Source organism: Cheilinus undulatus, linkage group 16 (genome assembly GCF_018320785.1).
Source record: "Cheilinus undulatus linkage group 16, ASM1832078v1, whole genome shotgun sequence".
Lineage (NCBI taxonomy): Eukaryota > Metazoa > Chordata > Actinopteri > Labriformes > Labridae > Cheilinus > Cheilinus undulatus.
This window is the reverse complement of record NC_054880.1, coordinates 24599936-24723390: the sequence shown is the minus strand read 5'-3', so window position 1 is coordinate 24723390 and position 123455 is coordinate 24599936. Positions and strand designations below refer to the sequence as shown.

General features: G+C 38.8%; 5 protein-coding genes across 10 annotated transcripts; all 5 read left to right on the top strand.

Annotated features, from left to right (window-relative positions):
• The first annotated feature begins 2090 nt into the window (after positions 1-2090).
• LOC121523250 (syntaxin-12-like) lies at positions 2091-20578 on the top strand. The gene is made up of 10 exons (XM_041808051.1): positions 2091-2171; positions 5123-5253; positions 9792-9861; positions 11042-11141; positions 11769-11906; positions 12654-12697; positions 14897-15002; positions 18746-18818; positions 19735-19817; positions 19902-20578. The coding sequence occupies exons 2-10, from the start codon at positions 5154-5156 to the stop codon at positions 19992-19994; spliced, it is 807 nt and encodes a 268-aa protein (XP_041663985.1). The 5' UTR covers positions 2091-2171; positions 5123-5153; the 3' UTR covers positions 19995-20578.
• Positions 20579-24167: 3589 nt separating this feature from the next.
• On the top strand, positions 24168-59084 carry arhgef1a (Rho guanine nucleotide exchange factor (GEF) 1a). The gene is made up of 24 exons (XM_041808050.1): positions 24168-24233; positions 24345-24425; positions 37865-38027; positions 39454-39521; positions 41083-41146; positions 41257-41389; positions 42611-42720; positions 42941-43084; positions 43178-43428; positions 45457-45582; positions 47861-47978; positions 48291-48367; positions 49037-49208; positions 49572-49648; positions 51269-51441; positions 52705-52772; positions 53144-53332; positions 53417-53503; positions 54134-54183; positions 56103-56138; positions 56250-56300; positions 56550-56882; positions 57315-57462; positions 58318-59084. The coding sequence occupies exons 2-24, from the start codon at positions 24363-24365 to the stop codon at positions 58344-58346; spliced, it is 2730 nt and encodes a 909-aa protein (XP_041663984.1). The 5' UTR covers positions 24168-24233; positions 24345-24362; the 3' UTR covers positions 58347-59084.
• Positions 59085-70187: 11103 nt separating this feature from the next.
• LOC121524156 (tropomyosin alpha-3 chain) lies at positions 70188-83343 on the top strand. Its single transcript, XM_041809407.1, has 10 exons — positions 70188-70399; positions 73420-73545; positions 75811-75944; positions 78414-78531; positions 78640-78710; positions 78858-78933; positions 81283-81345; positions 81496-81565; positions 81894-81972; positions 83108-83343. Exons 1-10 carry the CDS (start codon positions 70286-70288, stop codon positions 83109-83111), a joined length of 855 nt encoding a protein of 284 aa, XP_041665341.1. The 5' UTR covers positions 70188-70285; the 3' UTR covers positions 83112-83343.
• A 1440-nt stretch (positions 83344-84783) lies between these two features.
• On the top strand, positions 84784-89553 carry thap7 (THAP domain containing 7). 6 transcript variants are annotated; one of them, XM_041809403.1, is made up of 6 exons: positions 84815-84853; positions 85333-85484; positions 86030-86109; positions 87364-87501; positions 87636-87746; positions 87980-89553. In XM_041809403.1, the coding sequence occupies exons 3-6, from the start codon at positions 86030-86032 to the stop codon at positions 89103-89105; spliced, it is 1455 nt and encodes a 484-aa protein (XP_041665337.1). In that variant the 5' UTR covers positions 84815-84853; positions 85333-85484; the 3' UTR covers positions 89106-89553. The 6 variants fall into 6 exon arrangements, with proteins under 6 accessions (XP_041665335.1, XP_041665340.1, XP_041665338.1 ...); XM_041809401.1 differs by lacking the exon at positions 85333-85484 and having other exon boundaries at positions 84784-84853; XM_041809406.1 differs by lacking the exon at positions 85333-85484 and having other exon boundaries at positions 84792-84832.
• A 6920-nt stretch (positions 89554-96473) lies between these two features.
• Positions 96474-112837, top strand: s100v2 (S100 calcium binding protein V2). The gene is made up of 3 exons (XM_041807967.1): positions 96474-96621; positions 105606-105737; positions 111308-112837. Exons 1-3 carry the CDS (start codon positions 96613-96615, stop codon positions 111470-111472), a joined length of 306 nt encoding a protein of 101 aa, XP_041663901.1. The 5' UTR covers positions 96474-96612; the 3' UTR covers positions 111473-112837.
• Positions 112838-123455: the final 10618 nt, after the last annotated feature.

Below are 123455 nucleotides of genomic sequence, written 5' to 3'. Positions count from 1 at the left end.
TCCGTCATTTATAATCCTTGTATTATGTGGATACCAGCCATGCACACATAACAGATAAAGACATGAGTTTGTTCTCACAGCCACCTAATAGACTGAATTTGAAATTGCTCTCCATCTCTTTAGCTTGGCTCAGCTGTGGCGTACAACCTGGTGCTGTATGAAGATCTCTGTCAGGGTGAATGGATCAAGTGTGGTTTTTAAGGAGTGTCAGAACCACAGGCTCATCCTCTGCTAATTTTTCATTGACGTAAGGGGACGAAGCAATACAAATAAAATGCAACAAACTCAGTGCAAGGTTCAAGTGCGTGACGTTTTTTCAGATTATGGATCTGAAAAAAATGCATCTCAGCGTGAACTCAGCGTGCAAAGACCTTACAGCTCCACCCATCTCTACAGTTTTGAATCAAGGACTGCTCAATAAAAACAGCATCTTAAAGGTGTAGTTACTAAACAGAAAATCAGTGTTTTGTTTTCATTGATAGATTTATCATAATGAGGGAGAAATACATTTAACAGTGCACTTCTGCATTGACGCAACCGACCATGGGATCGATTCCTACCTTTGTTAGGTTTTTTTCTCTTCTTGGTCATTTTTGTCTAGATAGAGAAACCATCTTTATAAAAAAGGTCAGAGCAGACTCTATCTGCTCAGGAGGCTGAGGTCTTTTGGGGTGCAGGGGGCACTCCTGAAGACCTTCTGTGACTCTGTTGTGGCCTCTGCCATTTTCTACAGTGTGGTCTGCTGGGGGAACAGCATCACAGCAGCTGACAGGAAGAGACTGGACAAACTTATAAAGAAGGCCAGCTCTGTCCTGGGATGCCCTCTGGAACCTGTGGTGGAGAGAAGGATGACAGCCAAGCTGTCCTCCAAGATGGACAAAGACTCCTACCCCCTCCAACACACACTCACTGCACTAAGGAGCTCCATTAGTGACAGGATGCTTCACCCGATGTGTGTAAAGGAGAGGTGTCGCAGGTCTTTCCTACCTGCAGCTGTTAGGCTCCACAACAGAAACTGCTCAAAAATAATCTGTGCAATAACTAATATTGATATGTTTAATCTTTACACGTTTGTATATATATATATATATATATATATGTATGTATATATGTGTATATAGGTGTACATATAAATATCTCCACCACACCTAATCTGGAACATATCCAACTTGTTCATAACAGTTTGTAAATACTATTTAAATTTTGTATGTTGACATTTTATACTCCATGTATCTGTATTTATTCATGATCTTGAGCGCACTACTTTTATTTGTCCTCTATTTCTATTGTGTTATTGTCACCAATGGCCTGCTTTGTCTGTAATACTTTTTGCTGCTATAAATTGGAATTTCCCCTTGTGGGACTAATAAAGTAATATCTTATTTTATGTCAATTGCAAAGCAAAAACAGCAACTGAAAGTCGAAACGGGGAGGTTTAAGCTTTCTGTTAATGACATGAAACTGACCAGTAGTTTAGCTTTAACTACACAGTAGCACATTGAGAGAAGTATGACTCCACATCCGATCCAAAAACATCTGTTTCATTTAATTTCATTATATAGGTGTGACTTGAGCTGAGCAACCTTGTTGGAGATCTGTTTTCTCATTCTGTTAATGCCAATAACGAAAGATCATATTTTACTGTACAAATCCCAAGTAGTGACTCAGTAATTCATCCATCCATCCACTTTCTATACCGCTTATCTGTTTGGGGAATTCGGGTCAGTACTTAATTAAACTTTAAATTATTTGTTTACTTGAGCACATTTACTTATTGAGTAGTCTTGGAATTTTTCCACCTTCGATGCTGACAGCCCTGATAATAGTTACTATTTATATTACAACTTCTGCTTCTCACAACCTCAAAACCCCAATTACTCTATAAACATACTACTTTAATCTTGTTTTTTGGTATTTTCATGTAGGTTTACTCTCATTATGTTGAGCCGTTGATCCCTAAATTCCTGTTTTTCTTTTGTGGCCCTGTTACCTCTTCACATATTTTTTCTGTCATTTCATTCTTTATGAGTAAAGTTCCTTTTTAAAAAAAAACGCAGCATCACCGCGTGACCGCATACCATACGCCATTACGTCATTGCGGATCAGGAAGAGCACCAGTTTCTTGACGGAAGAACGTTACACCTCTGTGTATCTTTTAAACTGCTAAACAGGCGAGTATGACAGTTTTTAACTTCTGAATCTTGATTTGTGGTGACAGTATGCTGGTTTCTATGCATCTCTATTACTGATAAACACTATTAACGGTTTCAGGATGGGCAGTTTGAAATAAACAACAGAGAGCTGACAGGTTAGCATCAGTTAGCGTGGAGGCTAACAGCTGTGACAGCTGCCGCAACTTTAAACAGATGATCACAGAAAGCTACAGGAACTGTCTGGTCTAATATTAGGGGTTCAATATGTACTAAGACAATGTTAAACGTATCTTATCAGTATAACCTACAGACATAATTCGAGCTTATGTCATTGAACTTCATCTGTTTATATGATTCCTCGTTAGCAGGCTAACCTGTTAGCAGGCTAACTGTTGTTAACCTAGATTGGCTTAAAGCTCTGCTGTCAATAAAACAATAAAAACCTTACTGAACAATACTGGAAGCAAAATGTCAGACTCACAGCATGACTGTGTGACTTTATCTATCCTAATTTGAAAACGGGATGAAAAATATTATATAGATAAACGTTCTCATGTGACAGTGCGTTAACGTTTAATGTAAATAGACGATCTTTGTACAGGTGTCATTACTGTCTGATAGGGTTGGGAACATGAATCAGGAATAAGATCTCAATATTTGTAAGATTAGTGGCAATACACGATAATCATATGGATGATATTCTGTAGAGAAATAAGAAATAGACAAGAATTGTCAACTTTAGTATGATTTTAGTACAATCATAATTCCAAAAATGTAACTAAAAACAATGCAATGATTTTCAGATTTCAAAAACTAATATTTTATTTACAATAGAAAATATACAACATATCAGATGTTGAAACTGATCAATTTGAACATTTCATGAAAAATATTCGCTCACTTTGAATTTGATAACAGCAGCACATCTCAAAAAAGGAGTGACAGGGCAACAAAAGGCTGGAAAAGTAAATGGTACCAATGGTAAACAGCTGGAACACCATTTACTACTAGTTTAATTTGCAACAGCTCAGTAACATGACTAGGTATAAAAGGAGCATTTTAAAGAGGCAGAGTATCTCAGAAGTAAAGATGAGAAGAGGTTCACCAATCTGAGGAAAAACGTCTCAGAAACATGTTTCTCCATGTAAAATTGTGAAGACTTTAATTATGCCTTTATCTAGAGTAGGGGTGGGAATCACTAGTGGTCCCACGATACAATATTATCACTAATACTTGGGTCACAATTCAATATTATTGCGATTTTAAACATTTTGCAATACACTGAGTATTGCGATACCATGTATTACAATATACTGTGATCTGTACCATTTTTTTCAACTGTTAAGCTGATTTAGCGTTAGTCTTTCCTTCATGTTTGTCATATTTCTGCAGTATTTTATTTTCATGTAGCACTTCCTGCAGACCCCATGTGTCATGTTCTTTTGTGCCCTGCTTGTGTTCCTAATGTCCTTCCCCTGGTGCTGCCATGTTTGTTGTACTAACTTTCTCCTGCTCTATGACTGTCATCTCTGCTGACCTCACTGGACAAACAATTTTCCAAACAACTGATTTTATTTTTTCATTATCATGACTTCAGTTCAATTTAATAGCAATTTATTTAAAAAGAAAAAAAAATAACTTAGTGGACGAGACAATACGATATATCACCAGACAAAATATGGCAATACTATGATGTATCAATTTTTTCTCCCACCCCTAATCTGTAGTACATATTATCAAAGATTCAGAGAATCAGTTCAAAGGTCTGCATCTCTGATGGTATGAGGTCACTTGAGCACCTATGACTTGCACAGCTTACACACCTGTAAGGCACCATTAATGCTGAAAAGTGCGTGGGGGTTTTAGAACAACATATGCTCCATCCAGACAACGTGTCTTTCAGGGAAGGCCTTGATTATTTCAACAAGACAATGCTGAATTACATACTGCATGCATCACAACAGCATGACTTTGCAGTAGAAGAGTCTGGGAGCTGTATTGGCCTGAATACAGTCCAGACCTTTCACCAACAAAAATACATTTGGAGCATCATAAAAGGAAAAGTCCAGAAAAGAAGACTCAGGACTGCTTAACAGCTAGAATCCTACATCAGACAACATTCCTCTCCCAAAACTCCAGCAACTGGTCTCCTCACTTCCCAGACATTTACAAACTGTTGTTAAGAGAAAAGGGAATGCCACACAATGATAAACATGGCCCTGTCCCTTCCTATCTGAGATTCAAAATGAGCTAATGTTTTTGATGAAATAGTAGAATGTATCAGTTTCAGTATCTGATATATTGTTTACGTTCTATTGTGATGCAGTATGGGTTTATGGGATTTAAAAAATCACTGCATTCTGTTGTTGTTTACATTTTACACATAACCCCAACTTTTTGGAATTGGGTTGCTGAAGGTCAAACCGTATTGAGACCTGTTTGCAACAAAAATAGAAGCCCAAGACACCCAACTAACAATACATAAATAGATTCAAGCAATATTTTCTTATCTTATCCATTTGAAAATGAGTTTATTTCTATTAAAACTTCAGATTTAGACACTATTATTGACCCCAAAAGCATCTTAGCCATGTTCATAATAATTAAAATTTGACCATAACATGTCAACACTGACCAATCAACAAGTCAGTAAAGGACCACGGGGTACAAGATAGCAGAAAATTTAGAGTGTTAGTATTTCTCAGAGGTATCTGATACTGGCAACCTGAAGGCATTACCACAAACCCGTCCAAAGGAAGGTAGTAGCACTGAAGTATAAGCACCACTCTCTGAGCACAAGCCAATGGTAGTTTCTTTGTGTAGTAGAACAAGTCACATACTGTTCATATGTCTTTAAGGTCTTAATTAAATTGCAGTATTACCCAGCCCTACTTTTTTGTCATTTCATATCTTAAAACAAACATGGTGATGGTTCATACATCCCTCTCTGTCTCTGTTTACACCCACAGTTCATCCTAGCAGCACACTCCTCCAGCAGACATGTCGTATGGTAAAGCAGAGACGTACCGTCCCGTCCCCCGGGACTTCAACAGCCTCATACAGACCTGCAGCTCCAACATCCAGAAGATCACACAGAACAGTAAGTGCTCCCTGATTCACTGTGAGACAGGACTGTCATATTCTGAGAAAACAGGATACTGAATATTTTCTGACCAAGGTAATGATAGTTTTGTATTTTTCATTAGTTTTTATTTTTATTTCAATTTCACTTCCTGTGTTCCACTTCAGTTTAGTTTTTCTTAGGCTAGTTTTTACTACTGGTTTGTTAGTTTAGTTTAGTTTTTGTTTTGCAAAAATGCTTCGGTTAAGTTTAGTTTTTATTAGTTTTAGTGTTAGTTTTAGTTTTTTTCGGATACGTTAGGGCTGAGTGAACATCATACATTTTTAAAAACATATTCAAACAGGCTACTCTTCACTTATGACTTTATTTATTTAAAGGTGGTGTTTGAATACAACTCCAGACATAAAACTACCATTGTGCAAAGTCTTAACCAGTCAATTCAGGCCATTTTACACTCGCCAGACTTGGGTCTAAGTGCCACTCAGTATGGTTGTGTCAAAGACTAAAACTAAGGATATTTTGTCTCTATTTTTATTTTATTTTAGTTAGTTTTATAAGCACACTATACAGTTTTAGTTAGTTTTTCGTTTTTTTTTTTTGGAGAGCTTAATTTTAATTTAGTTTTAGTTAACTAAAATGATTTTGAAATTTTAGTTTTAGTTATTCAGTTAGTTTTAGTTAAGTATAATAACCTTGTTTCTGACAATGCTGGAATATTATAAACTCACTTTGTAAGATCAGTTGTGGCCTACTTTGAACACAAGTAACATGATGCTTTGACATTTAAGGTGTTTCACCAGCTGATAGAGACCCAACCTAGGCAGAAGTTACAACTTAAATATTTATGGTCAGGATCACTTCATAGACAAAAGTATTCAACCGGAAAAAAAAAACTATACCAATGAAGAATTTAATGACACTGTATTCAAATATATGTTTCGGGTCAGTGCTCTGTGTGGGCCAGTCAGGCACTTCCACACCAAACTCATCAAACCTTGTCTTCAAAGTCCTTGCTATGTGCACTGGGGCACAGTCATGTTGTAATAGAAAAGGGTCTTCCCCAAACTGTTGCCACAAAGTTGGAAGCATAGCATTGTCTAAAAATATCTTGGTAAGCTGAAGCATTAAGATTGTCCTTCACTGGAGATAAGGGGCCTAGCGCAAACCCTGAAAAACAGCCTCAAATCTTTATCCTTCCTCCAGTAAACTTCACAGTGGGCACAATACAGTCAGGCAATTAGCGTTCTCCAAGTAGCTGCCAAACTCAATCTCTGAACTCCACACTCCAAACTCCATCTGACTGCTGAACAGAGAAACATGATTTGTCACTCCATAGTCCAGTGTTGGCGTGCTTTACACCACTCCAACGCGTGGCACTGTACTTGGTGATGTTACGCTTGCATGCAGCCACTCAGCCGTAGAACCCCTTTCCATGAAGTTACCACTAGGGATGCACCAAAAATTCGGCCACCGAAAATTTTCGGCTGAAAATGCCCCAAAAGTGCATTTTCGGTTTTCGGCCAAAAGGCTTTTATCACCGAAACAAGGCCAAAACACGACATTGTGATGACGCAAGCAAAAACCGCCGCTAGCATGCGCTTGGATCAGTGGTAGGGGTACGCGTACGTGAAGGCAGATCTTAAAATACATGCCGGCTATTTAAGAAAAATAGCGCCTTTGTTTGCACGTCAGGAGCTACACGATTTTACAAGTATATGACGTACATTCTAAAATCACATTCGTGCTGCGAATGTCTGCGGTGTGTTTTCTCTGTCCTCTGATAAACAGTGATATTTTTTGAAGCGGAAGATAAAAAGGAGGTTTGTCCCTCTCTGTCCTTCACTCCGTGCATAACACGACACTTTTACGCACAGCCAGGCTGTCAGTGCCGTTTTTTTTTCACAGTTTCATTCACTGTTCCAGCGTAGTTTGCAGGAGGAGGGACTGACTTTTCATTCATTCTATGTCAAATATGATCAATAAGAGTAATAGGGAGCAGCTGAGGCTCGCGGTGAGAGGAGTTAACTCTCTCCAGAGCGCACAGACTGGCTCACCTGTTTGTGTTCAAGACTGTCCAGAGGAGTCATTTAGCTGGTTGATCCGGAGCTTTTATAAGTCGTATGTCTAAGGTCAGAGGAGACTGTGTTGGTAAATATTTCACTAAAGTCCCGTTAGCTTAAAAACAGCTCCAGCTGTGTGAGTTTCGCTCCAACGAGCGCACATGGTGGTGGTGGTGCCGATTTTTAAGGCAGACAGAGGAACAAAAACGTCCTCCTCTCCAACACCACCTGATGTTTGATATCTCCTCATATTTGTCTGTAGTCAGTGCTTGTGTTTTTACCTCTTTTTTTTTTTAGCCTGGTAGAGAGGGAGACAGGCAAAAGGCAGCCCGACATGTCCACATGAGCGCAAATGTGCTACTTAAATATCCGCAGCAATGTCGCGCTGCGAAATGATGTTGCAGGTGTGGAAGCTTGCTTTGACTCGCTACAGGTTCTAAATGTAAATATTTTGTGTAAATAATTTGCATGAAAAAATTGCGTATAGAGTGTAAGGACCTTAAGTTTATAAACTGGAGTTAATATTTTGTATGCTCTTAAATTTAATCACCCTTAAACCCCCTGAGTCTCCCCCATGGCAGGATGGTTTGACCCACACTGGCACATGCCTGTCAATCACTGTATTCACAACCTCTCCATTCATGAAAAGGTTTATGATTTATTTTTTGTGAAGAAATGCTGATCTATAACTAAGTTCATGATTTCAGTTTGAGAAAAGAGAAGTCTTTTTTATAACTTTTTTATTATTTACAGGTTTTTAGTTCTTTCTAGTTCTATGTTTTTATTTCAAAATTGTTCCAGAGAGACCACTGCAGCCGAGCAGAGTTTTGCACACTTCTGGGTTTAAAGCCTTTCCAGTCACTGTTTTCAACAGCTACATTAATTTGAATTGTAAATCAGTAAATTTGAAAATTCGTGGATAACAATAATAATTATATTTTAGTGTTAAAAATATCAGAGCTTCTACATATTGGTGTATTAACCATTGCAGAAACATGAAAAATGATTTTGGTAATTATCAATGCTGTTCATTTAGGGCAGCTGTGGCATAAACCTTACTTTGGGTGGTGGTCTAATAAATTTGTTAAGCACTGTATATGGTGTGCTGCTTTGTGGCGGAGTTGCTGTTGTTTCTAAACTCTTCCACTCTCTAATAATATCACTTATAGTTAACTGTGGAATATCCCGCAGGGCTGAAATTTCACAATGTCATCAGTTTCACAACCATCTTGTTGGTTAAGTGGCATCCATCACAGTACCAAACTTGAGCGTACTGAGCTCTTCAGAACGACCCATTTTGTATCACAAATGTTTGAAAATGGAGACTGCATGGCTAGGTGCTTGATTTTATACACCTGTGGCAACGGGTCTGATTGAAACACCTGAATTCAATTATTAACAAGTGGGGCCAAATACTTTTTCCATATCATGTATCTGTCAGTATCAATGACTTTTCAAGCCAGTATCTGCAGATACTGTAATCATGCTGATAACATCATGCATCCAGAGTCTTGACTCTACTAAGATTTTCCACTCTGGATATCTCTGAATCAAACAACTCTCGTGGTTGTCTTTGTCCTGCTACAAGACTTCCCAAACTCTCCTGTTCTTTAATTAGTATTTTGTCTCACTGCTACTAACCATCTCTGGAACCACATCCGTCTCCTTGCTATGATAAAAAACAGCCATAGACAGAGAACCAAGTTCGCTATTGTGTCCATGTTCTCCATTGCTACTGTTTTGGATGCTATGGCAGGTTCCTGCAGCTGTGCAGTGACCACCCTGCCTACTTTTAAGAGGAACTATTAAGTACTGTAATGGAAAATGAAGATCCTGGTACCAAAACCAGTAGAATCAGTGCCAGTAGTGATAATGTTTGAGGAGTGGGCTAACTAGATTACATCCCCCAAAAATACAAGTTCATCTTCGTAAAAGTCCCCAATTATCATATTGTTGATGCTTTTTATTTTGAAACATTTATACCAGGAAATGAAGTGATTTTAGGAGTCAGAAATGAACACAACTCAGGTGACTGAAAATCCAAACAAAAAACTTGGAATGTATCTTTATACCGGACAGATTGAGTTAGAAGCTCCTAAAAAATACTTCAAAAACTAGCCACTGCACCAATTGTTAAACTAACAACAGAAGGATGGACTTCCTGTGACACATGAAACCATATGACTGTACAGAAATCCTAAATATGATTCATTATTTTTAAAAGTGAGTGGTATGAACTGAATCATGACCTCTGTGAAGTGTCACACCCCTACAGGAGAGGGCTAGGGTCTTTATCCAGGCTATCAACCAGTACCAGAATAAAAAGCACTTATTGGCCCTTTAATGATGTTTGAAAAGAGAGCTATTTGCTACAACAGATTGTTATTATGTGTCCAGTAATCAGAACACTTCCCTGCTGGTTTTCTTTTCTGTTATATTTTAATGCAGATGTATTTCTCTATTATAATATTAAGGCTAACGTGTGATTGTTGACAGCTGCCCAGATAAAGAGCATGGTGAACCAGCTCGGGACCAGACAGGACACCAGTGAGCTCCAGGACCGTCTGTAAGTACCATCAACACAAACACACAGGATGTGAACTAGGGATAGTCAGTTTATTTGTCTAATTTATTATTATTTTACAGGGACAGTACATATTAGTCACTGTTTCTGTAAATATGCTAGAATTAGCCTAAAAGACTAGTTTCCATCTTCAGTCCCTGGCCAGATGTTAAAATAGGCTCCCTAGAAGAACAAAATAAAACAAGAAAGGGCAAGGAAAGAAAATAGATACAGTAATTAGGTTGCAAACAACACCTTGTGATTAAAAATAGCTAAAAACTGAAAATAGATATGACATGACAGTGTTGGAGTGGGCGGGTAGGTAACCATAAGCATAAAATACATAAAACATGCAGTACAAACATGAGGCAGCGTTTGGCTAACATTAAAAGAAAACAAGAAACAACATTAGGCAAATATTATTATAGGCATCCAGGCAGGACCTTCCAGAGCATATGCGACCAGGCCTGAAATTCTTTTTGTAACTGGGGGGAAACTCCAGGGGTTGTTGGAAACTTAAACACACTCTGATGTGTTGTTATCCACTTACTTTGCATTAAATGTTTGTATTTAATTGGCATCACTTTGTAGAAATCTGTATTCACTCTGACATTACAGACTTGTATTTATTTATTAGTCATTTTTTGGTTAAAAAAAAGAACTATATGTTGACCATGATTGATTTATAAAATCAGAAAAAAAGTGAAACTTCCAATACTTTTTAGGCATTGTACATAACAAAGTTCAGTTTAATAGAGCGTTTCTGAAATGAAGAGATCAGAGCATCTCTACACTATAGCTGTATCATATGACACAAATGCTTTCTTCTTCTTTGGTTATATAATGACAGTTAGAAAACAGTATATAGATGTGCCACTGCCTATTCAGGCAGCAGTACTGAACAACAACCAGGCTATGTAGAAAATAATGCAAAAGTTGTTTTGATATGTGATAAAAATCCTATGAAGTCTATGAATTTTTATCCATTAATGACTTTTCAAGTATTTCTAGATCTTGCCCAGTGTGCAGTGTTTCATTACATTTTATAAACTCTCCCAAATAAACAAGTCTCATGCATTATTTACAAACAGTGTCGACTGGACCAGATGGAAAACGGTGCATTTAAAAGAACTCAGCTGTGGAAGACATCAGTCTTAAAGGTTTTCTCTATCTTTTTGTGCAGGCAGCAGATGCAACACTACACCAACCAGCTGGCCAAAGAGACCAACAAACACCTGAAGGAGCTGGGCTCCATCTCTCTGCCAGCATCACCCTCTGAGCAGGTAGAGGCCAAACCATCACTCATATGTACCTCCTTTATTCACCATTGCTGTACCTTACACTTTTATCTGTACAGCAGAAGTGAATGTAGAGGGAAAAAGACCTTGCCCTAATTGTACAAAAGTAGGGATACATGAAACTATTGGTCAAATATGAGTTACAGCAAATTATACCTTGAAAAATTAGTCATCTATGGTTGTGAATATTTCTGCCAATATATAGTGGTGGGTGGCTGGGGTTTATGCCTCTATTAAAGATTTGTGTACCAGCCCTGGTGTTACGTTAAACTTTGAGTTCCTCACAAAATATCAGTTTGCATCAAACAAGTTCTGTGTAATCTTCTGATTGGTTCTGCTCGCTGTAAACAGAATGTTTATCTTAGTTATTAATAAGAGGATCATGTAATTTTTCTCTCAGATTTACATACTGTGTTCTCTATTTGATTAACAAGACGTAGAAAAATATTTTTTTATATTTTAAGAAAATATGTCCATGTTTGAAATGCTTTCCACACAAGTTTTTCAACTGTTTACTTTGCTTGTTTGGCACATTTTAATTCTGTGATGATGCCCATGTTGTGTCTTTCCCCACTCTCATCCTGTCGTCTTTCTTTCTGTGGGCTCATCCAGAGGCAGCAGAAGATCCAAAGAGATCGTTTGATGAATGATTTCTCAGCAGCTCTCAACAACTTCCAGGCCGTTCAGCGTCGGGCGGCAGAGAAAGAGAAAGAGTCCGTGGCCAGAGCACGAGCTGGATCACGTCTGTCGGTAAGAAGGAATCTGAGGAAGACTCACCTGATGATGTTAACATGGATTAAAGTTCCCCGTCGCCACGATGGATTTCCGTCTCAGCTTTCTGTCCTTGAAAAATTTTGGCCCCCAGGAAAAACTAATTGGGGAACCTTGCTATAGCTCATTCGGAAAGACAGAAAGAAACAGCTGTCACTTGAGGCATTTGGTTTCACAGCATTTGATATGGCTGTTCAAAGTAAAATAAATAACTTGCACTGAAAAGTTATGGAGATGGTTGAATATTTGTATGACTACATTATATCTGAGTTAAGCCTTGCAAAACTGTTTTATTGAATAGATTGAAAACAGTGAAATGACATTAAGGCAAACTAACAGAAAAGCTGTTCAAAATTGCCCTCTTCCTTTAAAATGCTATTGGTCTTGAGAATCTTAATAGTGTAGGTGAAAGTCTTTTTACAACTCAAATGCTTTATTAGAGAACATACTGTTCTGTGTGAATGCCCTTGGGCTAAGAGCATGTACACAGTATACTCCTTTTTACATGAAAACCTTTGGGAAGTGACTGATAGGCAGAAAAAAAGGCTCTTACATGTGTGGCATGGTGAGTTGATGGTCGGGTAATATGATTTGGTGTCAAAAAAAAAATTTCAGTCAAAAGATTTTTTTTTTTTTTGCTTTAACCCCTGTGTTAACGGGAGAAAAGAGATATAACTTGAGAATCATAACAGCTTTTCATAATGATATTGTTTTTTTCTCCTTCAGGCTGAAGACAGTTCTCGAGATGAAAAACTTGTTTCCTTCGATAAGTAAGTCATGTTTTTAACTCTGAGATTTATCTTCAAGTAATCTGTGAAATATCATAATGAAATCATCATAATGATCCAAAGAGTTTAAAATCTTTAAAGTCAGTATATTATTTCATGAAATAATGATAAATGCCAATAAGATGCATTAAATCCTCCTGTTCTTATAGTAGTGTCCTATGTGTAGTACACATGTAGATTAACCTTGCATAGCAGATGGATACGCCCATTTCAGTGTTTCTCACTGGTGAATTCATCTTGGTAAGCTCCCGTCTGAACAGTTTGTGCCCGGTTAGAAAGTGACACGACCAATCAGTGACGAGGGGCAGTACTTTCTGGCATGGCAGAGTCGTGACGTATGCAAGCAGCAACAAGAGGCCAGTGCAATTATGGCAGAAGACATAAGCGTGGATGCTAAAGCACCAGTTTTATCAGAACTTGACAACATTTCTTTTTTAAGAGAAGAACAAAGAACAGCAGTGAGTTGTTTTCTTTTCAAAAACGCCAAAGTCGTTGTCATGTAGACATGTCTACAGTTGCGTTATGCAGTACCCTATGGAGTTTAGTCCTCGGTAGGGGTACAGCTCCATAGTAGCTACGTCACGTGTTTATTTGCCCTGAATGGCCTGTAAAGATGTGTCAGACAGAACGCTCATCCAATCACCCTTCGAGTTTTTTTCAAAGGCTCTGCCCTTTCCCAAACGCTGTGTATGAGAGGTTTACCAGATGGATGTGTGAGGGCCAGGTTACATGTAGATGGGTACTTTCAAAAACTTTTTTTTTTTTTTCCTGTGGGTTTTAGCCGAGATAATGTGGTTGGATATCATTTTTCTCTTTAATGTATCAGTTGGACCCAGGCAGCAGTCTAAGCATGCTCCACAGTCGCCATGCTGGGCTTTGACCCAGAAGCTGAACAGCACAAATGTTTAGTGTAGCAGGAGCTGTGTTGTTGTCTGCCTTGGCTTTCACCTTAAGTAAGAGGTGGCGCTCATCTTATCTGAGCCAAAATTAAAGAGTAGCATATGTATGCAATGTGCGTTGCTGTGAAATTTGTCCATGTTTTTACTGTTATACAAGCAACATGTTAGCCACTTGCTGATTTTTTTGGAATATCGACAAAAGAGTCTATAATAGCTTGCCTAAAGAAGGCATATTATATATTGCCAAAGTACAGTGTACATTTTAGGACATCCTTAGGTCTCAGAGTCAGGTGTAAAATGTCAAAGGAAAAAGCAGCAGGTCTCAGGAAAACTTCTGTCATGTGTCAGACTTCAGATGAAAAGGTTTCAGGAAAAACCAATCAGGTCTCAGGAATAAAGACCCCGACAAAAGGAAAAAAGTTGAGCAAGCAAACGTCCTTTAAAGGTCACTGTAAATGCCCCTACTGTTAAACTTCTTCCAGAATGAAGATTTCTAGAAAACTCAGCTTACAACATTCATGTATAGATGAGAAAAGTGATTTCGGCTTCTCGCGTCACACTGTGCTGCAGTTTGTCCTCTGTTTTATGTCACTTGTGTGCAACGTTCACTTCTGTTTCCACAGCAACAGCAGACGTAGCTAAACATGATGACCAAAGTGTAGTCCTTACATAAAAAACATATATATACATATAGTATGGTCTGAATAAAGTTTTTCAGCCAATGATCTGTGTCTCCAAAGTCTAAATATGGAGCCAACAACTTAAAAAAGGCTATGGTTTGATAATTAAAAGCTTTTTGTCTGAATAAATTGGAAAATTCCCTGGAATCTGTTTATTAAACAGTAAAAACAAAGCTGTGCTTTACATCTGCAAAATCTCTGCTGCCCTCTGCTGGACATATTTGATAATGCAGCACATCTCTGCCTCTTGTTTCTGTTGTTTTAAATGTAACATGTTATCCACAAATAACGTCTTAAACATTTGATCATTCAATTATTTATGACACAATATTATAATAATAGTAACAATAAAAATCTGAAATAATGCCTGTTTATTTACTTTGTTTATTGGTCCTTCTTTATTTAGGCATTAAACTCTTCAGTATAGAGCCATTACTCTGATGTCTAAGGACTGTTGGTGTGTTGTGATAATTATGAGACATAAGCAGAACATTCAAACAGCACTGAGAAGGCAAAAAAGAAGATATCAGCCTAAAGTCACAGAAGTATGGAGGAGGATCAGCTGAAGTTTGTTGACATCATCTGTTGTGTTTTATTTGAAGCCAAGACGACTGGGGCCAGATGACAACTCAAACAGAGGAGGTAGCGATCACTGAGGAGGACCTGGAGCTCATCAAGGAGAGAGAGACCAACATCAGACAGCTGGAGGTCGGCCATCTTTATTCTTTATTACATTCATTCATAAACGTTCACTTACGACTTGATTCATTCACTATGACACACTATGTGGAATAAAATGGTCAGTTTTTGGGGTGGTTGGGTCCCTTTAACCCCCTGACTGCCAGATTGTGCTATAATTAGGCTTGTATCTTGTGGTCTGACCTCAAAGGTAAAGTCTTTGGACTTCCAGTTATTGTATTACTAGGTGAAACCCTGCAAGGGCAAGGTCTTCTTCTGTTGATATCTTTAAGAGAGGTTTGAAGGTTTATGTTCACATCTAGGCTAGAGACTGTTAAAATCTGACATTGTTCTCCATTTTCCAAGTTTCAAATGTTTTCATATTAGGTACAGTTGTTTTGTACCATGCCCAAGCATGATCACTCCCCCTCCCCTCTCCCCTGGTAGTCAGCTTTCACATCAGTAACATCGCTCTATACCTGAGCTCACTTGTGTATGAACACAGTCCTTTACAGTAGGTGGAGGTATGAACGTAGTTTGGTTTGCAAATCAACCAAGAAGAAGAAGGAAGAAGACACAACCTTGGCAACAACTACGGTCAACATTTGTCTATCCTCCGTGTGGACAGTGAAGTCCATCCTGCTACTATGGATGTGTTTTATGATTTTTAGAGATGGCAACAACAACCTTGTTCCTACTTCCTCTTCACCTACCGTGCAGCTCATAGGATGAATTGGGCCCATGCTGCATGGATATGATGGTTTTTGTAGAGAGAGGAGACGCTTAGAGTTTACTTTACAGCTCCATTTACTGATGATATTTGGGCACGGTTGCTTTCACATCACCTGTGGACTGTGCCTAGATACACATAAATCATGCCTTAGACCACCTCTTCAAGCCAACTTGGGCACAGAAACAGATTTTAGGGTGAAATGTACTTGGATCTGGACCCTGGGACCTAATGTGAAATCACATTAAGTCCCTGAATGAAAACCACTATGTAAAAACAGAAATAGGTGGGCCTAAAAATAGATTTATCCTTGTTATTTGGGAAAATGGCCCTTATTAATTTGAGAATGAATTGTTCATCGATCAAACAAGCCAATGTTGTTATGCTCATGTGTTTTAAATCCCTTAACATGACTAAAATCTTTCTTTATGTTGTCCTGCAGACCACATCAAGGCTAACATAGAGAACCAGGACAGACACTCATAGTGCTGGGTTTCACTTTCACTTTTGATTCCAGCTTCCAATGATCATGAAAAGAAGATAACTGAAATGAAACAGTGACTTTATTGTATACTGTGTTGCAATCATTGTGTCCATAGTCCACCTTTGTCTAAAGCACAGCATGTGCTCTGCCTACCACCAAAACAGCTCTGGCTTTAATTTAAGTGAGGAGCAGAGAGAGTCTAACCTTACACGCCAGATAAGAGTGTTTCTTATATCCATTGTATGGATATATTTCACATTCATCTGAGAAAGATCCCATAGAAAGCATCTGGGAAGGGCAAGACTTTTCAAAAAAAAAACTCTGAAGGTGATTGGAGGAACATTCTGTCTGTCGCATTCATGACAGGCCAATCGGAGTGACAAGACAAAAATGAGGTGTGCTACTGCTGCTGTTGACTGTTAATGGTGCAGCGTCTCTTGGAATAAAATTGATGCCAAGGCTGATCAAGAGAAGTGCAATTATGTTTTCTCTGCCAAGAGAAGCTCTCAGTGTGGCTCTTTACTCTTGTTTTAAACATGGGCCAGTTCCTATTAAACTTCCACTTTCCTATAACTACATCTGAACTAATAGCTACTGCAGTAGCAGCCATTGGATACACCGGCAAACCCCAGCAGTAATGATTGCCATGCCCATGCTGAAGCAGACCAGGAGAAGAACAAATCCATCTTTTCTGTCATTAAAGGTTTCAGTGTTGCTCTCTGCCTTCGTTTTAAAGAACAAATGTTGTCCAGTTCTGACAAAACTACCACTGTGGCTATGTCCGAGCTAATCACTCCACGAGCAGCCATTGTACACAACCACTCACCATACAACTAACCACTACCTCATAGGAATTGGCGATAATAGGTAATACCGTATACCAGGGTATTAAAAAAAAAAGCCATGGTATTGCTTCAATTACCGTCATCAAGACAGGGCCATGTAATGAGTGTATGTTTTAAAACAAATATTTTATTTTTATTTAAATTTGTCTTTGTACAATAGGGTAAAGATGTCATATAGCCAAGTTATTACGCACAGAGACACAGAGAGAGAGAAGAGGTAGAAAGGAGACAAGGGAGGATTTGATTCTGTAACTCTGCTTACCTGTAAGGTGTGAAAACAAAGGCTTCAACTTTAAGTCACTTCTAGCTAGGAATGAGTGGTAATACCATATGCTGAGGTATCAATAAATATTCATGTTATTGCTTTAATCACTGTCATGAAGACAGTACTGCGTAAAAAGCGCATGTTTAAAAATACCTTGAGAGCCTTGGTCCATTCCCACCAGCAGCACCACTGTGTGTGTGAAGATGCTTTAAAGTAGATGAAAAACGTCTGTTAATAATGTAGGGGCAATTTGGTAATCAACGAACGTGCGCATATATATCGGCGCATTGAAACTCATGCGCCATGGCCTGGCACAGTGCTGCATGCCATCACGGTATGGTCTTCTGTAAAGGCAACCCAGGAAACATTCGCTGCTGGCTGTACTATAATCCATGACGATGTGAGAACGTAAAAGTATTTTAATCCATCTTTCTGACTGTAGATCGATGATTATAAATTATGAAGTTTATTAATAACCACATGCAACCACATCCTGCAGTAGCAGGACCACTGGGCACAAAAAAAACATTGAATAGTTTAAAAGTGTTCAAAATTAGTTTTACTGCTTTTTCATGTTTCATAGATGAAGGTAATCAGTGCTCATGGGTTATTTTAGACATAGAAGTAGTCCCTAACGTTTTATAAGCTTCATATAAAGTGAACTCACAGCTGGACGGAGCTTGGCATTGTTGCACTATGAGGAAATAATATTAAAGGCCAATCTTTCATCTGTTTAAAAGCACACTGAACATTAACATTCATTAACATTACCTTACAGGTGGTAATACCATATACCCCGGTGAAATCTGGGGAGGATTGATGGTATTGAAAAATGGATACCGCCCAATCCTACTACCTCGTAACTCTCACACACTCATGCCAAAGCAGGTTAGCAAAAGAGCAAAATATCTTTCACATCTTGAAAAGCTTCTGTCTTGTTTTTATTCTTTATTTCATACAGAAATGTGTCCCAGTTCTAGTAAAACTGATGCTATGCTAAAGCAGCATCCAAGTTAATCACTGCACTGGAGGCAGCCATTGCAAACGGCTTCAAGTCCAACTAAACCCTGCCCATAGTTACTGCTTCATTGTCCTCAAATACTGCTGATTGGTCTGAGCAGTGTTCGGTTCGGCACAAACATTGTGGATTGGAGCTTTTCAAGATGGATTTGCTTGATGACAGAGATGGAGTCTGGCAAACCCATCTGCTTTGCAAAGTTAGAGGGGGCCATGGCACACTTCCCACTAGTTTGAAAAGTAAAGAGAGCTAAAGAAGAGGAAAAAAAGACAGCCATTGAAGGACACACAAGAAACTTATTTAACCATTTGAAATTTAATGCTCAGATGCATATGTTCTAAAATCAGTGAATTATTGTGTTTGATAATATCTTTATCATATTACGCCTTCCTCCAGGTCCTCTGATTGATTTTGACATTTTGATTTTTCAGTCTGACATCCTGGATGTGAATCAGATCTTTAAGGACCTCGCTGTGATGATCCACGACCAGGGAGAGATGATCGGTGAGTGATTCAAGGTTTGATCTTTCAAGGCTTGGAGAATCATTGTTTATTATAGCAGCTGTTTGAATGACATCTTAGTCTTTAAATGGCAATGGGTATCAGATTTAGTCTCATTTAGGTAATTCAGAAGGTTTTAGTCTAAATTTACACTGTAAAATTTAAAAATGTTTTTTGTAAAGTTTAAGCTGAATTATATAGTCCTTAAATTTTAGAACATCCTCTCCCAAGCTGCAGTACTATGCAGTCAAATATGAAACCTGAAAGTTTTCTGTTGCTGTCAAAATCCTCCAACAAACACATGTGAGTAATAGTATTTACCTCCATATTTTGATTTTGTAAACAGTGAATTCAATGTGAAATGCTTACTTTTCAGAGACATTCATGTTATTAGGAAAGCATTTGTGGAGTCATAAGACACAACCAGCCACCACTGTTTATTTTGTTTTGATCAGGTTTCTACAAAGTCACCAATATAGTCCTCTCTGATATTAATCTCTCTAAATTCTCTCTCTGAATTATTATTATTAACCTATGGGCTTACTACAAAGTTTGCAGGGTCTTTTCAGGGCTGATTTGAGTGGATTAGGATGAGAACTGACCCGCAGCAGCAGTAGATGAAGTTTTTTTTATATCTAAAACAGTGAAAGTTGCCACATTTTGATGAAAATCCGACCCCTGTTCATGCTCGTTGTCACTTGCACACACGTAAGCCCCTCCCACTCTCTCGACTCTGCTTATATTTTGATAGGCAGATCGTATGCATAGGGAAGAAATATCCCATATTTTGAATTTCTGTGAGCCAACCACAGACATTTTAGTCTTGTTTCATTAACAATATGGTTGACAGGGAAGGAAAAGGTCCAAACATGAACATTTTCCTCTTTAAATGGGACTCTTCTTTGTTTTCTGTCTGCAGACAGCATTGAGGCGAACGTAGAGAACGCCGAAGTTCATGTAGAGCGGGGAACGGAGCAGCTGCAGAGGGCCGCCTACTACCAGGTGAGTATGTGGCTCCATTCTCATACTTTTACCTGCTGTGATGTCACAGTGATGTAATTTCCTCTCTCTGTCTCTTTTTCTCAGCAAAAGTCCAGGAAGAAGATGTGCATCCTGGCCATGGTGTGCTCCATTGTGCTCGTCGTACTCGGCATCATCATCTGGCAGGCTACTAAATGAACTGACTCCACCCTACTCAAGTCACAGCTATATTTTCCTCCGCCCCCTCCCACCTGCAATACCTGCTCGGAATCACCAGAAGAAGAAGAGGAGGCCAATGAGCATGGATGAAACACTGATGTGATGGAGCCTGATTGTGTAAATTTAGATTCCTTATGATGAAGGACGGCGGCCTGAGGTGGAGGTGGGGAGCGAGCTGAGATATGACCTTCTTTAAATTGCTTTGTTCATTCTTCTTTACTGCACTAACACTAGCTGTCACTGTATTTCAGATGTTTATTTCAGTACGGGCTTCATGACAAAACACTACTTGTTGAAGTAGAAGAATCCGTGGTTTTTAGGGGCTGTAAATTATTTTTCTGTGGGGTCGTGGCTGCTGCTCGGACAGGAAGCAGAAGGTGTATTATACATGTTGTACAATGAAAGCATTATATCCATGTGTAAATATTCCACAGTGCTGCGATGTATTCTGCTGAGAACATTCTGGATGATAAATAATGACAGTATCTCTGAATGAAACATCAAACATTTTTATTGATTTCTATGACTCCTGATGAGAAGCGTAATAAATGTCTTAAACACCACTTGATCGTCAAAATGCCTCATCACTCTTCCAACAACAACGCAGCTGTTCAGACATATTCACTCCACCTGAAGCCCATAGAGAGTCTCTGAGGAAAGATCAAGAGGAAGTTGAGAGACTCCAGACTCGACAATACAGACAAGCTAAAGGCTGCTATCAGAGCAACCTGGGCTCCATAACACCCCAGCAGTGCCACAGACTGACTGACTCCATGCTATGTTGCAGATGCAGTTATTATTTTTCATTATAATTTTTTGAGATGCACTTGTGAATCCATGTTAATATCTTGTTCAAATGGGATTTTAAAAAAAGCATGGACCTTTAGAGATGGGGCCCAATTTTCGAATATCCAGACAGTCATTAATTTATGAAAACTTGAAGATTTCCCAAGACTTTTATCACATCTCAACCATATGTTCTTTACATTACTTTCTACATGTCCTGGTAGTCAGTTGGGTTCATTAAAAACAACCTCAGCTGACCAGAGAGCTGTATAGACTTAAACACAATTAAAAAAAAATAAAACCACAAAAAAAATAACAACACTAATGAAATACGATAATAAACTGTAGATATTATGTTAGAGCCAGTGCAAATAACCAGGTCTTAAGCAAGGATATCAAACTTTTCATGGATTGAACAGATTCAACATACCCAGGTTGCATTTGTTGCATTGATAAGATGGATGAGTATACACAGGATATATAAAAAAAAATTAGACACAGTTATCACAGCTTTATAATGGACTACACTTTTGCAGACCTTCATGGGCCTCTAGGTGGCTTGGCTCCAGATAGTTCTCCCTTCTTCCCCCCTTATGGACAGCTTTGACCATGTCATTGATCTGCAGATTAAAGTGGTCGTAGCGCCTCTCTGTGTTTATTCTGGTTCTTTCTACAGATCCAGAGACACCAGCACTACTAAACTCTCCTCCTCATGCTCTAAACCTGCGTTGCCATTGGTTACCACTTGGCTACAGAGATTGCACATCCTTAACTTTGTATGTGTGGTGTTTGCGGGCTCTTGTTTGTGTGGATTTCTCTGAAGGAGAGAGGAAGACTGAACCAGAATAGCAGGAAATGCTTCAACATCCTGCTATGCAATCGCAGCGTTCACACTCTCAGAGCGAGTATTAAATCGTCAGAACAAACAAAGTCATGAACAACAGAGTTGTCAGACTTCCTAAATGAATCTTTTAACATCTGTTAAGCTGTGCATGTTATTGACATGATATTTTAAGTTACTTTTATTTCTCGCCTCTTTAATGCTTGTGTTTTGCCATTCCTCACACTGAACGCAGCCATGTTTCAAAACATTTCACTACTTGGTCTAACAGGGGGGAAGTGATGTCAATGCATAACCCTTGATATAAGAACTGGACTAAACAACAGTGATGTCATCTTATATTTTTCAGATGGATGTTTTTCTTTCTTTGTTGTCTTTCGCAACCTCAAAAAGCCAATTTATCCACTTTACTCAACAACTCAACAAACTTGGCACACATATCAAAGTGAGCATTTTTCAAGGCCAGAGAAATCCTTTGTGTTAAAGTCAGAGCTAGGGATGCACTGATGCATCAGTTTAACATCGATGTGGCATAAACAAACACCTTTTTTCAGTATTTATATGTTGTTTCCCTTCAGCTGTATGTTGATATATGGCCCTCCAGCTACTTTTGTCCTTTTGTGGATAATGGCTCTGACTGTGGTTCACTGGAGTCCCAAAGCCTTGGAAATGGCTTTGTAATCTTTTCCAGACTGATAGATTTCAATCACTTTGTTTCTCATTTGTTCTTGAATTTCTTTGGATTGTGGCAAGACATGTTTCTTTTTGAGAACTTGTAGCCTACTTCACTTTGTCTGAACAGTCTCTATTTAAGTGATTTCTTGTTTCAACAAATCTGACAGTAATCAGGCCTGGGTGTGGCCAGTGAAATTGAACTCAGCTTTCCAAGAACTGTGATTAATCACAGTTAACTCATGATTTAACAAGGGGGCAATTACCTTTTCACAGAGGGCCAGACAGGTTTGGATTGTTTCCCCCCTTTAAAAATTTAGTTATCATTCAGACACTGCATTTTTTATTTACTTGGGTTGTCTTTGTGAAATATAAAATTGGTTTGATGATCCGAAACATTTAAGTGCAATAAACATGCAAAAAAACTCAGGAATCAGAAAGGGGAAAATACTTTTTCACAACATCGTATGTTTTCATCTCAGTTTAGATTGAATAAAGGTATGTCAGTGAATTCCTCTTTTCAAAATGTTTACAGAATTAACACATCAGCAACACCTAGTGTCCTTACTAAGAAGTACATTAAAGTCAAGAACAAGCTTCATGTTCGAATGCATGTGTAATTTAATTTTATTTGCATAATTTATCAAGGAGCCGGTTAAAATTGGATTATGGCCCACATTTGGCCCTTTAGCCATAGTTTGGGCATCCCTAGCATACTAGGACTACCTACACCAAGACAAAAGTGATGAATAAAAAATTGCTATTGGCAGTAATGCTATGTTATACATCAGTCTTGGTATCAATCCTAATTTTCACAGCTGCTGTATTACTGATTATAACAAACCTGACACACAAGATGGATTTGTTTCACACATCCATCTGGGAAAGCTTCAATAGGAAACGTCTGAGAAAAGGCAGAGGCTTTGAAAAAAACTCGGAGTGTGACTGAATGAATGTTCTGTCTTTCACATCTCTACGGGCCAATAAGAGCAACAAAACATGTGACGTAGCCGCTATTGAGCTGCGCATGCGCAGCTACTAAGGAATAACGCGAAACATGGCGACTATAGACATGTAAGTACTTGACTTTTGTCAATTTTGAAAAGAAAACAACTCACTGCTGTTCTTTGTTCTTCTTTTAACAAAGAAATGTTGTCAAGTTCTGATAAAACTGGCGCTTTAGCAGCATCCACGCTAATCTCTTCCTCCATAACTGCGCCAGCTCTTGCTGCTTCTTGTTTAAGTCACGACACTTCTGCACCTGAAAGTACTGCCCCTCGTCGCTTATTGGTCCTGTCACTTTCTAACAGGGCCCAAATGGTTCAGATGGGAGCTGAACCATTTGGTTCACCATCATTATGTTAAATTCATCCATGAAACCAAAATAGTGGTTTACTGTTTACTTAAAGTACCTTAAGTGGACGTTTTTATTGAGCAGAGCTCTAAATTCAAAATTAGAAATAAGCAGTGGATGTAAGCTGAGCAGTGTATCTCTACTTGTCATTTTCTGTTATTGTTTTGATTAAGAGCCCCCTGGTGGCTGGTTTACCTACTGTGAGTTCAAGGGTTCCCAATAAATTGAGTGACAAGCATTTCATCTCTAAATTATTTCAGGGGTGGCCCCCTGCTGGACATCAGATAGAATGCTGGTTTAAGACGCCTCTCCTGTCTTCATTAATGAACTTTACATGGATTCATAGACAGCAGCGTTTAAGCCTTTAACCCCTCAAATGCTGCTGCTTTATTTTAATAATCTAAAAGAAGTGTTCAGCTGGAGATGGAGCAGAAAGCAGCAACCGTCCACAGCAGACTACTGAGCAGTGTTAGTGCCTGTGTGAGGGGGCGGTGATGATTCAGAAGTCAGATTTCTCACAGGAACAGCCACTTCACTGGAAGCAGAAGCACGTTGCAGTTGGCCGGTGAGGACGGCTTTTTTACTTTCTCTGTCTCTTTGTGTGATTTCAGACCGATCCACGCAGAAGAATTCATTCTTTTACTGTGGATTTCTGACATTTGTGACTCTCTGATAGCCTTCAGAGTCTGCCACCATGTCCAGAGTCACCAACCTGTCCAAGCTGAGGCAGGAGAGGATGAGGGAGATCAACCTGAGGGTGAGTCGGCCTCCTCTTCAGCATTTTTATAGATATCACCATGTCTTCCTGAACCGTTGACCCAGTCCTGTTTAAAGTAGGGCTGATTAAAGTTTCCTGTGTCGTCTCCCTGAGTTACCGTGTGTCAGCGTGTTTCCTCTCTAGGAGCCCGGCCCCTGGCTCTGCGGCCCCTTGTCTCTTCATATGGAGATATCTGCTGTTTGTGGATGTAGGGGGCGAGCTGTTTCTATGTTTGTTGTACACAGTGTACTGGCTCACTGGATATTAACTATAGCAACTGTTGCCATAGAAAAGGCAGTGGGTGTGAGTGTGATATTACTGCTGAGGCCTCAAAATCACTCCATAAATGCTCTGTTCAAAAAAGTCAGGATTTTATCCCAGTAAACATAGACACGGATAGAGATTTTAACTCGTAAAAGAGGAGAAAATGTTAAATCATTATGCAGTTTGCTGGTTTCACAAGCATTCTGCAATTTGAAGCTCTAATGAACCAACAGCAGCAGCATCTCTGACCTTTCCACCATGCATAGAGTTATTTTTAGGTAAAGTCTGACAGAAAATGAGGCTTTATTACACAAAAACGAACCAAAAAAAACACTTAAAGTAGAAACTAAAACACGCGTTAGCCCAGTCAGAGCTAGAAGGGTCAAATAATTATCAATAAGCCCAAACCAGCTGGGTCCAGAGCCATGATCCCCACTGTTAGACAGTTAAATGCGCCATTTTCGGCAGTCCTATGAGAAAAAAAACTCTTTTCTTCTTATTTAGTCACATAGCTTTCAGGTGACGTCGCACATTAATGGAACCGCCCCCTAGCGAAACCGTCATCCTACTGCAGTATGGAGAGGGTGATGGTATCGGCTGCCACCTCTGTTGAAATCATCATTATGCAATTTGCTGGTTTCACCATCCATCTGCAGTGCTGAGACAAAGTATTTGCCCCTTCATGATTTCTTTTTGTTTTTTTGCTTTTTTTCCCCACACTTAAATGTTGCATATCATCAAACCCATTTTAATATCAGACAAAGTGAATACAAAATGCAGTTTTTAATGATTATTTCATTAATTAAGGCACAAAAGACATCCAAACTTGTCTGGCCCTGTGTGAAAAAGTCATTGCCACCTAAACCTAATAACTCCTTGTGCCACCCTTGGCGGCAGCAACTGCAAGCAAGTGTTTGAAATAATTGGCAATGAGTCTTTCACATCACTGTGGAGGAATTTCTCTTCTCTTTGCTGAATTGTTTTAATTCAGCCATATTGGAGGGTTTTCCAGCATGAACAGCCTTTTTAAGGCTAAAAGTGCCTAATAGCAGAATTGTTTTGATGATCTAAAACATTTAAGTGTGGCAAATAGCCAAATAAATAATAAATCAGGAAGAAAGAAATACTTGGTCACAGCATCGTCTTATCTAAGCCTTTCCTGTTAGGGGTTGCGGGGTCTGGAGCTAACCTTGAGAGGGGCAGAACCTTTCAAAATAAAACTTGGAAGTTGACTGGACAAAAGCTATGTCTGTCACATTCATTATGGGCCACTCAATGACAAGACACAGTGACGTAATGGGCATGTGCAGCTCAGATAAGTAACATGAGCTTGACATAAGCTGTCGTTCACTAACAGTGGAGCCAGTTGGAGACTAAAATCTTTCTAGAAGAGCTTCTGAGAAGAGCAAAAACATCTTTTCCACTCTTTAAAGCTTTCAGTGTGGTTCTCTGTCTACTTTTAAAAAAGAAATGTCTAGTTCTGATCAAACTGATGCTTCCTCTGGGGTAAACACTTTATTTGCAGCAGCCATTGTTTACAGGCTTGCAGTTCAACTAAGCTGCCCATAGCCACTACCTTGTTCTTCTACAACAAGCCTGAAAAGATGTTAACCCAATGTAATCCAGCCAACTAAGACCAGTTCTCCATCAGAATTGAGATGTTTGTTGATGAGTCTTAGATAGCTGTGTTTGAAGTCCTTGCTGCTGGCCCGGTGTGACGGTGCAAAAAGTGACTGTGTTAAATGGTGACTTTCAGCTGTTTGTCTCTGTGGTTGTAGTTACAACAGATGTTGAAGTTTGAAAGTGTGTTGATGAATGTCTCTTTGCTCTGATTTTCATTAAAAACATATCTGATGAGGGGTTTTTTATTTTTAAGAGAAAAATACACTTTATGTTTTAAACACCTGCTGTAATGAAGCACAGACATAATCTGCTCTCAGTTAATATGAGTAAAGTTACAATGTATATAAGGAAAATGTTGGTATTCAACATCCTGGACATGAGCATGGAGAAATTAACTGGATGTGTACTTAATACTGAATTTGTATGCCTTGAGTTTTTATAGTAGCGGCCAGGATTCTCTGTGAGGAATACCAAGATGACTGTCCATTGTAATTTTCTCTGTTTAGTTTAAGGTCCAAGGGTGGTTTTTATATCCCTTTGAAGGGCTATTTGATCATTTTGCTCTCTCCTACCATGTTTCAGAGATGTATCCACACTGGGAGTCATGTTGAAGAATAATCGTATGAGTGAGCTGTACAATCCTCCTACAACTTTATAAATAAACCATTTTTACATGAATCATTGAAAACTCTGAGTGAAGAGAAACATGTCAAACACATCATGGACATATCTGTAGTTTCTATCTGAACTGTTCACCCTTCACATAATATAAATACACTTATAATCTTTATGACAAAATCCAGCATTCCTCTTTCAGAACATCCATTTTTATTGGACGCTTCTCTTTCATTTCCCTCATGTGTGACTGTTTGCATTTGTTCTTGTCTTTAATTTCCTCTTTTGTCAGTATCATACTATCACACTAGTTTACTGTCATCACTAAATGTCGGCCAGGGAGGCTAAACTTAAATTACCCAGGGTGCTCTGCCATCCGGTAGGAATAAATCTGGGTTACTGAACCACTTCTGTCCCTTTGGACAGTCCTCAAAGTGGATCAGCTCTTATAACAGAGGACTAGAATGGAAATGCACTGTATGGACAAAAGTATTTGGCCATTCCTGTTAGTTATTGAATTCAAGTGTTTCAATCAGACCTGTTGCCTCAGGTGTGTAAAATCAGGTATCTAGTCTCCATTTGCAAACATTTGTGAAACAAAATGGGTCGTTCTGAAGAGTTCAGTGACTTCACATTTGCTATAATAATACAACAGTTCATAAAATATCATCCCTGCTGGATATTCCACGGTCAACTGTAAGGGATCTAATTTCAAAGTGGAAGCATTTAGGAACAACAGCAACCCAGTCGCAAAGCAGCAGACCATGTATAATCACAGAGCGGGGTCAACACTTGATAAGGTGCATGGTGTGTAAAAATCACCATCACTGTTGATTCCTTAGCTGAAGAGTTTTAAACTTCCACTGGCATTAACATAAGCACTAAAACTGTGCAGCTTCATGAATGTGTTTCCATGACCGAGCAGCTGCATGCAAGCCTCACATCACCATGTCCAATGCCAAGTACTGGATGGACCTGTGTGAAGCACACCAACAAGGGGCTGTGGAGTGACCAATCATGCTGCGGTCAGATGGGTGAGTCTGGGTTCAGTGGATGGCAGGAGAACGTTTCCTACTAACTGTGGTAGATAATGGTATAGGACAGTTTTTCAGAGTTTGGTAAATGGACGTGTGCTTGAATAGCGCTTTTCTAGTCATCTGACTACACAAAGTGCTTTTACACCACAGGTTGCGCCTACCTACCTTTTACTCCATTCACTCCACAATCATACTCTGTCAGCTGAGGTTGATATGGAGAATTGGCCATCAGTATAAGCGAATCCCATTCAGACGCATCCGTACCCCTTTAAACACCACTGACGAAGCAGTGGGAGCAAACTGGGGTTAAGTGTCTTGCCCATGACAAATTGTCATGTGACTGTAGGATCAGGGAATCAAATCCGCAACCCTCCGATTGCCTGACATCTGACTCTGCCTACTGAGCCACAGGCAGGACTAGGCCCTTATCTCCAGTGAGGGGCAATCTTAATGCTTCAGCATACCAAGACATTTTGGACAATGCTATGCTTCCAACTTTGAGGCAGCAGTATGGGGAAAGCCCCTTTCTATTCCATCATGGCTGTACCCACAGATGTGTAGACCAGGATAAACCTCTGAGAGTTCAGGCAGAGATTCTTTAAGAACAGAGGTGGAGTTAATGAAAGTTCCAGAGTATTCACATTTGGTCTTCTAGCCCCATAGATGCAGTCCCACTGCTGCAAGGCTGAAATGAGGTTTACTGGAACTAACAACTTGTTCAAATAATCCTCAAGTTTATGTCAATTCTGCTTCAATTTAAGAGCCTCCCTGGGCTGTTTTTTTTTCTTTGCAGTCAGTCTGAACAGTTGTTATTTTTCCAGCTAAGGCCGAAGACAGACTAGATGATCTAAGACCTAATTTGCAGATCTAAACTTTAACCAATGTCATCAATATGAGTAATAACACAAGACAACCAAAACATAAAGATGCAGAGTATTGCCTGTGATACATTCATTTGGACTTTCATCATTTCATTAAAGTCAGTGCATCTCTGAGTCTGGTTCAGATGTGTCAATGTTGCAATCAGTCTTTTCCCCTACTTCTGCTTTCATGACATGTGATCGTCATGGGAGCTTCTTCTTTCTGGTAAAAAAAAAAAAATGGCACAAAAACAGGACACAAATAAACACACAGGGAGTTACAGCATTTATATGCCCCTGATTTCATCACTGGGAGACCCAAGAGATCAAAACAAAAAGCTGAAACACTGAAAACATTTATGAAAGCTACTCGCCTCTTTCTGCAAAATCCTAGCTCTCATTAAAATGCACTTATTTCTACAAAATACTGTGGCCTCCATTACTCTGGTCAAATCCAGAATTTATTCATTTTCAAAAATCTGCTTGTGGAGCTTTAGTTACAGGATATTATCATGCAATTCATGGACATAAAAGAAATAAATCTTCCCCTCCATTAACCAGAGTCTACACGGATTATTATTGATGAAACACCAGACATAGAGATTAGTTTTTAATATGAGCTGTGACCACAGCTCTCCTTGAGAAATTCTCACTTTGTTTGAAATATTGCACAATAGATGAATGATGCACCTTCAAGGCTGTTAAATACTGAGCAGATAGAGCTGACTGTCCGAGTACTAAGCACAAAGTCAGACATATTTCTGGTGCATGTTGGCCTCCTAAGCTGTTCAGTGTCACTGATTCCTCTCAGCTGGCCACACACTAGACGATTTTCAAATCTGAAACCATTTTGAAATGTAGGAGACCAGATATGTTAGGACAGATTCACATGATGTTTCATCTTATAATCCTCTGAGCGCGCACACTTGATGATTCAGCCAGACCATGAGACAACACCTGCATTACAGTACATTAGTGAATACTGTTGAACAGTATTATAGATCTGTTAGATCAACCAGTCTGTTGGTTTGACAGTTATTTATCAAACAAAAGACAGTATTCTGATAAGAATGCAGCTGCCTGGCTCTGTGGCAGAGCAGAGAGAAGCTGGGGATTAAATTGACTGTTTTCCGGTTTTGTAATGATGCTTTATTGCCCTATAGATTTGGGAAATTTAAACTAACAATGCTCAAAAACACAACATGTAGCTGGCTGTTAACTTTAAATGAAGGCAGTGGCACAACAACAAACCACACTGAGATGAACTGCTCGGTGGTTTTATAACGTTGTAGCATTAGGGGGCGGGGAAATTCCCATCAAGACCAGTGATGTCATGGGTTCAGATATTTTTCCTGCTAAAATGAAACCAAGCCAGGAAGTAGGTGAATTTTCTAATGGTCTGAATAAAAAATTCAGGTACACATAGAGGACAGTGTTTTCACATGTTTACAGCAACCTTACTCCAACACTTCCAGTGTGTTAAGACACACAAAATACAAGGTATCTTGAAGTTAAAAGCGGTGTGCCTCTGGGCTCAGTCTCAGGACCGCTGTTATTTCCACTTTAAATCAACAGTTTTGCTCAAAATGTGCCCAACACAAATGTTCATTTATATGCGGATGCTTCTATCATTTATTGCTGAGCTTATTCACAGCATCAGGCTGTCTGTTGCTTACATGAAGAGCTCCCTTCAATAAACTACCACAAGAAAAGATCGTGACACATTGCTGTCAAAACCAACATTAATTCCAATTGTTTCATTGATAAACTACAAAAAGAAAAGGCCTTTGCATGTTTTTTTTCTTGCCAAAAGACTTTTGTTTAAACTACTTTATGACTGTTATGGTTTTAGTCAATATATGCTAATCTTATTTTGGCAGACTCAGAGCAGACAAAGCCCCGTGGGGGCTTGTGTGATTTACTCACATGTGAACTGCTCTCTCTGTCACTCAGTCACAAGACTTACTTCTTCTCTGTTCCCAAAGTCAATCTGAAAATGAGTAAAAGAGTTTCAGTTATGCTGCTCCTGCAGGAGATATCTGCTGCAGGAGACTTTGTGTCCTGAAGAGATGGTCTCTTTAAATCTTTGTCAAAGTAGATTGAGGGCACTGGAGGAAGATGCATCAGGTTGTAGATGTTTTTGACTGATGACTGTGACTCAGGATTGGTTAATGTGTGTTTGTATCTTCTATGTGTGTCATGTCTGCTGTTGATTGTGCTGCTGTATATTTCAAAATGAGATTCTTAATCTCAGTGAGGTTTTCCTGGCTCAATACATTCAAAGAAATTAATAATTTACACTTTATATTTTAAATTTAATGTTTATCTCATTATTGACTTTTAATCACAGAATTTCTCATTTTTACCTCCGACAAGGAGGCTATGTGATCAGGTGGGTTTGTTTGTTAGTTTGTTAGTTTGTTTGCTACATAACTCAAAAAGCCATGGACAGATTTTCATGAAATTTTCAGGAAATGTCAAAAATGGCATAAGGAAAAACTGATTAGATTTTGGGACTGATCCAGATCACCATCTGGATCCAGGAATTTTTCAAAGGATTCTGCACTACTGGGAGATAGGGCTGCCTTGATACCACTTTACACCAGGAGATGATGGACATGAGTAACTTATCCAAAGATTTGGAGTTTATAGAGTTTGAAAGACGCACCCCCAGGGGAGGAGACGGGTCGGAGTGTAACAGATAGAAAGACAGTGATTGTAGCGATAATACTCACAATGCTGGGAGGAATAGAGGAATATTCACCCGCTGCTATGACTTTCACATGTAGCGAAGCCAATGCTTTGCCTCACTGTGTCTCCACCCCACCGGGGAGGGAGTAATCAGCGAATTACATTTTGGAAGTGATCTGGATCACTGTCTGGATCCAGGAATGTTTTTAAAGGATTCTTCACTATTGGGAGATAGGGCTGATGGCGGTCTGCGCTCTCTGAGTGCTTTTCTTGTTATCTACTAATTTTGACTTTTTGTGTCATACTAATTTCTGGCTTTGTCTTTTTATGTCATAACTATGACATTTTGTTTTAAAGCTTTGAGTTTTTTGTCACAATTATAAATTCTTCTGGCATAGCCTTGACTTTTTATGTCATTATTATGATTCTTTATGTCAAAATTATGAACTTTTATCTCATAGCTTTGACTTTTTCTCGTAACAATGACTTTTTATCTAATAGCTTTGACTTTTTGACGTAATGATGATTTTTTTTGTGTCATAGCTTTAAATTTTTGGTAAAACAATGTGACTTTTTATCTCATAGCTTTGACCTTTTATGTTGTAATTATGACTTTTTATCTTATTGTTATGAGTTTTTGTGTCATAGTTATGATTCTTTATGTCATAATTCTGACTTTTTTTATCTCATAGTTATGACTTTTTGTGTCATAGTTATGATCCTTTTAAATTAAGTTAATTAGAGTCAATTTTAAAATCCTTTTATGACAGAGGAGGAAACTGAGCACATTTTCAGCTCTAATTCCAAATCCTAACAGGACGGTTAGATCTTTATTCCTCTTGTTAAAAAAAATTGATGAGTGAGAGTAAATAGGGGAAGCACAGAGAGTAACAGGTGATGAAACTGTTTGATGTGTAACATTGTTTATATACAGTGCTTAACAAATTTAGTAGATCACCACCCAGAGTAAGATTTATGCCACAGCTGCCCTAAATTAACAGCATTGGTAATTACCAAAATCATTTTTTTTGTGTGTCTGCAATGGTTAATACACCAATATGTAGAAGCTCTTTAACCCAAATGATATTTTTAATGCTAAAATATAATTATTATTGTTATCCATGAATTTTCAAATTTACTGATTTACAAAAAAAACCCTGAAAAAATAGTAAAGCACATTATTATATCTTTATTCATATATCAAATTATAGTTATTTACTTGCATTCTTGAAGAGAAAAATTGAGTTTTAGTGGTTGAATGTTATGCTTGATTCATTTCTGACTTCTCAGAGAAGCCCAGTCAGCCGGCTCAAATTTGGGTATAAAAAGGTGAATTCAGTTTGAAATTCCTCATTCCTGTTCAAAATGGTAAAACGTGGAGAGCTCACTGAAAATGAAAGAGTCCACATTAAAGCATTTCATGATGCTGGATGGTCTCTGAGACAAATAGGGAAAGACATAAAGTGTTCTCACAGTGTGGTCAAGTATGCTTTGGAGTCAAGCCTGGTACTTCAAGATTTGAAGTACTAGAGACAGAAGGAAGACCACTGCTGATCTTCAGGCAGAGATGAATGCTTCTAGATCAGAGTCTGAGAAAGTCTCCAGAATGACCATAAGCAGACGACTGACGGAACAAGGCTTAAAGGGAAGAATAGCTGCTAAGAAGCCATTATTGAGGCCTGCAAACATCCAGAAATTCCTCAGATTTGCCAGGAAGCACAAAAACTGAACTGATGATGACTGGAAGAAGGTACTCTGGACAGACGAGTCCAAGTTTGAACTCCTCGGTCAGCGTGGTCGTGTTTATGTCCGCAGAAAAGCTGGAGAATGTCTTGATGCCAGATGCACCCACAGTGAAACACGGTGGAGATTCCATAATGGTATGGGGTTCCATTTGTGGATACGGCGTGGGCAAATTAGTGAAAATCAAAGGTATCATGAACAAGAACGTCTACCACAACATCTTAGTGCATCATGGAATCCTTTCTGGACTGAATCTGATTGGTCGTGGGTTCATATACCGACAAGACAATGACCCCAAGCATACTCAAACCTGTGCAGAGACTATTAGACCAAGAAAAAGGAATCTGGAGCACTGGAACTGATGGACTGGCCAAGTCAAAGTCCGGATTTGAATCCTATTGAACAAATTTGGGATTTAGTAGATTCAAAGATTGATCGCACAAAAGTTTCATCTAAAGCAAGTCTGTGGGAACAGCTAGAAACTATTTGGAACTCAATAACAAAAGAGACTGTGGAAAAGTACATAAAAACAATGGCAGCAAGAAAGCAAGCTGTTATCAAGGCCAAGGAGGCCATACAAAATATGAAGTTTTTTGGTTATTATGTGTGAAAAAAGGACTATTTAGTAGTTTCAGTTTGTTATTTGCCAAATAAATAACAATAACATTTTTAGTTTTAAACAAGTTTTTGAAAGATTTCTAGAATATTTAAATTTTCTCATTTTTATGACGGGTGGTCTAATAAATTTGTTAAGCACTGTATGTTTTAGAAAAGTTAACCTATTAATTAAGAGAAAGGGGAAAAACCTTATTAAACCTTTAATTATTCTTGAAAATATTATGTGATCCACATATCTCTGCATTATTTTTGAGGTTAGGTTAATTATGAAAAGTTAGATGTAATAAACAAGGATATGAATATAAAGATCATGTCTTTTAACATTTTATTTTGGTTCAAATTCATCTTTTTTGACAACATTAAAGTCTGCAGAAACTGTAATGTTGAATGATGAGTCTCCATATCAGTTGTCTCTGCTGATCCCACATTCATGTCTTCGTATTTTTACACTGATGTGTTAAAACCATCAGTACAAGGATAACTCATAAAAAGCTGTTATAATAACAAGAGTGAAAGAGGAAGAGGAAGAGGAAGTCTTCTCGGGCGTGTCTCATGGGTGTGTTTGAGGTGAAAGTTCATTAATCAAAGATTTTGCTGGGGAACAGACTTGAAAACAACAGACAACACTTCTAGAAAAAAACCCAAAAGCAACCTTATGTTCAGATAAACAGGTGAAGGATACCAGCGAGAACACTGGTAGAGAGTAAAGAACATTGACAGGAAGATTTAAAGGCATATTAGCAGAGAGAACGGGGAAGATGAATGCAGCCAAACAGAATGTGTAAAGTCTACAGGAAGGGCTCAACCCTCAAGTAACCACAATAGATGCCAAAAGATGGCATGTTCTCCTCCTAGCTTTCTAAACAGAAATGCTAACATTACTTAATGGCTTTTTGTTAAAACACCACAGGGAGGAACAAGAAACAAGTGAACAAAGATGATGATCTATTCACTGTGATTAAAATATCTGTAACAGAAGGAAGATATAGTTTTAGATGTAAATGTTGAAGTCAACATTTGGTCAAATGAATACAACCTTATGACAGCGTAAAGACATTTCTACGAACCATGTATTAATAAAAAATGTTTCTATTCATATATTCAAACCCCTTACAGCTTTGTTGACTTGGGACAGGGAAGTTTTCATGGGTGTAAAGTTGTGCAATCCTTTTGTGAAGTCATCATGAAGTATATCATAAAAAGCAACCGCTATCTTCTCTCTTCCTACATTTACCCATCCCCCATTCTATGGAGTCATTATTGTCGCAAAACTCAAGGGTGCATGTTAAAATTTTAAGGGCATTTATACTTAAATTGTCTTTGTTTGTGCTCTAAATATCAGGTTCCTCACAAAAATTTAGTGTCTTGCTCAAATGACCTGCCCTCATGCTTAAACTATTCTCTTGTGAAACTGCCACTCTCTGATTCTTCTCAGTGCATGCGTACAAAACTTTCTCTCCACACTCAAAAGGAGCATCTTTCTTAATGAACAAACCAATATGGCTCAACAGTGTGGTTCCAGAATTAAAAATACCATTAATTTTCTCCATAGGGATATGATTACTAGCTTTACTATTAAAAGTATCCAAGTTAGACTTGCCACAAGTGTGAAATGATGATACATGCTTCTGAAGATGGCAAAAGTTCTTAGATAACCTAGTTTTAAGAAAAATATGAAGCAATGTGCAAACTATAATATATTACAACAATATCATTTTCTACAATAAAGAAAAAAAGGTACATTATGAAGGCTTGAAAAACTAGTAAACAGATATGTCTTAACTCTTGTTCTTGCCTTTTTCTCTGTTTTTGAACACCTTTTTAACCCTAACCCTACCCTAAATCAGGGCCAGAGTGAGACCCCTTTTTTTTTTTTTTTTGAGCTTATGCCAAATTTAGTTACCAATCTTTCACTGGAGATTTCTAATTGTGGTTGAATTATATTCTTTCTTGTAATTACCAAAAATCATTTTTATGTTTCTGCAATGGTTGATACACCAATATGTAGAAGCTCTTTAACCCAAATGATATTTTTAATGCTAAAATATAATTATTATTATTATCCATGAATTTTCAAATTTACTGATTTACAAAAAACTGAAAAAATAGTAAAGCACATTATTATTTCTTGATTAATATGTCAAATTATAGTTAGTTACTTGCATTCCTGAAGAGAAAAATGAGTTTTAGTGGTTGAATGTTATGCTTGATTCATTTCTGACTTCTCAGAGAAGCCCAGTGAGCCGGCTCAAATTTGGGTGAATTCAGTTTGAAATTCCTCATTCCTGCTCAAAATGGTAAAACGTTGAGAGCTCAGTGAAAATGAAAGAGTCCGCATTAAAGCACTTCATGATGCTGGATGGTCTTTTAGACAAATATGACAGGTGGACTAATAAATTTGCTAAGCACTGTATATATAACAGTTTTATCATGTGCAATTGTTCACTCACTATAGGACAACAGCTAGCCTGGGCCTTGTCTGTTAGTAGCTATGTTTACATGGACCACTTGTAATCAGAATAAAAATGCTTCTACACACTCCATTCTGAATAAAATCTTCCAATCTGATCCGGAGGGGTTGTTTATGCCGATCCTCATTCAGATCAGCATCCATGAAAGCAGTTCAGATCACAGATCAGATCACCTTTCCCTGTTTGGTCGGGGGGGGCGGGTTGTCTTACTGTGTAATGATGCCTCTCTGCTTCCTTATTCTCCCCCTGAATAAACTTAAATTAAAGCGATGTATTAAGCATTTTGCAAAATGTCTGTGGGGGATTTGAATGGCAAATTTCACTTCCGGAACCAGCGCTGCCAAAAAAAGTGGGTGGGCACTGCTGGGCTGTATAAGATTGACCTATCATGTTTGTTCTGCCCGCTGTTGCTGTCCCAACATTCTATCACATACACAAACATCATCTCGGTCGACTTCCAAGCCTTATAATTCAAATTCAGTCGCTCCTATAGGCTTCATTTTTGCTTTTACAGATTTTTAATAATTACCGTGAAAGTTTGATGATTTTTTTGCCCTCACACTTTTATAATATGTGTGAATGTGATAGAATGTTGGGACTCTGAGTGAGATCGAAGCAAATGTCTCCTGGAGAACAGCATAGCAACAACAGGCAGATCAAACATGATTGGTCAAACCTCTACCTGTTTCCTTTTGGTTGGTTCATCAAAAACTCCAGAAGCAGAAATACATGACCAGCAGCCAGAGAAAGTTTCGTATGTAGAGTGGAAGTTTAGGTGAAACCTAAATGTGAGGCGAGTGCTGGAAATTTGAGCGAGCAGCTGAAGATTTCTTGCATTTAGAGCACAGACAGGCATAAAGGCAGATTATAATGGAAAGTTTGAAGAAAAATCTGAGCCCAGAATCAATAAGTCATGCTCCAAAAACTTAAAATGAGCTCTTGAGTTTTGCAACAATAATAACTGGGTGGGGTATGGCTGGTATGGCAGATGGCTGTTAATTAAGAGTCGGGTTTATTCCAGTTTACTATCTAAAGCCCTTTCATTTGGTGACGAACAGGGAAGTAATGGAGCTATAAGGTTTTGTCTTACTCAGATTTTTTCCAAAGACCTGGGACACAGCTGATGATGGTCCGTGTATACGCAGCATTTTAGCTCCAAAACATGAGTTACAGGAAAAGAGTCAGGTACGTTGAGGTCGAAAGAGGAGAAAAGGTTTATGTTCATGTAGATCTTTGATGGAAAAATCCCCCTATCATGATGAGTCAAAGCAGACGTCAGCCTGAACACCCAAACCTCCCACGCTGCTGATCAATAATCTGAGTAACACCAACACTGAGGCTGCTGGGTGAACGTGGAGGTGATTGAACGTGTGTGACTGATGTTTGTGATGCACGTCAGCCAAAGACAGTTTTATATTTTCCCATATTTCCCTCTAAAAGTCTTGTCATGTTTGACCAGAGCTCTGCTTTCCCTAAACTAACCTCCTCTGCTGTGTTTCTGTGGTTTTCTCCTCCAGAATAAAGAGAGAGAGAGGATGAGGGAGCGAGAGAAGGCTGCGAGGGAGAGAGAGGCTCGTTACAGTAACGGACACCTCTTCACGTCTTTGACAGTTTCAGGAACAACACTCTGCTCGGCCTGCAACAAGAGCATCACGGCCAAGGAAGCGCTCAGCTGTCCTAGTCAGTAACAAATATTTACGTACACTATCTGTATCAGCAAAGACAAAACATACCGAGAGTAATAAACTCAAAGATCAGCCATGTTTACCTCATTCAAACACAGATGTCATCATAGAATAAGGCTTGGCGTAATAAGAATGAGCTTCTGCCTACCTGTTCGCAGGCATACTCGCAGAAATGGCTGGGCCCCTGACAAACCCAGCAAATGGGCCCTCCCATGTTGTGATTTATTGATGATATCAGTGCATGTGTCCTAGATCAGTGGTATTTGTATTAGCATCCTGGCTAACATTGACCACGTTTTCAGGCTGAGAAGGGTGTCAATCTATATTTGGGTACTGATATTTGAATTATTGTTCATGCCACTTCTAGACCCGTGTTCATTACTGTTACCATGTATTTTTTTCAATATTTGTTTTCAAACTTTTAACCTATTTTTGCCTCTTTAAATGAATTTTTGTCACTTTTAGCCTGTTTTTGCTACTTTTAACTCTTTCACACAAGAGTACCTTTTTCCACTTTTAACCCATTATGCCACTTTTTTGCATATTTTTACCCCTGTAACCCATTGTTGCCCCTTTTTTAACCGCTTTTCCCCATTTTTCTGCCTGTTTTGGCATGTCTTAGCTTTTTGCCACTTTGTAGCTACTTTCACCACTTTTTCTGCCAATTTTTGCCACGTTTTGTCAGCTTTCTTTATACGCCTGTTTTCGCAATTATAAATTAAATTTTCCCTTTAAAATATTTCAGTTCCTTCTACTTTATTCTCTGGCATCCTGACTTTTGTGCACATCAGCTTAGTCATGAAGTCTGACATAACATTCCTGATGGTTGCTATCAGCGTGCCCATCCACGATGTCAACAACAAGAAAAGACCATTTTTGTTTTTAAAAAAAGGGATTTATTTTTTTAAAAAGGCTTTACTAAACAATAGCATAAATAAACAGATAAATACAAGTCTTATTCTTATTCTTATTCTTCTTCTTATTATTATTATTTATTTTCATTTTTTGCTTTGATAAGAGTATTATTCAGGTTAGAAGTTATAGTTATAACAGATTAACTTTATAATGGACTGTGATTTTCCTGACCTCCATTGGCCCCCCATTTGGCTTGGCCCCAGAAAGCCCTACCCTTTGTCCCCCTTATGGGCAGCCTTGCCTGTTCAATTAGTTTAATTCCTCACTGTTTAATGTGTGATTAAGGTAAATCTTCTATTTATTTTGTTGGGGATGGAATTTCAAAGCTAATCAAAATAAACTGTAACCTTACTAGAATAATAACAACATAGAGGGAAACCAGCATATAAAAAAGGTTTATAAAATATTTTGATGGCTTTGGTGTGGATTAAAAGTTTAGCTGAAAACAGAGATGAATATGGAAATGTTCCCTAACATTATTGTGTTTCTCTGTTTTATTTTTTCAGCTTGCAATGTGACAATCCACAACCGCTGTCGAGACACTCTGCCAAACTGTGCCAAGATGAAACAGAGAGTAAGACAAGATTTTAACACAGAAATTTAAAGTTGTACAAATTTAAAGTTGTGCAGTTTTACTTCTTTGTCCCCTTATTTTCACCAAAGAAAGAGGAATATTGCAAGAGATTTGTGTAAAAACTCTCTTGGATTGATCTGCTCTACCTGCTTGACCTGCCAGTCTCTGCCAAATATAGACTTAGATTATATCTATTGAAGAGCGTCATGGCGCAGATGGAACCATCAGCTACAGATGGAGTATGTCGAATTTGGGGACGCCAGAATTTAATGGTAGCTGATGTCAGGGAATAGTCGTGTTCCATCTAAGTCAGCAGCACAAAAAATAAGATTTAGATTTAGATTTCATCTCATAATGAAGCAATCTTTCATGTAACGTCCATCCTTTCCATTGCAACCCCAGTACACAAAAGCATGCCTCAAGCCTCTGTCTTTGGACCGCTTCTTTTTCCATTTACATGCTCCTTCTTGGTCACAACATCCACAAACATGTTCTCAGCTTTCATTCTTATGTTGGTGACACACAGCTATATCTACACACACCATCTGCTCGGCTCCCCCTCCACTCACCAGTCAACTGTCTGCAAGAAATCAAAACCTGCATGTCAACCAACGAACAAAACAAAACAGAGCTCATGGTTTTAGCCTCAACAGCACTGCTTAGGAAGGTTTGAGATCTTGTGCTCAGTGTGGATGGTACAACTGCCCATCTTGCGAGTTCCGAAACTTGGGCATCATCCTGGACTCCACCCTGTCCTTCCAGTTCCATATCAAATCTGTGACCAAAACTGCCTTTTTCCACCTCAAAAACATCTCTAGACTCAGACCATCACTCTCAGACTCTGTGGCCGTTACCCTCATTCACAAGTTCATCACTTCTCCTCTGGATTACTGTAATGGAGTCCTGAGGGGATACCCAAGAAAGCCATGGACAGGGACCAGTACATCCAAAACTCAGCTACTAGGGTTCTCACTCGCACTAGGCCCTGGCAGCGCATCACCCCTACCCTCATCCATCTCTACTGGCTCCCGGTTAAGCTCTGTGTCAAACACAAATTCCTCCTTCTTACTTACAAATCTCTTCATGGACCTGTCCCTCAGTACCGCTCTGACCTTCTTCACCCACACCCTGACCCAGAGTCTCGGGTCCTCAAACACGCTTCCCAACACAACACTCCATATGTACAGAGACAGAGCCTGCAGGACTACAGCCCCAATTCTCTGGAACATCGTCCCTCAAAATATCTGCAATGTTTCCTCTTGGACATAATTTAAAAACTCCTCAATGACTACCTGTGCACCACAGCCTACAGTCTCCTAAATCTCACCCCACCTAAATCTTTGTCTTTTCTTCTGTACTTTCGTTAAGCAACCTAGCGTCCCATGAAAGGTGCTATATAGATCCAAGCTATGTATATATCTTTCAGGACACTGATCATGGTTATTGCATGGTGTGTTAGTTGGAGAGCTCTAGAAATTTTGGAAAATAGTTGCAGTGGTAAGGTCATCAAAATGCAAATATTTTATGTAAACCAAACCAACTTTTGTCTTTCTAACCACAGCAGCAGAAAACAGCCTTGCTGAGGAATAACTCAGCTCTGCAGACAGTCACACTGCGAACAAAAAGTAAGAACTATTTTTGTGTTTTGCTTTCCCATCCTTATTTCCATTGCACCCTCATCCTTGTTCTGACTCTCTACCCTGCCACTTTTGAAACATTTCTTATGAATCTTCAGCTCCAGGAATGCGAGAGCGTCCAACGTCAGCCATCTACCCCTCTGAGAGCTTCAGACAGACGCTGCTGGGATCACGCAGAGGACGCTCTGGCCTCTCGCTGTCCAAGAGTGTCTCCACCAATAACATCTCTGGGTGAGCATCAACATTCAGGAGATACTGAAGAATTGATGGAGCAAACTTAATTGTTTACTTTCATTTGTTTGTGGGAGAGAACCTGATGGATGTCAAAATATGAACTACAACATAAATCCCAATAAAGGCAGCCATAGTATGGGGGATGGTGAGGAGGGGCAGAGTTTAGCAAGGAGACAGCTGTGGGGAAAAAGCTGTTCCTAAACCTGGTGGTCTTAGTCCGTAGACTCCTGTAGCGCTTCCTAGAGGGCAGGGGGGCAAACAATCTGTGTGCTTGGTGGCAGGAGTCTGTCCTAATGTTTCTTGCTCTCCTGAGACAAAGCTTCCTGTAAATGTCTCCAATAGCTCTGGTGATGCGCAGGGCTTATGAATGTTCAGCAACCAAAAATGTCAAAAAGACACTAAACATTGCTCAAAAACGGAAGAATTTTGTAAGAAAGCTGCACAAGACATTTGATCCCAGTCAGTCAAATGCTGTAGCTCAAGTTAAAGAAATAGTGAACACTTTAACATTTTTTTTCAGCTGAACACTGAGGTATCTGACTGAAGATAAAACGCATTAATGCTGGTGTTATTTCTGACATTTGCACCAAACTGATAAAAATCTGCATTTTACGACTTTTAACTAGCTCAAACAGACATCTGCTTTGAAAAATCTTTTCTTAGAAGGCAAACACTATAAAAAGGGTAGAACGTAACCGCCCCTAACTGGCTTTACAATTCAGAGACACTCTTATCCTCTCCTGCCTGCACCTGCACTGCCTCGGCTCCGTGAGCTCTGGCTTTAGTAACGCCGGTGCTGGAGCCAACAGCCCAAAACAGGTAGTGCTTAGGACCACCACAGTACGCCACCACTCCACAGCCTGCTTCATGGGACTCTGGAGGGGAAAAATCCTCCACCTCAAAAGATCGTTCTGAGGCAGCAGCCCTGTGGGACTCTGTGGTACTTTCTGGCAAGGGAAGTCACTGTCACTTCTGCTTCATCTGGAAAACCCCATCCTTAGGGAAAAAAAACAAAAACGTCCCTTTCCCCTCCCTCCTCTCAGTACCAAACTGCTCACTTTCTGTGCATTTTTTAAAATCTTGAAGTGGGCGGAGTTAGCTCTGAGCTGGGGATTCACTTACACTTTAATGTATAAAAATAGTGTATTTTTTCATGGCAGCCCTTTCAAGTTAATGTATTTCACGTTCTCAATGTCAGTGTCTTTGTCATTGTTGCAGGACGCTGACTGATGACTCTCCTTTGGGTCTACGAAGAATCTTGTCTCAGTCGACAGACTCGCTAAGCTTCAGGAACAGAGCCATGTCTGTGGAATCTCTTAATGATGATGGTAACCTAACATCTGATTCCTATGTCACAAGAAAACTCACAAGGAAAGAACTATAAAAATGAGAAGTAAAAAAATATTTTTTTACAAAATACAATAGTATCTTGAATCAAAACTACCTCTTAGTGAAACAGACATGTAAAAATCTCCTTCACAGCATTTCTTTCTTGAAAAAAAAATCATATTATATGCCTTGTTTGTGCTGCCTGTCTACTCTTTTTAGGTGAGATCTACTACACCTCAGTCCTGGAGGAGATTGAGTATGAAGGCCAAGACTTTAAGGCAGACTCATGGAGCATGGCGGTGGACAGCAGCTACCTACAGACTCACCGCAAAAACGTAATAAAGCGGCAGGACGTCATCTACGGTGAGCAGAGCATCCTCCATCCTCAGTAGCAGTTTATTTACTGCCTTTCCTCCCTTTTCTAGTTTTAACCATCATTACTTGTGTCTGTGCCAGAGCTGATCCAGACCGAGCTACACCACATGCGAACGCTGCACATCATGGAGCGGGTGTTCAGGCAGGGCATGCTGGATGAGCTGCAGCTGGACCCGAGCACAGTGCACGCCATGTTTCCCTGCCTGGACCAGCTTATCCGGATACACTCCCATTTCCTGGCACAACTTCTACTGCGACGCAACCTCAGCCTCCACCCGGGCTCCAGCCGCAACTTCACCATCCACCAGCTGGGAGATATTCTGCTTGAGCAAGTAAGTGGCTTAGGAAGACATCCCAGTCTTTCTGGATCTAGTGGTTGTTAAAATCACTACAAGTAGATGTTAAAACCTTAGACTGTTTTTAAAGTGCAGAACTGCTCCCTAACACTAACAACAATGGTTAAATTGGTGCAGCTGTTTTTTTTTTTAAATACATTTTTTTTAGCACTGCTGCCTCTAAGTAAGAAGGTTCTTGGTTCAAATCCTGGTCAGACAAGGCCTTTCTTTTTGAAGCTGACTGTTCTTGTCATAGATGTGTGGTTTCTCCTGGTGTGCTACCTCCCACCGTCCAAAGATGGGATCATTAGAGTAACTGATGACTCTAAATTGCCCATAGATGTGAGTTTGTTTATATGCTTAGTAAAGTCGTGCCACGGTTGAAGCTCCACTAGGTTATTAACTAGACTGCTGGTCCCAGTACATACATGCACGGCAGGAGAAATGTAGTAGTATTGGAAACCGAGGTTTCCCTCCCTTGTTATCAAAAATAATCCCAACCACACACACACACACACACTATGGTCTCAAAAACATCTTTGTCCACATGAAACACAAAAACACTGTTAGGTGCTGTAAAGATGACGCCATGTCAGCAGTAGTTCATCCTTCACTGTCTTTGACGTGAGAACATATTCCCTCCATTCCTCTGTCATGACCATTTTACAAATTTGATCATTTTTAAAGTTGTCCCAACAACATAAACCTGGTCTTGTCCCAAATCGCCAATGTTGAAGGTGAATTTCTTTTGTGTTTGGAGTGATGTATGAAGCAGCAGTTACCTTTGGCATCGTCTTTAAAGGCAATGATGTTTATAAAATGTAAAGGATGGCATCATCTTTAAAGGCAGAGGACAGAATGTTCATGAAGCTGGGGATTTGGGGGCTTTTTCACACAATTTTTCCGTAATAATGGGTCAAAATCCCAAAACACACCAGCATCGAAGCATTGCATTGTGTCATATGACTCGCCTCGAGTGCTGCCTCTAGCACATACCAGTCAAACCCACTATCAACCACTGTTGGGCCAGGGGCAAGGGCCCATTCATGACCCTCCTCTGCATCACTGGGTAAGTTAAAAGAATATAAGAGCAGTGGTATTTAACCAGCAGCCGAGGCCTCTCACTTATTCTACACCTTGAACAGAACATGGCGCTAAATTCCTTCTCCTCTGCTCTTAGGCCGAGATGTAGAAAAAACAGCTGTGCTCTCAGAAAAACACTCCAAGAACCACAGCCAGCCACACTGTGAATAGAGCAGTGGTGTAAAGTGCCACAGTGCGTCTATGGCATCTAGTATGGATTTCTCCATAGAAAATAATGGTGGATTGTTTGGACGTATGTCACAAGTGCTGGTGTATTTTGGGCTGTGGTTCGCAAATTTTGGAATATCGGGTGGAAGCCTTGCTCCTCACTTCTCAGACACTGTATGTGGATGGTGAGCAAGAAGGAAGGTAGGAAGGTAGGTCAGTCGGTTGGTCAGTTGGTGCGTAGGTCAGTCAGTAGGTTGATAAGCCAGTAGGTGGGTTGGTCCGTAGGTCTGTACGTAAGTCAGTAGATAGGTTGGTCAGTCAGTAGGTAGGCTGATAGTAGGTTAGTTGGTTGGTAGGTCAGTAGGTAGGTAGATCGGTCAGTAGGTGGGTTGGTCGGTTGGTAGGTCTGTAAGTAGGTAGGCAGGTTGGTAGGTAGGTTTGTCAGTAGGTATGTTGATAGATTTGTAGGTAAGTTGGTCAGTCAGTCATCAGTAGGTTGTAATTACTTAATTAATCCCAGGGGAAATTCAAATTGTGTGTCTATGAAAGGCCAAAACGCACAGATAAACCTGGACTAAGCCTTTAACAATAGTAGCTATTACTACCTCAAAGCTGACTCAGAGAAGGACCACTCTGTCATCCTGTTACGCCTCTACGATGTTCATAGTGAAGGCAAAACATCACAGGGGCATTAATGTAATGGCTTAAACAAAACCATGAATTAGGCTAATCTTTGTGTTTGTCATTGTGTTTTCTTCTCTGTTTGTCCATCAGTTCTCAGGTCAGTGTGCAGATGACATGAGGAAGACATATGCCGAGTTCTGCAGTCGCCACCTGAAAGCAGTCAAACATTACAAAGAGCTCCTGGCCAGAGACAAGAGGTTCCAGTGCTTCATACGGGTCAGTGGCACACTATAAAACACACGATAATATAAACATGCAGTATACTACTGAGGAAACACTAAAATCAAGCTCCAGATAGGGACAAGCTTATCCTACCTTGCCTACTACATGGTCCCTAATGGCCCCCATTAGGGACCATGTTGGAACCATTCAACAAACAACACCTGTAAATTTTGAAGAGAGAGAGAGTTTTGAAGAAGGATGGGGGAAGTAAAGCTATGGAACATGCCCTGATTGGGGCTAGCCCTCAGTTTCACCAGGTTGGGCTGCTGCTCTACCTCCCCCTACTCCCTAGTTTCCATGACAGAAGAGAGGAAAGCATGGGAGAAATGTAGTTTTCCCCTACCCTTTTAATTTATTTATTTATTTTTGGGCTTTTGTGCCTTTATTGATAGAGGAGGACAGTGGATAGGAAACAGGGATGAGAGGGTGGGGAGAGACATGCAGGAAAGGGCCCCAACCAACATTAATCCTCCAAATCCACTGACTGGTCTGAGCTGCTTCCTTTGACATTTCCTTAACTGTCCTTAAAAAACTCTATCATAAACTCCCAGCTTTCCTAGTAGGCTACAGAAACTGCAGATCTTGCTATGAACCTTTCATCATTATTTTTCACAAGTCTGTCCTCAGAACCAACCACAGCCTCTATAATAAGACTTAGGACCCAAATTTCTAAAAAATATTCAACCACTAGAATGTATTTAATGAAATATGATGCAGTTTGGACTTTAGACAAGAAAAACAGCAGTGCAGAACTGCCTTTGGGGAGCAAGTAGTAATTTCTGCATAAATAAATGCTATCAAAAACATCATGTTTTGAGCTGTTTCGGACTATGCTGAGCATTCAAAACGCAAAAATATGAAAAATCTTTATTCTTGAGCTACTTTTGTGCCCCAAAAGTAGTGAAATACTCAGAAAAAAATGTAAAACTCAAAGTAAAAATGGCAGCAAACAGGAGTGGAAAAAAACCTCATTTTAAAGCCTGGATGAGCAATGTCACACCACACTCACGTATGGCTCATTTCCACAAAGCCATCCAATTTGGCTCTGTACAGTTTTTTCATGGTTTAGCACATTTGTTTGTTTTTTTGTTTGTTTGTTTTTTGTTTTTTTTTCTGCTCCCAAACTGCTTTTCATTTGGTTCAAGTTTGGCTTTTTAAAAATGAATTTAATAAAATAAATATAAAGAATGGAGGAAAGGAAACAGGCACTCAAGCTAGCTAATGCTAGTCGTTTTGTAGCACAGGCTCGATCATGAACGTCACATTATTACTCAGTCATTTACAAGGTCTGTTTGGTGGATAGTATATCACTGTTTCAATTGAAAGCATGCTTGTGACAAAATGACCTTTTTTATATGGAAAAGGGGTACAGCTAGCCTCTTAGCTCAGTACAAGACTCATCTTGACTCTTATCTCCCTTCATATGGCTGGATGAAGCTAGAAAGTCTGCAGGACTGTTTTGAGATACTGATCGCCTCCATGCCAGGTAAATCTGTCAAACTGTGGGGAAAAAACACTTTTTTGCAAAGTGTAGTGATCATTCTCAGTGTATGTATATATTTTCTGATGATGACTGCAGCATACAGGTCTAATTAGAGCTGTAAAGTACTAACTTTCCCCAATTCATTTCTAATGGCTGACCCCCACTTCCTGACCCTCAACAGGCATTGGGGATCACATGATTGTGAGCAACCATTTCTCCATATAAACCACTTTTTGTTGATAAAAGCATCGTAGACATTTTGTGGGCCAATCAGAGACATTGCTGTACCACTCTAGGATTGCAAGTAATATAGTGCTGTTGGCCGATATTGTGAATAAACCACGTTTTTCTTAAAATGATGTGGATTCCAAGAGAAATAGTGTCTTCTTCATGACCATATATCACAGTTTCTTACCCAGGTAGCTTGTGGTAAGTCTGTCTTGAATGATTGTGACATTATGGCTAATAATCAAATCTAAAAACCAACATAGACTAAATGATGTTGTGGCTGATAAGGGAAAGTAGGAAGGAGAATAAGGGCGTGTTTCATTCCCCCTTCCTCATAACTCCACAACCCAACTGTTGGGTCCCAATGCACCAGTTGAGAACCACTGCTCTAAATCCCACTTCTACCATATCAGCTCTAACTTTACATCCTGGTCACTCAGCTAGTTTTGTTTTTATTAGTTTTGCCGTAGTGTAATACTTTTAATTTTACAGACTACCATGGTAGTAGCTACTACAATAGGATGAATATCTCATGTTTCTTTCCCTTTACTTTACTTGCAGCGGGTGAGTCGGGGTCCGTTGCTGCGTTGCCATGGTGTTCAGGAGTGCATCTTATTGGTGACTCAGCGGATCTCAAAATATCCTGTTCTCATCCAAAGGATCCTGGACAACACTACAGGTGAGTCAGCACAAAACACAGCACAACTGGTCCTATTAGTCATCGGATAATCATTGCCTTTAGGAAAATAAAAGGAGCTAGTTATCACATCATGAAAAGGTCTTAGACATTAAAAAAGCATTGACATGCTTCATCCTGAGGGTCTTTATTCACATCTTTGTTCAATATAACAAACCCAATTTTACTTTTTTGCCCCAAAACATCTAGATGAGGGCCACGTATGTTTAAATCTTTCTGGCAATAAATCTGGAATAAATATTAATTAAATGAAATGTGATGTTGAAGTGATTTTTGCCAATGTTGTCTCTGCAGATGATGACGAGGAGGCGTCGTCTCTGGCTCAGGCTCTCTCATTGGTCAGAGAACTACTGAGCTCAATAGACCAACAGGTAAAAACAAGATTTTAATTCAGTTCAGTGCAGGTCAATTCAAAAAACTTTATTAGTCCCAAGGAGGGTAATTTAAGGCACATAGAGTTGCAGCATAACAAAAAGCAAGGAGCAGAAGCCTGAAAACTCACAACTGCAAATATAAACGATGTATGAATGAATGTAGAAAGAAATTAATTTCGGTTCATTTGTAACAAAACAATTTACTTGGAAAAGAGAAAATTTCAAAAGTTTATACAGTATGTATGTCTATTTACAAAAATGAACACTATAAATAGACAACATTAAATATAGGTCTCAAATATTGACAGTAAACACATTTAAATATTTGAAACAAGCTCCACGATTACAGTAAATAATGAAGGCAAAGAGTGGTTGTAAAGAGACAAAGATTTTCCATGGAAATAAATATATAAACAGGGTTATAGGAGTCAGACCAGTGCTGAGTAAACAAAATGGTTGTAGAACAATAACAAAATATAAATACAGTATATCCATGAAAATATAATCAGAGGTTTATGTAATAGACTGGGTCAAAAAGGTACTGTATATTAGTGTAAAGGAAGACAAAGTTACAGCGTTGTTTGTTGAGTGGTCATCAGAGTAACTCTAAATTGATGTAATAAACTGCGATGGATGTGATGTTTGTTCACACTTCCTGACCTTCAGATGGAGGATTTGGAGAAAACTCAGCGTCTGCAAGAGATCCAGGCCAAACTGGATCCACGAGCAGAGACCAGAGTCCGAGACGGATCACTCTTTAAACCAGCAGAGCTTTTTAGACGGAAACTGGTCCATGAGGGGACACTGTACTGGAAAACGCCTGGATCGAGGCTCAAAGGTATGAGATGCTATTGGTTATTGGTGGATGGTGCAACATCACAGCAAAAACTCCCCATGGAAGGCAAGATGGGATGTCTGCATAACAGAAAACAAAGTTGAGCTTTTTATGACTGTGCCAACAAAAATTAATCTCTGTCTCTGGCTATCTCCAGCATGGAGGCATAAAAAAAGAATCATTTCTTTTAATCCCTGTAGGATTAAAAGAGGTGTAGGGAGCTGTAGGGAAAAATTGGACTTTCGGTTTTAGAAATCTTCTTATGTATGTTAAAGTCAGGTAGATTGGAAAGGTGTGTTCACATTGATGACAATTATTACAGAGCTTTGGTGGGAGATGATATTTTCTGTTTTTGTGTTCATGCAGATATTCAGGTCCTCCTGATGACAGACATACTCGTTTTTCTGCAGGAGAAAGACCAGAGGTACATCTTCCCATGTCTGGTAAGACATTATTTACCTCCACCAAGAAGGTTATGTGATCGGTTGGGTTTGTTCGTTTGCTTGTTTGTTTGTTCATTTGTTCATTTGTTCGTTTGTTCGTTTTTTTGTTCGTTTGTTTGTTCGTTTATTAGCAACATAACTCGAAAAGTCATGGATGGATTTCGATAAAATTTTCAGGAAATGTCAGAAATAGCATAAGGAAGAACTGATTAGATTTTGGGACTGATCCAGATCACTGCCTGGATCCAGGAATTTTTTTAATGATTCTTCACTATTGGAAAAATGGGGCTAATGGCGGAGGTCTGTGCTGTTACCACTTTACACCAGGAAATGGCGGACATGAGTAACTTCAATTCCAGCAGCAGTTTTTGGGTGTGTTTCTATACAAAATTTTGGAGTTTATAGAGTTTAAAAGACGCACGCCTGGTCAAGGAGACGAGTCGGAGGGTAACAGAGAGAAAAACGAGAGGCATCTGGCTGCAGCCCTCAGGCAAACCTCTACGCTGGGGCGTTCGGTTGGAGACCTCTACGTTGGGGCAAAACCTCTCCACTGGGGCGAAACCTCTCCGCTGGGGCGTGAAGTATATTGCCCGAGCCGGCGGACCTCTATGCTGGGGCGTGATGTGTATTACCCGCGATAAAATTTCAGCTCTATCTGCTTGCTGACAGGCTGACCCTAAATCTAACCAGTCAGGTTTTAATGCCTAAATCTCACCAGTCGGATTTTAATGCCTAAACCGAACCAGTCGGGGTTTATTAGCCTAGACACATACGCTGGGGCGAAGTCCCAAGAGGGTCGTGGGGCGTGACGTCATTGCCCAAGCCTACGCTTGGGCGTGCAGTGTGTTAGCTGTTGTTAGCATGACCTAGCTGTTGTTAGCATGACTACAACACTGTGCTTATGACACATTGCCCCAGCGTATGGGTCAGCGTCTGCTACTGCACAGTCCAGCGTAGGGGTCGGGGTGTGTTGCTTCACGCCCAAATATAGCCCCATATGCTGGGGCTTTGCCCCAGCATACAGGGCTATGCTAATGTGTCATAAGCACAGCATTGTAGTCATGCTAACAACAGCTAGTTCATGCTAACAACAGCTAACACACTGCACGCCCAAGCGTAAGCTTGGGCAATGACGTCACGCCCCAGCGAAGAGGTTTCGCCCCACCGCAGAGGTCTCCAGCCGAACGCCCCAGCATAGAGGTTTGCTCAAGGGCTGCAGCCAGACCCTCTTGAGAAAAACAGAGGGTTGTAGTGAGAATACTCGCGATGCTGGGAGGAATAGAGGAATATTCACCCTCTGCCATGACTTCCAGTTGTCCAGTGAGACCATGGGTGAGACTGTCAGTGCATCTGTTGGCACCGGCAGGCAATGCTTCCGCCATTACAGTCCATCCGCAGCGAAGTTAATGCTTTGCCTCACCATGTTTCCACCCCACCGGGGAGGGAGTAGTCAGCGAAAGCTGTGGTGGGGGGCACATGGGGACGGATCCAGGAATTTTTTAAAGGATTCTTCACTATTGGGAGATAGGGCTAATGACAGAGGTCTGCGCTCTCTGAGTTCCTGATAGTTCCTGGTTTATTGATTAGATATCAAATCTTCTGTCTAACTTTCTGTTTCAGGACAAGCCCCCTGTCCTCTCCCTTCAGAACCTCATCGTTAGAGATATAGCCAATCAGGATCGAGGGATGTTCCTCATCAGCGACTCGTCTCCTCCTGAGATGTATGAGTTTCACGCCGCCACCAAAGAGGACAAGAACGTGTGGATCCGACACATCCAGCGCACTGTCAGCAAGTGGGTACACACAAAACACAAAACCAGATTATCTTTGATTTTAAGGAAGCATGATTTTCAAAGGATGAAATTAAAACACCATTGTGTAAAAGGGTCAATAAGACTGATCTTCTCTAGGGTCTTACTCTGGAAGTTTCAGGATCAAACAATGGTATTTTCCTTGTAAATTTTCACAAATAATAAATAGACTGTGTGTGGCTTATAGTTCATGAAGCACAAAATAGGAACAACAATAAGTGCAGAAAATGTAATGAAATTCTGTCACCTACTGAATTTATAGGGATTTACAATGCTTTTTTAACACAAACTGTAGTAATAAAAAGTTCTTTATGAACAGTTTAGTCACAAAAATGTCCATACTGGAAAAATTGCCCCAAAATTTATTTAGATTAATATTTTATTTCACTATTTTTTATTTTTTTTTGTATTCTTTTATAGCATTGTATTTAAAAAAAATTCCCACTTGTTATGTCAAGCTACAAAATGTTAAAAAAAAGAACTACCATTAAATTTATATTTATATATTTTTTTTCTACTTTAAAAAACAACTTTTCAAAACCTTCTCACCAGCTTTGATCCTGTCCATGAAAAACAGATATTCAATCCTTTTTTTCTTGTTCAGAATTTAACCCTTTAAATGCCAATCTTGGGGCCCTAATCCCCCATTATTTCTACACATCACTCCCCTCCAGAAGTATTAGAATAGTGAGGACAATTCCTTTATTTTTGCTGTAGACTGAAAACATTCAAGTTTGACACCAAAGGATGAGTATTAGACAAGATTGCACATTTGAGCTTTTATTTCCAGGTATTTACATCTGGATCTGATACACAACTTAGAAGATAGCTTTATTTGTAACGAAACACCAAATTTTTAGGTGAGCAAAAGTATTGGAACAGATAGACTTAAAATAGATTAAAGTGAATAAGACTTAAAATTTAGTTGCAAGTTCTTTGCTTGCAATTACTGCATCAAGCCTGTGACCCACTGACATCACCAAACTTTTTAAATCTTTTTTTAGTGATGCTTTCTCAGACTTTCACTGCAGCCTCTTTCAGTTGTTGTTTGTTTTGGGGGGTTACTTCCTTCAGTCTCCTCTTTAGCAGGTAAAAATGCATGCTCTATAGGGTTTAATTATTCCGAAATTCTTTGAAAAATAAGGAAAAAAAACATGTTTTAAAAATGAAATGAATAAAAACCATCCACAATCATCACATCTCTGAGAACATGATGTAAGTGTTCTGTTTTTATCATGTGTCCAGGTGTCCATCAAGGGAGGAGTTTCCTCTCATAGAGACAGAATACAAAGCTCACCTGAGGAGGCTCAAAGGTAAAAATCACAAACACATAAAACATGGGAAAAGATCCTGTTTTACTCAAATGTCTGTTTCTCTGAATGTTAAAGGACATTTTCACATAAGCATGATTGTTTCATAACATAACCGAGCACTCTTGCATGCCTTTGGTGATGATGTCATCAGTTAAATAGTGCACAGAACAGTACAATCATGCCTAATGTTAAAACGCTTTCAATCCCAAACGATCCTAGGTTTGAACTAGCAGAACAGCCCTTCACATCACGTCTAGCATATTAAATTTGACTTTATATGGTGTGATGCAGACAGCATTATGTGAGTGGGATGTTAGATGTTATAATGCATATTAAAAAACCCCCTCCCTCCTCTCAACCCTCCTACACAGCTGACCTGCAGCAGAAGGACCGTGAGATGTTGGAGCTGCTGCAGGAGCGAGTCATGTTGTTCTGCGAGCTGACAGAGGTGACCAGCGGTCAGGACGGGCTGCAGCCGCCCATCACACGATATTTATTCAGAGCGGATACGCCACAAGCCCCACGAGCTGAGAAACTGCTGATGGACGCCACAGCCGAGGGTACTCAATAATCTTTATGATCCCACACATAAAACAGAAATCACGAAAGAGTTGAATTCTGAAAAATAGTGATGTTTGTTTTAGTGGACAGACTGAGCGAGCTGCTCCTGGGCTCCAGCTTAGACATCCCTCTGCTGTATCATCACAACCACTTGGAGGCACTAGAGACCAGTGAGTCAATAAACCCTTTAATACAAGAGGAAAAGATATGACACTTTCTGAATATGGATTATAAAATAAAGATAAAAAGGCACAATAAGACTCATAATATCCAATAATGAGGTAGTGTTCATGAGAGAATGTTGCTCAAATTCGAGTTTAATCATGAAAATAACAGACTTACTTCATATTTTATTTTAATGTAATAAAATTGTGAAATATTCTCTGATAAGTCAACAAACAGTATAATGTATTCTTGCGTTAAATTCAGAGAAAAAACTTCTAATTTTGTTTCTGAAAATGAGATTAAAACTTTATGCTGGAATACTTTTTACTTTACAACTTTCTTGGGACTTTTTGACTCTGAAATGTCCAAAATTTGTAATTTTATTTCACATAATTGTTCAACTTTATAACCTCAGATTCTAGGTTTTGTAAAAAAAAAAAAAAAAAAAAAAAAAAAAGGTTTTACATTTTACTCTCTACTAGCCACTTTTATTTCTTGTTAATTTTCAGTTGGTTGAATTAAGAAATAGAGATTGTTTTTCTTGGTAATTTTAGTCCCTGAATGTCACTGATACACAGTCATACTCATGTGTCACATAACACTATGTTTATTCCTTTTTTTTTTTGTGTCTTCAGGTGATCAGGACCTGCTGATGAATGGAGTTCATGACTTCTTTGCAGCAAAGGTGAGCTGATTGGCTGATAGAGCTGCAGCAGGTGGTGTTGGTTGGGATGGTTCTGCCCTTTTATTATGATTCTAAACCTTTTGATGGAGAATTTGACAAAAGGAAAAAGACAAATCTTCATTTAGACCCTCTTTAAAATTCTAACATTTAAGCCATCAGTGGTAAAAATGTCCATTTCCAAGAACATGCTTTAAAAATGTTGATATACAGTAAAGATGCTAAATTTAACTATTTTTCTCCAAAATGAGACCATGAAATTACAGAATGCTGCATTATTTTCTGTTGTGGCTGTTTGATCAGAAAAAATCAGGTTATAATGGGAGAAAGAAGAGGAATCAAATGGTCTATTAAGGAAGTACATTTAAAACAAACGCTGCATAAAAAATCATACGGAATCACTATCAGTTCTGTTGTTAATCTTTAACATATCCAAGACCAAAAAACAGCCCTCCATCATTTACCATATGAAAACAACTCACTTTTTATATGTGGTTTTAACAAAAAACCCTGAGATTGTGTCTTCAAGCTGGCATATAGAGGGTTAAAATACTGAAAATATTTGAATTTTGGCAGTTTTATTCAGAACTGAAGTTTAATAAAAGACTTTAGCCCCCAAAATTGGGGAAAATTTTCTGTAATGATTTTACAGCAGTTTTTGGAAGCAGATGTTTTTGTCATTAATAGCCTTAAGGTTCAGTAAACTTCAAATCAGATGCTGTGCAAAACTGATTATGTATCAAAATCAGTTCTTATGTACATCTTTGACACATCCAAGACAGGTATTTGAAAAAAAAAACACACACCTTTCCATCAACTAACATATGGTAAGTCACTTTATGTGTGTTTTTAACTTATAAAAGTGACATTATGTATTCAGACTAGCATTTAACAGGTTAAATACTGAACAATTTTAAATATTTGGTAGTTTTGATCAGCTCTGAAGCTGATTGAAAGATTTAACCCAAGAAAGTCAGTTAAAATATTTTTACATAATATTTTTCTATGAATGATTAAGGAAGTGGTCATTTTTGGTCCTTGATAGTTTTGAAGGATGGTAAATTTGCATTCTGTATATTTTAGACCAGGGGTATCCAAACTATGGCTAGGGGCCAAATGCCGCCCACAGACCATTTTTTAATGTAGCATTAGCCTTGCACAAAAAGCGTGGGGAGGCTGTGAGCTAAAATGCAGAAGAAAACACTGCTGAAAATGTTAATAGCAGAAACAGTAGCAGAGGAAGAATGAATAGCAGAAGGCGAAGCAGAAATAGAAGCTGAAGTGGCACAAAAAGAAGCAGAGACAGTGGTAGAAAAAAAAGTAGTAGAAAATGGAGCAACAGAAACAGTAGCAGAAGTAGCATAAAAAGAAGCAGCTTTAGTAGTAGAAAAAGAAACCGTAGCAGAAGAATAAACAGTAATGTAAGGAGCAGCAGAAGCAGAAAAGTAGAAACAGAACCAGCAGGAACAGGTAAGGTTTCTGAAGTGGCCCCACCATCCTCATATATTTCTGTATGTGACCCTCAGTGGACAAAGTTTGGACACCCCTGTTATAGACCCATTAAAAATAAAAATCACAATTTCAAAATTTATGAAAACAGCCTTTTGACGAAAAAAAAAAAAAGTCATTTGCAGTGATCGAAAAATTACTGCAAAATAAAAAGTGAACAATGAGTCAAATGGACAAAAAAAATAATAATAATTTTAACAAAGGGTTAGGCTTAAGTCTTCAGAGGAAATCTATGATAAAATTTTAGATCTTTCTCTCTTCGATAAAGTATTATTTGTGTTATATTGTGTTCACTGTCAGCTTTTTGTAAATACAAACTTTAATGTAAAAAAGTGCTTTTTATGTAATTTAGCATACCAAGATGTGGCATCAGTTCTACTGAATGAATTAAAATGGTTCCTCCTCTTCTTCAGGATTGTATGAGGAGTCCTGACCAGCAGCAACCATCGGTGAGTGAGGAGGTTAAGATTTATAAAAGAGTGCGTTATACAGAGATGAGTACATAGTGAGAATAATCAGCTGTATAAATGAAAAGTATGTTTCTCTGCTTGTGGTTGTAGGAGATCTATCAGAGGCTGGTAAACCTCAGTGTCTACCTCCATGCCCTCCAGGTGAGAATCTCTTTAACATATCTGTTTTTGAAAAACACCATTGTGGAAACATGGTGGGGTAACATTCAGACATTCACCTGTAAACTAAGAGATAAATAGTACAACTTGTAGGGCCTGATTTATTCAAGGGTCGTCCTGTTTTGGAGGCCACTAAACCTGTGCTTATGAGTCAAAAAGACCACGTGCAGTCTACAACGCATGCACCAAGGAGAAACTGTATGACATAACTTTTTCCGTCCCCTCCTGCAGGCTGCGGTCATCAAACAGGACTCCATCTTAGAGCTTCTGCTTCAGCCTCAGGACGCAGTGTCTCCTGCAGGTGGAGGAGTGTGGCGCCCTCTGTGGCGGGACGGTGGGAATCGTGAGCAAAGCGTGGGGTCGACCATCGGGGAGCTGGCTCTCCTGCAGAGGCAGCACAGTCTGCTTCAAGAGGAGCTGCTGAGGCTGAGAGACGCTGAGAATCGATTCAAGGACAGTGAGAGAGCGCGCACCAAACTGGAGCGACAAGTCCGACACATGAAGGTCTGCAGCGGTGCCGCACCCAACGCCAATGCCCAGCAGCACGTAGAGATGGTGTCACAGGTGAAGATGTCCTATTTGTTAAAGAGAGAACATTTAAAAGTAAAATATGGGTGCTGGTTTAGACTCTCAGTTATCCAATGAAGGCAAAAGGCTAAAAAAAAAAGTCCAAAAAAAGAGGGGAGGTCCTTTTAGTTTATGGTGGCAAACAATTGGTAATGAAATGTACTTAGAAAAATGATGCAGCAGATTTAAAAGGACATGCAAAAGTCTAAACAAATGCATCATTAGAAAAGTGCTGCAGATGAAACAACAACGCTGCCAAAAGCTGAAACAACTGCGCTTACAGAAAGCACACTACAAATACAAAAATGATAAAGTTCAAAATTCAAAGTGCAACTCTTTTTCACTTACATGTAAGCATTAATCAGCAGGTTTTGGCAGCTTCACTCCCTTGTTTCTAAGTCTATTTTTAATCCTCTACTGTCTCAGCAGGTGTCTCACCAATCAGGTAGAGGAGCTGACATGCAGCGAGGTGGCCAGGAGCCTGTCAGCCAATCAGACGACCTGCAGGATGGCAGTGATTTGGAGGTGGACATGACATCAGACGATGACGATGGGACAGCGTCAGAAAGCTCCAAAGGTCAGACATCAAGATTCTGACTACTGTTTCTATTCTTTTGTTTCCTGATCGAAAAGTGATTACAGAGACAACAGATACTGAAAATCCAGAGAAAGATTGGACCACATGTCATGTTTTAAAACATGTTAAATTAATGAGACCCGGGTTTAAGTGGACTAAAAATGGCAGAGAACTATTTAAAGTTTCGGTAAGGTAAGGAAGAGGATTAGGGCCAATGAAAAAATACTGGGATTCAAATTTTCTGAAATTCTGTGATTAAAGGATTCTGACAAAACGGTACGAATGCTGAGCTAAATGTAAGAATTCTGAAATCAATGTCAGACTACAAAAAAAAACTGAGGAAAAAAATGGTCAGAATTGTAGGACTAAAGTCAGAAATCTGAGAGTAAAGGCAGAATTCTGAGGGAAAAAAGTCATAAATCTGGGACTGAAGTCAGAGTTCTAAGATTACAACTGAATTCTGAGATTTAAATCAGAATTCTGAGAGAAAAGTCAGAATCCTGAGATTAAATCCAGAAACCTGAGATTTAAGTTAGAATTCTGAGATTAATTTCAGAATTTTGAGATAAGAACTCTGACAATAAATAAATCAGAAATCTTATATTAAAGTTGTGAATCTGACATTAAAGAAAGAATTCTGGGAATAAAGGTCAGAATTCTGAGATTAAAGTTGATTCTGAGATTTAAATCAGAATCCTAAGATTAATGTCAGATTTTTTAGTTTTTCATCAGAATTTGGAGGTCAGAGTATTGACTGAAAAAAAGAGTCATAATTCTGGTTTTAATCTAAGAATTGAGAAAAAAAACCTTTCTTTGTTGTTTACTTATATCAATGTCTTTGTTTTTGTTTTTTAGATCTTCAAGATATCCCAGAAGAAATCTGATTGTCTGCATGCACCGCAGTGCTTTCAGTATCAGTATGCTATATAATGTGAACGCTGCACATGGTTGTGCTTTCTGGACAAAAAGAACAACAATGTGGAGATCTAATGTTGATTTAGCTGCTTTGCTTTTTCAGTAGTGAGCTTTGTGACAGTGAGATGTTTTATTTTCAGCTTTGGAAAGGATAGATTTCTGTTTTTACACCAGGAGAACAAAGGAAGGAAAACAGATAGATTTTAATAACATTGAATGTTTTCATCCTAGGATTTGACTTGGGTGGTAACGGCTACTTTTTCAGTGTGTCATGGGGAAAAAAATGGCACTTGATTAAAGAAAAACATCAGGGAATTTTTTTAGATGTTTTTAGATGGAGAAATAGAACAGGAGAGAGAAAGCTGCATGAAAATGAGCTTACAAATGTCATTTGCACTTTGTAGTTCTTACTTTGACTTCATCTAATTATATTTGATAAAAATGTAGTCTTAAACACACGTCAAAGGCAAATAATCAGCAAAAGGCTGAAATGATAAGCAATAGGACGAGTATGGAACAGATTCAGAAGCAATGCAAATTCAAAAACGTGCTAAAAAAATGCACTTCTGAAAAATGTGTTGGAAAAAGCAGAAAACTAGAAAAGCACTCGGAGAGTGCAGACCTCCGCCAATAGCCCAATCTCCCAATAGTGAAGAATCCTTTTAAAAATTCCTGGGTACAGACAGTGATCCGGATCACTCCCAAAATCTAACCAGATCTTCCTTATGTCATTTCTGATATTTCCTGAAAATTTCATCAAAATCTGTCCATAAGTTTAAGAGTTATGTTGCTGACAAACAAACTAACTAACTAACTAACTAACAAACCCTGGCGATCACATAACCTCCTTGGCGGAGGTAAAGATGCATTGATTACAGTCATTCTCCAACAACAATAATCCATCTACAGGGCGCCCCCTTCAGGCCTGGAGTGCCTCAGTTTCTTCTCCATTTGTTTCCTGAATCAGCGCGTTTTTGCAGCACTTAATTTAATGCGATTGATGGCGCTTTTGCAGCACTTTTTTCATCTGCAGCACATTTCATAGCTGCATTTAAATTTGACTTTTGCATGTTTCTGAATTCACTGCGCTAATGTTCGTGGTCTTTGCTGTTGTCGACCTTTGCCTTTATCGGCCACCAAATAAACAAGTAGGAGAGTGTTTTCATGCAACAAACGCCACAATAAGAAAGTTTACATCAGATTACTTTAATTCTAACCGTATAAGGTAAACGCACAAACAGAAACTGAAGTCTATATACTAGAAAATCAATAAAACCGTTGGGCAATAAATGCTGCTTTAACTGTGCCTAACATATTTAGACTCATATAGTATATATGAACATATAGAACAAGTGATCAAAGCCTTTACTGCATAGCGTCATTTATTCTTATACCCATTTTATCGACATTCTAAAAGGATTTATGATGGAAAATAATGTGTCAATATGGAGTTAGTTGTTTTTTGTTCCAAAACCCAGGAATTTGAGTTTATTATTTAAAATCAATCATTCACAATCACATGTCGCAAACTTTGCCTGATAAATGACGTAGGAAAGTTTCAGACTCCTTTTATGTGAATGAAACATTTATAAAGATTTTCCAGACTGCACTAAATAAAGACAAAAAGATTGTCATATCCTCCTAACCAAGCCAAACACAATGCTAAAGAGGATTTTCAGCATGTCCTGGTCTTCCATTTTCTGATCTGATGGCTCTTTTTTAACAGTCCTAAACCAGTTTACAGGTCAGTGCCTTCCAGAACCTTCAAACTGACTGTTAGAGGAAAAGAATCAAAGGTCTGTTTGTTTGTTAAATTACCTGTTTAAGGATGGGGAAATAACTGTAAAACATAGAGACCCTTTGTAGAGACCCGTAATGATTAGTGATGTTTAGGTAGAAGATGAAACAAACCTTATTCTCCCCTGCTGCTCTTCCATGTAACCTCCAACTTTCTTCTTTAAAAGGTTTAATAACAAAGGTTCATAGCCATACAGCTGTCATAGTTTACAGTGAAAAGGTCCAGTGCCCATAAAGACTGCAGCATGACGAGGTTACCAGAGCACACAGGTTACTTCACAAGGAAGTGAAATCACTCTTACAAACTCAACATAAGGCTGGCTACACACAAGATGATTTCTAAAAAGCATGGGAGACGTAAAGCAGAGGTTAGACCGCAGCCCACACTCTACAACTGAACAAGTTAAACATACTCAAAATATTTGTTGAAACTGATGATGTTGAAGTTTGTAAGTAGTGGAAATAATTCTTTTAGCATATAAGTAGTAGCATAGCATATAATTTACATTTCAATCCTTGATGAGTTAATAAAACTCAAACATAAGAGGCAACTGATTACAGCGCTCTAGACTTGCTTCCAGTGGGCGAGGTCGCTCACCTTTGGTCAGACCGAACCCACAGCGCTTCAGTGCGCAGCGCAGTCGTCCTATGTGGATTGTAGCAGTCTTTAGCTCATAAAAAGGAAAATAAGAAACAATGTGATAATGTAAATAGAATAAAATAAAATGTACACATTAGTCCTCTAAAGGGAGAAAAAGGGATTTTTGTAAATGATGATGCAAATGCTCTCCTGTTGGTAGACGTCAGGATTCACGTCATTGACGTCAGGTCAGGGGGTCAAACTAAACGACGAAAGAAAAATTCTGACATGTCAGTTTATTTGAATCGTGGTCGCATCAAATAGACTGGCATCGTTAATTATGTAATACTAAAAGACAGTTTGACGTTCCTGATGCTCTAAATCAGGCCCAAGTTTTGAGGATGAGCTGCGACATCGTAGTTGGGGTAAAATCTGACTGAATTTGTGTAGTTTGAACCGGCCTTTAGTATTTCCACAAACCTTTTCCTCATCAACCTCATACTATTCAGTCACACTGACACATGGAAGTGTACGGTTTAACTTAGAAAAGACCTTTCCACACTTTTACATTACTTATTCTTGTTAAGTTGTGGATGGTCCTCACAGTCAGGACTTCTCTCACTGAGTCAGTAACTTCACTCATGGTGCAAAAATATCTAATACCTAAAAGCATTCTGGGAAAATGATGCAGACTAAGGGATGATTGTCCAATCATTTGTGTACAGTGACAAAAAATGCTTAGAATGATCGAGAGCTGTTTACTTTAAACTTGAAAATGTGTACTTTCAACTCAGAAAAATAGAGTTGAAATAGCTATTTTGGATTTATAAGTTAACATAACTCAATTTTTTTAACAACCTTCCACCATTTGGTCTTACAGTGCATGTGTGGCCCATGACTGGGTTCATGTCCCGATGCTATTTCTCTTTCATTTGGCTCAATGCAGTCATGTTCATGTTCATTTTTGTGAGCTGTTGAAGTGCGCAACGTCTGGTAGGTGGCACTTCCTAGTTTGCTCGCTCTCATTGGCTGTTTCTGCTATTCTGTTGAAGAAAGTCCAATCTGGAAAGATTTCAGACTGAGGCAAAAATCAGGGGTGAAATCATCTAGTGTGTAGCCAGCCAAAATCATTCCTGGTGATTTCCAAGCTTTGCACCTTAAGGCCACCACAGCTAGACCTGTGCTTGATGCGTTAATTATTTTCATGAAACATTAAGAGAAAAATCTGCTTCTCTTTAAGTGTTGGTAACGTCAGTTAAATCCAAAAAGTTGGATGGATGGTGTGCATACTCTGACTCAATGAAAGAGATGATTTAGAAGATCACCAAACAGATTTTTAGAAGAACAAAAGATTGAAATTCATTTTTTATTTATGAAAAGTTTAATGTGGTGTGTGTTTGGCCTGAATGTTTTTGCATGTTTTTAAACCTGAATATGCCCTGCCTCCTTTTTTTCTAATGACTGCAATAGAAATCAACTTTAAGCTTTATAGTGTATTTAAGCTTGAAATCTATCTATCTATCTATCTATCTATCTATCTATCTATCTATCTATCTATCTATCTATCTATCAATCTATCTATCTATCATCCATCTATCTATATGCAGTGATCCATCCTCAGGATGAAGCTTTCTGTGTATTTTAATGTAAATAAAGTGGAGCGTGTTGTTTCTGTGGCTGCTAAATGAATGTGAACTTAATACACTCCTTCATATGAGAATGTTTCTGCTGTAAATTGACTTTAAGATGAATGTATGTCTGAAAAGTCGGGTTTTTATGAAGAAATATCGAAATGTATGAGATTCTTAAAGAAGAAAAGGGTTTAATAATTTTAAGATATTTGTGAAATGCTGAAACAAGGGCTGTACTTATGTTTGCACACATTTGTCATTAATGTGAATTCTGATATTACAAAATAAATGAAACATCTATTATTAAATGTGTTGTGTTGTTGAAGATTGAGAAAGAGTTCCTAACTTTGTCTTTATGGACATGAAATAGTCACACAATGCATAATCTTCAGAGTAAAATTAAAATACTGCCAAAAATGCCTTAAAAGACAAACAGCTACAACACACTGGCTTGTAATCATATCAGCTACAACCCCAATTACGCTTAACTTGTAATCAAACTGAAACAGACAATTTTTAAAATGACATGAGGACACAAAAGTACATAAATGTTATATTTTATTTAAATATATACATTTTATATTAATCATATATATATTCATATATTTTATATTTTAAGCTAAGCTGGAAAGATTTTGCACTGAAGTGTATGTGCTTAACCCCTTTCCTTAGAGAACTGTTCATTTGTGAGCAGAAATTGGATAAACACTCCCGTTTTGGTCATCTGTGACATCTCCAATACAAAAAAGAAATCTTGACTTTTTCTGTCACTTTGTGTCTCAGTAATTCAGATTTGTGGCAAAGATTTTTTTATCCATTAATGATCAGAGAGTGATTATTTTTCTAAAATCAGGACAAATCTTAGCAGGTTGTCAGAATCTCTCTCAGAATTGATTCTAACATCTTTATTTAGCCCCCATTGTATTACACTAATTTGTGACTAAAGCGGTCACCGTGTTGATGCATTATACAGCAATAAACAGTAAGTGTTTTTTGTTTTTTTGTTTTTTTTTTGTGGCTTGTAACAGTTTTGCTGCCATAAATATTGGTAGAAATTAGCGAAGTCAAATAATTAGAAGGACCATTTGGGATATGTAATATTCCTTTCATCCTGGCAGGGGAACCTAATTTTGAACCAGCCAGGGCTTTTAAACCGTAAAAAAAAAAAAAAAAAAAAAGGTTTGAAACTGAAAAAATTGGTTCCCTGCTGGAACCAATGTGTCATATTCTAGGTTAAGAAGACGAGCTGAAAAATTGAGGAAAAGTGGTCTGCTGAGGAGACACAATGTTTAGTTGCGATCTTGGCATTGACAGAATTTCAGGTGACGTTGGAGAGTAGAACAAGGAAGAGCAAGTTATATGCCAAATTTGCGAATGAGATGGCGAAGGCTGGGTTCCCCTGAACACTAGACCAAATAATGAATAAACTCAAGAAACTGAAGAAGGAATACCAGGACAGCAAGACAGACTGAACATGGTGATACATAACCATCATGTTGTCCTACTTTGGTTCCACTTAAAGTGGTGTAAACATTGGCAGGTTTGCCAGAACCGTGTCTATCTGAAAGCATTATAATGTGGTGTGGAAAGTGGTGCCCCGTATACAAATTCAGGCCCTGCAGCAGATTGCACTAAAAATTGTGCAATATGTCAGGAACCACCAAAAACTCTCTTTGACCAATTTTATACAAGCAACAGGAAGTTCACCATTTTCAGCTTTTTTTTTTTTTGGGGGGGGGGGGTCAAATTTTGCATTTTTAAGCTAAGATTGACTCCTTCTACTTCAAATGTTGTGTTGCACTGTAAAAGACTGTGTAACAAAGACATTTCTTCAGCTCATGTACAGAATTCAAGAACACCACTGTGGTTTGTCAGTGTCATGCCATTTAACAGGATGTGTGCTATTGCTCAAACATAAAGGGTACAAACTACCTTAAACTGTAAATACTTGATTACACACCTCTTCTGAACAATTGTAAATGCCTACATAAATTATATTCTAAAAGGCCTCCTATCTTCAAGGCTCATTAATATCTGCATCAGTTGTTTACGCTGTGTGCTCCCATTTTCATGTTGGCTGTTACAAACATGAGAGGTCAGACAATGTTGATTGGTCTGTGTCTGATAGAAGGCCCTCGTATTTTGGTTAAAGCTTGTGTTGGATAAGAGGCCCAGTCTGTGTTAGGAGCAGATTCTCCCTCTTGAAATATAACTGGTAATTATTTCTTTTTCCTCGTCCTGCAGCTGGCTTGCAAAGCAAGCTGTCTTTAAACGTAACTTGAGTCCCTGATGATGGATGTGGTGGCAGCGTTAATGAGGTTGTGAGGGATTGATGCTAACATGTTGGCAAAGTAAACTGGGATAATTCTTAGATCGCCTTTGCTCGCTTTGACCTCCAGGGTCAGATTTATGGACACCTATGTGGTCTGAAACACCCAGAGACATTCCTCTCCTGAATGGCTGGATCAATGTACTCACTGTTCACTATTAGGGTATGCTCAGTTTCGGAAATAGGGACTTGAGGTATTAATACAGGAGCATATATTGTCGTTTTATGCTCAGGTAGATCGTAGTAAGTCTACCTTGGATGGTTGAGACATCAATGCGAATAATCAAACCAGCAAAAGCAGCATGGACTGAAAAGGGAGTGAGTCAGACTTGTTCTCATTCCTACCTGCCGCACACTTTAGGCATTTTCTGAATTCCCAGGTTCAATGCACCTCAGCTGAAGCTTTGGTTATTCTTTAATAAAAATCGACCAACAATGATTGGTTCCTGATCAACTGGAGCATCCATAGCTGGAAGCGTTTACTTTCTTGCTTTTTAATATTATCATTTATGTCATTTATATCATTTCTAAAATGTTTCTACAGCAGATTTAACTTCCTAACAATAAATTCCTACATTTATATATAGCCCTCTCCCCCTTAATACCAGCCTGGAGCTCTGACACCATATATGAGTCCCATCAGGCCCACCGGTCAGCCAACACGAACCCTGTAACAGACCCCCCAGACCCCGTAATAGAAAAGGTCACATAGACGCAAGAATACACAGGATAAAGAGGGGAGCTAATATCAAACACGGTGGTTTATTCATAGTTTGAGGTTTCTTTTTAAAGATTATTTCAGTATTTAAATCCCCATCAGACCTAACTTCAGCTCTGATTCTGGACTTTTCCGCTGCATTCACTCTGATTACAGTGTGCCTGTGGGGTGGGGGGTATGTGAGATATTCCCCCCACAGGTTATTAATAACCATCTTTTGGCTGACATTGTCTCAGGGATTAGAATGAGAGACTGCAGTGTCTGCAGCTGTGAACTCTCTCTCTCTCTCTCCATGTATCCTCAGGGGAGCGACAGTTATAGATGTTAGAGGCCAGGTGATGGAGTCGAGTTACGGCTCACACATTCCTCTACACTGTTCATGTCCATTGTGTTGGCTCTCTCCGCTCACTGTAAATATCAAATGTTGCTGTAAAATAATCTTTAAAGCACAAAAACATCCTCACCTTTACTTTATTTGTTGTTCTGGTGAGGATATGTAGGGGTTCGGTTTTTATGTAAAGCATATTTTCAGCAGTAAAGACATTTTCATTCTTGTGAACGTCAAGCATCTCATCCATTCGAGGCGTTTACTTTCTGTCAGCGTGAAAAAGTGAAGAGGGATTCCTCACCATGTTAAATATATGATAAGTGCTACCTTAAAAACACTTTGTTGTCTTCAGGTTGTCCACATACTCGTTAAACCATCAGTTTTAGATCTCTAGTTAAATGTTGAGTTTCTTAAATTTCCTTTCATCACCCCCTTAAAAAGACTTTTAAAATCTGACATGTTTTTGTAAATGTCCTGATTTTATTCCCCAACTATTGATCAATTTGATGAAAGCATAGTAACTCCTGTGTCAAACTTCTGTGCCGTATATCCGGTCTGAAAAAGATTATGGTATTTTGAACTTTCAACCTTACCTTTCAACCAAATATAATATGACTGATGTGACTGAGTTCAAATTAAAATAGATATGTAGTAGATGTGGTTTATCAGAGATATAAAAGCTGGCAGGAAATAAAGACAAAAGTTCTAAAATAAACCACTTTTATCACAAAACTGAACTGGTGAGTTCAACCCACTTTTCCAAAAGTTGCTAACTATGGCCCAACATTTGGCAAAAATGAGGGGAGAAATCTCCCAGAATCCCCTGCTCCACAAACATTCTATTCCTGGTCTTTGGAGATGACATCATCCTTTAAATTTACTAAAACATCCCACCCTAGCCTTTGATGATGGCGTCATCCTTTCAAGCTTATAAAACATTTCATCCTTGCCTCTGTAGATGATCTCATTGTTTTACAAATGTCCTCATTTATAGCTTGTAAAATGTGCAATTCTTTCCTTTGAAGATGATGTAATGTTTTAACCTTATGAAACATTTCATCCTTGCCTTTGTAGATGATGTTATTGTTTTAACCTTATAAAACATTGCCTCTGAAGATGATGTCATCCTGTAAAGCTTATAAAACATTCTTTCCTTGCCTTTGTAGATTATCTCATAGTTTTATGCTTATGAATCATTTCAATCCTTGCCTCTGAAGGTGATGTCATCCTTCATAGCTCATAATACATTCCTTGCCTTTGTAGATGATGCCATCCATTTAAGATTATAAAACATTCAATCCTTGCCTTTGACAATATCATCCTTTACAGCCTATCAAACATTCAATCCTTGCCTTAAAAGATGATGCCATCCATTTAAGTTTATGAAACGTTCCATCCTTGCCTTTGAAGATAACATCATCCTTTAAAGATTATAAAACCTCCATTGTTGTCTTGGATCATTATGTCACCATTTTAAGCTTATGAATTATTGCATCCTTGGCTTTGAAGAAGGTGTCATCCTTTGAAGCCTATAAAACATTCCATCCTTGCCTTTAAAGATGGTACCATCCTTTAAATATATAAAACCTTTCTTTTGAAGAAGACTCTTTAAATCTTATAAACATTCCATCTTTGAACTTGACGTACTCGTTAATTAACTTGTATTCATACCAACCACACCCCAAATTATGTGTAACTGTTATTAGTCAATACTCAGCTTGCTTGGACCCTTTCCAGAGTTTATATCAAAAAGTAGCAGGTACTAGATACAAGTTGGGATACTAAAATCTAATGTCAAATCACTGCTGACCACTGATTGGTCAGAAAGTATTCCCACCAGAAACATCACCAGTGATATGTCCCACATCAAACCTGTTCTTGCTGTCGTCGTTCCGCAGTATGACTTCCCAGACCCCCCCTGGAATTTTCCATCGTATTTTTTTCCTTGCTTCCAGCCATCTCCTTGCTGTGACAAAATGCTGCAGACTGAGAACCAGGTAAACTTTCACTTCCATTTCCTGTGTTGCTGTGTTGGACGTCAGAACAGTTCTGAATAGCTGTGAGATGACAACCCTGCCTCACTGAGGAGAAACTATGAAAGTGTATAATGTAATGGCAAACAAAGATCCTGGTACAAAAACCAAGTACAGTTGAGCCAAGCCAGCAAATCTGGCCTAAAGTCAGGCTAAAAATCGTCTGGCCTGTGTGGCCAGTCTAACGTTCAAAAACCGAGAGCTGACACTGAACTTCCCCTTGAAGGATTGGTAATGAATATTTTTGTCTTTTTCATCTACTTCAGAAACCAGTGGGTGATGTCACTGAGGCCCTGCTAATGTTACATACAGACTATGGTTTGATTTAAAAACAGGCATTGAGAGGGACATCCAAACGTGTGGAATATATCACTTTTCTTACCTGTTAAAAAGTTTGTAAAAATTATTTAATTCAATCCCATATGGTCTGTATCATATACATTTATTATAAACCAAACTTGTAGAAAATGAGTTAAAAGTTCATCTCTGATAACTTTACTTGTTTAAAGGTTTTCTATCTCTCTGGACCTCTGTGCAGTTGGAGGTGGGACTACTTTTGGTCCAACACTGAAGACACAATGACATCCTCACACAGGGCTGCAATGACTGAAGTGTCCAGAACCTGTTTAGATCTCTGACACATCACTCACATTAGAGATCCAAAGTCCTGATATCACATCCTATCTGTCCGTTGTTCTAAAAAAAAACTTAGAAAAGTAATAGATTTAAAATGTTTATTTGCATAAAACTGTCATGAATTAAACTAAGACACAAAAGGACGAAGAATGGGGGTAGGGCTCAAGGAATGGAGGGGGATGAAGGTGAGGGTTGAGGGTCTAGGGATGAAGGGCTGAGGGTGGGGGCCATGGGATGAAGGGAGTTAGGTACAGGTGAAGGATGAAAGGGATGAAGTTAAGGGTTGAGGGAAAAGGTATGGGTCGGGTTGAGGGATGTAGTTAAGGGTAAAGGAATGAAAGGATGTAGGTAAGGATCAAGGGATGAAGGGATTTAGGTAAGGGTCAAGAATTAAGGTATGGGTTGAGGTTGAGGGATGAAGGGCTGAGGGTCAAGGGACTAAGGTATGAACCAAGGGGTGAAGGGTTGAGGATAGGGGTGAGGGATGTTGGTAATGGTTGAGGGATGAGTGGATGGATGTAGGTAAGGTTGAGGGATACGGAGTAGTGGTCAAGCCATGAAGGGCTGAGGGTAGGAGTTTAGGAAAGCAGGGATGTAGGTAAGGTTAGAGGGATGAAGGAATGGGTTGGGGGATAAAGGAAAAGAGGTATGGGTTGAGAAATGCAGGTATGGGACTAGTGATCAAGTGATGAAAGGTTGAGGGTAGGGGTCCAGGGATAAAGTGATGTAGGTAAGGTTAGAGGGGTGAAGGGATAGGAGTAGTAGTTCAGGGATGAAGGGTTGAGGGTAGGGGTCTAGAGATGAATGGATGCAGGTAAGGGTTGAAGGTAGAGCATTTCTTAGATTGGTTTGGCTGGTTTTGTTTGATTTAGTTTTTTTTGTTTGTTTGTTTGTTTTTGTTTTTGTTTTTTTTTTTGGCTTGGTCTTGTTTGGTTAAGCCTAGATTGGATTGGATTGGATTTGCTCACTGAGCAAATAACTAGTATTTATTGTTAACATAACTAGGATAACTAGTCCACACATTAATGTCAATGATTGTTCATTTTTTATGAAAGGACCTCATGAGGAGATTATTTTCTAATTTACACAACTGGTATCTTTCCCATTATTTCCCTTAGCTCCTAATAGAAGATGTTTTTCATATTTCTCACTCCCATTATCAGGCATCAACAGTTACTGTGCTGTAATCCATCATCAGCTCTGTTTCTGTAAACTGTAACGGTGTCAGATTGATGTCAGATCGTATCAGTGCTCAGCTCCTTTAATGGCAGCAGCAGCTGCTCTTTGACTCACGGTGGACACAACAATAAGGGACTTCAGACATGGAAAACTGTGTACAGAAGACTTTTAAAGTTTTTGTCAAAGGCTGATGGGGAGTTAACGTGAGGTCTTTAATGAAGCATTTGAAAAGATCAAATTTGAATTGGACTAAAACAACAGATCATTACTTTGATATTTCTTTTGTTGTCAGACCCCTCCGGTCTGTTATCTGAGCAGGCAGACATGAACGTTGCTTTCAACAGTGTCCTTTATCTTTAATTTTTTTTTTTTATATTGTGTCCCAAACAAAGGAAATTATTTTTAAACAAGATTTTGAGTCCCTAATTCAATTTTCCTGAGTGTTGACAGGGGGATGATGCAGGGTGGGGTGGAGGGAAGCTCTGAGGGCTTATCCACCTCTTTCTCCTCCTCTTCCTCCTCCTCCATGGTATAAATGTCCTCCCTCTCCGTTTCACCGTCTCCACCCATCCATCAGGCTCTCAGCTCGGCCGTCCTGCACCCGCTGGTTCCTTGTCTTCCGTTCTTCTCTGCTCTCTTCGTGTGCGGCTGCAGACGCCCAGTAACCCTCAGCCAAGATGGAGGCCATCAAGAAGAAGATGCTGATGCTGAAGCTGGACAAGGAGAACGCCTTGGACCAGGCAGAACAGGCAGAGGCTGACAAGAAGGCCGCAGAGGACAGGAGCAAACAGGTGGGTGGAAAACATGGAGAGTGATAACACATAAAACATGTTTTATTCAGTGGTGAGGCAACATGATTCAGTAAATTCATGCTTTTAACAGCAATGATTTCAATCTGTGTTCAGTTACTGATTTTAGTGTTAAGAGAAAATGCAAATGGATGTGCTTTTCAAATTACATCACATTGAGGCTTCTGATTATAAAGATCTGATCAGTCCAGCAGAGTTATGCACAGGACTTAACTGAGATCTAAATCCATGTGATTTCTGCTTCCTCAAGACCTGAAGTGACCCCAACTCCATCCAACAATTACCACCATCATCATATACGACCTGGCACAGGTTATTCTCAAGTCTTTAACTTAAGTTTCCCCATTAACCAGCTACATTTGTACTGGTTTATCAGAGTAAGAGTGGATAGGATCAGCCTGATCCAGATACAGACTTTTCAGGCTCAGTCCCATTTTAAACTTTTACCCCACCCCTTGATTTTGAGTGCATCCTTGCCACTAAACCTTTTAAAAAGCTTTAAATCTTATTACTCTGAACTCTGATTTTAACTTTATGATGTTGCGCTCCATCTTCCCTTGAAACAAACTATACTGGACTTTTGACACATAAACTAAATGGTCTGGCACAGTCAGAGAGGGATAAATGCATACAAATACCTCTGATCTTCAGATAAGTGAACCGCTTGATATTGATCCCCAAATGAAAGCCCATAGGCAAGATCTGGCCCACCAGTGCCAACCAGCTGGTCCACACAGACCTCTGTCATAATTATACAAAATGTAATTTCCTATAGTGATATACAACGGTCGAGATATCCCCCCAGGTGGACGTGCCCAGATAACCAAAGTGAGGAAACCAGAAGGCATCCTGATCAAAAGCCCCAACTACCTCAGCTGGCTCCTTTAGATATGATAGAGCTGCAGCTCGACATGGAGTCCCTTCTGAATTTCGCTGGAAGGATTTTATATCCCATCTGGATCTTCAGAAGAAGCTGAAAAATGTCACTAGGGAGAGGGATGCCTGACACCTTGATCCAATGATGATGAACAGAAGAAAATGGATGGATGGTCCAGACACATGCTCTCCGGGTGTCTCATTTATGAATACTGCGTATTCACAAACTGGGCCTGAAGTTGGCGTATGCCACTTTCTACGCAAAGTGATCTATAAAAAACAAACTTGACAATACAATTTGTGCTCCTGTAAGCAAACTCTGACCCATGCATACAAGCATTTTAGAGGCAGAGTGGTGACACATGGTGAGGTGGTGAATTAAAGCCAGTTTGTCTATCAATTCATCTGTGATTTTAGAAAAAACTTTATTGCACTATCCATGTCACCAGCAGATGCTTTCATTTTAAGCAAGGCTATTGAGCCTTGCTTAATATATTGGATCTTAATAAAACTGCTTTGTCATGTGCAGTATCATCCCATCAGTCAAATCTACCAAAAATTTGCCATAGAAGAAAAATTCCTCTGCAAGGCAAAATTATTGGCTTGTTTTACTGTCTCATGTCTGTAACTTGTATTATCAGATTAACAATTCTAATGTCCGTTGTCCTTTAAAGTTTCAGGTAAAACAGTTCTCTCTTCAAAAGATTTGTTCTTTTTTTTTTTTTTTTTTTTTTTTTTTTTTACAAAAAAATACCCCAAACAGGAAGAGACGATAAAATAAGAGTGTTGTCAGGAACGCTGATCTGAACGAGGATCAGCATTCACCACAGCTTCCAATCAGAATGAAATTTCTTCCCAACTGAGTCGGATCAGAGAATGTTATTCCGAAAGAAAGTATTCTTATTCAGATCAGGCATTTTCTCTGAGTACAAGCCTCTCACACAAAAGTAGACAGCCTAAACAAAAGTCTTTGTACATAGATATGACTTTAATAATGTCCTGTAGGAATCAATAATCAAAACGTTGTGTAATAATATTTTATATTTAGAGACAAATCTAAAATTACAGGTATAAATCAGTTGGGGGTCCCGTAAATGAAAACTGTAGTGAAACAAACTGCTGGTTTGTTTCTTTGGCCCTCACACAGATGGAAGAAGTGGACATAGTTGCTCATGCACACATAGGAGCATCAGTACGCAACTTGGAAGGACTTACTGAGTATCAATAAGGCTATTATTATGAATGACAATCTATGATTTCCACCCCTTGTGTCAATACGCACTAAATCAAACTTCTTCAAGCATGTTAGCAGTCTTAGAGAGGGTGCAGAAATGCAAGTTGATCAGAAGTTTGATGCGTTGTTTGTTTACTCAACTTGAGAGCTATGGAGCCATTGTTGTAACAAAGATATTTGCAAATGCTTACAATGATCTCCACTCATGTTAAAAACTGAGCTGAAAGTGTTTTTGCTCTATGGCTGAGAATGTAGACAAACTGTCATTTACCAAGGTGATCCGTTTACATACGTATGACTTTTGCAACTCTTCTGCTGTGACAGGTCCAGAAATGTGTAATAAGACACTTGTCGTTCTTAAATTGAGTTTCATTCAAATCTTACCAGTGCCTAACAAAATTTATAAGCTTTAAATAGCATATCATCATGTCCTTAAAAAGGCATCTTTATGAAAACATGAGGGAGTAAAGCTGTTAAAGAGCTAACGCTTGCCTCTTAGCTTGTGGCTATAGGTATCTTAGCATGCTATATGCAGTGAAGCTCAATGCAAAGTGTACGAATGAAAAAGGTGAAATCAGAAATTAGGTTGGCATTGCTCTTTGTGCATCCATCTGTGTACACAGTGTCAGGACTGTTTAAGCATTTGCAAATAGTTTTGCAACAATAGTAGTTCCATAGAAAGCTTTCAAAATTTAAATCATACAAAAGTGTTTTTTTTTTTCTTCACTTTATTTCATCTCCAGTCCCTGCCATGGAATCAAAAGTTGCTTCCTTCATGTTATTTTGTACAGAGAGGAATTATGAAAGCGTGTAAAAGCTGCTTTGAATGTAATAAATGAATGAATTTTGTCGTATTTCTGATTTTTTTTCTGTGTCTGATCTCATCCCTCAGCATGAAGATGAACTCCTGCAGATGCAGAAGAAGCTGAAGGGGACAGAAGACGAGCTCGATAAGTATTCAGAGGCTCTGAAGGACGCTCAGGAGAAGCTGGAGGTGGCCGACAAGAAGGCTGCTGATGTGAGGAGCTTTTTCACGACTTGTTCATTCACATTTTTCACAGAAAGAAGCCCTAACACAACATCAGTCCAAAAGTAAATGTCAGAGTGGGGATAAAATAGTTCCTGTTTTAATAACCTGTTGCCGGGCAGAATAAAAAGTAACCCTGGCTCACAGTAGACACCGAGAGCTCAGCTATTGATACTCAGCTGTGCCTGGCGTTGTTTCGCTGTGACCCAAGGCTCAGATAAAAGCTGTGATGATGCTCTCCCTGTAAACCAAGCTGTCTGATTCCATTCTCTACATGCTCGGTGTGGACCCTCACAGCTGTTGAGGGATTCATCGCCCTCTTTAACCATGATGTCAGCTGCTCAGACTGCACTGTGAGATTAACAATGGTCAGGGTCCATTTTAGGAGCATCACCAAGCCCTGCAGGTCACCATATTTAACCAAGAATATTCACTGAGGCACTCTCTTCAAGTAAATCACTTAGTTATAATCATTATTATTATCCCATTTATTGTATATGAATACTGTCTAAATGCAGCAAATACTTCCCTCTTTAACTTTTGTACACTGCATAGAATATGTAAAACTACAGTGCTTAACAAATTTATTAGACCACCTGTCATATTTGTCTCAGAGACCATCCAGCATCATGAAGTGCTTTAATGCGGACTCTTTCATTTTCACTGAGCTCTCCATGTTTTACCATTTTGAACAGGAATGAGGAGTTTCAAACTGAATTCACCTTTCTATACCCAGATTTGAGCCGGCTCACTGGGCTTCTCTGAGAAGTCAGAAATTAATCAAGCATAACATTGAACCACTAAAACTCATTTTTCTGTTCAGGAATGCAAGTAAATAACTATAATTTGACATATTAATCAAGAAATAATAATGTGCTTTACTATTTTTTCAGGTTTTTTGTAAATCAGTAAATTTGAAAATTCATGGATAACAATAATAATTATATTTTAGCATTAAAAATATCATTTCGGTGGGAGCGCAGATGGTCAAGTGGTCCAAAGCCCTACCCATGTACGCGGGCGGCCCAGGTTCGAATCCGGCCTGTGGCCCTTTACCAAATGTCTCTCCCCACTCTCCTCCCTGTTTCCGAGTCTATCCACTGTCCTTACTCCATCAAATAAAGGCATGAAAAGGCCCAAAAATAAATATCATTTTGGTTAAAGAGCTTCTACATATTGATGTATTAACCATTGCAGAAACATAAAAAATGATTTTTGTAATTACCAACGCTGTTAATTTATAATAAACCTTACTTTGGGTGGTGGTCTAATAAATTTAAGCACTGTACATGGGTGACTTTTTTTCCATGTTACCACCAGAGAGAGTAAAACATATCTGCCTCCTCTTATTCTCAAACACTGAATTAATCCCAAATCACTGCTGAAAAAAAACATTCCCTAAAAAATATACCATGAAACTAACACCAAAGTAAAGACAAGTATTTACAAATTTTCATAAACAAAACAAAATTCCTCTAAATATGAGGTGTGGAGTCATATTTAATGTTTTTTGGTAGTGTGTAGGATTGATGGGTAAACTAAAGCCAGGATTTTAAACCAGGCAGCTAGTGATTGAAACTGTTGTAAAGCTTAAAGTTTGCACCCTAGCAACTTTAGAGAGGATTCCATTTCTGAGAACCAGGTGAGGAACAGTGAGGAAATCTCACTGTTAAAAATGAAGACCATGAAAATGAATCCTGTCCTGATATAGACAGCAGGTCCAGAGCTGACAACTTTATTCTGAAAAGATAAGTCAGATAAGTTTCTCTGCTGCCATTGTTGTTGACAAAGCTGGTATATTAAGTCCTGCTCTTTCTTGATTTTGATTGGTCAGTGAGGGAAAAGGGACATTCACAAATGCAGTGTTGTTCCAAAACTTCAAATGGGAGCACTGTGACGAAAAACAGCGGACACTGCGTTTTTGTACTCAGGACGGTAAGCACTGAAAATGCTGGATTGCAGTTGTTTTATATTGAAAATGAGCAAAACCAGCACAAAAGATACTGGCTGTGGACACAGGCCCAAGCTGTCCATTAGTGATTACATTACACCTTCATGGAGCCATTTCTCTGTTATACATATTTAATGTATATGTAAAAAATGATGTTTTTCATACATATATTTGTAGATTGTTTCACAGTTTTCAAACCCATTTCCTTTTATTCAAGATTCAGAATATAAAAGTGATCACAGGTGATAAAAGAAAAGTTTAATTTCACATCTGACTGAGTCTTTTCTTTGTCCCTATGTGGTCAGGCTGAGGCCGAGGTGGCATCTCTGAACAGACGCATCCAGCTGGTGGAGGAGGAGTTGGACCGAGCCCAGGAGAGGCTGGCAACGGCACTGCAGAAACTAGAGGAGGCGGAGAAAGCTGCAGATGAGAGCGAGAGGTGAGGAGGGATGGCACACATGGGGGTTATACCCAGTGGTGGGTAGAGTAAACAGTTACAGTACTCAAGTAAAAGTACTGTTACTTGACAATAATAATTACTCAAGTAGAAGTAAAAGTACTCATAAAAATAATTACTTGAGTAAGAGCAAAACAGTACCTTATTACAAGACTACTCAAATAGTGAGTACTTCATTTTGTGCAGTTTATTGAAACATATTTCATTACAACATACATTCAGGGGTAGTAATGTAAACTGCACACCGTCAAAAATAAAGTAGCATAACTTGCCAAAAGTAAAATAAATAAAATACTTAATACATAAAGCAGCGGTCTATTATGTTAGTTAATCACAATTATGGAATGAAAAATTCAATATAATGAGAAAAAACAGACTCTTTCTCTCATTATAGTTATCTTATTTCTACATAATGATTTTATTCTCTCTTGGAGTTCTTACTTTTTAATCACATTATATTTATTTTATCATTGTGTTAATGATTTTTGGCTCACATTTATGAAATCAATCTTATTAACTGTCCCTCATTTCTGACTTTTTGCCATTTTTTATTCAATTTTTACTTTTTAGCCCCAGTTTATGAATTTTTATCCTGATTATCACTCAACAAATTTGGCAAGCCAAACTGAAACTTATTCAAGCAGACAACTCTTGCCCACTAGCCCCACGCTATAACCATGTCAGGTATAATCACTGATGTAAGAGCTATGCCACAACCCTAACCCATGATAATAGTATCACCTACGACGTAATGTAGCAGAGTTTCAGAGGTGGTTGAACAGTTGTGTTTTTGCAGTCTGCATGTTAAAACAGAGATTTGAACTCATACGTTTAGCTAACTAGCAGTACAGTCATTAGCTTGTTTAGCTTACTTACCATAACGTGCTTTCTTAGCTCTGACGGGCTATTTTTCAAGCTTGAGATTTCCACGGTTTTAGGTAGACACAGTAGGCAGCGCATTATGTGGCTGTTGTTCCTTTTCATTTGAAAGGCAGTCTTGATGTTGGACCAGGGATGAACATGCTCCTATGAAGGAGAATCAGGTATTACATCTTCAGCCTTTATCTTTAACTGTTGATAGTTAAGGGGAGGGGTCACTCCTCCATTTACTCTGTGGTGCTGAGGATTTTACCTCCTTAAAGAAAATAACTTATAGACAAGTAAAACTAGCGACCAGTGTATTGCCCAATGTAACAGAATAAAAGTACAGTTTTTTAATCACAAATGTAACGGAGTGGGAGTAAAAAGTACCCTGCTCAATAACTACTCTCAGAAGTAGGATTTTTGAAAAAAACTAGTCAAGTACATGTAACGTCTCAATGTAATGCATTAGTACCCACCTCTGGTTATACCTTTAGCAACACCCACTAGTGATGTCATAGGGTCCTGGAGTACGCCTGCTCATCAATGTAACATGTTTAACTCACAGTATATGAATTCTTCCACCAGGCAGCTCTCAATCAAAACAACAATAAAAGATGATGTCCCATTAATCATAGGAGTGACTCCCATGAAATAAAAAGAGCTGAGGCAGACATATATGACTGCAGATGTTCTGCCTGATTCATTTACAATTAAAGGATATTATTTATTATTTCTGATTACAAGTTTTTTGTGTCTCTTAATTTTGTATGTAGTAATATGTTAGTATGGCTGATAAGGGTGACCACACAACCACAGCAAACGACAGCAACAGCCTGAATATTCACAGATAAAAGTGTCCTGTTTAGGAACACTTTGTTTCCAGGTAAAATACAACAGTGGACAAGGACAACAACAGTAGCGCTGACATTATTCAGCAGGTGTGTCGCTGACAGCACGTCGTCCAGCGGATAAATCAAAGTATTTGAAAACGCACCACTCAAACAAGAATGTCACTTTAATGAGGAGAAACAACAAAAAGTCTTACCAGCCAGTTATGAATTTCCTATGATTTAAGCTCTTTTTATCATAACCATGGTGCTCTGGTTTCTTGAATCAAATTAATTCTACCTTAAACTGTCAGCCTTGGAGGAGGGGAGAGAAGACTCCATCATGTCTCCAACTGCGTCATAGGTAAAGTTAGCCTCAGATTTCACACAGCTGTAACCTCTTTATCTGCCAAGATGGGCTGTGAAAAGTTCTCCCAAACTTTGGAGTAGGTCCCATTGGTTAAAGAAGTAATCAGGTGCTGAAGTTCGTGTTAAAATCGGCAGGATATGTGCTAATTAGCACACTTAACAAGCTAACTTACGGTTGTATGATGATGTGTTCAAGTTGGCTGGGAAATTTTAGTGTGTAAAGAATGGGTGTAAATACATCAATATATCAATTAAAAAATTTTCTGTACCATTACACCCCTAATGGCTGAATGTTATTTTATCGTAACTTTATTTTCACTGCTGGGTGGTAATTTACCTTGTATTTTTAGCTGATGATATATAAACTTCAGGTTTGTGTGTCGGTGTGCAGAGGAATGAAGGTGATTGAGAATCGGGCTCTGAAGGATGAGGAGAAGATGGAGCTTCAGGAGATCCAGCTGAAAGAAGCCAAACACATCGCAGAGGAGGCCGACCGCAAGTATGAGGAGGTCAGATCATTTCTACAACCTCCAACCACACTGATGCTGAATATTTGCTATGAAGCAGCCTTAAAGCCAGTGTCATACAACTTCTGATAACATGAAATGTTTGCGCAGGTGGCTCGTAAGCTGGTGATCGTAGAAGGAGAGCTGGAAAGAACGGAGGAGAGGGCGGAGCTGGCTGAGGCGTGAGTTTGGACATCATACAGGAGCTTTTATCTTTTATATTTTTAGATCAGGATTTCAACATATAACCAGTTTTCACACTATTTCTTCTCCAACATGAGCCGATTTCCCTCTCTATGATTCCTGCCCCCCTTTCTGAAATCAAACAGAAAATGTGCAGAGCTGGAGGAAGAGCTGAAGAACGTCACTAACAACCTGAAGTCCTTGGAGGCTCAGGCTGAGAAGGTACTGGAAAGATTAACACACCCACCCATCATTCAAACATGAAGGTAACATTTATATTGCATATTTATATAGCATATTTAAAGTAGAGATCAACTGGTGAAGTTGTAGTACTGATCAACAGTGCTTAACCCTGTTTTTCCTACAGTAACAACTCCATACATTTTCTCCATTGTGGATCTGGTTGTCTGCAATAATGTCATAACCATCAGAGTTAGACTTATGACGATCTGCCTGAGTGAAAGGATGGCCTCCTGACAAAGAGCTGCAACATGCTGGTGTAGTCATATCAGCCACAACTCTTATTATGTATAAGTCGTATCCTTCTTCAGATCAAAACAGACGAGTCATAAAAAATCAGCATGCTTCATCTCTCTATCATTATTAGCACATGTAACACATACGTATAAGAACAATCTTTCCCTTATATTGACTTTCCTTTGTTGGCAGCTTTTGGAAATCTTGTTGGAACTGGAGAGGAGCAGGCTTCCTTTCCAGTCAGTGTTAATTTTGGCAGCCATTTTTAATTTCAGTCTTAGTTTTAGTTTTTGAATGAAATGCATTTTAGTTTTTATACACATTTTAGTCATTTCCATCCTTTTTAGTTTTAGTCTAGTTTTAGTCAACATAAACTCAAAACATTTTAGTCTAGTTATAGTCCATAAAAAGTCCTCACATTTTAGTCTTTACTTTTAGTCCAAGCATTTATTTTCTTTCCTAAATCTGGTACCAAATCATGGTAGTGTGTTCTGTACACCCTACCAAACCTGGGGTCCCTGCTCTCTACAGCTGAGAGGCAGAATAGCTACAGCTGCATTGTTTTTTGACAGATTTACCCACAGTGGAGAAATATCACGGATTCTGAATGTCTGACAAAAACTACATTACATTTTAGTCGAGTTTTAGTCATCTTGATGAAAACTAAACTTAGTTTTTGTCCATTTTAGTCATCACAGATCTATTTTTGTTAGTCTTAGTCTAGTTTTGTCATAGTTTTAGTCGACGACATTAACACTGTTTCCAGTACTATGGCCTGCTATTGGGCAAAAATGGAGAGAGAATGGCCCAACATCCCCAGCTTCATCAACATTCCATCCTTGCCTTTAAATGTAAAGTCATTATTTAAAATCTATAAAACATTCAGTTCTTGCCTTTAAATATGTTGTCATCTGTTAAAGCTTTTAAAACATTCCATATTTGCCTTTAAAGATTATATAATCTTTTCAAGTCAATTAAACATTCCATCCTTACCTGTAAAGATGATGCCATCTAAAAAACCTATAAAAATTCCATTTTTTCTTTTAAAAAGATTTAACCATTAGTTAAGGCTAATCAAACATTCATCCTTACCTTTTAAGAGGAAGTCATCCTTTAAAGCCTATGAAACATTCCATCCTTGCTTTACAGATTCTGTCACCTTTAAGGCCTGTAAAAGACTTAGTCCTTGTTTTTACAGACAATGTCTTCTGTTAAAGCCTATAAAACATTCAGTCCTGGCCTTTAAATATAATATCATTCATTAAAGCTAACAAAACATTCCATCCTTTACTTTAAAGATGATGTCATCCTTTAAAGCATTCCATCCTTGCCTTTAAAGATAATGTCACCCTTTAAATGCTATGAAATCTTCCATCCATTGCTTTTGAATACATGCTGGTTTTTGTACATACCCTGACGGTCAGGGTACCAAAGTATAATTTATTTTGAAAGGGCATTTGACCGTAAGAAAATCAAGAAAACAGCCAGAAAAATCAATCTATCACTACTCTGTTACTCAGACTTTCATTTTGAGAAATTTACATTACTTTCGGGTCATGTGACCATCACTTTTTGCTCCTGTACTGCCTTATTTTAAAACAACAAAAGGTGAAGACATTAAAAAATTTTTAACTATTTTTATGGAGTTTTTTCCTCATTTTATCATTTTAATTTAAAAAAACAAACAAACAAAGGAAAATGGTGGCCATTATTGTTTTTTTGGTTTCTGTCCAGAAACAAAAAACAGGTGAAGCTGGCTGTTTTCTTGATTTCCATACTGACCACTGGCAAAGACTAGCTACGTTTGCTTATTTATTTCTCTCATACAGACTTGTTCTATAAAATACATGTGTTTCTTTTAAGCCTCAGAGCATTTTTGATTCTATTTATGTATAAATATTCTTTTATTTCAGCAGATATTTTTTGAAAACAAGGTTTGACCTAGTTCCTTTTATATATTTAACCCATTCAATTATTTTATGGGACCAAACTTTGTGTCTTTTTTAGTTAATTTTTTTTTTTAGTTGCCTTTAGGCTGATCTGTGTTTCTATAGACACACATCTCGAATATATCGAATATTTTTCTGTTCACAGTATTCTCAAAAAGAAGACAAATATGAGGAGGAGATCAAGATTCTCACCGACAAACTCAAAGAGGTAAGCAAAATATTTAACAAATAAACCTCTCTTTATTTTTGGATTTAGAGTAAAACTTTGAGTCACAAAAAAGGTCCAAAGACATTGAGATTCTTATTAATGTTGATGTATTTTCTGATAAGAAGCTAACTTTTTGTCTTTTTGTCTCAGGCTGAGACTCGAGCTGAGTTTGCAGAGAGATCTGTGGCCAAACTGGAGAAGACCATCGATGATCTGGAAGGTATGACGAAAACGTTTCTGGGCTTTTTCTTTACTTCATTTTTTTGGAAATCAAACTTTATATGATGTTTATACGTTTCTGCTTGTGCATGTATGTTTGTTCTGCAAAAAAATGCAATATAATAATATAAATACAAGGAAAAACATTCAAACAAGTCAGCACCTTGAAAACATTAAGACACCTAAAAGACATCCATACAATAAAAACAGGCAAAAGACAACTTGGAACTACTTATAAAATTGAACATGATTATCATTCATTTCATATTTTTTACATAATGTCTCCCTTTGCTCTTTTTCTTCCTCTTCATATCTCGTCAACCAATCAGATGAGCTTTACGCACAGAAACTGAAGTACAAAGCGATCAGCGAGGAGCTGGACCACGCCCTCAACGACATGACCTCCATGTAAGTACTCCTGTGATTGAATAGGGGATATATATAGAGAGAGAGGATTTATAATCCCTTCAACGCATTCTGGGTTTAACTGGTTTCCTCCTATTTGAATGTGACAAGAGGACCTCCAAAGGGAGGTCACAAGGAGGCATCCTGATCAGATGCCTGAACCACCTCATACTTGAACACCTTCACTCGAGGCAAAGACTCACTCCCTGACCAGAGGGAGCAATCTACCGTTTCCCAGCAGAGAACCATGACCTCATACTTGGAGGTGCTGACCCTCATCCCAACCGCTTTGCACCTAGTGCCTGCTGGCAGTCCCCAGCTGAAGAGGGCCAGAACCACATTATTTGCTAAAAGCAGTAATAAAATTCTGAGGTCCCTCAACAAGAAACCCTCCTCCCCCTTGCTGTGCTTCGAGATCCTGTCCATGAAAATCCAAAACAGAACCTGTGATAAGGGGCGGCCCTGCTGGAGGTCAGCATGCACCGGGAACATGTCTGACTTTGTGTCTAGAATGCAGGCACAACTCTCACTTTGGTTGTACAGGATATAAATCCCAACTCATAAATCCCAAGGGACACAGCCTTCTCCAATTCCCCCATGCTCCCCCAAGAGCTGGTCCACTGTCCCACAGCCAGGATGGAATCTCCATTGTTCCTCTTGGCCTTGTTAACAGGCACACCAAATGCAATTAAAGCTGCTTCAAAGCCAGTCTGAAATGGCTGTAAGCAGCAGAGGTGGCCGGAACTGGGAAGTGTTTCTCCAGGAAATGTCTAGTAGGGCCACATCTGTAAGGGATCAGGGGTGGGGTTACTCATTACAAGAAGACTTTGAGTGACAGAACGATCAGTTGATGTCGAAGAAAAATAAAAGTTAGCCGCACAAAACATGAATGAGAGCGCATCTTCCTGTAGATGTTCATGCTTCATTATGTTCCAGAATAATAGAACAACGGTCACAACTAACAAAATTAAGGACTTTACTGGCTTTGAAAACTTTTGGAAAGGTAATTTGGGAACTAAAAATGAATATTTATAACTGGTTTAGTTTCTTTTTAATCAACATGGACATTTAAGTAAGAAATTTTGCAACTCATAACTTTAACCACGGACTCAACCTCTCTGATTTTTGTGTTTTCCAGCTAAACTTCCAGAAGCTCCTCATACTATCAGGAAAGTGGATGAAGACCATCAGAATTTTTCTCCTCCCCCTCCCCTCTACACACCCTACTGTCTCCTCTACACGTCTCCTTTTCTCGCACTTTGTCAATACATCTCATAAACGTGCTTATTTATCAGTCCATGTTGTTTTTTGTCTGATTTCTCTTTTCTTTGTTCTGTAACACTCAGCTCTGTTTACATGTTAAAAGAAAGAAACGATTACATGCATCCATGTCTTTGTTTTGTCTTTATTTTTGTGTGAATTCCACTTTTAAATATTTAAAGTTTATCATCCTTACAAGATCAAGCTTTTAGTGAGTATATCAGGTCCATTGGCTTTAATGGCCTAAACCCTATAAGTTAAATAGCTTAAAAAATAGGTAAAGGCCAAAATATTCTCTCGAAGGGAGAAAGTCTCCGGCCCCCACTGGCATAGGATAAGCCCCTAATGTTTGCAATGTCTAGCTCCACCCCTGATCAGAAGAATTTTAATTTTTCAAAAGGAATTATTATTGTATGGATTCTAAAGTATTACTGAACGGATGTTTATCTTCAGACATTTGCACCAACACTTTGGCTTTTACATGTCAGCCAAACAAGGAGCTCTACAGCTGGTTATTTCTGATAAGTGCTGCCTTTGGGCCTCTTTTTTTACCTATACAAGAAAGAATGGGTTAAATACAACAGAGTTAAAGTTAAAAGTTAAAGTTGAAAAAAGTAAAATGTAATTCCAAATACATTAGAATAACTTCAAACTGGGCATTTAGAAATAAAAACAATTTAAGTTACTATTTCCCCAAAAATGCAAATCAGGATTTTGCTGGATGCAATGACCAAACTACTGAAAATTGACATGGGATTTATATTTATTAATATTCTGGTGACACTTGAATTCAGGGTCAATAGATCCCTGGTGGGCTCAAAATGGCCTCTCTTAGTGCCCTGGTGTTCATAAAGAGCTGCAAATTAAACTTTTAGATGCCTCAGTGGTAAAGTGGAGTGCCCCCTCAGTGGACAAAATATATTTAAGTTTCCTTTATTGGGCCCTTCTATTGGACAAAATGTAGATGTCTTCTAGAGGACAGTGCTGTGTATTTGAATTTGTTTTTAACACTGATTAGAGATAGCATCTTTTTGACAATTTTTATTGCTTTAAAAAGTGAAAATCCCACTGCCAGATGTAAAGGGTGACCAAAAAAACTGAGTTGCAATAAATTAGTGGATGGCACTAGCTTGATTGGTTTATTAGTAGTCATCTGTTTTTATTAGAAAGGTGTAGTAGCTACAATCAAAAAGATATGACTTTAATCTCAGAATTTAGACTTTTATCCCAGGTTTCTGACTTTTTTTTCCACTGAATTCTGAATTTTTTCTCAGATTTCTGATTTTTTTTTTTTTTCTCAGAATTGGGAGAAAAAAGTTCGATCTCATTTTTTTCAGTGGCCTTAATACTTTTCCTGCCTGTATTACTATACATGTTTTGTAAAATTTATTTGTTTTAAATGATGTTGAAAAGCTGCACTGAAACATGAACTTCAAAACAAAAAAACAAATCTACAGAACACTTCTATTCAGGAATCACTCCACTTGGTGGCAGTGCTGCGCCTTCAAGCGTTTTTGCCTGAAATAAACACCATAGAAGAAGAAAGATACGAAGACGAAGAAGGAAGAAGGAGAATGAAGAAAAGGTCAGCCATCTTCGTGAGGTCGAAATCTTAACAACAGTGGTAGTATTTTAATATATATTCTTTGATTAATCGTTATTTAGTCCCGTTTCGTTTCACGGGTTTGTATTTTAACCTACTGTTTAGGTTATGACGTGTCTTTGGCGTTAGCAGGGATTTAGCTCCTCGTACGCTTCTGTTAGCATGTTTAATGATCCAAAATATCAAGACCGTAAATGAAAAACTCAGCTGCTGTTTGGAGACCTAAAGTGTCACAGTTTAAATTTGTAGAATACCTGTTTAAAGTCTTTTTTAAAAGACAGAGTGCTGGTGGTCAAAATCTATTTTAACGGTTTAAACTCGGTGTTTTCCGCTGTTAACAGCAGACACAGCTGTCTGCTCTAATATCGGTGTAACAGAGTCTGAATATAAAGGTATCAGTGTCTTAATTTCTGTTCTAGCGTCTCTAATCTGTCCTGTCAGCTCCGCTAACTGTTTACATTAACAAGACCAAAGACATGTCCAGGTTTTTTTCCTCACAGTGAAAACTTTATTGACAAAGTCAGGAGGGAATTATGAAGAACTAACAGCGCCCTCAAGCGATAAAACTAAAAAGACTGATGCAGCGAGAGGCTGAAAGATTGTGGGGGAAAACTGCAACACATTATCTTTCATTTCTGCCTTATATACTGTGGTATGAAAACTATTTACTATTAATTTAAGTTAATTTCAATGATTGAGAATTTCAGATTGCTATGTTCAAAGGTCCACTGCCCACATAGTATGAGAAAAATGTGATGTACAATAACAATGTTTAATATTGGAGAAATTATATAAAGTATGAAAATAAACTAAACATAAAATAATCAAAGTGACCTTCGTATTAGAATTCTTGCTTTAATCTCAGACCTCTTACTTTTTTTTCTCTGAGTTGATAAAAAAATATTTTCTGTCAAAATTATCTTTAATCTCAGATTTCTGACATTATTCTTAGAATTCTAATTTAAATCTGAATTCTGACTGTAATCTCAGAATTCTGACTTTAACCTCAGGATTGGAAGTTGGATCTCAAAGAACATTTTTTCAGTGGCCCTTGTCTTCGTTTGTTCATTTGCAACATGTCTCAGCTACATTTTATATTAATCCAACCTCCCTGTTTTTCACCACAAATTTGCACCCATTTGAGAAATAATACTTGTTTTTCCCTCTCCCCTGTGTCCCTCTCTTATTCCTCTTCAGATGCCCAGACACTGCTCAGCTGGAGGCTGTAAATCTCGGGACAACCGTGAGAGTCGAAATGCTGGAATCACCTTCCACAAGTGAGCATGAAACATACTTAATTCATATCAAGGATCACATTTATCCATATTTTAAAGAGGTGGCTGTGTCTCTTGTTGAATCAGTCACTTTAATATGTTTGATAGTGGTGTTGTCTGCAGTGTTTTGGGTCTTTAGCCCCTGTATTTTAGTTCAAATAAAGGTTTGAAGATGGCATCCTGTCACAGATAAGAAGGGGTCAACCATTTTAGCTACTTTTGAGTCCCAAAAGTATTGACAAATTAAGGCAAAAAGTCTAAAAAGCTCATAGAGAAACAGTGGCAAACATGGATTAAAAGGCCCCGTCTAAAGTCTGGAGGGCAGAATCAGACAACAGTCACACATGATTGTCACAGTAAACCGTGTTATTTCTTGTGTTTCCACAGTCAATGTCCATCCAGCCTCGCTCGTTGCGATGGGAAATCCATCTCTTTTTAGAGATCTGGATTTTTTGGCTTAGCTCAGTAATAACAGCCGGTCTTTTGGCCCCAAAATGGCTCTTCATCTGGTACCATTTTGGCTAAATGTAGAATAAATAATGACAGAAATGGAAGGAAGGAAACGGGTCTCAAATAAAAGCAAGCTCCTATGGTTCATATTAAAGAGCCTGTTTGTTTGTGAACAACACATTATTACTCAGCCTCATACACGTACACTGACTGTCCTTTGTTGGCAACTTTTGGAAAGTTGGTGGAACCTTCTCACCAGTTCCAACCACTTCTCCAAAAGTTGCTAACTATGGCCTGCAATTTGGCATTAATGGAGGGAAAAAGCCCCCAACATCCCCAGCTTCACCAACATTCTGTCTTCTGCCTTCAAAGATGATGCCATCCAAACATTCCTTCCTTGACTTTTGCATGCAGGCTAGTCTGGCCCCACAGTTGTCATTTCAATCTAACCAGTACCCTTCTTGTTTTTGGGGAAATAAATCAATAGATTCTGCATTATTTGGTGTATAGGTCTTCTAAATTTGTAGCTGTGGTATCAAACAGTCATCAACTTTTTTTTTATTTTGACTGTAATCATATCAAAGTTCTGGTATAGTGGCATCCTACTTGAGACAAGAGTTGCATCCTTGTTTGGTGTTGATGACAAAGATGCATGTGACTGTTTTCTGTTGAGATCCTCAGCAAATCACACATTTTCTTCTCTATGCCCTACTGAATCATGTGAACCGAATATATGCGATGATTTTTACCTTAAATGGACCAAATGTTGTCACTTGTATTAATTATGGTTTGTTGTGTAATCATCAGATTGCCAAAAGGAGCAACAAGGAGGAACCTTTGGATCTCCAACTCCCGTCGTGCAGACTCCTGGGACCCTCAGAGCGACTTTGTCTACTTTTGTTCTCAACATTTCACCCCTGAGAGCTTTGAACTGACTGGATATAGGTCATGTCCTAAACACATAATCCATTACAGTCTTTAACTTCTCTCTTATTAACTAACCTAATGTGCTTAGAATGATCCTACAGCTGCTGATGATTATATATGAGTGTTAAACATGACCTTTATTTCCCTCACAGTGGGATCAGGAGACTGAGAGAGGATGCTTTTCCTACAGTGTTTAATTCTTCAACAACGGCCAAACCGAAGAGAGCAGGGAGGCTGCAGAAACGAGTACATGCTCCCATGCGGTAAACACTACTGATCCACTGTTCATACCCTCTCTGTGGGCTGACACAGCAATAACTAGATTAGAAAGATATGATATTAAACATAGAAATTATTTGTTCTTGTAGCCTTAGAAATATTAATAGGCATTTATTTATTGAGAGATGCTCAGATCCTCCGGTAGGCTTCCGCACATACAGTTGCTCACATGCACATGCATGCTTTAAACTGACCATCTTTATCTTTAATTTTGCAGGAAGAACCTGTACTCAGGTGAGAAGGAGAACACAGAACAGGAAAAGGATGATGTTCGACCATTAGAAGAACCTGCCACTGAGAGCTCCACCGCAGCGCCTAAAGAGACTCCTGATAAGGAGCCAGAACATCCGCCAGAGGTGTCAGCATCTGAGCGCCTCTCTCAGGATGAAGAGAGCCCTGCAGAACCAGAGCCTCGCCCCGTCTCCCCATCTCGCTACATGAGACGCCTTCCTCCTCCTCCTGGCTTCTACCTGTCCAAGGAGCACAGCTACGCTCAGCTCTGCCCCCTGCTGTGGCGGAAGCGCTATGACCAGGCCATCGACTGTCTGGAGAAGGCTCTGCGACAGCTGCATGCCGCCCGGCGCAGGGAGAACCGTCTGAGGAGCACCGTGATTCGTTTGAGAGATAAACGGCTCAAACAGGCTCTGCTGGTGTCAAAAGACGTTAGCAAAGACCGCCGGAGACGAGGAGGGAACCTGGAGGGAGAAGGTGAGGATAAATGTGAGGATACAGGCATGTTTGAGGACAGAGTAGGGGAGCAGATGGAGTTAGGAGGACGTTTTCTTCAGGATACGAGCGGCTGGGGTGATGAAGAGAGAGGGCGGTGTTTTTACTGTGGGCGGGGACAGAGACCAAGTGGAGACGTGGACGATGACACCTACAGAAATGATGAAACTGCTCCTTTGAGTACAGCTGAAAAAGTCAAAGACAGAAACCTAGAGAGTTCTTCAGATTCTACCCTCATTCTCCAAGCTCAAACTCCACCTGGGCTGCCCCTGCCTGATGTTCACGACCCATTATCAAGCTCTCAGCAGAAGCTTGTGCTCTCTGATGGCGACGCCGAGGCTCAGCAGCTGTTTTGGATCCAGGACTGTGCTGAGGGTCCCTTTGTTCTGGTCCCCGTCCCTGCTGAAGATGGACTGCAGAGCGTCGGTGTCACAGACAGGTCACAGACTGTTCCCCTGGCAGAGTTTGGTCACCTGGCAGAGAGCGCTGAAGGCGCATGTGGCGACAAAGAGCTTGTTGATCAATCTATGATCAGCATGAGGGAGGATGTGAGGGAGAAACTCAAAGAACACCTGGAGGGATTTCACCTGCAGCTCAGCTCAGAGTTTCTCACATGAATGCCACATGGACATCTCTTCAGTTCTAGTTAAAAGAATCATTTAAGATATGGACTTATGCTTGTTTTATTGAAGAGTAGTTAAAGTGGTGTGGCACGATTCCAGTAAAAATGAAATGATGTCAACACCTGTTGAATACCATGTCAACAAATACAAAAGTCTGAGCAGAGGTGGTAAAATCAATCAAAGATTGAGATAATCAGTTCTTGAATGTTAACATTGGCATTAAGACCTTTTAGAAATCTAATGTAAAAATATTACTGAAGATTGGACCTTTAAGCTTTGGTACATTTTTGATACAAATGATGTTTTAAAACATGGTTTGAAAAAGTTTTGTGGTATTTAATTTTTTGTCAACCTTTAATGGTTGTAAACAAACAAAGAATATCTGAACTATCCTGTTTTTTAGAGCTTGATGTCTTTTATTCTCTCATAAAGATTAATCATTGTTCAAAAAAGTAAATATCCACTCTGGAATGATTCACTCTTTGTTATTGGTGTTTTTCTGAATCATTGATGTTTAAAACACTGCTAAGTCATGCTATTCAAGACAGACAAATGTGAAAAAATTACAGATTTTTTTTTTTTTTTTTTTTGTGCAATGTTAGGAGAGTTTGAGGCAAATTTGTGGCTTTTAAAGCTTGGCTTTTCTTTCTAATTTTGGGTCCAAATGAACTCAATTTTGAATTTTGAAAAATAAGTTTAGGAACTGCTTGGGTTGCCCTCAGCAATGAAACTGAGCTTCAGCTCTATGCCCAAGCACAATCGTCCCCCTCCCATCACCCTCCTGGTCTGCTTTCACTTTAGTAACAGAATTTAATGCCCATGAAGAAAGAACAATCTACCATTGCAACCACTCAGGTCAACAATTGTTCGTGTCCATGTGAACATGAAGCATTTAGTTGAAGGATTGAATGAAACACCTGTAAAGGCCCGCACGCTGTTACTGCTCTTGCATTTGCAAGCTGGCAAGTGTTTGTCTAATGTGGTTTTTAAATTCCTAGTGTTAATGGCGTATTCCACAGGAAATTTTGGGGGGGAAGGTTTGACAGTATACAGGCCTTTTATACTTGGTATTTAAGTATGGTGCGGTTGCATTTACACTAATCAATCAGAACTAGACTTCTGGGTCAAGTATGTTCAAATCAGGGCCCAGGGTCACTCTGTGAAACCATCTTTAAGCCTCCTGACAAACGGCTACAACACGCTGGCCTGTAGCCACATCAACCATGCCCATGATAAGTTAGCCAGATGAGTTATAAAATAATTCTGCATACCTAATCTCTATCATTATTAGAATATATCTATACCCTGTCCACTCTCTCCATTTTGATGGCAACTTTTGGAAAAGTGGGTGGAACTGGTGAGGAGTGAGGCCTACTATTAGCAAAAATGGAGGGAAAAAGCCCCCAGCATTCCCGGTTTCACCAACATTTTGTCCTTTTCCTTTGAAGCTTTTTCTTCAACCAGGCTGTAAGCATGTTTATTTCTGCTGTAAGCGTGTTCATTTCTGCTGTAAGCATGTTTATTTCTGCTGTAAGCATGTTCATTTCTGCTGTAAGCATGTTTATTTCTGCTGTGAACATTGGTTGTGAATGGGACTACTGCTGACGGCCTCTAGTGGACATGACAGGAACTGCAGCTTTCTAACACTTCAGCATTGGCTTCATTTCTCAACGCTGCTTTTTATTAATGGTCTGCGGTAGCAAAAGATTTTGTAGCTGTAAAAGGGATTATGGGAAATGTAGGATACAGTGGTTTTGGAGTTCAAGTCCAACTATTTGAGCCTCTCATGCAGGGTTGCCAGGTCTGTGTGATAAAACTAGCCCAAAACAAGCCCAATGCTGAAATTCAAAATAATACAGTTAAAACCTCTGCCATACAGCATATATTGCTCGAGTGCCCACAGACATTCTGTTTTTCTGTGGGTGGCGTGTATGTCTGTGTGCCATGTTCCATGTTTTCCTGCCTCGCTGCAGGTTGTTTTAGTTCTACTTGAGTGTAAATAGAGTAGTTTTTCTACAACAGATATTAAATACTCATACACAAGACATAAAAAAATGGGTCTGCTCAACCCGCGGACAACAAAATCTACCCGCGGCAGTACGTTAAAAGTAGCCCAATTCCGCGGGAAAACCGCAGACCTGGCAACCCTGCTCTCCTGCCTGGGTTTCGGTGATTACACTTTCAGTCTGTCTCTTGTAAGCCCCGCCCACCCCAAACCACAGACTTTATGGATGCTGAAATTGTCCTTTAATTTGACGTAAATGTTTTAAATTTAGATATTTGAACTAAGAAAGTAGCGTATATTATATAGCGTATATTTTTAAATCCTCCTTAAATGTTGTTACTAATGATGTTTCTGTCCATTTTTCAGTTGTTGCTGGAGCTGTGTCAGAAGATGGGAATGTTTGCAGTTAGCAGAACATTTGAGACATGTGGGATGTTTTTTGTGCGTTTGTGTGTTCATGTTTGTGTGTTTGCTTTAATGCAAAGCATCTGCTCTCCACTCAGCTCTGAATCACTGAGGATGAATCAGGGCAGCTCCATGTCCTCATACTGAAACAATCCTTTGTGGCGTCTCAGATCGGGTGTGGCATCAGACTCAAGACCTGAAGGAGCAGAGTGGTGGTGGTGGGGGGGGGTAGTTCATGTAAATCATTGAAATCATATATTCTGCCACGCCCTCGCTGCTCTCTACAGTATCTCTTCCCGCCTGGAAACACTCCTCTGGAGCTCCTCCAGGAGCTGCCTTCCATTCTTGTGCTCTTTTTCTGAGTTAGATTTTTGTGGTTAAGCGTTCCCCTCTCTCCTGCTCCCACCCACCGACTGTCTGAAGTCATAAAACCGGATAGAAGGAATGTGGTTGTGCCTGTTTCCTACCACACTCTCTCTCTCTCTCTCTCTCTCTCTCTCTCTCTCTCTCATTTTTTTATTTAAAAACTTTTTTCCAACTAAACGACTGTAGGCCATTTCCAACAGTTAAAACGTCTCACTTCAGAAAGTCTGGACTGATTTGCATATAAAACCTGCAGAGGGGAAACAATGCCATGTATCATGCTGTCACAGTAAAGGGCCAATTGAATGTTTTTTAACTTGGTCTTGGTTTTAAAGACCAACAGTTTTTTTTTTTTTTTTCTAGAACTGCCAGGGCCGGTTTTAGTGATTAAGAGGCCCTGGGCAGAGACCAGAAGCCTTTCTATATTTTGTTGAAATCAATCATTACAAGTGAACCAGATATTCTAAAGCAGTGATACTCAATGTGTGCCTCTCGAGCCACATGTGACTCTTTTGTGGTGAATTTTGGCTCTTTTATGTCTCAATTTGAAATATTATTCCCCCAGAAAACCTTAAATAAAGGGAAACTTTGACCTCAGAAATTATCCATTGCAAGTCACATTAATCAGTTTGTTGTTATGCTTATACAGTTGGCATGGATTGTCTAATTTTAAATTTGTCTGTATATTTCCATTGACCTTAAAAGCAATTTTTTGCCACTTTTGATCAATTTTTACTGCTGTAAGCCAACTTTTGTCTCTTCTTTTTTCCACTTTTTGCCCAGTTTTTATTCTTTTATCCTGCCTTTTACTAATTGCAATTTTTTCCCCATGTTTGCCACTTTTCACCCATTTAAACTGCCTTTTACCATTAAATGCCACTTTTCTTACCCCAAATTTTTGCCACTCTTCTGATTTTTGCCCATTCTCCCACCTGATGCTGCCTTTTGTCCATTTTAGTCACTTTCCACTCATTTTCTTGTCATGTTTTTACCACTTTTTGAAAAGTTTTGCCACCTGTAACTTATTTTTATTGCTTCCCACCCAAATTTTGCTACTCTCTGCCATTTTTTGTTACTTTTCTTCCCCATCTATGTCAGTTTTCACCCAGTATACTTTTACCCAGTATTTGGCATTTATGCGGATTTTGTCCCTTTTCACATTTTTTGCTGCTTTTTGACCATTTGCCCCTTTTAACTTATTTTTATTACCACTTTAACCCATTTTTGTTACTTTTCACCACTTAGATTGTCGCTCTCGCAAAGGTATTTCTCAACAATTTGGCTCTTTGCTTGAGCAGGGTTGAGTAACACTGTTCTAAAGCATCTCTTTGCTACCAAAGCCAGAAAACTACAAGACATTCTGTATCTAAATGGTGAATCTGAATCCCCAATAGCCAACAGCATTTCATCAGCTCTTAGTTTAAGGAAGATTATCGGTTAGACAGAATTAGAGGTGCTGCTGATATGTATACAAGCAAGCACGTCTTTAAATCGCAAGGACGGAATGTTTATAATCTTAAAGGGATGACATCATCTATGAAGGAAAGGATGGAATGTTTAAAACCATTAAAGGATGGCATCATCTTTGAAGGCAAGAATGGAATGTTTATAATCTTAAAAAGATGGCATCATCTTTGAAGGCAAAAATGGAAAGTTTGTCATCTTTAAATGATGACATCATCTTTGAATGCAAGCATGGAATGTTTATAATCTTTTAAGGATGACATCATCTTCAAAGGCAAATGTTAAATGTTTTTTGGCTTCAAGGGATGACATCATCTTCAACAGCAAGAATGGAATTGTTTATTTGGCTTTAAATGATGACATTATCTTTGTAGGTAAGAATAGAATGTTTTATTTGGCTTTAACAATGACATCTTTAAAGGCAAGAATGGAGTGTTTATAAGCTTCAAAGGATGACATTTTTAATGGCAAAAAGGGAATGTGTATAACCTTTGAAGAATGGATTAAGTCTTAAAGGTAATAATGGAATTTTCGTAACCTGTAAAAAGTGACATAATCTTTTAAGGCAAGAATGTAATGTTTATACATTTTAAAAGATGAACTCAGAAGCCCACTTTTAGTATCCGAATGGCTGTAATCATTCAGGCTTTGTCCAGTAATTTCTACAGCTGTAGTTCACCCTCTGGTTTAAGCAGGGGCATGGTGCAGGGTCTACATGCAGAGCATGCAGAGTATAGCCACTCATTTTCTTGTCTTGATAGAGTATACCCACTTCTAAATAAAGAGTACACCTATGAAAAGAGTATGTTCATTTAGATTATACCCACCTCAGCATGGACCAATACACCACTGGGTCTAAGTGAAAGTTTGTGCCACATTTGACAATATCTTGAGGTCCCTTGTAGCACAAAGTCCCAGACCATTGCTTATTTTTCTAATAGATGATTTGATCCTGTAACAGTGAAACAGTTTGTAATGTATTTAGCATAATCTTTGCTGGATCGAAGTGTGTCTACTAAAGTAGTTTTTTTGTCACAGGCTTGTTACTGATCCCTTTGTATATATTTTTGAATTTTAAATGATACAACCATGCCTTTCCATATACTCCAATACATATGCTTTACATTAGGGTGGACATTAAAAGCGCAATACTGCCACCATGATTGCTGTTGGTATTGCAATCTTTGGCCCATATCCATAAGCTTTGAGAGAACCTGCAGAACTATGTGCAGAGTCCGGACAGGAAGCTCCATTTGTATATGTGTTGAATGTAGAGCATAAACAAGGCCGAAGAGTTATATATTACTGACTAATCTAACTATCTAATTGTAAAGTTTTATAATGTGATGACTTTGTTGAGAGCAGTGAAACGTCTTCTAATTTCATTCAGGCTCATTCTTTTCCTGAAGGAGTTTCTGTAAAAGTTAGAGCTGTTAATCATTCTCACACCTCTGCGTGTACCATTGAGAGGAAAAAGGTCAAACCAGGTTAAAAACTACTGTACTTGTCCTTTATGTGTGAGGTGATGAAGAGGTTAACACTGTGACAGTGAAAAGGAGAAAACCAGCCTGGACATGCGCACAGCTGATTTGCAAGAAACACAGCGCTCCAAGTTTCCCTGAAAGTTTCCAGATGTGGAGCAGAGAGGCAGCGAGAGCAGCCGCTGTGAGTGAAACGTTTCAACTCAGACCATCTGAATTATTCACAAAGAATATGTTTAAAGAAAAATAGTGCGGCAAAGACATATAAGTGTGAGGGAAGGGAAGGCTGGGGGTGATAGGTTTTGCCTTCCTGTTGGCACTCAGCCCCTTCTACGGAGGCCCTGAGAATCAACTACAAAAAAATATTTCAATAAATGCTAAAAACATTTCGCTTCACTTTTAAACATACATGACATGCAAAAACATTCAGACGTGTTTTATTCACAAAATGTTTATGCATTTCATGAAAATTTTTCAAAATTTACAAAATGTTTTTGTGATTCACTCAATTTTGTTGCATTTCATTAACTGTTTTACATTTCACAGAATGATTTTGCATTGAATTGGATGTTTGTGGATGAATTGGATGTTTCCATCCAGCCATTACCTACACCAATTCAAAGCAGGATTTTGGGTTTAAATTAGATTAGTTTTCTGTTTTATTTAATGGGCTTCTCTTCTTTTCATGAAATGTTTTTGTATTCCCTAAAAAAATTGTATATGTTACTTAATGGTTTAGGGTTTCATGAAATGTTTTTTGGCTCATTAAATTGTTTTGTATCTACTAAAAGGTTTTAAATTTTCGTAACTGTTTTGTGTTTAACTGTTTTCCAATTTAAACTATGTTTTTGTGTTTCAAAAAATCTTTAAATATTTAATAGAATGATTTTGGGTGGCATTTTGGCTTCAGAAAAAGGTTTAGCATTTTTTTCAGTTTCATTAATTTTTTTGTTTCACTATATATTTTGGCTTTTCATAAAATATTGTTTCATTTCAATGAAGTATTTTATCTTCAAAATATCTTTGCTGTTAAAAATTGTTATTGTGTTTCAGTAAATACTTTAGTGTCTCAAGATTTCTTTTTTTTTTTTTCAAATTTCACCCCATGTTTTAATATTTCATTGAATTATTTTCAGTTACATGAAATGTTACTATATTTCGATTCTTTTTTCATTTAGTCTGTTTTCACTTTTTTGCATTTTACAAAGAGGTTTCATTTTTCATTTTCTGTGTTTCATTAAAAAATATATATTTCTTTCCGTGTTTTTACTTTTCATATAACATTTTGGTCACATTTTTTTAATCTTGTTCCACATTTTACATAAAATACATCTTATGGAAGGTTTTGTGTCTCCGGATTTTGTTTTAAATTTTTTGAGTTTCATGCAAGGGTTTTATGTTTTGTTGAAAACTTTTCTGTTTTTGAAACATGTTTTGCACTTTGTTAAATATTTTGGGGGTTTGTGTTCCTTGATATTTTTGTTTTAGTTGTTTTGCGTTCAATGGATTTTGTTTATTTATTTATTTTTCATTCATTTATTTCATTAAGGGGCTTAACTTTGGTTTCAGTGAAATTTTAGTGAAATTATTTTCTTTCTTTTAGACATATGTTTTTCCAGTCTCTGCTTAGGGCCGCCGTAGGCCCGGCTGAGGGAGGATTCGGGCCGGCTGCCAGCTGGTGACAGGGGCGATGATCCACTGACACAGACTGAAACCCACACAGACACAGACACTCAGCAGAGAGACACGCACCGTGAAAGGACAGAAACTCCCCACAGACATTATGGCCCAGGTAGGATTCAAACTCTGGATTTATCCCGATTTATTCTGATGTTTGGGAGGGAGAGACGTGGAGGGCAGTTTCCAGAAGTTTGGGAACTTTTAAAACTTAAGGCAAACTTTAGCGTGACTAATCTGAAAGACTGGGGTATCCTGTTGACTTCTGATACCTTTAATAATCCCGTAGTTGGAGATTATACATATTTTATCTCCATTTTGTGGCATGTGGGAGCGTTCTTGGTGATCCCAGGACAGTTTCCTGCCGAAGACGCGCCATCTCACGCAGGCGGAAAAAACGCGTCTTTGACCAAATACGAAAAGTTTAACTGTTTCATTTCAACTCCATGATCACCAAAGATTATCTGTTTCAACGATATTTGATCCGACAGAGCAGATAAATTCATATTTCTGAGGTTAATTCTTCTTTAACGGAGAAGCTACAGCCAGCTGCCATCGGCCCCTCCCTGAAGAAACGGCCCTCTGACACCTTTAAGCTCACTTTATCTAAACCTCTTTATAAATGTATGATGGATATTTGCGGATATTACTTTCATTTTTATTAAAGTAGACCCGTGAAAGAAGGCTTTAGTGGAGTTATTATGTTACTAAGACAGGCAGTGAATCAGGGGCGTGTCCCGGTTTGAATGTAGGGCCAGGTGAACTCACCTGGAGAGAGATTGTGCAACACTGCTGCACAGCTTCCTCTTTGTTAGACAACTTCAACTGCTACACTATACAGTAAGGGACACACATGCTGGCACAGTTAACTAACCGCTAGTTAACTAGGGAACAGATCAGTAAGTTATTCCACATGTTAATGACTAGTTAACAAGTAGTTAGTTACTTGGGCCAGTTTTAGTTTAATCTTATTGTACAGTGCTACACTTTTTCTTTTATGTTAAAAAAAATTAGTCATGATACAGAGAGATTATCCTGCCAGTCACACAAGCTTTATCTGTGGTTGAAATATCTAAAAAAAAAAAAAAAAAAATCTCACAGAAAATAACAAAACAAGGCAAACCAGCAACATGTCCATACTGTCCTTGTGTTGTTTGGTGGAAAAGAGCAACAAAACAGCTGTTTATGGTTCCAAACAATCATCTCAGATTTCACTGAGACAGTCAGATCACTGCAGGGACCCTCTCTGTGATTTTATCAGCTTTGTCACTCCTTTATGGTGGCCCTAATGGCCAAATGCAAAAAAAAAAACCAAAACAAAACAAAAAAAAAACATTTAATGACTTTTTCATAAAAAGCCAAAAATATTTAGTGAACAGTGAAAAACATTTTCTTAAACACAAAATAGGTTTGTGAAATAAAAATGGTTGGTGAAACACAAGAGTGTTTCATTAAACACAACACATTTTGTAAACAGAAAAAACATTTTGCGAAACACCAAAATGTTGGTAAAACAAAAAAACATTTCATGGAACACCAAAAAAACTTGTAAAACATTAAATGTTTAAAGACACAGAAAACTGTTGAACACTTAAAAGTTTATTGAACAAAAAAAAACATTTTTACGAAACATACAAAATTATTTCATTCAAAGCAGAAATATTGAGTGAAAAAAGATGAACATAAAAAACATATTGGAAACACTAAAAAAGCGAAGTGAAATAGAAAAAACTATTTTAAGAAACACTAAAAAGTTTAGTGGGAGAAAAAGTTTTGTGAAACACTTAAAAGTTTATTGAAACATGAAAACAGTTCATTAAACACATTTATTTGTGAAAAGCACAAAACATTGAATGAAATGTTAAAAAAAATTCATAATGCATTTGAAAAAAAATCATTAAAAAAATAAGAATTAACATCTCAGCTGAAAAAAAATGTTTTCAATTGCTATTTTGACAGATTTAAGGTTAAAGTAATATTATATCTGTTATTTGAAAAATGTAGTTCGACATGTTGAGATTTAATAATCTAAATTCTAAATAATCGAAATCATAATAAAATAAATTTAAATTTCCTGAAATTCGAAAAGTCTCTTGAAATTAAAACGTATCATGAACCATTAAAAGGTTTCATTTTTTCAATAGAAACACACATGTGAGACACATTGTTTTAATGTCTCACAAAAACTTTTTTTGCAGTTGTCCTTCAGGGCCACCGTACAGACAGGCTCATGGTGTGTTTAGGCATGCAGCTCACCTTTAAAACCTACAGATATTCAGACCAAGCTGTAGGCATGAACATTTGTTTGAAACTTTCTGCTAAGTCTGAGTGAGCGGATGTGAGAACTCAGCATCTCAACTACATAAATCACTACTAACATAACAGTGCCATTTAGGCAAAACACTGTATTTCCTGTGTTTTTGGCAAAGTATTGTTCAGTTCAGATGATCTGTTGTCATTGAATATGATGATTCAGTGTTATGACCAAAATATGTGAACACTGAATCACCATATTTGCACAAAAAAACTTTCAACATGTCATCTAAATTGCAAATAGAATCGGTACCTTATACATTCAAATGTCTAAATTGCACAAATTCCTTTGAAATGTTTGTCTAAATTGCACTAATACCTTATGATAGTGTCAAATAATGGACTGTTGCTATGCCTGCCACTTCTGCTGCAATTTTTAATCAAGTCCCACCCATACTGTCGTAGGGATAGTCAGAAAAAGGATTCCAGGTGGAGTTTGCCTAAAATTATCAGGAGTGCATGCATTAAAAAGGCTTCAGATTGTAATTCTAAATTACAGAATGGATCCCTGTAGAGATTGTGTTTTCTGATGAAGAAGGTGATATTTTTAACAAACACATGGCCAGGAATAGTCATATTGAGGCTGTTATATATAAACACTTATCATCTAGACATCTAAATGTGTAAATATAGGGTTAAGGTTTAAATTCACAGAATTCCCCTCTAAATTCCATTCCAGTCGGTCCCATCCTGACGCTTGCAATAAATGATTAAAAACAGCTGACAGCAGACATTTCAGGAGAACAAACAACAGCATGTGGAGAGGCAAAGAGCTGCAGAACTCACTCACAGTGAGAGATTCATTGATTATAAAGCCGCCCAAACAGGATTCACCCAAACCAACCCCCCAACTCGGTGTGGACGTTTAAAAGTGTGTTGAGTTTCAGATCAGCAGTTTGGGCGTGGTGGTGGGCATGCTCAGAAAAAAGAGAAATGCTCCTTAACTGAATCACAATGACTCAACTCTACAAACATCAGGGGTACTTCTGATAATCTGACATTCACACTAGGGCTGTATGTCAGTATGTCTTAAGATATATCCAAACATTTTAAAACAAGGTTACAAGGTTAGACAATATTGTTTTATATCGGTATTTTGATGTTGATTTAAAAAATTGATGTCAGGCTTAATGTTCTATTTAAGATTGTCTACAGTGAGAAGACATTATTGATTTGAAATGTTCAGTCTATTATACTTTAGTCGTGATGGTTTTGTGCCATGGCCGGGCATGATTGCCGCTTCCATTCTCTGCTGGTCTGCTTTCACATCTGTAACGGCCTTCAGTGCTCAAGCACACTGTGTATGTACACTGTGTGATACAGTCAGGGGACGTATGAACGTAGCTGGTTTAAAGGATGGATGTTTTACAAGCTCTAAAAGATGACATCATAATGGAATGTTGGTGAAGCTGGGGATGTTGGGGTCTTTTTCCCCCCTCCATTTTTGCCAACTATTAGGCCATATTTAGCAACTTTTGGAAAAGTGGGTAGAACTGGTGAGGAACCCTTGCTCCTCGCCAGCTCGACACACTTTTCCAAGAGTTGCCACCAAAGAACAGTCAACATAAGGCAAAGATTGTTGGCATATATGTGTTCTTGTAATGATAGAGAGATTAAGCACTGTAGTTGGTTAGTAAATCCACCAAGAGAAGAAAGCAGAGACAACCATGGTAACCACTACGTTGACATCTGTTTATGCTCTGAGTGGACAATAGAGTGCTTCCTGAATGTTCTTTAGAGATGCCAACAATGACCCTCTTCTACTTCCACATGCACTCGGAGGATGAAATGGACCCATAATTCCAGGACACGGCTGTTTCTCCTCGACTCCTACGTACTGTGCCTGAGTACACGTGTATCGTGCTCGAGACCACCTATTTAAGCAGACTTGGGCACGTTGCCAAAATATGTTGCATTTCTGTTCACACTGCTCTTAGTACTTGGATCTAGGCCCTGATGTGAAACCAGCCTTATTTATCTTATTTCACGAGCATTTATATTATAAGAAAAATCATTTGATATCAAAACACCCCTTGATACCATGTAAACAAAAATAGTCCTACACACTAAGTATAGTTAAGCTGAGAACTCGAGCTGTTTTCTCATGTGCTGGCTCTTTTGGATTGTCTCCATTGAGGGTTAAGGTTAAGGTAATAGTTAAGTTTAGGTCTAAGGTTAGGGTTAGGGTACTATAGTAGTTAAGCAGTGAAGCTCAGCTGTTTCTCATCTGACGGCTCTCTCCATGTAAGCTTTTCAGTTGAGGGTCACAGTGAGGCTGGGGTTAGGGTTTTGAGTTGTCATGCAATAGTGATCTCTAGCTATTTATCATGTGTTGGCTCTCTCCATTGGGGGTAAAAGTTAAGTTTAGGGTTAAGGTCAGGTTGTTGGAGTATCATGTGGTAGTGAATACTCTCCATTTCTCTTGTGCTGGCACTCTCCATTGAGTTTTAAGGTTAGGGTACTATAGCGTGGCTTCAATGTGAATTGAGCCGTTTTTCATGTGTTGGCTCTCTCCGTGGGATCAGATCTGTCGGCGTGTGGAGGGCTTGCAGCAGCTTGTACTCCATCAGTCACAAAGGGTGTGGTTAAGGCAGAGCTGTCGGCCCACACGCACAGAATAACTGTAACCAATAACTGTTCACTGTAGGCGAGGAGACGGCCATCTTTGAGAGTTAGGATCAAATTAAAGAGACACTGAAGTTTAAGGAATGAGGATGAACAAGGACAAACACTTAAGCGTGTTTAGGTCTGTTGGTCCTGATTAAATCTCAGTTAATTTATCTGTACATCCATCCAATATTTTCAGCCGTTGTAGGCTGGTAAAGCAGATATATCAGTTGTAAATATCGGCAGAAATTTTTTAATTTCCAGATACCCATTATGAACTTTTTGAGCCAATATCTGCAGATACCTATATCATGCCAATAATATTGCAAATGTTGTGAAACCTAAAACGTCAGGCCTTGAAATCCAAAAATTTAAGGAATGGGGATGAACAAAGAAAATGTCTTCAGCTGAAGTAGGTTTGTTAGTCCCAACTAAAACTTCACAAATGTGTTCATACATACGGTCAATGTTTACAGTCATTAAAGGATAGGAAAGGATATTTGCAGTTGATGCACGAAGATATTTACAACTGATATGGGTCAATACTTATAGACAATGTAGGCAGATATAAATAAATGATATAGACTGATATTTACAGACTTTATATGCCAATATTTGTTGCTGATACAGTCAGATATTTTCAACTGACAAAGGCAGATACTTACAGCCAATATAGAGTGATATGAACAGACAATTTACTCATTTGCACAACTGATTTATCAGATGTCAATTTAGGCAGGTATCTGCCAATACTGATGTTATGCTGCATCATTATTTTTATTACTATTCACGCAGTTATTCTTCCTCCTTTTTATTTGGTCATGGTCTTGTTTTATGCATTTCTTTTATGGTTATTTTCTTTTAATTATGAGATTTTACCATGTATGTTCTCTACTTTTGTTCATAAATCACATTGATTTCATACTCTCCATGTGAAATGTGCTTTATGAATAAAAGTTACTTGAGGAACCTTAATCAAGTCCTGCTGCACTTTTGGATGTGAAGCTCTGTTTAAGCTAATATAAGAACCATGTTGTAGGTTGTCTTTCCAACCAAACTGTACCATAGATGGACTTTTTATTTTTACTGGCTTCATGCCACAGAACTGAACTCCTGCAGAACTGGCTGCAGAGATAACAGCTTGCTTGATGATGTTTGGATTTATCTAAGATAGAGACTGAGCAGCAGGAGAATAACCAACATGACCTAAAAGTTGTAAAAAAAAGTTTACTGATATAAGTCATTTGAGGATAATCAGAGAAACAACTCAATAATCAGCTGAAATGCCAGCACAGAAAGAAGTTGTAGAGTTATCTGCAGCTTCTCACGTAAACCAAATAAAGGTGAAGAAATGCTGCTCACATTGTTGGCCTTATTCAAACAGAGCTTTCCTGCTGTTTGTTTAAGAGCTCTGGCACTGTTTAAGCTTCCAAACATGACGAGTGTGAGAGAAGGGATAGAAAATGCCTAAAATCCCTCCATCAGTCTTTAAAGAACATCAGTAAACTTTGTGAAATTATATAAAAGGATCTATGTAGTGCATGTTTCCTTCTCTGCGACCTCTGACCCTGCAGGAGATGATTCAGCCCACAGGAATCAATGATGGCCTGAAACATCTTCCGTCTGTTTTTCCTCTGGTTCATTTTGAGGCATAAAAAATTTAAGTTCTTTTTGTTTTTAATGGAAAAACTTTGACACATCCGGGCTTGAGCTGCAGCTTCAGCCAATCATTCTTTCATCACGTTTATAATGAGGCTTTGTTTCACTTCATCCCGTTATCCACATTAGGGATGTCACAATATAAGAAGTTTAAACTTTGATATGATTCTAGTTATCAAAGTTTAGATTCGGATTTTTGCTGATATCTGATATACTGCTATTTCCAAATGCTTATATATACACACCTTTTTATAGTAAGGAACACCAAGCATCTCCTGTCAAAGAGAGGCTGAGTCAATCAGACCTGAGAGAAGAGCGGGGAAGTAGACTCTGGTAGTTGTTTAATGTTTGAGGCTTCATTCAAAATGTCTGTGTAGATTCTCAGTCATCCAGGTCTAAATCTTGGTCAAGGAGACAACTGGTTAAGGTCAATCAATCAAGGACCTCTATCCAGTCCAGCTGCCCCCTTGACCAAGATTTGGACTTTATTCAAAATATTTAGGGCTCACAGTGGACTTGCGTGAATGTAAAGGGGCCCTAGACAACAACCTACACCTGATGGTACATTTGTTTATTTTGCCAATGTTTCAAGGCAGTGGTTGATTTATACTGCTAATATTTATTGGCAGAAATAGTCGTATCTGCCGCTACCGATAAGCTGATCCCTACTTTAACAAGTACCAGAAGTCAATAATTGACTAATTTTACACCTGTGGTCATTGCTAACACACAAGCAAATTAAGGGCCTGCCCCCTTCTATAGGCCAGGGTAGTATCAAGGGTTAACATGCAGATTTTCACACAGCGCAGCAACATGCTTTTCAACTGGTGTCTGTTTTAAACAGCACAGCTTTTCTTGACTGAACAGCATCATGTATGAGATTTTCATACATGATGCTCCTTACCAATCAAATCCAGACCAGACTAATGTGTGAAGAGGAGCGTGCAAGTGGGCAGCACAAGTATGAATCTAAGTTGTGGTTCCTTTCCCATGTCATCCCCTGATCTCGCTCCCGGCCTACAAAAAAAGATATGTGTCTAGATAAAAATACATGAATGTACTTTCCATGCTGTATGGAGCATGCCATGTCAACAGTAGTGGTTTTCTGCAAGGATTTATTACCTCCGCCAAGGAGGTTATGTGATCGGCAGGATTTGTTAGTTAGTTTGTTAGTTTGTTAGTTTGTTTGTTTGTTATGGATGGATTTTGATGAAATTTTCAGGAAATGTCAGAAATGGCATAAGGTAGAACTAATTAGATTTTGGGAGTGATCCGGATCACCATCTGGATCCAGGAATTTTTTAAAGGATTCTTTACTATTGGGAGAAAGGGCTATTGGCGGAGGTCTGCACTCTCCGAGTGCTTTTCTAGTTTGTTTCTGTAAACAGTCCAGCTCATTCACAGATGCCAGTGATCTCCTCATCATAGAAAATTTCCTCCTTTTTCTGCAATAACTGTTTCATTTTTAAAGTTGCCCCACAAACCTGAACTGGTCTCATCCTCTGTTGCTGGGGGTAGGTTTTGTGTCATGAAGCCGCAGTGACCTCTTAAATCATCTTTAAAGACTAAGATGGAATGTTTTATTACCTTTAAGGTATGACATCATCTTCAAAGGCAAGGATACAATTTTTTATAAGCTTTAAAGTATGAAATCATCTTTAAAGGCTTAGAATGAAATTTTTTAAAAGCTTGAAAGAATGACGTCATCTTCAAAGGCAAGGAAATAATGTTGTTAACGCTTTAAAGGATGACATCATCTTTAACGGCAGAGGGTGGAATGTTTTAAAGGCTTTAAAGAATGACCGCGTCTGTAAAGGCAGAGGATGGAATGTTGGTGAAGCTGGGGATGTTGGGGGCTTTTCCCCCTCCATTTTTACCAATAAATAGGCCATAGTTGGCAACTTTTTGAAAAGGACAGTCAACATAAAGGAAAGATTGTTGGTATAAACTGTTTTTATTCTAATAATGACAGAGAAATGAAGTTTTTATTTTTTTTTTTTTCAATTCATCTGTTTTGGTTTGAAGAAGGACACTAGTTATATAATAACAGGGGCATCGCTGATTTGACTTCAAGCCAGCGTGTTTATCAGGAGGCTTAAGCCCTACTTCAGCTCGGCCTCTTTGTCTGTTTCCAGGTTTGTGTCTCTGAAGTGTTGTATGAAGCAGCAGTGACCTCTGTCTTAACAAAGGGAAGTTTACAGTGACCTGAAGTCATTTGGATGTGAACAGAAGGTCAAAATGCGCAGGAAAAACATCAGTTTTCAGTTTACACGCCAAAAGGTGGACAACTTTAGGACCAATGTTTTTGTTGACATAGTAACAAGCAGGAATTCCTATCCTTTGATATTTAATACGATCATATTTAAGTTTAGAATTCTGGAAGTTTGACAACCCTACTGCAAAGACAATATCAACGTCTTGTTGTGTATTAAAACATGTGTATTCTATGCTTGTGTGTTGTTTGCATAATGTGTGTATTTTGTGTTTGTGTAACCTGTTATCATATGTTTGTAACCTCAGTTTTCAGACCTGGAGAAGGCCATCAACACGCTGGTCAGTGGATTCCACTCAGCTTCAGGAAGCAACAGCCCAACGCTAAAACCCGATGAGTTCAAGAACCTTCTGTCCAGCCAGATGCCCGTCCTGGGGAAGGTAAAAACTCTGCCAGCCTCCATGTTTGTGTTTTTCTGCAGCCGGGCGTGGCAGCAAATTACTAACCGCTCACAGACAGTTAGAAACATGCTCAGCACAAACACTGAAGACACAGATGAAGAAGCGAACTGAGCTGACTGAAAATCCATGAATGAAGCCGTGATTCACCATACCATCAGCTGAGGCGTTTGTGTTTTAAAGGAGCATGCCACAGGAATTCATTCTGTCGCAATAGCCTTTTTATAACTTTTCTACTATTCTAGTAAAAATCAAACAATATTTGGCTTGTTCATGGTGCTATTTAAAGATATCAGGATCGGTTGATATTGGTATTTCAGGGCTGATACTGAGACAGATTATTAGAAACTTCTGTGACTGATAACACCATATTGGTTATGATTCAGGATCAGTGAAGTGTTGTGTAGTGATTACAGAGAAGTAAAGTCAAAATACAAGACACGGAGCGTCCTGCTGGAGACAAACCCGTTTGGTTAAGCATACAGGACATCCCCACTAATACATGAGGTTTTTTACTGTGATGTCTTGGTCATATTTCTGTTTGAGCAAACAGACTGAAAGATTTAAGCTTGTGTGCTCTTTGACTTTAGAAGCTGTTGTTTGTTTCAGGTTAGCATTGACTCTTTGTGAACTTTTGTGCGCTCTTTTTAAGCTGACTGCACACAAGAGACACACTGATTTGGGACCCCTCCCCAGTAATCATGGGGGTGTAACTCATTTGGCTCGTCAACCAAATATCTGTCCAAATAATCTGTAACTGTGAGGTGTTATTGTGATTATTTTACCGCTCCTGGTCAAGTTAAAGCCTCCTCAGTCAGATCCAGCTGCCTTGGAGATAATTTTCAGTGAGAGTGATGAGACCTGAAATGGTCACCAACCTATTGAGTCATTATTGCTACAAAACTTAAAGCACATTTCAATGACCTATAAACAAATTTTTTTCAAACCTTCCATTAAAAACTGCTAAACTGCCTCCATGTGCTTAGATTGTCTTTGTTTGTGCTCTGCTTGCTCTCAGATCTGTAGCTTACTCCAATTGTGCACTGATGCTCAATCCCCTCTCCTCTCATTCAGATTGGTTCTGCTTGTTTGTGTACTGACACTTTTTGATTAAACAACCAATAGGAAATGATAGAGAATGGTCCAATCATGTTTGCTCTGCCCGTTGTTGCTGTGCTGCTTCTTTAATCTCACTAAAGCCCAGTTCAGATCAAAGATTTGCGACGAAACGAGTTGAAACTCGCAACTGCTTGTAATGGGCTGCTCAGCAACGATCTAAACACCTGCCAGTTCACAATAATGCAACTTCAGGAGACGTCGCATCATTTTGGCTTTAATGACTCTCACAGTCACTCAGTTTAAAGTGATTTATTCCTGAAGTTACTGTGCAATAGCCTTTTCACTTCAAGAGGGACAGTATTTTGCATTTCTGTGTAAGTTGTGTGAGCCAGGCTACATGGGGCAATTGCCATTATATGAAAAATGAAGACAGGGCCTCCAGATGCTAATTTTCCATGTTAAAATTGAAAAAAATTATAAAACACACAGAATATACAGTATGTAGACTGACCTCACTTCCATGTTTTAAGCGTGGCCACAGTCATGCCTCGAACAAGCCTTTCAGACTCCTTTCCTTTCCTTTTGACTTGGGGGACTTGAAAAACGAGCGTTTGAGGTTTCTGTCTTGATATTCCACAAAATGGTAGTTGTGTTGGATCACCATATTTTTGCAGAAACAGCTGTCTAATCAATATCCATCAAGCAAAGTAAACAAGGGGCTCTGTTTGTTTGCACCTCCAGCAAATGACTACGCCCCGAAATACTTGTACATGTGTCTGAAAGAATATAGCGCTGCACGTTCTGCCTACAAGTGCAGCTGGACAAAGGCGAGCCTATTGCAAAACAAGATTTCTATTTACCTTTTGCATATTTATCTGCTTCTTTGAAATGATTGTATCTGTCTTTCTTAAGTTTTCCCAATAAACTTTTATTTTATTTTATTTATGCTTTATCAGTTTTATAAATTAACAACCCCATCCAAATAGGGACATTTATTTCAAAGGATTAACAAAGACAGCAGTAAAAAAAAAGCAAATAAAACATTGAAAAGGTAAAGTAGATAAAATAAAGCAACAATAAACAAAGAATCAGCACAGACTGTCAGCACAACTTTATACATACAAGTTAAAATTTTAGGTGTTTTTTGACAGAATAAGAATGGTTTCCACATGTTGTCAAAGGTTACAGAGTTCAGACATACTATACAGTTGAAACCAGAAGTTTACATACACTATATAAAAAGGCACATAAACTTTTTTTCTCACCATCTAACATTAAATCAGATTAAACTTTTCCTGTTATTGGTCAATTAGGATTACCAAAATTATTTCTATTTGCTAAATGCCAGAATAATGAGAGAGGTCATTTTTTAGACAATTTTTTATTATTTTCTTGAGAGTCAGAAGTTTACATACATTTCATTAGTATTTGGTAGCATTGCCTTTAAACTGTATGACTTGGGTCAAACATTTTGGATATGCTTCCACAAGCTTCTCACAACAGTTCGCCAGAATTTTGGCACATTCCTCCTGGCAAAACTGGTGTAAGTGAGCCAAGTTTGTAGGCCGCCTTGCTCGCACATGCCTTTTCAGCTCTGCCCATAAATTTTCAGTGGGATTGAGATCAGGGCTTTGTGATGGCCACTCCAAAACATTGACTTTGTTATCCTTAAGCCACTTTGTAACCAGTTTGGCAGTATGCTTGGGGTCATTGTCCATTTGGAAAACCCATTTGCACCCAAACTTTAACTTCCTGGCTGATGTCTTGACATGTTGCTTCAGTATTTCCACATAATGTTCTTTCCTCATGATGCCATCTATTTTGTGAAGTGCACCAGTCCCTCCTGCAGCTAAACAACCCCACAACATGATGCTGCCACCCCCATGTTTCACAGTTGGGATGGTGTTCTCAGGCTTGCAAGCTTCCCCCTTTTTTCTCCAAATGTAACGATGGTCATTATGGCCAAAAAGTTCAATTTTAGTTTCGTCAGACCACAGAACATGTCTCCAAAAATTAAGTTCTTTGTCCCTGTGTGCATTTGCAAACTGTAACCTGGCTTTTTTGTGTTTCTTTTGGAGTAATGGCTTCTTCCTGGGAGAGTGGCCTTGTCAGTACAGGACTCGTTTGACTGTTGATAATGACACACTCTTACCAGCTTCAGCCAGCATCTTCATAAGGTCTTTTGCTTTTGTTCTTGGGTTGAGATGCACTTTTCGGACCAAAGCACGTTCATCTCTGGGATACAGAACCCGTCTCCTTCCTGAGCAGTATGATGGCTGGACATTCCAGTGGTGTTTATACTTGCGTATAATTGTTTGAACAGATGAACGTGGCACCCTCAGGCATCTGGAAATTGCACCCAAGGATGAACCAGACTTGTGCAAGTCCACAATTCTCTTCCTGATATCTTGGCTGATTTCTTTTGATTTTCCCATGATGTTACACAAAGAAGCAGTGTGTTTCAGGTGTGCCTTAAAATACATCCACAGGTGTGCCTCTAACTAACTCAAATGTTGTCAATAAACCTATCAGAGGCTTCCAAAGACATGACATCATCATCTAGGCTTTCCCAAATTGTTTAAAGGCATAGTAATCTTAGTGTATGTAAACTTCTGACTTTCAAGAAAGTAATAAAAATTGTCTAAATAAATCCTTTTCTCATTATTTTGGCATTTAGCAAATAGAAATAATTTTGGTAATCCTAATTGACCAAAAACAGGAAAAGTTTAATCTGATTTAATGTTAGACGGTGAGGAAAAAAAAGTTTATGTGCCTTTTTATATAGTGTATGTAAACTTCTGGTTTCAACTGTATCTGACTCTTTCAGTATCTAACAGATTGATCATTTCCTGTAACCACGTTTGACAAAAGGGTACCTTCTCAGATTTCCAGAGAGCCAAGATATTTCTTTATGCCCTCAATCATGCTATATTGTATCGTCGTATTTGGTATATGCACAGGCTTAAATCTGGCTAAATTTGTGTAGTCTGAGTCGGCCTTAAGTTGACTTCCAAGCCCTATAACTCCAACTCCAAGTCCTCCTACAGACTTCATTTTTGCTTTAAGAAGTAGAAAAACTAATCAGCTAATTATTCTGGATTCACTTTTTTAAAATTACTGTTAAAGTTTGATGATGATTTTTGGCTCTCAGGACTCTCTCAGTGAGATTCAAATGTCTCCTGGAGAACAGCACAGCAACAATGGGCAGAGCAAACATGATTGGTCCATCCTCTAACTGTTTCCTACTGGATGGTTCATCAAAGAATCCAAGAACAGAAATACGTTTAGACTGCAAAGAGAAAATTCTCAGTGTCCATTTCACAAATTAGCGAATCAACCTGAAGTTGAAGTTAGTTAGTCTGAGAATTATTTATCTTTTTATGTGGACATTAAAACATCAGATTAATCAGACTACAGAAGGTCTGATTAGCTGCTGACCATTCTCATCCAGTCTCATCCAACAAGAAAATATGAAGCAACAAAGATTAATCAACCTCTTTGTTTTTGTACGTGTGGGCAGATTTCACCATCACTTAAAAATGTGACCTTTGCTCTGACCCTCTGACTGCACATGAACTTTTTTGTTAAGGCTGGAAGTTTTGTTCCAGGAAATCTGCAGGATGTGTTTGAGCGATGGGACTCTGAGGAGTCTTTCTCTCTTTTCTTCAGTGACAAACAGCAGCTGATGTTAGCTTAGCCTGGTTTATACTTCTACTTGTGCAATGGTGTGTCCATGTCACTTTTCAGTACTTCCCCCAGATGCTACACAGTAGACTGATTTTTCTGCCAGTTCCTGGTCTCGTCACCACATTTTCCCGCTCGTTTGTGTCCAGGAAACCATGGCCACTGAAAGTGAGCATATTCTGTTGGAGTTGGAGCTGATGAATGGTCACTATCATTTGATTACACTGCAGTTAGTGTTAAGAAAAGAGAGGGGACATCAGAGGAGATGGAAAGCACGTCAGCTACCTGGACAAAATCCTGGCTGAAATGAAAGTGCAGTTATGTTCATGTTTGCTTAGTTTTTGGGGTTTCCACTCGTTTGGTAGTATATATCAACAGCACGTGGGAATAAGACGCTCAAATGACATCACTCACTTCTAGAAATGCCATGTTTTTGAGCTGTTAAAGTACACAACATCAGGCTGGTGATGCTCCCTGGAGTAGTCACTCCCATTGGTTGTTGTAGGTGTCCCGTGTGTTGTTCAATCTGGAATCATAAATATCGAACATGTTTAATATTTATGACTCCATATCAGGGGAGGCTCTGACTCGATTAGGATCAGTGAAATAGTTGTCCTGATTCCACTTCCACTTGAGGATTATTTGAACAAATAACTGCAACCACAGCCCTTCAGGGGTAGTTACGGTCCAAAAATGGTGTGTATCCAGCACCTATTGAAGGAGTTCAGCACGATAACTGACTGATAGCTTTACTTTCACATTCTGTTTTCTCTGGATATCAAAACCATACCTTCCATGTGTTTCCACAGAACTTCCTCTCAGAGCAGGGCCTGAGTGACATCCTGAAGAAGATGGGCGTTAACGATGGTGAGGGAATCTCCTTCAAGCATTTCTGGAACTTAATCCAGACAGTAGCCACGAGTCAGCACGGCCTCCTGTCAAGCCAGAGGGGCTGCACCTGCATCCTGCTGTGAAAAACGGCGCTCAGAGTGATGCTTCAGCCGCCCAGAGTCTACACACAGTAACACAACGTCCATTGGCCTCCTGAAAAAAACGCCTTCAGAACGCTCCTTTACATATTTAGGACCAAAACACTAATACTACTACATGTCCCAGCATCCTTTGCACCAGTTAAAGGTCACAATTAGGCACTAAAAACATCACCTTGTCCAAGACTACATATTCCCAAAAAAGCAGCTCAAAATAAAATAAAATAGTCTCGTAGTACGATGCAAGAATCATTGATTGTGGCTGTTTGGAGATTCTGACGTGTTTTCAACATGCCACCATTTTATTTCTTCTAGAACTATGATAAGGGGTGGGAAAAAATAAATTCTGAAATATATCAGCGTACCAGCTCGTTTCATAAAATCATCCAATGTCTGGTGTAAAATGTCAAACTTTAACTTTAAAAAAATGAGCGTCACTGCTTCTTTAGGTTCATGGTGGCGCCTGTGGCATAAACAAGTGTAAAGTTAATAGCAGGTGATTGGGTAAAGAAGTTGACAGCAAGGAAGAAGAAGCAGGATAATGTCAGACAGACAGATAGGTGCACAGGGAAGGAATTAATCCATCAGTAAGTGTGGGAAAACTCCTGCACACTGTCTAAATTACACAAAAGCAATAGCAACATTTCCCTACAGAGCCACAGAACCACTGCATAGAGTTTGAATTTACCTGGTGCAAAAGCAGAGGATAAACCCAGAAGAAGTCCCGCATATCATCACTTTGTCCCATATTCACTCCAATATTTCCATTTGTTTATTTCCTGTATATGAATGTGATTCACAGAGCCTTTAATCAGGTTGTTTACTTCATAATAAGCCCAGTGTTGTATTCATGGCTTCATAAATATATTTTATAATAGCTCAAAAATTTACATTAGCACAGCCTCATTTATGGTATTAAAAAGGGAACACGATTGAGGTCAGATGTGTCCATTTTTGCCACTTTTCTCGCTGCAGTCATCTCATTTGTTTACTGCTAGATTGCTAAGTTTATTGTTTATATTCAGTGATGTTTTATTGTCAAAAATACCAACTCATATCATGGGAGTGATTCATTTAAAGGTTTATTCTTTCAATAAAGATTTAAACTGCATCTTAATACTTACAGTCATCTCATTCTTCATCATATGTGTCGGTATCAAAACTCTGGATTATCTCTAAATGTCAGCTTTGCAATCATTAAAAGAAACATCTCATAAAGCGTGCTTTATTATTGGTAATGCTTTGTCATCTGTGATCCAGCATTTTCTTTGTATTTATGTTTTTTTATTCCCTGTGCTCTGACCTGTGTGACACCTTGAAAAGGATGTATTAAAAGAAATCACCACTACAGCATTTGCTTTTCTTGCATCTTTTATTGGTCAAGAAATAAATGTCACATTATAAAGCTCAATGGTGACCGCCAACTTTTCAGTGGCATTGTGGTTTAAGAGGTAAGTTTCCCCAAAGACATTTCAGGAATTCCTGTAATCATAAATGATCTCACTGAGAGTCCCATCATTCTATCACATATATACATGCATCATCTCATTGGATTTCCAGGCCCTATAACTCCAAATCAGTTCCTCCTACAGACGTCATCTTGGCTGTAAAAAGCCAAATTATTCGGCTGTTTATGCTGGATACCCTTTTCTGCTATCTTTTACAATTTTTTAATAATAAAAAGTCTGATGATGATTTTTGGCTCTCAGACCTTTACCATGTTTGTGTATGTGATAAAATGTTGGGACTCTCTTAGTTAGATCAAAGCAAATATGATTTGTCCATCCCCTTTCTGTTTCCTGTTGGTTTATCAATTTATCATTTGTAAGCTCACAGAGGAGAATCAAAACAAGCAGAGGTAACCTGAGCAGGATTTAAGTTTAGATGGACCAATCATATTTGCTCTGCCTGTTGTTGCTATGCTGTTCTCCAGGAGACATTTGCTATGATCTCGAATAGGTAGTCCCAACATTCTGTCACCTACTCAGATCATTTCAGATGACTTCCAAGCCTGATGACTCCAACTGAGTTCCTCCTACAGATGTTTGGCTTTAAAAACTAGACATATTATTCATCTATTTATGCTGGATATACTTTTTTGCTGTCTTGTATGATATTTTGATAATCATGGTTCAAGTTTGATGATGATTTTTGGCTCTCAGACTTTTACAATGTGTGTATGTGATAGAATGTTGGGACTCTCTCAGTGAGATCTCCTGGAGAACAGCGCAGCAACAATGGGCAGATCAAACATGATTGTTCCATCCTCTATCTGTTTCCTATTGAAAAATCCTGAGCAGAAATATTTTTTGTATGCGAACAGAGAAAGTTTTATATGCACAAAATGGAAAGTAATGGAATGTTTGAAAAATTCTGAGCCTTAAATCAGTAAGTCATGCGTTCTAAATGTTAAAATGCTCTTGCCTTTGCAACATTAGTGACTATAACAAAAAGCTAGGCCTGGAAAAATATAAACGATTTAGTCATGATGGGGAGATGACAGGTTTTAAAGCATGGTAGATTGGTTGACTAACCATTAGTTCAGCATGCAGTGTATATTTTTAACAAAGTTATGCAGATAAATAAACCAGCATCATTACACTTTGTAGCAGTGTTATGGTTTATAATTGTCACTGAAAGATGGAGCACATCCTCTCTTGAGTTTCTTCCCCTCAGGCGTTCCTCTGAAGTACTCAAGGTATGACGAGAACACGTACTTATTCATGACCTTCACCTTCCCAAAGATGTCCAGCTCTGTTTGCTCATCGTGGTCGACGGCATTCATCATCTGCTTCGACTTTGTGTACAGATCGTTCTCCTTCGCCACTATCTCATCCAGCCAAATCTGACTCTCCTGAGGGGCCATCCCGTAGTTGTCCACCGTGCAGCCGTAGAAGCCTCTACGCAGATGTTCAGGCCGTGGTTTGTCTGTCTCCATGGGATGATCAGATCCAACAAATGCCGTGCACAGAGAGCTGTCAGTGCCTCTAGATCGGCCGACCTCACAGCCAATGACGCTCATGAGGAACAGAGAGAAGGTCCTGAAGTTCATCACGGATGATGAAAACACGGCGGCCATGAAGTATCGCCCCCACCGCTCACAGTTGTAGTTGCACTGCTGGTACTGGAAGGTTTGGCGGCAGAAGTCATTGAATTTGGACGCTTTGAGACCCTGTCGGAGCTCCTGCAGGGTCAACTCCCTCTGTGGGTAACTGAAGCTTTGGAGGAAGTTTTCGATTTCTGCTTTGCTGTCAGTGCCGATGAACTTCCCCACCAGGGTGACGCTGAGGTTCTTCCCATGGACTTTGTAGATGCACTCGTTAAGAACGTAGTAAAGATCCGATGAAATCTCCTCTCTGGCATTGTATCGTATCTCAACAAGCAGGTCCTGAATGTTATTAATGTGTTTGATGGTGATGTGCTCCTCTGGTCCTGGCTCCATTAGCCAAACTGCTTCCTTCTGATCACCATTTTGGATGTAATCTGGAGCTCGCCGTCTTTCATTCTCAAAGAACAAACTCCAAGTCAGTCCCTCCAAACAGTCGATGGATGGGTATTTCTTACGAAGCTCTCTTGGAACAAACATCTGCGGGTGTCTAGGCCAATCCAACATCTGAAGAAACAAAACATTTCCTCGATAACCAGGAAACGCCGGACCGGCACAGCCGAGTTCTCCCCTCATCATCAGCTCTCCTTTTTGGTTAAGCTCAGCGATGAGTCTTCTTCTGTGGTCATGAGTCCTCCAGATGCCATCCTTTCTGGTCAGGACGTGTCCGTCAGAGCTCACAGACAAGAACGCGTTGTAAAGATGCAGCTTTGTTTCCACGCCAAGAGACTTAAGGAATCTTAGCAGCTGTGATGTGAAGGTTGGGTCGTTCCCAGTTTTGCAGCTGATGAGGCTGATGGCGTCAAGGCAACCAGGGATGAGCTTTGATTTTAGCATCGCCACTAATCTGGCAACTTTCTCTGGACAATAACCAGACAGGACTGATCCAGTGGTACCAGAGCTGCCATGACCAACCAGTACAAGCTCATGGTGACCATTAGACACTAAACACCCTCCATGCAGAATCTGCAGTGCCCCCTTATGGTAGCTCAACAGTGTTGATCCAGTTGGATCCCTCTCAAACAGGGAAATAGCCGACTCAATCACAGCAGGGTCCTCCTCCATTATAACGATCGTTTGATACTTGTTGGTGGTATCGACTTCCATACATTTCATAAACTCCATGTCTGTCTCGTTTCTGTCTTTCTGAAAGAAACTTAACCAATCACAGCTCTTAAACTGAGACATTAGAGGCCCTGATACACTTGTTGTGGTCACTCCTGTGGGTTCAGACTTTGTTTGTCTGCAAGGATCAGTCGGCCATGTTCCAGTGTCTCCATGATCACAAAATTTAGGGTCAAACCTCAGTGGAGTCATCTCTTGATCAGCCCTGGAAAAAGATAAATTGGGTGATTATTGCTCTCATTGTCATCATTCAAATTAGTCTGTGTCAAACCCTGCCATGGACCGAATGGTTGTTTCAGACTGGGTGTGTGGTGGCAGTGTTACTGCTGTGTCATGGCTTGATTTTTATTTTGGTGTGCACATTCATGAGTCAGGGTTTTCTGATATGTTTGAATGCTCAATCAAAATAGACAGGAAGTGCTAGATAGTGAGCCATTATTACCTTGTTTTAGAGGATATGCTTGTCTAATTGGGTAGAATATGTCACAGGGAAGCTAACCAGCAAAGTTACCAGGCATGCCTGAACGCACCATTCATGCCACGTAATACCCCCACTGCTGTAGGTGGGAAAATATCCAGAATTATATGATCCACCCCAATCCTGTGATTACAAAGATAATGGATTTTTATCAATTGCTTCTTCATCTTCCTATTCTGCTGTTCAACCCATAACTCCTCAGTAAGAAGAGTAGCTATTGGCTAAATGGCATCATCAACACGTCTGCGAGGTAAATAAACCAAGATGGTGACAGCACTCATTGTAAAGTGAGTCAAAGCCACAGACTGAAGAGAATATTGGACAAAGCTTGAGTGACATCAGCCATTTTGATACTGAACGGGGGTTTTTAGAAACATATCTGTGCGATCCCATATTAAAAATGCCCCTTTGTTTGGGAACAGCATCTACAAGATAAAAAAAACAGCAGTTTTGGACAAAGGCAATCAAAATATTTGTATAGCACTAATTTATAACCATGAAACTTGGGCAGGTCATAAAGCAGCACACAAACGTTAGTATCATCATCATGTGTCTCACCTGTTTCTCAGATCAGAGCCAAAATTAGTCCTAAGAGTGTCCTGGGCTGTTAAGACAGAAAATAATTATTTGTTTAACTCATCGAGGGGTATAACACTACATTTATTCATACATTATCATAACAAGGTCAAAATTTGGGAAAAGGCAGCCCCGTCAGAAAGCCACATGTAAGAAAAAAACACTAGAATAAAAGACACTTTGTGTATTAGCTTTAGTATAAAAAGTGTAATAATCCTACCTCCATTGTTTCCTGCTGCTAAAAACAGCCAGACAGTGATGAAAATATAAAACACAGGGAGTTTCATCATGGTGTGGAGTTTCTCTGCAGTTGTAAAGGTGTCTGAGTCCAGCAGGAAGAGAAGTGATCATTTTTATCTCCATACATTTGGTTAGATAAAGATGAAAATGAGAATATAATGTTCACGACTCAAACAGTTCCTCTGTGAAACTTTATTAAACCTGCAGGCTGGTGGCACTGTTTTGATGAGGTTCTTCTCTGCATTTTCTTTTTTGTGCTTTAAAAGTAAAGTCCCTAACCAGCTGAGTGAGTCTTCATGAATTTCTGCTTGAAAGTTTTCTCTCTTTCTGTATTAAACATGGTCAAGAATCTGACTGGTGGATTCAGGGGGAGGAAGGTGGGCAATCGCCCCCCTGCTGCCCTACTGTCTGAAAAATTGCCAGGAAAGTGCCATCAAGGATGCCCCTACAGGTACACTGTAGACGAAGCAGTGAAAGGTTGTTGAATAAATGAGTTGAGTTGAGAACAAACTTTTATTTTTATGTAACCAGTACTCAATCAATAAGTATTTTTTGTAATTGTACTCAAATTAGTTCATCATCCCTTAACCTGCATAGTTTTCCTGGAATGCCTTTGGGTATTTGAAACTTTTGCCACATGACTGAAGTTACTGACTCAGAAAAGTCCTGCATGTGAGGACCAACTTCAGCAGAGCAAAGACGATGTGCTGAGTGCTGTGGACAACCCTTGCATGGGTCAGAGTACATCTCTCTGTCTTTTTGTCCTGTAGTTAATCAAATTAGCTGTCTGATGTTGACATCATTGTCCAAATTAAAATAAATGAAATACATAAGGGAAAATTGCAGTGGTTGAGAAACCTGTTAGGTTCCCTCCAAGTGGACAACACTTTAAAAGTGCTTTTTTAGTAGAAAAATTATGGCAAATTGTCTCCTCAAGTTCCCTTTTAGTCTACGAAATTTGATCAGGTTTACTCTGTGCTGCTCTGAATTTGAATTCTAAATGTTTGAATTCAGAAAGCTGTAAAATTGATTTTTTTTAATCCCTTAAATTTGTAAGTCTAAGAGGTCAACTTTTTAAACTCAGAACAATTTCTAGTTTGTTCTCACAAATGTCACACTTTTACCTGGAAAAAGTTAAGTTTGGTTCCAAACATTTCAAATTATTACTCAGAAATAAACAGATCCTTTTCATTTTATTGTTTTAGCATGACCCAAAAGCATCTTCATAGATTTCTATTTGGGAAAGAAGTGGTAAATGTGGAGATAATGTTGATTAAAAATGCGCAAAATAAAAACAAACGTCGCCCCCTGCTGGCCTGGAGCACTCCTCTTCTGATGAGTTGAGTTAGCATGACTGTTGCAATTGTTAGCTGGGGTTATGTTTTTGACTTTGCAACATTGGCGATTTCTGCAGTGTTGTTTCTTCTTTTTTCTGTTGTGTTTCGGTCATTGTATTTTTGTACTTTCAAATATTCATCACCTCTAAATTTGCCGCATGTTTCTCTCAATGGAAATTGCTTGGGTCATTGGTCGCCTTTATCTGCCGCTGCAGTAAACCTCCTTGAGTGTACATTTAAGGTGATTACAAGTGTGTTAAGAGTTTGTGAACGAATTAAATTTAATCTGGACTAAAAACTACCGCAAAAGACGTTAACCAACTGATAGCATGAAAATAAAGTTCATTTTGATTCTCCTTCATGGCAAAGTTAAAAATTCAATTCTCCTTTGAAGAGAAACAAAGAAAAGAGCTTAAGAACTTCAAGAGTGACCAAAAAAGTTGATAATAGGGAATTTTTGTTGAATTTCTTCCGTTGATCCCGCTGACGGTCTTCTCAGCTGCATGTAGCCACTGACCAGCAGGAGCACACCTGCTGCTGTCATGATGGTCACACCTTTCTCCTGCTGTCATGCCAGCCTGTCGTCATGCACCGGTGAGGCAGCAGCTTTGTGTTTGATGCTGAAAGGCGTTCAGCCTGTTACCACACGGCTCTTTCCAGGTCACTGCTAATCCACTCCAATCTTCTTTTCTCCTCATTAGCCATCTTACCCACTCCTTTCCCCGCTGCGCTCACAACCAAGCCGGTCTACTCTAAATCTCCACCAGTCTAATTTTACACGCCATACTTTGCTGCTGAACTTTCTGCTGGATTCTAGCAGTAAATGCTACGAGATGACGGAGCAAAACAGACCTTCACTTCAACAAACGGACACCGAAAAGGAGCAGAATGGAGAGTAGAAACAGGCAGCTTTGAGGATGGATCATCTGCAGGAGATAAATCCAACCTGTGCATGAAGGACCGGTGCATAAAGTAGGAGTGTTTGGACCTTTTCTGCAGCAGGAGTTGGTCTGTATGAGGAGGAGACGGAGCAGAGGAGGAGACCAGGTGGAGCCGAACGTCAGGAGATCCTCCATCTGGATGTAAAGATGGAGATCGAGCAAAATAAGACATCAGAGAGGTACAAGCACACACCTTCAGCACCATGCACAGCAGGCCTTTATGTGTTTTTTAAGACGAGAAACACTGAAAAAGAATTTAGTGAAGTGCAAAAGGAGAGTTTATGTTTTCTGAGCAGAGATATTTCCAAGAAGAGACGAAGATGGTTGTTTCAGATTATGCTTAAATGGAAATAATCCACTAAAATTGCTTTTGTTCTTCAAAGTTTGACAACAACTTTATGAGAATAAACACAATGCAGACAGACCGACAGAAACGCTGTGGTATACATGCCAGGCCAGTAGTTGGCGAAGTGACTTTGAATGAAACAACACGTGCATGTTTACAACCGCTTTCTTCTTTTAAAAAAGGTGCATTTCAGGTTCCTAAAATGCTGTTTGAGTGTGTGTAAGAAAGACCAAAACAAGAAGATATACCTCGGATTCAAAAATACCAGCCAGAACAGAATTCAGGAGGCCTTTATTGTTGGTGTTTTATGGAGTAATTATTGTTGCAAAGAGAGCATGACATTGATTTTGTCCTCAGGTTTAGCTCAGAATTTCCATTAAAACCTGCCTTTGTGCTCGAGACCACAGTCTAGTGTCAGGACCCAGGACAAACCAAGGCCCAAATTTCTTATGTTTTGCAATCATAACTGAATGTTTCTGATGAAAAATGAAGCCGTTTGGACTTGAGATGAAACAAAAGATATAATAGAACAAAGTGAGGGAGACATATGCTTCAAAAGAACATGTTTTTTTGCCACCGTTCTTGCTCTGTTTGTTGATGCTGTGCTGTTCTCCAGGAGACATTTGCTTTGATCTCACTCGGAGAGTCGAATTATTTAGCTATTGATGTAGCTATTGAGCTATTCATGTTTTTGAGTCTTTCACAGATTTTTAATAATTACTGTTAAAGTTTGATGGTTTTTGGCCCACAGCCTTTCACAATGTGAATGTGATAGGATGTTGGGATTGTCTCAGTGAGATCAAAGCCAATGTCTCCTGGAGGACAGCACAACAACAGACAGACCAAATATGATTTATCCATCCTGGACCTGTTTCCTATAGAACTCAGCAGTGCTTGCCCACTTTTCTGGCGGTGCTGGTTTCATTAGCAAAACATTTTGTAAAATCCTTATCGCAATGCTTTGCAAAAAGGCGAGCAATGACTTGCCTGTTAACTTGTCAATAAAAGTCCTTAGTATAGATGGCAGTCAGAACTGAGAATCCCAGGCACTCTGATGTAATAAAAATCCTGTATTAAACAGGGATATGTACACATTTCGACTTCAAAGAGTCTTCATCAGGACATAATGAGCAGATAAAAAAATGTGTGTTTAAGTACAAAAAAGGTATCATGTGACATAATCACATGACAAAAGGTCACCACGACATATTAAAAAAACATACAAACATCATACAGCACAGAACTCTTACTGGAATATCGATATAAATAGTTCATAATGATATACAGCATTAAAGGACTTCACAGGTTTTAGAGAGAAAAGTCAACACAAAAGGGATTCCCCACAAAGCTGGTCAAAATTACATCAAACATGGACTCAGTTAAGTGACAGCGAGGTTACTAGAGGGCTAGAGTTGAGCATAGTATTACTTGTTACAAAAGGTCAAAAAACACATCTTATTACAGCGATTTTAATGCACGAACCAAGCTACAAAGCTACCCATGACTGTAAAACATTTGATTTGGTGCAAAAACGGCGTTTTTGAAAACGGAGAAAAAGGCAAAGGTACAAGATGTCTTTGAAAGGAGGAATAAACTAGGGACAACAATTCATTGCGATTAATTTTATTTGTAATTATTGACGGCTTTTCAAGCTTTCAAACCATATAATACATTTTTTCTTCAGTTAGCTTTATTGTAGTGATTATATTTGAAAATATAGAGTAATATATCATCATTTGAGCATTTATCGCTTTATACTGTGGTGGCATGTATTGTCATCATCAACAGGCGATAGACTTTGTTCACGGGCTTGATAGACATTTCCATGGAAGTCAGAGACCCCACCATCAGAGGCATCGCTGTGACACTCAAGGTTTGTGGGTTTTGTGGTATTTTTGGCTGAGATTGTGAATAAATTGGCTTTTTTGTAAAACAAGGTTGATATCTTTGTCTTCTACAGAAGTATATACCAATGTTTCACCCTCAGGTAGCTCATGTTAAATCTAACTTGGATATTCCAATAATATGGCTTTGCCAAGAATAGAAATACATTTTGAGCTTTCAGGAGAAGTTTCGTATGTGCACAGAGAAAAATAAGAGTTTCAGTTCACATTTGAGCAGAAGCAACCAGAGCAAGCCACTAAAGATTTAGGGGCAAGCACACATTTAGAGCATGAGCAGAGAAAGTCTAAGCACAAGGAGGCAGTTTAGAACACAAATGCAGGTTTAAATAGAAAGTTTGAAGAAAAATCTGGGCCCAAAACAATTAGTTATGCTCTAAAATATTAAAATAGGTTCTTGAGTTTTGCAACAATAATGCCTTCATATTATCGTCGTCCACCTACTCTCACATGGATACTTACTGGAACCTCAGTGAGCATGTCTAACAGGTCTGTATTTCCAAAGGTGGCGTTTTCAAAGTTTGTGCTCTGGAACATTCGTGTTTCCAGGTACCAAAATGTCATTAATGTGTAAAAGACCAACCAAAACACAAAAATAGATGTCAGTTTTCAGCTGAAATTGTCTTCACGTAAACATTGCCTAAATCTTATTCTCCAGGTATGGGTTGCAGCAGGTCTGTGTAAGTTCAAACAGCCTACTTTGAAAGCAAGTTTTTACTTACGTACATTTAAGGTGCTTCACCAGCTGAGATGGCTTAGAAGTTCACATAATGGGGGAGAAAAGCAGTTAAAGTGGCCTTCATGGTAAATGCTGTGGGCTACCTACATACTCTGCCTGTGGCATGTTTTAAGCTTGCAGTGGTTTACTCTGGCAGCACACACACCCTCGTCCACTGGAGTGCAACGCAGCTGGAGACTCGAGATCACAAGATCATGAAGAACTATGTGTTCAGTAGCTTGTACCACAGTGTGACATAATGTTAATATAGTCATGAGATTTACTTTCAGGGGTTCATGCATTGTGTTGTATTTTGAAGCTGATCAGATGCTTTGCATGTTCCTCCTTCTGTTTGGATTGATGTGCTCTACAAGGGTGAAAATTTTCCATCTAAATGAATGGGGATAAATGGGAAAGATTAGGTCTTTGGGTGATACAAGAGCTATGCAGTTTAACAGTTATAAGGAGCCCAAATCCAGTGACCAGGGAGTAAAACATTACATACATACTGTGTGTAACCTAAACTAAAATTGGAATAACTAGGTAATAAATTAGTAACTAATTTCTTTTAACTAAAAAGCAGGATAAAATAAGGGGTTATCTGGCAGTTAGCTCATTCTTTACCTAGTAACTGAGTCAGTGTTAGAAGTGGTTAACCAGCAGGTAATTACTTTTTTCATTACCAGGTAACTCAGTCGATTTTTTAAAAACCTTATTGTCAAGTGTTACACTTCAGTCACAAATTTTTAGTACATTAGTAAAATAATCCACCTTATTTAATTTGCTTAGACAGCCTGGATTAATAGTTGTAAAAATGTGAATTTACATCTTAAATTTAGGCAACATGGTTAAATAACCTGTAAATACAATTACAAGTAGATCTTCTAAATAATCAAACAATGTTAGCTCTGCATGGCTGTGTCAGCAAGAGCTGAAACTCTTTTAAACAGAACAAAATATAATTTATTTATATATTTGATACATTTCAGAGCATTGAAAATATTAAAGGCCCTGATGGACAAAGGGTAATTTGAGCAGTGTTTTAGTGGGTTTTGGTTTATCTGCTCTATCATTGCAAACATCACTCCTGTGGGTTAGTGTTGGACTTTAATAAAGTAGATAATCCTGAATAAAAACATGTGACAGAGCTGCCATCATGTCCTGATTTAAGTCTCTTGTATGGGTCAAGCTCTAAAAACA

Coding starts and splice junctions, on each gene's coding strand:
- LOC121523250 (XM_041808051.1), top strand. CDS start 5,154: ATGTCGTATGGTAAAGCAGAGACGTACCGTCCCGTCCCCCGGGACTTC. Junction 15,003..18,745: donor CCAACATCAGACAGCTGGAG/GTCGGCCATCTT, acceptor TTGATTTTTCAG/TCTGACATCCTGGATGTGAA. Junction 19,818..19,901: donor AGAGGGCCGCCTACTACCAG/GTGAGTATGTGG, acceptor TCTTTTTCTCAG/CAAAAGTCCAGGAAGAAGAT.
- arhgef1a (XM_041808050.1), top strand. CDS start 24,363: ATGTCCAGAGTCACCAACCTGTCCAAGCTGAGGCAGGAGAGGATGAGG. Junction 24,426..37,864: donor TGAGGGAGATCAACCTGAGG/GTGAGTCGGCCT, acceptor TTTCTCCTCCAG/AATAAAGAGAGAGAGAGGAT. Junction 56,301..56,549: donor TCTACCTCCATGCCCTCCAG/GTGAGAATCTCT, acceptor CCCCTCCTGCAG/GCTGCGGTCATCAAACAGGA.
- LOC121524156 (XM_041809407.1), top strand. CDS start 70,286: ATGGAGGCCATCAAGAAGAAGATGCTGATGCTGAAGCTGGACAAGGAG. Junction 73,546..75,810: donor CCGACAAGAAGGCTGCTGAT/GTGAGGAGCTTT, acceptor CTATGTGGTCAG/GCTGAGGCCGAGGTGGCATC. Junction 78,934..81,282: donor TGGAGGCTCAGGCTGAGAAG/GTACTGGAAAGA, acceptor TTCTGTTCACAG/TATTCTCAAAAAGAAGACAA.
- thap7 (XM_041809401.1), top strand. CDS start 86,030: ATGCCCAGACACTGCTCAGCTGGAGGCTGTAAATCTCGGGACAACCGT. Junction 86,110..87,363: donor GCTGGAATCACCTTCCACAA/GTGAGCATGAAA, acceptor TGTAATCATCAG/ATTGCCAAAAGGAGCAACAA. Junction 87,502..87,635: donor TTTGAACTGACTGGATATAG/GTCATGTCCTAA, acceptor TTTCCCTCACAG/TGGGATCAGGAGACTGAGAG.
- s100v2 (XM_041807967.1), top strand. Junction 105,738..111,307: donor AGATGCCCGTCCTGGGGAAG/GTAAAAACTCTG, acceptor GTGTTTCCACAG/AACTTCCTCTCAGAGCAGGG.